General features: G+C 42.0%; 4 protein-coding genes across 6 annotated transcripts in view; 2 read left to right on the top strand and 2 right to left on the bottom strand.

The window, feature by feature from the left end:
• The window catches only part of LMOD2 (leiomodin 2), a 6843-nt gene extending 4769 nt beyond the window's left edge, over positions 1-2074 (bottom strand). Inside the window, exon 1 of the mRNA XM_074942350.1 lies at positions 1797-2074. Coding sequence (XP_074798451.1) covers positions 1797-2069 — 273 coding nt within the window. The 5' untranslated portion in view covers positions 2070-2074. The remainder of the gene's footprint in view (positions 1-1796) is intronic.
• A 26612-nt stretch (positions 2075-28686) lies between these two features.
• ASB15 (ankyrin repeat and SOCS box containing 15) lies at positions 28687-66874 on the bottom strand. The gene is made up of 14 exons (XM_074942348.1): positions 65588-66874; positions 64784-64889; positions 63710-63804; positions 62802-62924; positions 54369-54504; positions 50008-50060; positions 49792-49923; positions 49171-49329; positions 43646-43891; positions 36165-36336; positions 35078-35648; positions 33038-33191; positions 30069-30509; positions 28687-29228 (listed from the first exon to the last, which is right to left on the bottom strand). The coding sequence occupies exons 4-13, from the start codon at positions 62809-62811 to the stop codon at positions 30337-30339; spliced, it is 1806 nt and encodes a 601-aa protein (XP_074798449.1). The 5' UTR covers positions 62812-62924; positions 63710-63804; positions 64784-64889; positions 65588-66874; the 3' UTR covers positions 28687-29228; positions 30069-30336.
• A 591-nt stretch (positions 66875-67465) lies between these two features.
• NDUFA5 (NADH:ubiquinone oxidoreductase subunit A5) lies at positions 67466-78350 on the top strand. The gene is made up of 5 exons (XM_074942349.1): positions 67466-67718; positions 68631-68675; positions 70644-70760; positions 71558-71623; positions 76453-78350. The coding sequence occupies exons 1-5, from the start codon at positions 67491-67493 to the stop codon at positions 76552-76554; spliced, it is 558 nt and encodes a 185-aa protein (XP_074798450.1). The 5' UTR covers positions 67466-67490; the 3' UTR covers positions 76555-78350.
• A 7709-nt stretch (positions 78351-86059) lies between these two features.
• On the top strand, positions 86060-140524 carry IQUB (IQ motif and ubiquitin domain containing). 3 transcript variants are annotated; one of them, XM_074942344.1, is made up of 13 exons: positions 86060-86177; positions 89264-89928; positions 90614-90748; positions 93909-94076; positions 94188-94363; positions 94637-94792; positions 95709-95919; positions 103409-103584; positions 118714-118884; positions 119970-120146; positions 131102-131350; positions 137864-138049; positions 140074-140523. In XM_074942344.1, exons 2-13 carry the CDS (start codon positions 89268-89270, stop codon positions 140239-140241), a joined length of 2634 nt encoding a protein of 877 aa, XP_074798445.1. In that variant the 5' UTR covers positions 86060-86177; positions 89264-89267; the 3' UTR covers positions 140242-140523. The 3 variants fall into 3 exon arrangements, with proteins under 3 accessions (XP_074798445.1, XP_074798447.1, XP_074798446.1); XM_074942345.1 differs by having other exon boundaries at positions 86066-86275; positions 140074-140524; XM_074942346.1 differs by lacking the exon at positions 137864-138049 and having other exon boundaries at positions 140074-140520.
• Positions 140525-144179: the final 3655 nt, after the last annotated feature.

Below are 144179 nucleotides of genomic sequence, written 5' to 3'. Positions count from 1 at the left end.
TGGACAGGACACCAAAACTAGGACTTCTCTGGCCATTTCTTATTCCTGCCTGGATGTAAGTTAAAGATGCAGCAGAAACAAGTAAGTGGCTAATTCTGCTGTCCTGTCCAGATGTCCATATCTCATCAAAATAGGTTCTTATTTCTAAGGCTGTGTGAGCTAGTGCTTAGTGTATAATGGTGGTTGTATTTGCCTACACAGACATTACAACCAGTATAACAGACACTATATGCAATCAAATCCTGTGTCCGGTGATTCTTCCCTGATTGTAAGATAACAGTATATTCATTATGCAAAGATGGTCCAACTCATTCCTGATGTAAACCCTTTGTAGTCTTCAGATCCAGAGTGTTAGCATTTTTAACAGTAACTGACCTATGTGTCCAATTCTGCAACCCATAGGGCATGTCTCCTTGCAAAAATAGGTCCTTAACTCTGGTCAGCTAACTCTCACAAGCTAATTAAGGTTAAAATAGCAGTGAAGACACACAGTGACTTGGCTTTTAACTCAGGTTAGCAGCTTGAGTTCAAATCCATGCTGCCCTATAGGCTTTAACTTGAGCTGCTGACCCAAATTAAAACCCAAGTTGCTGTGTTTTCAATGCTACTTGAACCCAAGTTAGTTAGCACAGATTAGCTAACCTGTGTTAAAAACACACCTTTTTTTTTTTTTTTTGCAGTGTAGACATACCCTTAATCCTGAAATCAATGAGACTACTTGCCGAACAGCATACTACTCCCTGTGAGCAAGGGTGGCAGAGTCAGGTCCTTAATCACCAGAACCCAGTATGGAACTTTAGCTGCAAAATCATTGGCGTTCACACAGCTAAAACTCCATGCTGTGCTTTGAAAGTTATAGTGCAGGTGTTAAAAAAAATGTCGCCTTTTATGGTGCTTAATCCTGAAAGCAGTTTCCGCAAGGTGCTGGGTGGCCTCAACTCACGCTGAAGTCAATGAGAATTGAGGGTGTTGAGTATCTCACAGAATCAAGCCCTGAATTATTATTACTGAGTTATACTGCTCTTAGCAACCAGCATCTATTGTTACTATTTATATAAAACTCCCTGGGACAGACTGCATGATGAATACTCTATTAATATGTTGATTGACTGAATACCAACTCCAGGCTTCTATGCTTATAAATTCCTCCAGCTGTGTTCTGATAAGACAGCACACAGTGTGCCATTGAAATAATCAGATATTGGGCCAGATTCTCAGCTGGTGTAAATCAGCATAATTCCATTGACTGCAATGGATCTATACTGAGTTACACCACACGAAAATCTGGCCAGTGGGTTCTGCTGCACTTTTTTGCCCAACCTCTCCTCTGCTAAAAATTCAGAATTCTCTTCCTGTTGATCATTCTTTCAGTCTATTGCTCCTCAAAAAGCAATAGTGATTATTTATTTATTTCACAAGAGGAAAAAGCAGTCTACTAGCTTCCCCCCACTCCCCAAAAGGTAATTTTCCTAACAACTTATGTGGTTGGCTAGAAGTACACACTAATTCGTGCCTAATTTTGTAAACTCACTTTAACCATTGTTATATTATGACTTATTTTAACCACTAATCCTTTTACAGGATTTTTTTCCCCAAAAGAGTTTCTAAGGCACTGCAAGACCAAAACCAAAAATCCCCTTTGCTAATTTACAGCACTCTAGCAAAAGACTGTCACTAGGACTTTTCTTTAAAATGTTGTAGTAGATCAGAAGAAAATAAAAATGGTAAATGATGGAAAGTCATTGAAGAGTGAGCCTGAATATTTCCAGGGCACTGTGAATGCTCTGAAATCCTACCTTTTCGCATGCCCCCAACCTTTCTTTTTCTAGGAGTTTTCTGGTCTCTTTTTCCCAATAGGCCATCAACGCTTCCCTGCTGAAAGTTCCTGTAGGAGTTTTCTCCGTTAGATTCTTTTGTCTTTGCCCCACTGGAAGGTTACGGTCGGGCTCAATATCTTCTAGCTCCCTCTCCAGCTCCTTTAGCTCCTCGTCAGTCAGAGAAGCAAGGAGTTCATCTTCATCAATGGATTCATATTTACTAAGCTCTCTTCTGTAGCCAAAGGTAGACATGGTCCCGTTTGGTCAGGCTGATAGAAAGTTGCAATAATTAGGCATTCAAGAAAGCTGAATCAAGTGGGCTGTATCTTGTTTGGTCGGCAACTGTTTCCCTGACTAGCTGAGGCACCCTTTTAAGAGTCGTCATGGAAGCTACGACAATGCATGAAGGGATGAAAGCATGCTCTGTTTTAAGCATCAGACGTCAGCTAGACATTTGGACAGAAAGAATGTCACATCGCTAGTCTTTGCAGGTCACTTAAACAGGGGGATTATTGACACACTGACCATTACCATATTTAGTGTAGCCTGAGAGCAGGAGAGTGTATTAGCCCATGTACTTAGCAGGGCAGAGGGGAATGGCAGGAAATAAAACAACAAGCATAATTACACTGACTTTGTTCTCAAGCAACAATGGAAAGGGACCAGTGAAAATGCACTTTAATTCTGAGTTGCTCGTGGGAGTGGGGAATAAAACAACTGCACAGCTGTTAAGGGAAGTTCCACTCATTTTCATGGTTATTTGGGGGACTTATAATGTTATCAGGCCAAGGCTTTGTGAAGACTTTGTAATCAGCAGTAATGTAACGTGAAGCCAAGCAGGTCAGCATTCCAGAGTTTACGGAAAGCACCACTCCAGGTGTCATACATAGCTCCTAACTGACCATACAACTGGGCTATTTATTTTCATTTCAATTTTTAAAAATGATCTGAGGGAGAATTAGAATGACAAGTTTAATTGAAGTCAATATGATTGATTTAAAATTAAGGATTACACTTAATGTTAATTGGATTTCATAGGGCCTTAGTGTGGAACTGGGCCCTAAAGTCCGCAATATAACACTGTCACAGCTTTAACTTTGGCAGAACCAAGCAGCTATAAATCTATAATGGCCATTTTGCAACTGGCTGCATCTCCTTCTCTTCCAGGGGTAAGTGCTCCTTAGCTTCTGTTGTGTGTTTCTTTTCTTAATCCTAAGGAGATGGGACAATATCATAGCCATAAATTAATGCAAAAAACTATGTCAATGTGATATTACTTTTGCACACTTTGGCACCCAACATAAGAAAATACAGAGTGAAAGCTGAACATACAACCTTCCCTCTGCCCTTTCATATGTAGGCACTGCAACATGGGCTTTAAATACACAATCATATGGTATTGTTCAAATAATACATGATATATCACTTTTTTTCTATTAAAAGTGAAAGATACTGAATGCTTAAACCAGAGCCACTGTTCTCAGACATCTAGCCCAGCACTGTGTGGTCTTCTTCACAGCCTATGCCCTTGTCCGTAACCAGGAGAAAGGTTGTTTTAGCAGAATAAGTCAGGAACAAGTCTATAAAAATACATGGTGTCTCTATGTACACACTCATACCAAGTCCTTTTTATCTCATAGAGTTTTAAGGTATATTCAGTGCAAGTGGAAGAGGAGGAGGTTTGGGACCACTGGTTTTGTTCAGTACCATCACTGTTTGTTTGGTTCTTTTTAGAATGGTGTCTAGGGCTAAATCTATGATGTTCTACATCTATGTGCAGATTGATTCTTCAGTGGCACTGGGCAGAGGAGATGTAGCCGCATGCCGTTCATATACAGATTTGATTAACAAAACATATACAGAGTTGGTTAACAAAATCCTCTTATGATTTTAATTTTTTTAGTTATTTCACTTTTTTTCATCTGAATTTTCATACAGGTTAGTATCCTACAGAAGTGGGATCAAAGCTGGGGAATACAAAATGAATCAATGCATGAAGTATTAATGTAAAAGTTTGAAGTAGTTAGCAAAGCCAGGAGACTAAAGTAACGCATTTGGATTGTCGTGTAATCAAATGACATATGTGTAGGGTCCTACCAAATTCATGTGCTGTTTTGGTCAATTTCATGGTCATAGGATTTTAATAATTGTAAATGTCATGATTTCAGCTATTTAAATCTGAAATTTCATGGTGTTGTAGCTGTAGGGGTCCTGACCCAAAAAGGAGTTGTGGGAGGGTCGCAAGGTTATTGTAGGGGGAATTTGTGGTGTTGCCCCCTTACTTCTGTGCTGCTGCTGGCAGCGCTGCTGCCTTCAGAGCTGGGCAGCTGGAGAATGGCAGCTGCTGGCTGGAGCCCAGCTCTGAAGGCAGAGCCACTGCCAGCAGCAGCACAGAAGTAAGGATGGCCTGGCCACCCTTATTTCTGCGCTGTTGCTGGCAGAGCTGGGCCCGCAGTCAGCAGCCACCACTCTCTGGCCGCCCAGCTCTGAAGGCAGCAGCGCAGAAGCAAGAGTGGAATGGGACGGTATTGCCACGCTTACTTCTGTGCTGCTGCTGGCAGGGCGCTGCCTTCAGATCCGGGTGCCCGGCCAACAGCCACCACTCTCTGGCCCCCCAGCTCTGAAGGCAGTGCAGAAGTTAGTGTGGCTATACCATGACACCCACCCTAAAATAACCTTGCGAACCCCTCGCAACTCCCTTTTGGGTCAGTACCCCCAATTTGAGAAACACTGCTCTCCCCCATGAAATCTGTATATTATAGAGTAAAAGCACACAAAAGTCCAGATTTCATGGTCCATGACATGTTTTTCATGGCCGTGAATTTGGTAAGGCCCTGCATATGTGTGTTCAGATTGCCTGTGCTGGCTAAATCTTATCATAACCTGAAAACAATGTGCCTCTCATGTTTGTTATTTGTTATAGAGATAGGTGCCATCATTGCAGCTTGAGCTACTGTGACGAAAACAAAACTTGTATCAAATGTGTCCAGACGATACTTCGGAACAATGGTAGTTGTGCACATTTTTCTTTTGTTAAGATGACAAACTGCAATTAGCGTATATTACACCTAGCCCAAACCTTTGAAATATATGAAAAAAAATGAAAGAAATAATATGCATTGTTTATTCTTTTAACTTTTGTGTTCAGGAGTTATGGCTTTGATGGTAGAATGGATGAAATGCAACCTCTGCTCAATATCTCTGTCAGAATTCTCAGTTTATTCCTTCAGTATATTAAGATGTTAACTTACGTGCTACCATTTGAGTTTGTGAAATAGCAGCACAATGTAATCTACATATAATGCACAGAATTTTTACAACAAATATTTTGGGTACAGCTGGGCAAAAAATTTCGGAAGCACAAATTTTCTGACAGAAAATACCGATCTGACTAAATTGAAACACTCCATGGGAATGTATTGATTTTGTCAAAAATGTTCAACAGGAACTTATAAACGTTTTACATTATCGTTTCAATTATAATAATATTTATTATATTATTGAAATGATAAAGTCAAAACAAAACATTTTGATAAGGTTCAAACAAAATATTTTTGGAGCATTTTATTTCACAGAAAATTTCAAAATCTTGGAATATCCTGTGGGATGGAAATTCCAGTTTTAGACCAGGTCTTATTTGGGGCTAGATTCTGTGTTAGGTCTCCTGAAAGGTGCAGCACAGAAGGCACAGGCCAAAAGGAGCAGACCCCCTATGTGTCTGTAAGCACCTTCTTTCACTTATGGCAGCCTCCCCATAGTTGTTTATGGGTTTAAGTGCTACAGCTATTCCCCCTCATACCTGTTACACACTGTCATGCCCCCTATACTGGGGGCTGTGAGGATGATCACCAAGCATACATTGGTCTTATGGAGCTACTGTAGTGGAGGAATTCTCCTCTGGTCTGTTATAGACCCCATATACCAGTGGTGGGCAACCTATGGCCCATCAGGGTAATCTGCTGGCGGGCCACCAGACAGTTTGTTTACATTTCCACAGCCACCCGCAGCTCCCAGTGGCCGCGGTTTGTCATTCCTGGCCAATGGGAGCTACAGGAAGCAGCAGCCAGCATGTCCCTGCGGCCCGCACTGCTTCCTGCAGCTCCCATTGGCCGGGAACAGCAAACTGCACCAACTGGGAGCTGCGGGTGACCGTGCAAATGTAAACAAACTGTCTGGCGGCCCACCAGCAGATTACCCTGATGGGCCGCAGGTTGCCCACCACTGCCATATTATGTGGGAGTGGCATAATGGGGCCACAGTGGTGACCAGAGTCTGGCTAACTATATAGTTTATTATTTTGTATTATGATAGCTCCTAAAGAGCCTAATAATCAGCATTGGGGCCCCACTGTTCTAGGCAGTGCACAGATACATAGTAAGAGACAGTCCCTTCCCTGAAGAGTTTACAATCTAATTGACAAGACAGAAAGACACACCAAGATGCAAATAAAACAGTACAACAGTACAAAACCTGAATGGAAATATTTCTCAAGACACACTCCTCTCCTCCCCCACCCACAATCTATGTAATGGACACACACACACACACACACACACACACACATTTACATATATATATATAAACTGGCTGGTAAGGATATAAAAATGAGTTTATCATGCACCTTTGACCACCTCAACTGCCCACTTATCTATCTCCCTGAGACTAATTCGACCATTTCACACCGTGAGCAGATTCAAACAGCAGCCAATTTTTAAAAACAACTTGCCAGAAAACCTCCTTTTCCTCAAACTGTGGATTTCCATCCTCCACCCCTCAATATTACTCCTGGCTGAGGCCCAGGGTAGGCAAGATAAAGCCCTGGACCAGTGACAGCTTTTTCTACACACATTATAGCTTTAATGTTGAATACCTTGTAGCGATCTAGTGCTAGGAACAGAAGTTTACAAAACTGGAAAAGGGCAATTCCCAGCTTCCCATTAGGAACTAGGAACTTCTAACACTGGAAGGGCCTAAACTAATGGATTTTAAAGTCATGAGATTAGTAAATGTGGAAGAACTATTTTATGTTGTTAGGGATGGGGTTACGGCTGCCTCTGAGTCCTGTACAATTGGACTAGTGACAACAAAGGCCTCTGACTTTACAAGTTGAGGGATAAGGGAAAAGCCCCAATAAACTTTTTAAGACTCACTAGAACATTTGTGAAAGAGATTTTCTGTTAAATACATGGTATATTACACACCAAAAACAACCTTATACAGGTTTCAGAGTAACAGCCGTGTTAGTCTGTATTCGCAAAAAGAAAAGGAGTACTTGTGGCACCTTAGAGACTAACCAATTTATTTGAGCATGAGCTTTCATGAGCTATGGCACCTTAGAGACTAACCAATTTATTTGAGCATAAGCTTTCGTGAGCTACAGCTCACTTCGAAGTGAGCTGTAGCTCACGAAAGCTTATGCTCAAATAAATTGGTTAGTCTCTAAGGTGCCACAAGTACTCCTTTTCTTTTTACCTTATACAGAACATTATTAAGGTTGCAAAGTCAAGCACTCAGACGCCTATGCAACCTTGATTTGCCACTTTGTGTGTATACATTATGATACTGGCTGTAATTACACAATCACATGCTATATTTTCCACAGGACCCCTGCCTTGTTCATTGCACTGGATGAACAGTGCTCTACACTGCAGCTAGGAGGGAGCCTCCCCGATGGGTAGACAGACGCATACAGGCAAAGCACAGCTCCCATTGATTTCAATTGCAGCTGTGAGTGCTCAGCACTTTTGCAAATCAGCCACCTGGGTCTGAAGTCAGGCACCAGAAAATGAGGAACACACAATTAGTGTGAAAAGTTTGGCTAAAGTGACTCAACTAGCACCCCATAGGAACTCTGTAGAAGAGGCAGGGATGGACTCCAGTTCTCCAGGGCAGCATTCAACTGACTGAACTTTGAGAACATCATCTCTCTTCTTATAACCCCCTGCCTCATTCACATAAAAACATAAGAATGGCCATACTGGGTCAGACCAATGGTCCACCTAGCTCAGTATCCTGTCTCCGATGGTGGCTAGTGCTAGATGCTTCTTGCAGTGAGAGGCTTAAGGACAGTAAGAACATGGGGTTGCGTCCCTGACCATCTTGGCTAATAGCCATTGATGGACCTATCCTCTGTGAACTTATGTAATTCTCTTTTGAACCTATTTTTGGCTTTCATAGCATCCCTTGGCAATGAGTTCCACAGGTTGACTATGTATTGAGTGAAGAAGTACTTCCTTTCATTTGTTTTAAACGTGCTGCCTATTAATGTCATCAGGCGACCCCTGGTTAGTGTCTTATGTGAAGGTGGTAAATAACACTGCGGGGAGGGATAGCTCAGTGGTTTGAGCATTGGCCTGCTAAACCCAGGGTTGCGAGCTCAATCCTTGAGGGGGCCATTTAGGGATCTGGGCCAAAAATTGGGGATTGGTCCTGCTTTGAGCAGGGGGGTGGACTAGATGACCTTCTGCGGTCCCTTCCAACCCTATGATTCTATGAACACTTCCTTATTCACTTTCTCCACACCATTCATGATTTTATAGACCTCTATCAGATCCCCACTTAGTCATCTCTTTTCTAAGTTGATCAGTCCCAGTTTTTAATCTCTCCTCATATAGAAGCTGTGCCATACCCCTAATCATTTTCTTTGCCCTTCTCTGCACCTTTTCCAATTCTAATATACCTTTTTCTGAGCTGGAGTGACTAGAACTACACTCAGTATTCAAGGCGTGGGCATGCCATGGATTATATCATGTCATTATATTTTCTGTTTTATTTTATATCCCTTTCCTAATAGTGCCTAGCATTCTGTTAGCCTTTTGTCTGCTGCTGCACATTGAGCAGATGTTTTCAGAGAACTATCCATGATGACTCTCTTTCTTGGGCGGTAACAGCTCATTTAGAATCCATTAGTTTATATGTGTAGTTGTGATTACTTTTTCCAATATGCGTGACTTTGTACTTATCAACATTGAATTTCATCTGCCATTTTGTCACCCAGTTTAGTGAGATTCCTTTGTAACTCTTTGCACTTTTACACCCTCATTAATAATCCTGCTACATCCCCAAAACAAGTCTATCCTGTACACTGAATGAGACTGGGGTGTTGGGTAAAAAGAAGTATCTGATCTTGTCATGATAGACTTTATTACAATGCATACACACAAGGGAACTAAATTAAGGTTGCACGGGCTTTTGAGTGTTTGACGCAACTTTAATAATGTACTTTTAACACAGTTGTGTGTTTGTGTGTAATTTCATAGTTTTTTAAACAAACAAATTGAAATTGCATCATATTGACATGCACATGGGTCATCAGCAGGGTTGGGACCTTTAACACGACCACACAGACTTCTGTCGCTTGAGATTATGGAGTAACTGACAGCAATAGTAGGTTGCCATCCTCTATGAGGACCAGCACTAGAGGGGGATGAGGAAGACACTTTGTCAGTGGGTTTCACAGATATTTGCTGACAGCAGAGGAATGGTGAGACTCAGGAATCTTGGGGTCCATTACATACTCTAGAAGGAAGTTTGCTTTAGTGGGCATAGACTCTTCTACCCGTTCTCCCCAAGCACAACCCCTTCTGCCCCTACACTCCAACCTGTCCCAGTAGTGTGTCTTCCTCAGCCCTGGCTCCTCATTCCAGTATCAGTCTCCTCACCTACCCAGTCCCAGTCTCCAGTCCTCAGCTTCTCATCCTAGTTCCAGTCTTCTTGTCCATCAAGTTCTAGACTCAGCCCTCCCAAATCCCAGTCCCATTCTACTTCCCCAACCATTCCTAGTTCACTCCAAGCTCCTTGTCCCCTCGTCCTCTCCTCTTAGCTCCTCCTCTAACCTGCTTCTTTCCTCCACCCTGGCCTCCAGTGACCACCCATGTGCCCCATCCCCACTGGTTCCCAGTGTCAATCTCCCTCCCCCAGACTTACTGAATCTCAGAGAACCCTTCTGCCAGCTCCTTGTCCCAATCTTTTTGATGAGACAGTCCCAGTTCTCTTCTTTCCCCACCCCAGACTGGTTCTAAGTCTCAGTCTCCTTGCCCAGACAGTCCCACTCACCCCCAACTCGCAGTTTCCCTCTCCCCACCCCCATCAACTTCAAGTCTCAGGTTCTCCTCCCTCCCCCAAGCTCCTTGTCGCAATCTACAGCCCTCCATACCTCCCCCTGGCCTTGCTCTTGTGTCCTCTGAATTTGGATCAGAAAGCTTCTTGCTCCTCCATGCTGCTAGGCCCAGAAGGGGAAGAAGTATTGAGAGTACAGGAGAGACAGGAGTCCTGATCTCATTTAAGGTACCCAAATACAGTCTCAACACCGTCTACAGCAGCCCAGAGCTGCAGGGAAAGTCCTGCTCAGCCTCAGACTGAAGCATGCTTGGTGTAGATACAATCTTCAGGGAATTTAGCTTCTAAAATTGGAGAAGTCTCCACTAAGCATACGCAAACTGCAATTTTTCAAAGGCTTGTAACTTGGCAAGGTTTGGGCATAGTTCTATGGGGATGGCAAAAGTCACATTCCTGACTCAAAGCCCTCTGCCAGGATTATGTTTAGGACATAGGTGGTGGGGCCTAATGGTCAGAGCCACGGAGGTGGCTGGGCCTGGAGGTTAGCACCAAGCCAAGCTGGAGAATTAGGGCCAGGGGGCACAGCTGAGAGCAGAGCTGGGCAGGGTCAGGCAGCAGGATCAAGCACAATTGTAGCATGGACCACGTTGAGCAGCCAGCAAGTTCTGGCTGCTGCTGGGTCAAGCAGTAGCTTAGCGCTGCACCCCCACCGATCAGACCGTGCAGTCAATCAGGCAGCCCCTGCCAGAGTCAGCTATGAGTATTGTGTTGCTAGGAGACTGACCCTGCTGCAACTGGCTCCCTGATACTGCTCCCCCTCCTGCCAAATTTCAAGTCCTTGCTCTGAATCATGAGAAGCGGCAGGGTCAAAGAAAAAAAATGGCTGACTTTTTTAATTACAGGTAAAATAATGTATTTGTCCCTCGCCTCATTCTTGGAAATGTCTGTTTTGGCAGAAATTTCCCCCTGAACAAGTCAGCCTGAGGCAGACACCCAGCATGGCAAATTTTAGCCCAGTGGGGAAAATTGCTGTTAACCTTGCCGTTGAACTTGACCCCATTTCACTTTGTGACAAGATCTATGCACTATATGCAGCATAGGCAAAAGCGGTAACGCAAAAGGCCTACAGGCCTGCATCCTGTAAGACTTAGCTTAAGCAAGAGCATTTGCGTATGCTGGGCCGTGGTATTTTGACCCAGATAACAAACTAGGCCAACCTCTAGCCTAGCTCAAGTCCCTAGCTGTCCATTATATGCAACCCCCCCGCCCACCAACCTGCAAAAGCCCTTGACAAAACACTGCCACAAGCAAACCGCAGATTTTAATAATAACGCAGTGCATCAGCACAGTGCTAATTATAAAACTGTTTACTTTGGCTCCTTATAAGGCTTTATTAACAATGCTTAAGTAATAAATTTTTTTAAAAAATGTATCATTTAACTTAAATGTAAAAAAATATATAAAACTGGTATTATAGGGGCAGGACAAAGAGAGACCAGGGTGGCACCTGTGCGTGGCCATCTCTGTCTCCTTCTCCCTGCATGCTTGTATTCAAATAAAAGGACCTCAGACTGTTTAAATCAAACAAATGGTGTGACTCGTTTTCCACAACAATTTGGGGGCTCATCCAGGATTCACCGTATACCATCCATAACTAAAGAACCGCAGGCCGTTTCCCTCCGAACCCATGGCGCCATGTAAAAGGTAAAAAACCTTTTAAATCTCTATATTGGGTTTTCGGTAAAAAAACTAACTGTAGGCTCTAAAACTGGGTAAGTTGCGTGCTAAATCTAAACTTTATGTTCAAACAGTTCTAACGCCTTCGGGTAGGCCAAAAAAGTCACAAAGGTGGCTGTCTGGAACTTAGTCTGTGTGTGTGTGTGTGCCAATGTAAAAGTAAGGGTCACAGAAAGACACCCAGAGCCCTCTGCAAAGCATTGCTCATAACCAAAGGTGTCTCTAAAGCAAGCTCTGTGGCCCCAACAAAAAAGGGCGGTAAAAGCCCTGGCCAAAATGGGCCGTTTCTACATGGCTTAACCGGTAAAACGGACCCCATCTAAGGCAAAAAAAAGCGTGCTTGTCCCTATTCCGTCTTTAAATGACCCTAATTCTTTGGCCATTAACTAATCCTACACCTCACCTAAAGCAACAAAGTACCCGGCTCTAGCCAACGCTCTTCGTGAAAGGGGGCTGTGAAAAAGGGCACAGGCTAAAACCACTGACTGGTCTTACACCTCGCCAGATGCGATAGAGCATGTGGCACTAGCCGACGCTCTTTGCTAAAAGGGAGCTGTAAAAGGGTCGTAAACATCTTCTGTAAATTTTCCTCGTACAAGTGTGTTTCCTTCAACTTCTTTCCTCTGGTTTCCCCTTTATCGCCTAAAAAGGGGTCTAATAAGCCACTGACAGAGCCGATCACCTCGCCTAAAGCAACAAAGTATGTGGCGCTGTTCTCTCTAAAACTAGCCGACGCTCTTTGCTAAAAGGGGGCTGTAAAAAGGTCGTAAACACCCTAAAAAAGTCCACCCTCTGAATAGGACCCAAAAGGAAAAAAAATGTGGGCCGGTGGGTCCAGAGGGATAATCGTCTCGCCAAAAGGCCTAGTCCTTTCACTTGCAAGTTTCTAAAAAAAATAAAATTGGTATACCAAAAATAATTCAAAATTACGGTCTCCCCTAAAAAAAAGTTTTGCCCTTAACAAGATTGTGCACCTCAAAGGCGCACTTCTGGCAAATGTTTAGTGCATATTTCAATTGGTATAAAAAAAACAAAAAAAAACGGTGCTGTAAATCTCAAAAAAGAAGTCTCAAAAACTCCCCCCCAAAAACTTAAAACACAATTAAAAAAAACAAAAAAAAAATTGGGTTCTCCAAGCCCCTGCTGGCCAACAAATATCTCTCTACCCTTTAAGGCCTCTTCGGGGTACCCCTCAGCTCCATCTAAAAATCCTATAAACTTATATTTAAACTGCAGTAGGGGTGGGCAGTATTCCTAATCCCCACCCCATCTCTTTACCTCTAACCGTTTCTATCGGTCCTCTGTCTAATCATCATGCCTTCCTCCTCAGCCCTTGCTCACAGGTTAGCCTTTTAAATACAGGCTTACTATGTAAATTAAAATGTACATGAACGCTCCAAGAGGGAGACCGACCCCAGCCCTTCCTCGTTGCAACAGAAACTGCTGGTTAAGGTTCCCCCCGCCCTTGTGGGCTAATCATGCTAACCAGGTTGGGTACATTGGGTCTGCCCAACAGGTTAAAATTCCACCTGAACCCAGCAAAACCTCTTCCTAAAATTCGCCTAAATCCTCTCTCAAAATAGGCCAAAAAAAATTTAACCAGTGATCACCTCCTTAATTCAGCAAAAAGTCATTATTCCTATGGTCAGTAAGCGTTACTCCCCATTTCACCGTGCTGTTAATGCTACTGTTCTCCCTACCTTTCACGTTGTCCCTAGCCCCCTGCTACTATCCTTTCCGGCAAAGCACCGGTGCTAAGGGGTTGTTACCACCTCAAATAGAAAAAAGGTTGTATTAAGTCCAAACATACAAAATTAAGGTTATTGTTAAATAAAATGCATCTAAATATAAAAAATAAATGTGTGTGTGTATGTAAATAGGTGTGTATAACTAAATAAAAGGGGGGTTAGTCAAAAAGCCCACCCTCCTTGCTAAATTGGTAGTAAAACCATACCCGTGCCCATAAAAAAAAAAAAGAATGTAACAAAAACCAAACCAAAACAAAAGGATCGGGCCCAGACAAGCAGGCAACCACAGTAAAGGAAGTTAAAAGAAAAAAAGTGAAAGGTTAACTATGTAGTTACTGGAGGAAATTAAGCAGTAAAACTAAATAGTTCACCAAAACGTTTAAAAACTTAAACTACCTGGTGTGCCCCACCGATTTGTAGTCAGTGCTCCTAAAATAACGCCCACCCCTCCAATAATAAAGAACCACAAATGGGGATGTCTGATTTTAAAGGTTTTATTGGTAGTTATTTAGGATGAGGCATATCATTCAATCTGGCTTCAGTAATATACCCATCTAAAACTCATACGGATAAAACCTTGCAAAGTTGCAAAAGCCATGCACAGAGGGAATGCACATCTTTCTTTGGCTTACAAGCAGTAGCATAGAGGCTTAACTGAGTTTGCCCACTTCTCTCTGGCAAATACAAGCATTTAGTTTAGATTAATTTACCCACTTCTATTTTTAACCACTGCTTACAAGCTGCTAGAATCCCCTGTACAACCACTGACTAACTTGCATGTTTGTTTCATGCAGGACGAAGGATGCAGAGTAAAGTTAGGAATTACAACCATTTTTACAAGTGCAGGATTCGTTCCCACATTTGAAGATACTTTGCATACAAGTTTCTTTTCATGTGTGTGTTTCTCCATAGTGTCTTTCCACACCTTCTTTAGCCAATGATAGTAGTAGATATATGGGGCCTAAGCCCCTCATTGGCAGCTAATATTTAGGGCAGACTTTAAACTTTTTTCTCTCTTATGAACTGTTTTCCAAGTTTTTGGAAGAGGGGGTCTTTCCAGACACTCTCCCTCTCCATTTCATCTCCACCAATTAACTGTTTCAAGTAACAGTTTGAAATTTTGTCAGGTTTCTAACATGTTGCCAATGTTTGGTCATTTTGGCCCAGTAGTTTGAAAGCCCATGTGCAATGCCCGAAGGGTGAAATTCATGCCTGTGCAGGGGGGTATACACCACAAAGTCCAACTTTCACTTTGGTCAGTGGAAAAATAGTGCACAAATTAGCAAACTATTGATCAACGTGTTCTCAAAGTATGTGCAATGGCCTGTTGTCGAGATGCCATTTAGTTCCGTCACAGAGCATGAGGGAAGCCTACCAGACATAGAATCATAGAATATCAGGGTTGGAAGGGACCTCAGGAGGTCATCTAGTCCAACCCCCTGCTCAAAGCAGGACTAATCCCCAATTAAATCATCCCAGCCAGGGCTTTGTCAAGCCTGGCCTTAAAAACTTCTAAGGAAGGAGATTCTACCACCTCCCTAGGTAACGCATTCCAGTGTTTCACCACCCTCCTAATGAAAAAGTTTTTCCTAATATCCAACCTAAATCTCCCCCACTGCAACTTGAGACCATTATTCCTTGTCCTGTCATCTTCGACCACTGAGAATAGTCTAGAACCATCCTCTTTGGAACCACCTCTCAAGTAGCTGAAAGCAGCTATCAAATCCCCCCTCATTCTTCTCTTCTGCAGACTAAACAATCCCAGTTCCCCCCTAATCCTTTTTGCTGCCCTCTGCTGGACGTTTTCCAATTTTTCCACATCCTTCTTGTAGTGTGGGGCCCAAAACTGGACACAGTACTCCAGGTGAGGCCTCACCAATGTCGAACAGAGGGGAACGATCACGTCCCTCAATCTGCTGGCTATGCCCCTACTTATATATCCCAAAATGCCATTGGCCTTCTTGGCAACAAGGGCACACTGTTGACTCATATCCAGCTTCTTGTCCACTGTCACCCCTAGGTCCTCGTCCACTTCCAGCTTCTCGTCCACATATTTTAGGTTGTAAAGGAAACAGCTGAATTGGAATCCCACGCTTCAGAAGCACTGTTCAATTACAGTGCATGTTTAAAACAAAATACATTTATGCAAATAAAAAGGACATCTGGCTGTCCCCTTTATCTCTCTCCTTCTGGGTTGTTTTTGCTCTTTCTCTACCCTTTGTTTCTCTTCTTTCCCTCTGTTTCTTCATCGAGGCCCTTATTCTCTCCTCCACTTGCCATCCTCCATTCTCTGTCCTCCCCCTATAATTTCCTTTCTCTCGCCTCCCCTCTCCCTAGTACATGCCCCATGTGCATTCCTCCTCCCCCACTGGATATCCCCTGCACTCTCCCCCCTTCCCCATTGCATGTCCTCTGCACTCTTTTCTCCATCTTTACAAAGAGTCTCCTAGGAGCTACTCCTACAGTTCCAGTGTGAATGCATAGTCCAATCTGACTGATCCACTGATGGTAAGCACTGTTGGTGTGTGTAGGTAGCAGTATATTTGCTTTTGCTATGAGTAGTCACGTATCTTTGCATTCAGAAGTGCTTAGGCCTTCCCAAAGTAGTTCAGCCTAAATCTGCACTTCAGAGGCCTTTCTTTAAAGAGAAAAGGTCAAAAAGAAGAGAGAAAAAGTCAATCCTGCATGACATCTAAACATGGCTGTAAGACAGACTAATAGGACAAGCTGTCTCTGCTTTACCCTAGAGACAAACACAACTGTTGAAAACTGTGCACACTGTACTGTCCTTGGAAGCTATGTGTCATCACCTACATTTAACAGTGGTATCAGCAAAGCAAGCTCGATAAAGCATGTGTTGAAGGCATGTGAAGGAATAACTTTTCAGCTGCTTTTCTCTATGCCAGATGATTCCATTGTTCAGCTCATCTATCCTGGTGATTTTGTAAACAAGGAGTCACATGGGAGAGAAGTCTCCTTCCCTTCCATCTATGCTGAGGAAAGACAAAGAGATGAGAGTCTAGAGATGGGCCTGAGCCAAAATCTTCCTTCCCTTGAAAACTAGAATTAGAATCTGGATTTCACAACTGATCTCCATCTCTATGATAGTCTGAACCAAAACCTCTGACTTGAATACCCCAGACTTGAAAGGGCATGTTCCCCGTCTAGAACCATTAGTGAACTTTAGTACTGATAAATATGAAATGCAGAATACCCACAAACTCTAACCCTAGCCATCACCCTAATCTTAACCATTAACTCTAACCACCTCCATTACTCTAACACTAAGCTTAATAGTAAATGCTAGCTTAGCCCTAAACCCTGCTTTTGCCTTAACTCTAGAGATGACCATATGACCTAAAGGTTACCTATAACTGAAAATCTAATTGTAGCCAAAACTCTAAACAAAGCTCAAGCCTAGCCCAAATGTAAGCCCTAAGACCAGTCAAATTATCGTGCTTATTCCTTAAATGAAATAGGATGTGATGGAGTGTCTACCCTCCACTTACATGAAAAGGGTTAACTGGAACTGGAGAGCTCTATTAAAGTACCTGGCTGCACCTGGAGCATGGGCCAGCCCCAACTACTGATAAATCCCAGCCTGGGGAGGAGCTGGGAGGTAGAATAAAGAGGAAGTATGTAGTTGTACCAGAGGTGGTCACAGGGAGAGAGAAAAGGAGCTCTGCAGTCTCTCCCTGGGCATGGGAAGAGCCCTGCAAGGTGTTCAGTTGAGGATCAAGAGGGGGATAAAAGGTCAAGCCTGAAGAGGGCAAAGCGGGGTTTATGTTTCTACTTTTATGCTGGGATTTACTGGGGACTTCTACAGGAAGTAGAAGAGCGAATCCGAGCCCCTGCAAGAAAGGCAAGCTTGGAGAGACTGTGGAGGGACCTGCTAATGGGCTCACATCAGAAGAAGCACAGAGGAGAGTGAGGGCTGAGGTTCCCCTACCAGCCAAGGATGTCATTTTTTATGGGGCAGGGAGGCAGTTGTGCCCCCCTGCCCCAATTTCTCATAGGTCTATATGCTCTATTTTTTTTGCCACCCTCTCCCCCCCTCCAACTTTGAAGGATATAATAGAATTACATGTTCTATATGTTGACACAACTTTGTTGTCCCCTGCCCCCAATTTTTCTGAAATGATGCCCCTGTTGCCAGCCACTGGGGAAGATAGTGGGAAACTGCCCCTGAGAGAAGGAGATAAGAGATGACCAAACCCTGAGAGAAAAAGGTGAAGATCACAGGGCTCAGGGTCAGGGCCAACAATCCTGATGTAAAGACATTGGACTTTTTGTTGTATTGGATTTTCTCTTACCCCAGAAGGAGTGGACTTAAACGAGACCTGGCCAGAGGGCTGAGTCACGGGAAGAGACTGACCAATGTGGAACAGGAGGAGCTGTCCGCAGGGGGCATTACACAGGACAGAACTGTTAGGCCATGCTCAGCCATGAGGAGGTGCTCCAGGGGTGAGTCCATTCTTCTACAGCATAGTATTACCATTAAACTTGCTTTCTCACTGAAATTTAACATTGTGTGTCATACTGAAAGATACTTGTCTCCAAACCTGACAGTTTTAAATGGATGTGGACATTGGTGGTGTCCTAGAGCAAGGAACATTCATTGGTTATTTTCCAAAAGAGAGATAATGGGGACCAGGCTGCTTTGACCCAAATGAGAGGGTCTCCTCATGAAGAATTCTAGGTGAGCTTTCCCATTACAGAAGGATGCTATGTGGCATAGATAGGCTTCTGGAGATCTGGGTCCTGCAGTAAGAAGGGAAATGGTGCAGCATTGACTCCCACAGAGCAGCAGGTAACAGTGCATGAGGCCAGCCAGCTGGATGGCTGAGATTGATTGGGCTGCCTCTCTTGGCAAGAAGATGGAGAACTCATGAGTAGTAGAAACATGAATCAGTTCTTTGGGGGAGCTGGCAAGAAGAGAGTGAGAATCTGTCTTGTCTGGGAGGGCTGCTCAGGGATGGGCACTGGGAGGAAAAGTTTTTTTGGAGAAGGCAGAGGGGATCATGGAAAGTTTGGAGTGATCCAAGAACCAGTCCACCTTGATTCAGAGAAGGAAAGCTCATTGCTTGGTGCCCCCTTGCCTCAACTTCCAGTGACCCAGATACTGATGGTCTGTTTAATTATACAGCAAAGCCAGAGTCACAGAGTACAGCAGACTTTCAGTACTGTCTGTTCATGAAACAGGCACTGTACTAATAAAGTAAACCACCCCTTGTACTTCTACTTCGCCTTGCTGAATAAAAATAAAATGGAGAATCCAATATAAGCAAACAAAAGTTAAGTGTACAAAGGTTTCTTCTCTACTCTCCTTTTCTCCCCATACAGTTAACACCTCCTTATCGCTCTGTGCTAGTAAAATAAGAATCATGTCCTGTAATGGGAGATGAGCCTGTTACGTTCGATAGCACAAACGATTTCCATCTGGCTTCTGCTCAAAGCAAGTACTTCTCCACATCTTTGCTGACCATACGCTTCCTCAATATCAGTTACTACCGTGCAAAAGAAAGATAAAATAGCGTACATGATGATGATGATCTTATTTTCATATAGCTCCTTTTATCCCTCAGGAGGGTTCTCAACATGCCTTACAGGCGTTACCAGCAGATTTATAAACTATATATAGAAACCACTTCACTCACTGCTGAAGTACAGCTACCCTTAGGGTGAAACACAGCAGCTGTTTTGAAACTGCACAGCTATACTGCACAACATTTTAGGATAGGAAGAGGAGAATACAGTCTGTGTCCCACTGAAAATGCAAGAGGCAATATTTTAGGTAAATGGAACATAATTATTAAAAGCGCAACGCAAAGAGAACACTATAATTAGCTCCTTCTTTCCTAATAAGTGCCACGGGATATCTAATACCAGTGACTACGGCAAGCAAAACATACTCCTCTGGACGTCTGGAAAAATCTGATCATTTGAATGTTCAATTGAGAACTGGTATTTATTAAATTATTATGTAATTACCAAAAAAAAAAAAAGAAAAAAAAAGAGGATTGGCTCAATCCTGTACTGAATTCTTCAGAGGTGGGAAAGCTACAAAAAAGTCAGCTACTATTCCCTGACCCTGGGGACAGCTATTGGCCTAACAGGCCATAGTTTACATTTCAGACCACAAGGGTGCTCTATTTTCTATAGCAATAGCAGCACTACATCTGTATTATTGATTTGATACACCTATCATTTCCTTTGCTCACCTAGCTCCTAAGCGATTAAAAAACGGTGCGGTTTTGCTTTTAAGAATGACTAGAAAACAAATCTAAAAACACTTGTAAATGAAGATTGTAATACATGGGGACCTAACTAACTTCGGAGGGAGGGATAGCTCAGTGGTTTGAGCATTGGCCTGCTGAACCCAAGGTTGTGAGCTCAATCCTTGAGGGGCCCATTTAGGCACCTGGGGCAAAAATTGGGGATTGGTCCTACCCCCCCAGGGGGTTGGACTAGATGACCTCCTGAGGTCCCTTCCAACCCTGATATTCTATGAATAAATGTACAATGTAAGGGCAAAATTCTCCTCTCTGTTGCATTGTCCTTGTCCTGTAAGTAGCGCTCATATTCATATTAATGGGAGTTCTGTCCACCATAGAATATGCTATGACATTCTCAGTGCAGACAAGACAGAATAATTTTGCCCTTCGGCTGTATCATATTCAGGGGTTTTAGGTGAAAATATCGAAAAATTATGTATCAACTATGAAAGCAAAATGAATGCTTTGTACATGTCACTAAAGCTCCACTTTATACAACCGGCCTTAGGAGTAGTAACAGTTTGTGTATGTTTTATTATAACATATTACAATAACCATGACAAAGATGCCTGCAGCACTATTCTTTCCCTGATTTATGTGCACAGCTTCCATTAATGCTAGTGAGATTTCTGTGGCTATTTCGAAGGGAGAATGCCCCCAAACCCCAGACAAACACTTTAAAATATTTATTCAACAATTTTGGTTGACTTACTCAATGTACTTCTGTGACAAATGCAGGAATTTTGGCAACATTTTTATGAAGTTAATACATGCCTCGGTTTCCCTCTGCTTTTGGTATTGCTGTGCATGCAGTGTACAAAGCAGGAAACATGAGGTCTTTTGTCATGTAATTGTCCAGAAAAGGTTGTTAAGGACTGGCTGGGAACTAGCACATATCAGTGGAAGACACTAAAGACACAGTGGAAACCCTAAGGACTGAACACTTGACACCTGTCAGTGGGAGGCTCCCAGCCTGGCTGGGTGGAGCACACATGAACTCAAGAAGAAGGCAATGGGGGGAGGTGACAGGAGGTAATAAGAACTGGGTTCAGAGAAAGAGAGAGAGACCCAGGGTACAGATCTGTCTCTTGGAACTAAGGTTTAAAGCCTTCGTCTACACTGCCAATTGAATGACAAAACTTTTGTCATTCACAGGTGCTTAAAAAAGCTCCCCCCTCAAGACAAAAGTTTTGTAAAGGCAAGTGGCAGTGTAAATGGCTCGTTGTTGGCAGGAGCGCTCTCCTGTTGACAATGCAAACCCCGCTCGTAGGGGGTGGAAGTATTTTGTCTGCAAAAGTGCTGACAAACAGCGTTTACACTGCCCGACTTTGCTGTGTGTAGTGTAGACAAAGCCTAAGATAAAGGGAAAGAGAGAGAGTAAGGAAACTCCCAAGATGGTTCCTACAGCAGCATTGTTCAAGGGTGCTCTGGCGTTGGCCAATATAGACTGTGTCTTAAGCTTTGCTTCTCTATGCTAAGCTAAGGACTCCCTGATGTTGCACACCAGTTGATTAATAAACCCGACTGTGTTTTGAAAATCTGCCTGGTGTCATTGCAAAATACTTACTGAGGTGCATTGATCCCTGAAGCAGGAATAGTCTCTGAACGGGCACCTCATGGGATGAAACAGGAGTGCTGGAGCTGGAGGCTCAGTCTCAGAGGCAGTGGAAGAGAAGGACCCTGTGGAGGTCTGATACATTCAAAGCGTACCTCCCAACGACTGTTCGTATGTCAGGGCATAGCACAGGTCATGTGGATCTGTGGCAACTTCTATTTGCTTTATCTACTATTTGTCCTGGTAAAGTAGTCTGGATTCTTTAAAAGAGCTTTCCGTGCAAGAGGAAAGAGAGAAATCATTTTTGATTTTTATTATTTTTAGAATTATAGTGCAGAAAGTATGCTAGGTGCTTTCAAATATGTAAAATGACATGGTTCCTGACTCAATTAGTGCAGCCTAAAAAACTGCAGATGAGGAAAGGAAACAGGGAAGCAAGTGACTGAATCACTATGATTGGAACGTGTCTTGGTCAGGTCCACTTTTTCGGATACAATTTTCTTGAAAGGAAGTATTTTTAGGGTTCATGGAAGAAGTGTATGCGAAAGCGTGGCTTGGAAGAGATGGTGGAAGCATAGCAGGCAAGATCGGAGAGTTCCAGCTATAGGGGGCTGCATGAAAGAAGGAGCAGAAATGAGAGAAGGAAACCAAAGGAGATGTGATAAAATGTACCGCATGGATGGAGTGATGGGGGAGTGAAAAGAGATGAGAGATCTCTGTAATCAGTTGTAACATTGTCTTTACATCATCACATAGCAAACAAAAGACACCTGTAAAATCTATATTCCAGAAGATTTTTATTTGATTCCATATTATTGGACAACTAAAGGCCAAAATAATTCCCCCAAATCGGCACACCCCAGCAATAGTTTGTGACCACATTCTGCTTTCCCACTCTTGTTGCCCAAGTAGATTGCGGCTGCTGCAATTGCTGGAATAATCTGAGCAAGGAAGGACAAATCTGAATGATGTGAACTAGAACATATGAATCATGTCCCCTAATTGTAAGCTCCCACCCAGAGACCCCTTCACAGCTCAGCACAAGGGCCTGCAGTGTCAGGCCTCTAGGTTTCGGGGTAGCCAGTATCAGAGTGCAAGAGTTGCTCCCCCCTCACAAATATAACTATTCTGATCCACAACTCAGAGGTAGAATTTGGTCCTTTGAACCAAGCTGTGAATGAGACAATAACCAGGATCTCACCAATAACTAAAGGTGACATCGAAAAGCAGAAGCTAAATGTATGGCTTCTTCTGGAGCTCATGTGCCTGATGCAGCTGTTTGTCTCACCTGGATAATGGGTCAGATTCTATGAGAAACGGAGACCTAATTATACAGAAATACTTCCTCATGTCGCCTTCCAAACCCCCCCCCCCCATATCACTGATAAAAATGCCAGGCCTGGAGCATGCCTCAGTCAATATCAGTGCCGCTCTATGGGTGGGACACATGACATGGCACTGGGTTGTGATAAGTCACACCCCATGGGATCCAGTGGAAGCTCAGAGAGGGGATAAAGGAGCAGACTATTTGCTCCTTGCTCTTGCTACTGTGGTTGCTGCCTCCACCCAGTCCGAGATCAGCTGCTCCCCTTCTCTCCACCAACACAGTATTCAGGTCCTCTGGCATGTGGTCTAGTGGAGAAGGCAGTGGAGAAGGCAGTCAGAAGACCTGGCTTCTATTTCTGGCTGTACCACTGGTCTGTTGTACGACCTCGGGCAAGTCACTTACTTCCTGTATTTCTCCCCCACTTTGGTTGTCTTGTCTATTTAGATTGTAAGGTCTTTGGACCAGGAACTCTGTCACTATGTGTTTGTACAGCGGCTAGCACAATGGGGTCACAATATAAGTTGAGGCCTGGGGTGGCTGAACTACAAAGAACAAATAATCACAAGGCAGGGGAATTGGTGTTTTAAAGGCCTAGCAGTATAACTACCCCAGAACTGTCAACTCTCATAATTTATCAGGAATTTCTTATATGGTGTCTTAAATCATAGAATCATAGAATATCAGGGTTGGAAGGGACCCCAGAAGGTCATCTAGTCCAACCCCCTGCTCAAAGCAGGACCAATTCCCAGTTAAATCATCCCAGCCAGGGCTTTGTCAAGCCTGACCTTAAAAACCTCTAAGGAAGGAGATTCTACCACCTCCCTAGGTAACGCATTCCAGTGTTTCACCACCCTCTTAGTGAAAAAGTTTTTCCTAATATCCAATCTAAACCTCCCTCATTGCAACTTGAGACCATTACTCCTCGTTCTGTCATCTGCTACCATTGAGAACAGTCTAGAGCCATCCTCTTTGGAACCCCCTTTCAGGTAGTTGAAAGCAGCTATCAAATCCCCCCTCATTCTTCTCTTCTGCAGACTAAACAATCCCAGCTCCCTCAGCCTCTCTTCATAAGTCATGTGCTCTAGACCCCTAATCATTTTTGTTGCCCTTCGCTGGACTCTCTCCAATTTATCCACATCCTTCTTGTAGTGGGGGGCCCAAAACTGGACACAGTACTCCAGATGAGGCCTCACCAGTGTCGAATAGAGGGGAACGATCACATCCCTCGATCTGCTCGCTATGCCCCTACTTATACATCCCAAAATGCCATTGGCCTTCTTGGCAACAAGGGCACACTGTTGACTCATATCCAGCTTCTCGTCCACTGTCACCCCTAGGTCCTTTTCCGCAGAACTGCTGCCTAGCCATTCGGTCCCTAGTCTGTAGCGGTGCATTGGATTCTTCCATCCTAAGTGCAGGACCCTGCACTTATCCTTATTGAACCTCATCAGATTTCTTTTGGCCCAATCCTCCAATTTGTCTAGGTCCTTCTGTATCCTATCCCTCCCCTCCAGCGTATCTACCACTCCTCCCAGCTCCTGGAGAAAAGGTGATGACACAGACTCAGGTTTCTTTTCTACTAGGGCTGTCAAGCAATTAAAAAAATTAATCGTGCAATTAATCGAGATATTAAACAACAATAGAATGCCATTTTAAATATTTTTGGATGTTTACTACATTTTCAAATATATTAATTTCAATTGCAACACAGACTACAAAGTGTACAGTGTTCACTTTATATTTATTTTTATTGCAAATATTTGTACTGTAAAAAGTTGTATTTTTCAATTCACCTCATATAAGTACTGTAGTGCACTCTCCTTATCATGAAAGTTGATCTTACAAATGTAGAATTATGTACAAAAACAACTGCATTCAAAAATAAAACAAGTCCATTCAGTTCTACTTCTTGTTCAGCCAATCGCTCAGACAAACAAGGTTGGTTACAATTTGCAGGAGATAATGCTGCCTGCTTCTTGTTTACAATGTCACCTGAAAATCAGAACAGGCATTTGCATGGCACTGTTGTAGCTGGTGTTGCAAGATATTTACGTGCCAGATATGCTAAAGATTCATATGTCCCTTCATGCTTCAACCACCGTTCCAGAGGACATGCTTCCATGCTGATGAGGAGTTCTGCTTGATAATGATGCAAAGCAGTGCGGACTGACACATGTTCATTTTCATCATCTGAGTCAGATGTCACCAGCAGAAGGTTGATTTTCTTTTTTGGTGGTTTGGGTTCTGTAGTTTCCGCATCAGAATGTTGGTCTTTTAAGACTTCTAAGAGCATGCTCCACACCTCGTCCCTCTCAGATTTTGGTCGGCACTTCAGATTCTTAAACCTTGGGTTGAGTGGTGTAGCTATTTTTAGAAATCTCACATTGGTACCCTCTTTGTGTTTTGTCAAATCTGCTGTGAAAGCGTTCTTAAAACGAACAACATTGCTGGGTGGGGGAGAGCAAGTGACAGAGGAAGGGGGGATAGAGTGAGTGGGGCACGGCCTTGTAGAAGGGGCAGGGCAGGGCAAGGGCATTTGGGTTTGTGTGATTAGACAGCTGGCAACTCTACCCCAAGCCCCTACCCCATCCCGCCACTTCCCGCTCCAGCTCCTCCCCAGGCCCCGACTCCACCCCTTCTCCCAAGCCCCCACTCCTGCCCCACCGCTTCCCACCCAGTTCTGCCCCATCCCCGCTCCTCCCCCTCTCCCTCACCGCTCCTGCATGCCACGGAACAGCTGATCATAGTGAGCAGGAGGTGCTGGGAGGTAGGGTGAGGAGGCATTGAGAGAGAGGGAGGAATCTGGCTGTCAGTGGGTGCTAAAAACCCACTCATTTTTTTTCATGGGTGCTCCAGGGCTGTGCCTATGTCTCATGATTTTAAATTTTATTTCAAGTTGTTCTGAGCTCTAACCCATGATTTTTGTGCATTTGGGGCAATACTACTGCTCCGGAGCAGAATGCCTTGCAAGCGGGGAAGAAGTGCTCCTGTTCCTTCCCTGCAGCACGAGACTCTTCCACAAAATGGCTGAAAAATTATCCCATGCCCCAGATTGCATAACTCTTTGTGGCTCAAAGGACAGTAAGACATTGTGGAACACTGGATGATTTTTCAACTGTTTTGTGGGGTCACGGGCCAAAATAGGTTGAGAACATCTGATTTAAACACTGTTAATGGAAGGCACAGGTTTTGCACAGGTTAAAAAATGACAAACAAGGAAAAGCCAAGGGTAAGTTTTTTTTATAGTGGCAGTATCTTGTCTACATAGCACATGTATTCTCTTTCTGTTTTCCTGTGAAATAATATGGCATGCTAGATGTCTGCTTTTGTAGTGAAACGTACACCAGAACATATTAACTATTTACACTACAGTCATGCCAGCAACGTGCCCTGGGGAATATATTCAAAACACTAAAATCAGTGCTTTGTGTTAGGCAAAATAAATCTATAGCTCAAGACTATAAATCAGACGGCCCACAGGCGTGAGTCATTCTACTTGATGTGTTTTTGACCACATGACATTCAGATTGTGCAGGATCTAAGTTTTATTTACAAGTTTCCCTCATGGTTGCAAAGAGAACTTTCCAAAGGTGAAGAACGTAATGTAAACGGATGCAATCATATCTTATTGAGTCTGCAGACAGCCTGAAACAATGAAACTGAGAGATGTGAATTCTCCTATCTTCCTTTAATCGCCTTGCATTGTTCTACTGCATAATACAATGAAAACACTTTAACACAAGTATATAAGTGATCATTTTAGCAGTTGGAATGGGATAGGAGAGAAGCCCATGGTTGCTGGGGATTGGGAGTGCAAGGCAGGAAACACAAAGGGTGGAAATGAGAAGACACACACAGCAGGGCAAAAAGAAAATGAGTACTTGTGGCACCTTAGAGACTAACCAATTTATTTGAGCGTAAGCTTTCGTGAGCTACAGCTCACTTCATCGGATGCATACTGTGGAAAGCAGGGCAGGGGAAGAACAGAAAAAGGAGGATGGGAAAGGAAGAGAAACAAAGGGCAGGAACTGTGGTGGTTCTAAAAGTGAGTCTGTTGCCTCGCTGATGCTGAGTGCCACAATATGGTACTGAGTAAATCATCAATGCTGATTATGAAGTAATGGCTATAGTCTACCCTTCATCTTCATGCAAACCTCTCATTGCCAACAGTGAGAGTTTCACTATGTACTGAGGAGAGCATGAATTCCTAAATGTAAACCCTGGTCCATGGACCATAATTACAAGTGAATTTGGCTCTATGCCCAGAATGAATTTGAAACCTTTGATCTAAAGACTTGATTGTTTCCTTTGTTGGTTGAGGTATACTGAGATAAATATGTGGCTATGTGCATTCTTGTATCATGAGCTCCAGTTAAGTTATATTTGCAGTAGAGCTGTGCAGAGAAAGGTAATTCCACTTTGTGGAAGATTTGGTATTTTGAAATTTAGTTTTGTTCTGATATGGAACAAAACCCAAAAGTTTCAAAATTCTTGGCAAAAGGAAAAGCACCAGGGTCCCCAACACAGGAGCAGGCCACCTGCCTGTCTGCCCCATAGCTATGGACCTGGAAACACTAGGGTTCTTTATCTGAGATAGTCCACCAGCTGGCTGTCCTGAAGCTGCGGTCCCTGGAAGCCCTAGGAATCCAGGGTGCTAAGGCACCACGAGCCTGGGAACTTGGGAGTTGGTGCTCCCCGTGTTTCCACTTTCTCGGCTCCCTGTCAGCCAGGAGAGTCGGGATGTGTGACATTCCCCAGGGTACAAGACGGACTTTAGAATAGAGGTGTCCCCTTAACTCTATAGCCTGGGGTGCTGCTTTGCTGCCAGAACAGCCGCACCGGGCCTGCTCACATACAGCCACTAGCATGTAAAATCACTCCCAGCCACATTACCATGCATGCTCTCTCAACCATTCAAGAATTACACACAGGGAAACATCTGCTTCTTCTTCAGTCCCAGCCTTGTTCCCTAGAGAAGAAGGAGGAGAGGTGATGTGGAAGTCACTGTCTCTTATTTTTATACCCTCCTCCTTTTTTTCAGAACAGAAATGAGGTCCATTATTACTATGCATCCGATGAAGTGAGCTGTAGCTCACGAAAGCTCATGCTCAAATAAACTGGTTAGTCTCTAAGGTGCCACAAGTACTCCTTTTCTTTTTTCTTTTTACTCACCAACTGTAATAGTAAACCAAATTAGCTAAACAAGGTACGAATATGTCTAATGGTCTTGGTAATGGTAGCAGAAGATATTCTGAAAATTTCTGGCCATTTCAAATAGGTGTTGACTACAACCAAAACCATATAACCTTCCAAAGGTCTGGCAAAGTCCACGTGAATACATATGTCCAAGGAGTCTGAGGCCACGACCAAGAGTGTAGATAAGCTGGGCCAGGATCATGTTGAATTTGTTGACACATAGTACAGAACTTTGTCTTTCTCTCAATATCTTTGTCAATCCCCGGCCACAGACATGACTCCGGGCTATGGCCTTCATCCACAAAATGCCAAAATGTTCTTTGTGAAGAGCTTCCAAAACCTGAGATTGGAGTGATCTTGGAATGATCACTTGCATTCTTGATTATATGCAACCATGATTCACAGACAATTCACACTGATGTAACATGAATTGTGTACACTGGGAATTTTTCTGATCCAACACTACCTTGTAGTACCACTTCCTTCATAAGAGAAGGCACATCATCCTTAGTGGTTTCTTTGTTGATGTCTGTGCTAATGATGGGTAACCTATCCATCAAATTGAGATAAAACACTTTGGCTGAAGTTTCTTTGGGTTGATGGCAGTGCAGGCATGGCATGGCAGTCATCACAGCCCATCAGCATTGCCATGCTGAGTTCCTTTACTGAATTGACAAGTATAAGAATGAGCTGAAAGTAGCAATGCCCATTGTTGCATATGAGCAGCAGCTAATGACAGAATTCCATGTTTCCATCCAAAAATGGAAAGTAACAGCCATTGATCCATCAGCAAGGTAAAAGGTCTATCATACAGATAGGTATGGAACTTCTGAATTCTGAAGATAATACTGAGAAATTCTCACTCTATTTACACATATTTCTTCTCAGATGTAATGAGTTGTTTGTGAAGTGAAGGCAAGTGGTGTCTCCATGCCATCAGGAAGAAAGTGGGAAAGAATTGCACCCACTTCATACTGTGAAGCATCACAAGCCAGTAGCAATGGCAACAAAACTTCAAAGTCCGTAAGAACTTTTGCTGATATCAACAATTTCTTTGCTTACTTAAATGCATGCTCACACTCTTCAGTCCATTTCCATTTTTTCTTTGCTTGTAACAGGTCATGTAAGGCCAATATTGTTGCCAGATTAGTCAGGAATTTACCATAAGAGTTAAGGAGTCCTAAGAATGAATGTAACTGTGACACATTCTCTGGCAGGGGCGCTTGAAGAACTGTCTTCTCTTTCTCTGGCAATTTCCTTAAGCCTTTGACATCAATTACATGTCCAGGGTATCCAACTGAAGGTGTGAAAAACTCACAGTTGTCTCCATGTATTCTCAGTCCATGGTCTTCCAAACCTTAAAAGAGCATCCAAATTCTGATGATGATCCTCTTGATCCTTTCCTGTAACAAGGATGTCATCCAAATAGCACTTTGAACTCCATTCAGTCCCTTCACAATCTCATCCATGGCTTTCTGGAACAGGGCAGGTGCCGATGTGATTCCAAAAGGCAACCTGTTGTAACAAAATAAGCCTTTTTGCATGTTGATCGTGAGACAGTTATGAGATATCAGATCAATCTCCTTTTGTATGTATGCGTTGAGCAAATCCAATTGATTGAAACACTATCCACCACTAAGTTTAGCAAACAAATCTTCAATACAAGGTAGTGGTCAAACTGATCTGCACATAAAACTGAATTCAATGTCACTTTGAAATCGCCACAAATTCAGACTGAGCCATCCTTCTTGATCATTGGCACAATGGGTGTAGCCCACTCACTGTGTGAAACTGGTGACAAGACTCCAGTGTTCACTAAACAGTCCAAATAAGTTTCTACCAGAGGCTTTTAAGCAAAAGGCACAACTCTGGGCTTGCAATATTTTGGGTGGCTGTCCGACTTAACAGTGAACTTCACTGACATGCACAATTGTTGCCAAAGAATACCAAAGCCATAGAAGGCTAAGCCATAATATCTTTCCCCTAAAGCTTTACAGTATGAATAAAAAGGATGATTGCTGTGTTTGACTTCTTTAGATCTAAATAAAAAAGAGAACTGTTTTATTATTTTTGGAGCACTTAACAGTAGGACCACGATTTAAAATGTACAATATTATATTTTCAAGCCAAATACATGAAAGGTGGCTTGAGTCAAGAGTTATCATACAAATGAAACAGGGAACATTTTTGTTTTCATCATACATCTAATTTCCATATATACGCTTTTTAAAATAAATCAGCATTTTAAACATGATCTCTTTTATCATCTTCAAGAGAGAACCCACTAAGAAAACTCTGCTCGTAGTAGACATTAAAAACACTTTTTTACCAGGTTGAACTGTACATATTACTCACCTAAAATCCAATCCAGGAGGTTCTGGTTTGCCCAATGACTATCATCTCCTTCTCCATGCTCTTAGAATATCAAGACACAATGTTAAGTAAAAACAGAAAAAAAAAATTGAGTTTTACAGACCACATTTTTTAAAAAAGGGTTCCCATAAAAGGCCTATTTACAGCAAATATCAAATGTTTTGAGTACATATAACAATACTACATAATTCTCAATCTAGCCAAAAAGTCTAGAGAATTAATGTACAAGTTTTAAATGACTGTTTTATATTTAGGCTAAATTTAGCCCCTTTCCATAAAGATCATATTCTTTATATAGGATATAGTCCTTTAGAACTGGTGGAAGAGGAAGCTTCGCCATTGATGCTTGTCTCCATAGTCTCCTTAGTCCCATCAGTTTACGTATTTTGAGGCGGCACAGATGTTTTAATGGACGAGGATTCTCTGAAAAATAGTGAGGGAAACACATCAGGGGAAAAAACCAGGCGATTAATTTGGCAGTTGTGTCTCAGACTTAGAATCTCAAAACATGTGCTCTAATGAAACTCACTTCAGAAATCTACCAGCTGAGGACTCTCCTGTTCCTGTTACTTTTAATAAAATACAGTTTTAATTTACTCCCAAATAAATGCACCACTAATAAAATTTAACTGGAGCAATAGTGACATCCAGTGGCCAGTTTTATTGTACTTCTATGTTATTTTCATATTGGATGCTCATTAAGTGTTTTTTCCCCCTGTTTTTAATTGACAAGCCTGTTTAATTTAGCTAAATTCTAAATGGTGATTTTATGTGCTACTAGCATCTTATAATCGGCACTTTTCCTTTAAAATGATGGTAACACCATGGTCTCAATTTCTCAAATGTGGGCATCTGAATAGCATATCCAAACCCTTCATTTGGATGCTTAGCTCAACACACCAATTAGCACAATAAATGGTGACTAATTACATGATCTGTGTACTCAATCCTGAAAGGTACTAAGCACCTTCAATTCCCACCGACTCAGGGTATGTCTACACTGGAAACTTCAAAGCGCTGCCACGGGAACGCTCCCGCAGCAGCGCTTTGAAGTGCATGTGTGGTTGCGCGCGGGCGCTGGGAGAGAAGTCTCCCAGCGCGCCTGGTAATCCACCTCCACGAGGGGATTAGCTCCGAGTGCTGGGAGTGCGGCTTCCAGCACTTTGAGCCTGTCTACATAGCGCTTTAAAGCGCTCAGACTTGCTGTGCTCAGGGGGGTGATTTTTCAAAAATCCAAGAAAGTAATTATTTTGCTCACCAGTGTGAAATACAAAAGCAAAAATAAAGACAGCATCAGCTTTAATTTTGAAAAATTTGCCCTTTATCAGTTGATATTACAATCTCCATATTATTCAGACAGAATTTTGTATTTATTACCCTAATAGAAAGAGAACTGCTTTGGTGAAGGTTTATAAAAGCATAAAGATAGACAAACATATTTTCCATAGTTCAATAAATTAAAATGTATTAAATAGATCTTCATTTCAAACAATTCCAGTTTGTGTGGACATACATATAGATATATTTTTAAAATAAATGTAGATGTGCAATAGATTAAGAGCTCTACTGCAATATAGCATATAAATATATATTTAGGCATGGTACACATACCCTTAGGAAATTGTTATAAGACATCTTCCTATACATATCTAATGGAAACTTTTCAGAATTTAATTGCAGCTGCTTTAAAGTGGCACTGAGATAAATATAATAAATTAATTCCTTGCCTGTGTTACTAATAAACTAATGAAACTGGGCAATTTTTTAAAATGTAGGACTAAAATGTCCCTTACACATAAGCATATACCCTACATAGCCTATGTAAGGGACAGGAAACGTTGTGAATTCATAGTGATGAGGTGAAATCCTGCGTATGTTTATGCTTCAGCTGGGAAGCGTGATTCCCAGCTCAGGCAGACAGACTTATGCTGGCTAGAGCACAGCTAGCACAAGTCTATCCCTGCTACCAGCTGCAATATAGACATACCCACTGAAGTCAATGACAAAACTCCCATTGACTTCAATAGGGCCAGGATGTCACGCATGGTGTTTCTGCTGGATCGATCTATCAGGAGGGTAGGATTTCCAAAGGGTCGGGGTTCCTTCCACCCAGAACTAGAAAGGGCTTCTGCATCCCAAAACCTGAGGATTCTTTCCTAAGATCTTGGCAGATCTTGAATGATGGACCCAGAGCAATCTGCATGAAGTTCCAGTGCCCCCTCACTGCCTTTAGGCCCCTCCCAGTCTCCATGATTCCCAAATTGCTGCTGCTCCTGAACCCTCTCGGTCCTGGGGTTAATATTGTGGTGGAATGTCCCATCTAGTTTGTAAGCCTTTTAAAACACAGGTATACACAGGAACCTGTGAGAGGCTCAACTAAAATGCTAAAAATGATGCCCCGATAATGCACATCGTGTAAATCAGATTTAGGACATTATGGCATACTAAAGGCCAACATTTTACAGTGGAAGTGCTCCACACTCTTTCTCATGTTGCTCTCTGAAGAGCTATTAGGTGAGGGAGGGAGTAGAACAATGAAAGCGTGGGCAAATGCCCCTCAGTAAAGGGTCAGCATCTCAGAGGATTACACAGTGATGGGTGCGTTAGAAATACATATGTCAGTGTAGGGTGAGATTCTGCCACCACTACTTGCCTGGGGTACCCTACTCTCCAATTGAAATAAATGGGGCTTCCCACAGAATAAGTTACTACTCAGTGGAGCAGATCCTTAGCTAGTACAAATTATCTTAGTGCAATTATGTCAATGGAACTCTGATGACTGATTCTACCTGAGGATCTGCCCCAATCTGAGACAGGGTGTCAGGAACTGGCCCTTATACCAGGTGATTCAAACAGAACATATCAGAATTAAATATAGTCTGGTAATTATAGTAATTTTTTACAAAACGTTAGTACCAGATCAAATAATTAAACAAATGTTAGACATTTACCTAATATCTGACGTACCTCTGGCCATTCTTCCTGTGTTTCTAGGACACACTTTAGTTTTGAGCACAAAGGCACATAATCCATATAGTCTATCAAAATGAGAATCACATGTCCAACTAAATGTTTCAACCAAGGAACTGTAAGAAAGGCACAGAACTGAAAGGAAAAACACAGATTACTTTTAAAATTCACCCAGGGAAATACCAAAATAATGCAATTTTAAAGAATTTATTTACAGAAATATGCTGTAAGAAACAGTCTTGTACTTAAACCCCATGGGGATATAATGGATCACCAAAAAGTTATCTCCAGCCATCGCTAACGTCTGATTCTTTGGTTGGTTGGTCTGATTCTTTGGTTGATTGGTCTGATGGTTTGAACAGAAACCTGAAGGCCACTTTTCATTATGTCAAAGATGACAATATCTTGATAACTTCCTCTATTGTTTTATTCCACTTTGGTTTTAGGAATAGGGTTAAACAGCTTTCTCTAAAAAGTAGAGTTTCATTACATGTATGCTGAGCATTATTGCTCAAACACTAATCTCAAACTCAGGGGAAAACCTGGAGGACATTAACTCTTAGGCCTTTATCATTTTTATCTACTACTATCATAACTACATTTTTTCATCTATACTTTGAACTAAAATTTGCTTGAATATATCCCTGAAAAATGGGTTTGGGGTGAGTCTCAAAACAGCCTATGAAATAATCTGGCACCCTTGGAAATCTTTGATCGTAAAGCATCCGAAGTATAAAATCCTCAAACCGTATCTTGTGTTACCTGTGTTACTAATAACAACTTGTCAGTATCTTGTGCCGGCTAATTGTGTGGGAATGCCTGCTGCTAACAGAATGCTAAAAGGCATCCTGCTCCCATTGAAGAAAATGGGAGTTTCATCATTGACTTCAGTAGAAGAGTGATTGGAACCAAATACAATTATATTTTTTCTTTTAAACCCACCATTTTATACAAAAGATATACATTTTCCAAGAATTGTATCTCATAAGTACTGTGTTTAATTGTACAGACGCTCCCCAACGTACGCAATCGTTCCATTCCGGAATGCCTTGCGTAACTCGAATTTTGCGTAAATCAGAAACGTATACCCGACCATTACACAACCCTCCCACCCCAAAAAACCCCTCCTATTTCTAGCTTACAGAACTTTTTCCGTAAGTGCAGATTTCTGTAAGTTGGGTCTTGTGTAACCCGGGGAGCGTCTGTACTGACACTGCTTTATAGTAATGCTTTGCTCTTACATAACTACAGGAACTTTAATCTGAGGATTAAAAAGCACTATCCAAGCATTAATAAAGCCTCACAGCCCCCTTGTGACAGGCAGATATTATTATTCCCTCTATCTATAGGGGGAAACTGAAGTACAGACAGGTTAATTCCTAAATTTTGATTTTCCCCCCTAACTTTGTGTTCCTTAGTTATTGGGATACCCGGGTCCTGATTTTTAGAAGTGCTGAGCATCCACAGCTCTCATTTGATTTCAATCAAAGTTTGGGATTCTCACTGGCTCTGAACATCTGGACATCTCAAGCTGGGCACCAAAAATATGGACATTTCATAAATTTGGTCCAACATCTCAATCCTGCAAACACTTACACATACGTATAACTTTATTTGCCTGAGTAAATTCATTGATTTAGATAGGTTTACTATACAAGTAGATATCACGTGCTTAAGAGTTTGCAGGATCATGTCCTAAGTGATTTAACCCAAAACGTACGGGCAAATAATTGGCTGAGTTGGGAATAGAACGCACTTTCCTGCCTTCCATCTCCCTCCTTTAATTGCTAGTCAATATTTCCTTCCTACAACCTCTAACTCAGTTTCAGAATTAAAAGTATTCTATATGTATCATTTTCTCTATCCCAGAATAAAACTGAACAAAGATTATTTGGTGAGGGGGTGTAAATAAGTATGTTGAGATCGAGAAATCTAAATTCTGCATTAAAATATGAAATAAATTTAAAGCAAGGTTACACTGAAGAGAAAAATGAAGAGACGAAAATGAGGAATGTGCTTACTGGAGTATCTTTTACTACACAAGATGTCCATCCTGGTAACACCTCCTCTTCTGGAAGTGACCACACAAAAGAACTTCCAAAGATGTCGCCATGCATACAATCAAAACACCTCTCTGCATTATATCCATGATTCAGCAACAGCCTTAGCATTACCTCATCATTCAAAGCATACTGAATGGCACTGGGGAAATGGGTGTCATTCACGAGCATGAAGTAGCAATTGACATTTGCTCCATAGGATAGAAGCAACCGTACGATTTCATGGTTACCAGCTCTCACTGCTACAAGAAGACAATTTAGAGGATCCTCGTTTGGGTCTGCACCAGCTTTGAGTAACACTTCTGTGCAGAGAATGTCATTGTTAGAAACAGCAAAATAGAGTGCCGTTTTCCTTTCATCATCGTAGTTTTCAGAAATGTGTTCAGCCAGAAGAGTATTGACATCAAAATCGTTTTCAATTAGGAGTTCTAGACACTGCACATTCTGGCCATCTGCTGCTGAGTGAATGGGGCTTAACCCACTTCTCTGGATTGCAATCTTGGATGTAACTGGAATTAGATATTTCAGTGACCTAAAAAGATAATGAAGAAAATTTTCATCTGGCTCAAATCCACCCAGGCATCAACTCCTTCCCCACCCTGCAGCTAAAATCCACCCGGGCATAAACCCCTTCCCCAACCTCATGAAAACACATCCAGTTGTGACTTTCTACTACCCAACTAAACATTTCACCTGAGAAGCCAGATTCTGCCCTCGTTTACTCCTGAACAACCCCAACAGATAAATTTCTGTCCTGACTTATACCACATGGAACCTTTTTGAATTAAATGGAGTTGTACAAAGTGTAAATTAGCACCGAATGTCCCAATTACTTTCTTTTAGTTCTGCTAAGTTTTGTTTTTTGTTTTGTATTTCCTATTGTATATGCTGAAGCCACATTTAAGATTTAATTAAAACTAATTTAATGTATGTACTTGTCAAATATGAATGATCTTTAAATTTGGATTTTTCAGTTCAATCCTTTAATGTGACATAATACTAGTTGCAGTATTATAGGGGAGAATTTGAAGCCTACAGTTATACTCACAGATAATGTCCTTCATAAGCAGCTTTGTGTATAGGGAGCTGTCCTGCCCTATTAGGCACGTTACCACTTCCTCCATATTCCAGAAGAAGAGCAATACAGTCTGGATTACCTCCTCCAGCTGCTTCAAACAGTACTGATGCACCATCGTCGGCTAAAGCATGAACATCACCACCTGGTGGAAGGATATAAAGGTAATAGTTAAGTCCAAAGGAACTTGGAAGATATATCTTGTCTTTAAAATATCCTGAATTTCTTCTCTCTTCATGTTCAGTTATTAAAATCGTACCTCTAAGAACAGAACAGAAAAGTTTATAGTAACCAGTTTAGAAATTAAATGTAAAATTCAGCCATCATAGATACAAACAGATGTATATTGGGAAAATGGAGAGAAATCACTTGAGTGACATTTGCTTTGAGTTGAGATTCTTAACTGAGGATTTGCAGTATTCTGAAATCCTTTCAAACATGCTTAATCTCAGATCTGCATGTTGCTACTTTAAAAAAAAAATTGGTGTAGGAGCAGTAGTCCAATCTTGTCACTTCTAACATATATATATTACATCATTGTAAACCTTTTGTTTTCTTCCAGTGGAACAAAAACATTCCCATGTGACATTCCCTTCCTCCACAAAAAATCCAATCTTGGGAAAAAAACATGTTCAGTTACAGTAAAACCTCAGAGTTACAAACACCTTGGGAATGGAGATTGTTTGTAACTCTGAAATGTTCGTAATGCTGAACAAAATGTTATGGTGGTTCTTTCAGAAGTTTACAGCTGAACATTGACTTAATACAGCTTTGAAACTTTACTGTGCAAAATGGTGTTTTCCCTTTATTTTTTTAGTGGTTTACATTTAACACAGTACAGTACTGTGTGTTTGTTTTGTTTTGTTTTTGTCTCTGCTGTGCCTGATTTTGTGTTTCTGGTTCTAAATGAGGTGTGTGGTTGACTGGTCAGTTTGTAACTCGTAACTCTACGGTAAATATTGTAACTCTGAGGTTCTACAGTAAATATTCCCTTCTGAGACTTGGAAGCAGGGCCCAGCAAGGTAGCTGGAGACAATTTTTTTTTCTTTTTTGCAGTTACATCTTCTGAGGTAAAGATTTCAATGTTAAGTTTAGCTTTTAAGAGTCTTATATGAATTGAGATAATCCCTAAAGTGCTTTGGTTCCATAAACCAAAGAGTGAGCGTCATGTTTTCCCATTCTCTGTTTGTTCAGTCATAAACTTTGTAATCTGAGTTAAAAGATTTGGCATAGTTATAGGCAGGCTACTTTGCAACATGGAACAATTGCGGCAGCGCATCCTAGTGGCTATGGATGGAATTAAAAATATAAGTATATACTACACAGTTTTCTCTTATTTGCTTATCCAGTATTAATCTACCTATTGAGTCACTAGTGCAGCTCACATATTGGGTATTTGTGCTGGACCAAATAAACTAACTCTGATGGCTCTCATTCTACACTCACTATATGTGTTCCTTACACACAGAATCCCCCCAGTGATGTATCAACTATTCTGCTTTGGAGTTTGTTGGACATTAGACAAAGCACACCAGCAGGTTAATGCTTTGATTAACGCAAACCAAGGTGCTGTGGGATTCACTGAGAATCCTGGTGGTATTTAGGTGCTGGATATTTACAAGGCCTGAAATATGTCAAAAAAGACTCATTCAATAGTTTGAAAAGACAACCTTCTGCACTAAGGGAAAAAGCACATTAATGTGAATAAGCAAAAAGTATGCAATTAATTTTCTTTTACAAAAGAAGGTCAGGCACTGGTATTTGCTTGAATATGTGGAAAAACATTTAAACAGGACAGTGATCGGCAACGGTAGTGTAGAAGGACTGAAGCACAGGGTCAGCAGTAAAGGAGGAAGGTTGTGGGGAAATATATTGATAGAACGCAACTTAAGACATATACATCTGACATTTTCCTTACTTTCTGTTTGCCTAGTTTATTTAGTTTGTGAGGGACCATGTCTATATATGTGTTTGTATAGCATTTCCCTCAATGGTGCTGTACAAACATGTAGCAAAGATTATTTCAAAGCACACCTTACAGTACTAAAAAATGACTACATTATTCTCATACTTGTCCACAACATACAACTTTTAGCTTAAAAAAATGAGAGCCTGCCATGGCTTTAACTGTCAGTTTGCTGAAATAAGAGAGCACAAAATCAGACCACCGTTAGTACTAAGAGTTCCAAAAGACACCTCACAGAAGGATGCAAAAGAACTGTATGATGCTGCCATAGTTTAAATTCTGTTGCCAGGATCAGCAAAGGCATTTCAAGATTTTAACATAATCTCAGGGCAGCTGGAGACAATGGAAAGGCTGTATGTTGTCTGAGATGTCTGCTGATCAAGTCTGCTGAAAAAAATTGCATGGGAGAAGAGATGCGAGCCTGTAATTGGCAATCTTCCTGGGAACAGGAAAGTCTACCAGGATGTAGATCAGAATAAAACAACTGTTTCTTCTAATAGAGCAGAGGAGCCAAGTGAAGAGTTGTGCTGTATATTTGGGGAACAGGTGCTTGGCTCACCAGGGGGAAGGGCACAAGCCACACATAGCAGTGCAGCCAGAGAACACTGATATGTAAATTGCTGCACACGATAAGCATGAAGATACCACTCAGCATGGCTTTCATGGAATCAAGGGGAGCACAACAGGCATGGATGATATGGGTCTAACAACTAGAAAATATTGAAACAATGGAAATATGGTTGAATATTGGGAAATACTTTGGGTGGTCTGCAGTACATGAAATTGCAAATAATAATAATAATAATTAATAGTTAATAACAAGGTGCACTGACTACAAAGGCCTTACCCATTTTCTGTGCCTTTCCCATCTCGTTTTGGCTACAAGATGTAAGCAAATGGCATAGAAACATACATTCCCAATGGTAAGAGATGTATCTGCAGTGTTGGCCTCAACATCAGACTATATTCCTGATTGTCCGTGTCATGGGTCCTGGTAAACTGCCTTGCTAAGACCCTCTACCAGTCCCCTGAGTACACTCTTCTCAAGTGACAGGCCTGTGCCTCCACATCTCTTTTGGAAAAGTGCCTGTGGACCAACCATTCCCTGACTGGGTCTCTGAGTTACATGTCGGGGGCGCAGCTGGCTCCCACCTGGTCACTAGGCAACCCAGCAAGCTCAGCTAGGCCCAATGAGCCCCCTCCTAATGATTGTGCTTCCTGATTGGGTAGGGGAGCCAGCAGCTTGCTACTTGAGCCTTGCAGCAGCACCAGTACAGCAGCTGCTCAATGTGAACCATGCCTGTAGCAGTGCTTACACTGTGCTCACTTTGGCTTCTTGCCCCAGCCCCAGCTTCCCTTCTCCATTCTGGTTTCTGACTCCTAGCTCCAACTCCTGGTGAAGTCCCTGCCTATGACTCTGGCTTATCCTTTTGCTTAGACTTTGACTTCTGACTTCAGTTCTGACCTTCAGCTTGGCCCCTGATTCCTGCTTCACCCTGGATTCGGTGCCTGATCCCTGGATGCTTATCATTACTTGAACTGCCACCACAGCCACCAGGCCAGGTCCTGATCCACCCACGAGGTAGGCCTCCCAGACCCTAGGAGCTTATGTTACACCCGTCTGGTTACCAACCATATAACTTAGGAGGCCAAGTTGGCTTGGCACCTGCACAAGTTTCCCTCAGGGAGACTTCAGTCAGTGGCAGTGTGCAGTGACACATCAGGAGCTTCTCCAGAACAAATTTATTATTTATTTTATCCCTCTTCATAGCTATAAACCTGGCTATTGTGTTTGAGAGGAAGCTCCTTATCCTTATCCATTGTTTTATCCTTCCTGCCTAGTTTTGTAACCAATCCTTTTTCATCTAACTCTGTGTATTCAGGGAGGGTAATATCACCCAGGTACACTGAAGGGCATATGATATTTATAGAAAATACAAATATTTCCTAGTTCTCCACAGTTTGTATGGCTCAATCCTTTAAAGACAAACAAAGTTTAATTCCTTCTGACCAAAACAGCTGAAGTCTGTGAATGAAGCCAAGCAACAGCCAATTTTGTAGAGCAATGTGATTTAGTGGACTGATTTTAGGGATGGAAGTAAGCAGCTCCTGAGTTCTAATCTATATTCTGCTATTGTCTCACCCTTGTGTCTATTACCCCACCTATAAAATGGGGTCATATTTACCTACTTACCTCACAGGCATGTAATAAGGATGTCTGTGCAGTGCTTCGATTCTATAAAGCAGTGTTTCCCAACCTTGGGACGCCGATTGTTCAGGGAAAGTCCCTGGCAGGCCAGGCCGGTTTGTTTACCTGCCACGTCTGCAGGTTCGGCCGATCGCGGCTCCCACTGACTGCGGTTCGCTGTGCCTGGCCAATGGGGGCTGCGGGAAACGGCGGCCAGTATGTCCCTCGGCCTGCTCCACTTCCTGCAGCCCCCCATTGGCCGGGCACAGCAAACCACGGCCAGTGGGAGCCACGATCGGCTGAACCTGCGGACACGGCAGGTAAACAAAGCGGTCCGGCCTGCCAGGGGCTTTTCCTGAACAAGCGGCATCCCAAGTTTGGGAAACACTGCTATAAAGCACTATATAAGTGTAAAATAAATAGTCAAGCACTTTGGAGAATAATTCCAATACTGCACTAATACACTACATTATGCATGCTGCCTGCCAAAGTGGACATATTTCAGGACCATATGGAAGGGTTGACACTACCCATTCAGATGATAGGGACTCTGAAAAGAGAGAGAAGTCAGGATGGAAGGCACTGTGGATTGCCAAGTCTGGGATACATTTGTACAGTGCTTTGAAAATATAAAGTGCTATATAATTTCTAAGTACAGCTAGGAATTAATGTGTGCTACAAATTGATACACTCTACCCATGAAACAGCTTGCAGAGGGCAGTGTAAATAACATAAAGCCAATGCTAAATGTACTGAACTGTAACTGAACTGTAAAGCCCTGATGGAAGCTGCTATGTAGATTAGTAATTTAATTGCATGCCAGAGCAATAACTGTAAAAGACTGTTCTTTAAGTCTGCAACTAACAAACTTCAATCATTGCTATAAACATGGAATTCTGACAATGATATGAACTCTAACAGAAACCTTAAACACATTACAACAGCACTCTGTTACGTTGGTATTGGGAAACTAGATAGTATGAAGCTTAAAATATTAAATATAGCTTAATATAAGTAATAAATGAACACCTGAGTATGCAAGTATATTGCTGCTGTGCACAGGTGAAAATTGCTCGGTGCTGGTAGAAAAGTATCTCTATAAAACACTCATGGGTGTCATGTAATTCTTTTTTGTTTCTGGGATACACTTTCAACTGTTGTCTCTCCTAGCATTTACAACATATTTAACTGTGATCGAACTATGCCTATGTGTAAAGGAGGATATATGTAGATACGTCTGAATACTATATTCTAGACACTCCTAATATGCTGGGTTTTTTAAAAGAAAATAAGTGACATTAGAAATATACAAGTATAAAAAAGATGGATTTTAGACTGACATTACGGACAGTGAAGATTAGTTCCTTTTGTTGCCAGCAGGAACGTTCTATTAGGGATTTCCTATTGGAAAAGAGATCAGCATGTACCATTGTATTACCACATTACGTTTCATGCTTTTAACCCAAAGTCCAAGGGTTTCACTGATTTACAGCTCAATATAAAGGGATAGCGGAGATGGAAATTGGGAAAAATTAGGTTATGTCTACACTTAAACCACTACAGTAGTGCAGCTACAGCATTATAGCGCTTCAGTGTAGAGTAGACACTCGCTACAGTGACGGGAGTGGTTCTCCCTTTCCGGTAGTTAATTCACCTCCCCGAGAGGCAGAGGTGAAAGAATTCTTCCACTGACCTAATATCATTTACACCGGCTTAGGTCAGTTTAATTACCTCACTCAGGATTTTTCATACCCCTGAGTAACGTCGCTGAATTGACCTAGCTCAGTGGTGCTCAACCTTATTACACAGGAGGGCCACTATAAACCTAAGCACAACCTCGTGTGGGCCAAGCAGATTCTAATAAGATTTAATGTTTTAATAAGATTTAATGTCACCTGTATTGATTTATATTTTAAGTTCAGCTTGTTCCACAGGTATTTAGATAGGTTGTTTCTATGTTCAGTATTGTCTATTTACACATGTGTAAACTAAAATGATGTCAACATGATGACAAAACGCTAATGAATTGGCCATTAGTATATTGTGTTGAAGCAGGCATCGGGCCTTATTAAATACTCTCGTAAGCCATGTACGGCCTGGGGGCCGTAGGTTCGGCACCCCTGACATAACATTTTAGTGTAGACCTGTCCTTTAGTCTTTCTTGTGTGTTAACTGGCCAGGTGACTGAACAGAAAACGTGACACATTTTCAAACTATTCAAACAAAAATTGTGGAACTAACGACGTGCCTGTTCAATTTCATTGTACAAGCACACCTCTTTTAGTCACATCCCTGATCTTTCACTGGAAAGCTATCCATTTAGATTGTGAGTGCTTCAGGGTAAGTATGTTGTCTTCACACCTGTCTGTAAAACATTTCGCATACTATGGCACTAGAATACAAATTAACAATAGTGTTTAGCACTTTTATAGCACTTTCACCCATAGATCTTAAAGGAACATTGTCCCTGTTTAACAGATAGGGAAACAAATACAGAGATCTTAAATGATGTGACAGAAAGGAGAGGGAGACATTGCGGTTTCAGAAAGAGGGGGGAAGCAACACACTTGAAAGACTCACAGTTCACTGAGGCTAGAAATTAATGCTATCTACCCATTGAAATCCAGCATTCCTGACTTTCTATGGTGTCAAGCATTGGTTTCCACTCATGGAAAGTCATGGAATAGCTTTAAAATCATTTTCTGGTTATCAGCTGCCTCTTGGGGTATGTCTACACTGCAATAAGAAATCTGCACCAGTGAGCCTCAGAGCCTGGGTCAACTGTCTTGGGCTTGCGCTCCAGGGCTAAAAATAGCAGTGTAGACATTTGGGCTCTGAGACCCTCCCCTTTTGCTGGGTTTCAGAGCTGGGCTCCAGCCCAAGCCCGAACATTTACAGTGCTATTTTTAGCCCTGTAGTGTAAGCCCGAGTAAGATGACCCAGGCTCTGAGACTCACTGCCGTGAGATTTTTATTGAAGTGTGGACATGCCCTTCCTGTCTCCCCCGTGATCACACAATAAATAACCCCAGCAATGAGGTTATGCTTGGAACCAAGACGAAAAAAGAGAAAATCAAATGGAGCACCCCAAACAAGTTAAAATTAAAATAGATTTTTTTAGACCAAAGTTGCTCTCTAGCTCACTGTGAACTTCAATATTTATTTATTTAAATACAGTGTAAGATCAGTGACACTTACCTTCCTTTTAATGTGATCAAATATATGTGACCTCATATATGCCCTGGTAACCAGACAATATGTATGCAGTTGCTGAAGCACAAATCTTTACCTGCCTACATACCTTTATGAATAAGATGCTCCAGCACATCACAGTGTCCATATTCAGCAGCAACTCCTAATGGTGTTACCCCATAACCATCTTTCAGGTGCACATTTCCTCCATTCTTCAGAAGCAGAGAAACAATCTCCTTGCAGCCTTGTTTTGCAGCTTCATGCATTGCTGACCAACGTTTTACACATGGCTGGTGGATACGACAGTTGTATTTAATCAGAGTCAATACCATTTCATAAGAGCCCTGTCTCACAGCTTGAAAATATGGAAACAGAAGAAAAAAAGACACCAAAAGGGATCTCGTTACACATGCTGAAAGATGAATTGTGAGGCTTACATTTTTTTCAGTGTTTGGAGAAAATAAAACAGGTCATCCATGTGGGCCAAATTCAGATCTCTGTCCTGGGAGTCTGTGGACCAAATACACTGGCAAGTAAAGGGTAGTATAAGTTACATGCTGGGTGTAAGCTGGTCAGGCAATCATTGTACTTGGATGCAAATGGTAAAATAGCGTAACCAGCACAGATTGACATTCAGCGTGTATGCAAAATTTATGTTCTGAGGCTACAGAAGCAGGAGTATTGCAAGAAAAGCAACAAACAAAAGGGTAAAAGCAAAAACAGAAGGGTACTGCTTTATCTTGCTCCATCCAGTTAGTTGCTGTTGCAGCCATACCACTTTTCCTTCCCTCTTGGCAAGTAAGGTACATTCTCAGGGCTTAGTTCTTCATGTGTGGCTCTCCCAAAGATTTCTATCAGTGTTCCACATATGCCAGGCTTGTAAGATTGGCCTTCCACTGAACACTATGTTGATATAAATTTGCTACTTAACATGAACACCCATTCCTCTTTCCAACTTAGATCCAGTGTATAACCTGCACCACCATTTGTCATGAATATAGCCGTTTACTTTTCATGCTACAGCAAACTCTTCAGTGTTCTCCCCGTGTTCCAGCTGTATCGCACTTATGAAGTCAGCTTCTAATTCTAATGCCTAAACTGATGTTCACTGGTTGTTGCTAGCCAAGATATCACTGACATATGTTACACTTAAAGGCCAAATTCTGCCCTTTTGAGGATCCAACTGTGAAATTTTCATGGATAACTATGCAGCTCAAGACTACAACAAGTTACCTGTCTAGGGGATAGTTTTCTGTTCATGAACATTTTTCTACCCAGATCAACCCAGATCAGATTTTAACATTCAACAGTAATATTTCTACCTTTATTTTCATCTGGTTCTATAATCTTTTGTGCCTTGTTTTGACTTGCACATTCTGTATGAGTTTGGTAGTATATCTTTAACCTATAATGGCACTTCCATTGATTTCAATGAGATTTTTTCTTTCAATGGATAGCATGATCTGACCCAGAATTTTTGGATAAATATTCAATATTCTGTGAAACTTCAGGGCTTCAGCAGTAATAACCAATCATAAATGTTTGAATAAATACACAAGCTTCCCCCTCAAAAAACATTCTTTTTGATTACTTAGTTTCAGCTGATCTCTGTTGTGTGATAATGCTATTCATAGTTACTTTGACTTCAATGGAGTTTTATGTACCCAACTAAAGAGTCCTCTAATCTACAGCTCGCCTGTAGAGTTAATGCAGGAGTAATTAAGTTAAATTAAAAGCATTTGTCACTTGCAATTTATATTGAGTGGTATGTGCTTGATGATGCTCTCACTGATTTCATTGTGACTAGGATTGAACTGTAAGGTGCAGAGCACCCTCCACTCCCACGGACTCAATTCCGAATGATAACAGCCTCTTAGTAAGAAAACTACATGGGCAAAAAACTCGACCTATCAGGAAATCATAAACAGAAATATCCAGGAGAGTAAATTTAGTGGGGAAGAAAAAAAAAATCCTTTTCCTTCAGTTCTAGTAGGAGTTTACTCTTCCTGGTATTCATCAGACAGCAATGGCTAATAATCTTATCTTAAAAGTTCTATGGATTTGCAATTACTGGAAAGAACTGGAGAAATATAAAGCAATAAATCTAAAAAAACTTTTACAGATCCTTTGTGGCTCAGGCCTTAAAATTTTAATACATTAATTGCTTCATTGGGTATTCTTTGTGATTAAAATTGACAAAAGTTAGTACCCATCAAAGGTAATGTTTTAATAAGTCTGATCATTGTATTTTGGTATGTATGATGTGGGAATTGTATTAATTTTACAGATTGATTTTCTTCATAAGACCTTGAGTTCTTTCATTTTCAACAAGAGCTGGAAGCTAGTGCACTTAAATTACTAATATAGGGTAAAGCTCATTTAAATATATCAGCAGAAAACTTTCCAAAAGAATAATCCTGCTTTGAACTGAGTTATTACTTAGTAATTTAGTTGCATGCCATTTTCCACAAATTCTTTCTGAAAGTGAAAATACCCAATTACTCCTGACAAAGTCAGCCGGTAAAAATAATAAAATTCCATTATATATATATATTCTCCAGTAGGCCACACACAGTCATAAACAACTATTTGTAAAACATCCAAGATTTCATTAAAAGTTGTGTAGCCTCTAATTAAACCTTCACTTGGACTACTGACCATTACTTGTGCCTTGAGTGGTCACATGAGGCCAGATTTTTAAAGGTAATTAGGCACCTCTGATGGGGTATACTCCCCCATATTAGTTCTGAAGGGGTCAATTTAGGCCACATGGGCCAATTAACTTATAAGGCTGCAAACTGGGGAATATTTAGGCTGAGAGGCAAGCCCTAATTAAGGGAAGTTCACCTGTGCAGGAACAGGTGGGGTTTCTATAAAACCAGGGAACTGGTAGCAGAAAGAGGGCTGTGGGGAAGAGGGCTGCAGGCTCTCTCCTTGGGATAAGGGAGAGACACTGATTTAGACCCCCAGAGGAAAGATTTGTCTAGTAGTCCCGGTGGAGAAGATGAGGTAGGAAGCCTTCCAAGTGACAGGACAATGTGGTTGTCTGGATCTTTCCCCCTGGAGATAGGGCCCTGGACTGGAATCCAGAGTAGAGGGTGGACCTAGGTTCCCCTCCCAGCTACTGAGTGAGTGGCACAATTTGGGCAGTGAACTTGGAGGCTTTCTGAGGCCACGTGTTTGATTCACTGAGTGAGTGGCCCATCCAGGGCAGTGGATTTAAGGATTGCCTGGGATGGCGAGCAAGGTGTTGATATTCCTGGAAGGGGAAACACTATAGTGACCTGGCTGGAGGGCAGAGTCACAAAGAGGAAGCTGCTACTCCTGGAGCAAGAGAGGGTTTGCAGACCGAGAGAGACAAGGAGCTGAGGAACCGCAAGGACATTGGGCTGGAAGAGCTAATCCCCCAGAGTGGCCACCAGGAGGCCTCACATGTGGTGAGTGGAGATCCCCATAATAGCATTTTAACATGTAGATTGTCACACAGAATGACATCAGGTGCTTTTGAAAATCCCATTAGGTGCCTATCTGCATCTCTAGGCACCTAAATACCTTTAAAAATCTTGCTCCTGAGGCCTGATCTAAAGCCCAGTGAAGTCAATGGGAGTCTTTCCGTTGACTTCAAAGGACTTTAGGTAACTAAACACATACAGAAAATGAACTCTCTGCTTCCACCTACAGATGTTTGTCCCTCTGCTTCAGGGATAAGGCACATTGGCAAAGCAGTGTAGGAAAAAACTTCAGCTGCTACTGCCTGTGCTGTGTCTAGTCTGTACATAAGGAAAGGAACTTAGTTTCCAGGAACATCAACCCTGCATCTTTCATATGCACTAAATTCCTATAAAAAAAATTTAAAAAGAAAAGTTCTATGTAATCAAATGGAACAACAAAAATAAAATGTGGTTTAAAATATTTCTCCAGAAAAACAAAGCAGTAGAACTTCCAGGTGTAACTCTTCTTTTTTTTTTTTTTTTTTTTTTTAAATGTGGGACAACCTCTGTGTTCTGTTAAACAACATACTAGTTGCAGAAAGCAAATCTATCTTTTGGTCAAATCCTTGCAATCAGTATAAGAATGTTCTCCTAGGTGCATTAGAATTTGTGATGTCTGCCCCAAATCTTCAAGGCAACTCGGGATGCACATTACAGAAATCATTTGATCAGAGTCTGATTGCATCTCAGATTCACTCTGGAGCTGTAAGCCAGCGAGCCCACCCAACTGTGTGTGTGTTTGGTGCTAGAATCAGGCTGACAAAAAGCTCTGATTTGCTGAAGCAGTAGCAGGAGAGAAAAGATGGAATATTTGAATACCATCTATTCAAAGTTTGGGGTCCATACCTAGTTTTCTCTAAGGAAAATAGATGAAAAACTATAAAGGTTACTTTTGTAATTCTTGTGAAACAAAGAATAGAAAATACTTTATGCAGGGAGGCAAATGTTGCCTCTCTGAGATATAAATCTCTCATCTCTATTATAGAAAGGTGCTTTTAAAATGTTCGGCACAAACTCAGTGTTGTTAAATTTAACCCCTCAGTTGCTCATACAGCATGAGTAGAAATTCCCCAAGATGCCTTGGCAGTCTCTTGGTGAAAGGTAAGATTATATTTCTTTTATTTTCACCTACCTTTTGTCTGATTAACTCTAAGGACATAAATTAATTACTGTGGGAAGAAACTTAACATGACCACTTCTGAAACATGCCCCTATAACATCATGCAGGGTCTCCTCCTGCACCCACTTCAGCCAACAGCAAAGCTCTCACAGATTTCAAGAGTGAGGGATCAGACTCCTATGTCTACACTGCAGGATTAGTAGAATTTGAGTTAGCAGACTCTGGATTTGTTAACCTAAGGCTTGAGTGCCTGGAGTCATTTGTAATCCCAGGTTAGGAATTGAACCCTGGATCCCAATCTGGGGCTTCAGTTTCTACACTACATTATGTAGGGCTAAATCCTACCATCCATATCCCAGACTTCCAAGCACCCTCTCAAAATGTGGCGCCTGTAGCCCTTTGTTCGTGGTCCAAGCATGGGAAAACTTGACTGTTCATCAAACTTGTCTGTTTAGCGGACAAAGAAAGTTGGCTCGTGGGATTGTGAAATACTTTTTGCAGACTCCCAGAGCATGAATCCAGTGGGGCAACATCTACATTGCAAAGCAACAGGGCCTGAACCTGAATCCCAGCTTGACTCAGGCTCAGACCCTCCACCCCTGTGGGGTCCTGGGACCCTGAGTCTGAGCCCTGCATTAGCACAATTTGTGTGTAGATGGAAGGGACATTAGACTTGAACTTGAGTTCAAATGCTGGGCTTACACTGCAGTGTAGACATACCCATAGGGACCAGAAAGTCAACAATTAACCTGAAAACTTACTCAAGAAAAATTAACATTATTTGGTGGCAGTATAATCCACTTTTATTTTCCTTCTAAAAACTGAACAGCAACTAAGCATTTTAGCCAATTGGGATAGTCAAGTGAGTAAGGACTAGTCACATGAACAAGGGTTTGCAGGAGCAGGCCCCAGATCCCCTTGTTATGGTTGGCTTTGGGGAATGCAGGAACTGGATAGAATAGTTTAGAACACTAAAAACTCTGCTATTCACGTTGGCTTAATTCATAGAAAGGAAGCAATTACCAATGAGAAGAGGAGTTTCTCCTTTATTGTTTGTGGTATTAGGCCAAACGCCCTTTTCCAATAACGTTCTTACATTTTCCACAAAACCAGCTTTTGCTGCCAAAGTTAACGGTGTTTCTCCATCACATGTTTTGTATTCCCACATTGATTTATAAGATGCTAGAGTTCAGAAAGTAGAAAACAAAACACAAAATTAAAATGACAGGCATCTAGGACAACATAAATGCCATGTTGATAAATATCTGCATGAAAATGAATTTACAACTATTTTCAACTTTGACTTACTAGTTAGTCCTGCCACAATGGTTGACTATTGTAGCCAGTGATTAGATCATGCAGCTCTTCTCTGAATAATTGTAGTTTTCTGAACAAAGTCATTCAAAACAGACCAACCTCTCTGCTGGTGTACATAGGTGGAGCTTCACTGAAGACAACAGAGCTGTGCCAATTTACACCAGCAGAGAATTTGGCCCATGTGACTGACCAAGCCATGCAACAATGGAGGGTTTTCTCATACATTTTTGCAGTTATTGATTCTATTCTTGTGTTTGTCTGTTTATTGCTCCTTGTCTTGTAACTTTCCAATCTCATAGCCCTGTGGGGTGTCTTGAGCTCACTCACCATCCAGAATGATTTCAAGTATTTGCTGAATTGGCTGAGCTGCAGCCTCATGAAGTGGGAACCAACCTCTTTCATCAGCTTCATCCAAAGCATATTTATGTTTCACATAGTTCTGAAGATCAAATACTTGGCCTGAAACAAAAAATAGTGCATATCTGAAAAAATAGGACAAGCTCAATGCTTTGCACAGTGAATATTTTATTTCAATATTTGTACCTTCTCTTATCGCTGCTATAAGTTTCCTATTTTGATCACTGGGTGGTACAAATCTGTTGAAGGGATGACAAAAGATATCAAGTATACACAATATAGATACATTACATTAAAGCACAATTTTAAGTGGTTTTAATCACCTGTTTCCACTGGCTTTCAACTTTACGTTTATATCACCTCAGTTACAAATCCTGATTCACTGTGACCTGACAGAGTACTCAGGAATGTTAGATACAGGATAAGAATTTGAACAGATTCTGGACCCCAGGCTTCAGGCCAAAGATGACCTGGACCTGCCAATTGTAGAAGTGGGGGCAGCTGGCTTCAGCAGTGTTACTGAGCCTGCTTAGTCCATGTGAGCATGCTCAGTACAAGCCAAGCAGCAAATCTGGGGGTGGCACATGACCTCTACATGCCCCGCAACTCATTGAGGCAGAGCCTAGGCAGGCCAGTAATAGGTCTGTTTGGTTGTGTCTAGCTAGCCTTTTTTCTGAAGTTTCCCTCTGCAGCTAACATAATACAGTTCCAATGTATAAAGACAGTTGCCAACATTTTTAACAATGTCATTTAAACCTATTCAGAGCAGATCTGTGTGACAGTGGTAAAAATGCCAGTGGCTGCCAGGACCCTGAGATAATATGACAACAGTATAATAGTAGGAATCAGCCAAATCATAGATGGAAATGGACAGTGGCACTGTTTGACAGGCTTCAGTGAAGAAATAGGCTCTGATCTTGCAATAGGAACCACATGTGGCCCCTTACTTTCTCAGGGTTCCATTGATCCCATTATAGGATCAAAGTCATAAATTGAATTGGGCGATTAACACTTATCTGCCTTTGCCTTTATTTTCAAATACTGTACAGCATTTTACGAAAAGTCCTTCAATTTATAGTGATCAGAAACGTATGTTGCGGTTTTTGCCATACAACTCCCATTAAAGCCAAGTTTTGTTTCATCAATAGAGGTAGCTAACAGGTAACATTTTCAAAAGCATCTTAGTGACTCAGAAAATGAAGACCAATTTTCAAAAGTGATGTACGTACTTAGAAACCAAAGTCTCATTGAAAGCCTATGGGACCTGTAGGCTCCTAAATCATTTAAGCGCTTTTGAAAATTTTATTCAACCTCTACAACAGAAATGCTATCTACATGTCATATCTGAGGGCAGTTGGCTCAAACAAAAAACAATCTATGCTAATATATATATTAATGATTTTAAAAATACTAACCATATCTTTAATGCAAAACTCAATTTTGTTTTTCACAATTTAAAAACAAATAAAACTGTACTGCTAAAACTAAATATATATACTATATTCTAGACACTCCTAATATGCTGGGGGAGGGGAGTTGAAAAGAAAATAAGTGATATTGGAAATGTACAAGTATAAAAAAGATGGATTTTAGATTGACATTACGGACAGTGAAGATTAGTTCCTTTTATTGCCAGCAGGAATGTTCTATTAGGGATTTCCTATTGGAAGAGAGATCAGCAGGTACCATTGTATTACCACATTACATTTCATGCTTTTTACCCAAAGTCCAAGGGTTTCACTGATTTACAGCTCAATATAAAGGGATGGCTGAGATGGAAATTGGGAAAAATTAGGTTATGTCTACACTTAAACCACTACAGTGGTGCAGCTACAGCATTATAGCGCTTCAGTGTAGAGTAGACACTCACTACAGTGACGGGAGGTTTTCTCCCTTTGCAGCCAATAGTCCTTGCACAGAGCTCTTCCTTTTCTTCCTGCCAACACAGACAGTATTTTGTATTGAGCTTCTTAGCTCTAGATTCCAAATGCACATTAAGGAGACAACCCTGAAATCAATGGGACTACTCACATCTATAAAGTTAATCATATGCATAAATCTGTGCTCCATCAAGACCTAAAGTTTCTTTTACAGAATATATATGTCAGTGTGGCTGCTACACCATTTTCTGCACGCTGGCCAGAATTCTCCCCGAAAGCCTTTTAAATGTGGTTATAACTACAGAATACTTAGGGTATGTCTACATTGTAATGTAATCCCAGGGTCTGAACTCAGGCTCAAGCCTAAACCCCCTTCCATCTACACACACACTGCATTAATCCGGGCCCAGACCCACGACCCCAGCGGGGTGGAAGGTCTGAGCCTCAGGCCTTGTCTACCGACTTACCCCGGTAGACAAGTTATACTACTCCAAGTGACGTGAATAATATAGCTGGAGTCAACATAGTTTAGGTCGACTTACTGCAGTGTCTACACCGTGCTGCGTCAACGGGAGATGCTCTCCCGTCAATTTACCTTACTCCTCTCGGTCCAGTGGAGTAGTGGAGTCAACTGGAGAGCGCTCTGTGGTTGATTTAGCAGGTCTTCACTAGACCCACTAAATTGAACCCTGCTGCATCGATCACAGAAGCCTCAATCCCCGGTAAGTGTAGATATGGCCTGAGTCACCCAGGGTTCAAGACCTATTGTTTTGCAGTGTAGACTCAACACTACAGGACTTGTGCTCTGGGAATCCGCCACAAGTATTCCACAATTCCACGGCTGACTGACTTTGTCCTCTGGACAGACAAGTTTGGTGGACAGTACAGTTTTCCCATGCTTGCACCACAAACAAAGGGCTAGAGCAGTCACATTTTGAGAGGGCATTAGGAAGTCTGGGATATGGGTGGTCGGACTTGGACCTGCATAATGCAATGTAGATACTGGAGCCCCAGGTTGGGACCCACGGTTCAACAATTCCTAACCTGGTGCTACAAATGAGCGTAGATGCTCAAGCACTAGGTTAACAAACTCAGGGTCTGCTAACTCAAGTTCTACTAACCCTGGGCTTACATTGCAGTGTAGACATACTGTGACCCTACACCACATATTCTTCATAGAAATATTGTTATAATATGATTATAGCATAACTATATGTTTTGTGCAAGATAAGGAATGAGATCATTGGAAAGGTTATGATTTGCTGAATATGATTATCCTATTTGTATGCATGTATCATTTTTGTATCTAAAGTTAGGAATATTGACTATACATCTGTACTACAAAAGTATTTGCAACCGGGGAATGCTCACCAGACAGAATGCAATCAGTCTGGCTGGCTAGCTGGGGACAAGTCAATGGACCATTAGGAAGAAATATAGGTCTTTGAAGATGCTAATCTCCCACCTTCCTGAGATGCTACAAACGGCCTTTGAATCACGGCTGCTTCAACACTGCAGGGTCATGTGATCCAGTTACCATCGTACTGGACTCCATGATAGAATACCAGTATTTTTCCACTGCAGGGTGGGATGGGGGGAACCACACTGGAAAACAAAGGATTCCCGCCATATGTAAAACCTATTTAAGCCAAGGGACGGACATAATCAGAGTTTGTTCTTCACTGAATCCCTGCTCAGGATGACTGCTGTGAACATCTAAGAAACAGAGACAAAGGGAGGGGCAGGGAGAAAGACTGAGCCCAGGCTGGGAAGGTGTCTGGCCTGTGAAAGAAATACCTGGAGTTGTAAGCTGCAAGCAAGAGCAGCTTGCCCGCAAGAACTTCTGCAATCTATCTAAAACAACATTTAGGGTGAGAAACTACTACTTGTAACCAGTTTTTTTTAGTATCTTAAGCTTATATTGCATTTTTGTTTTATTTGCTGGGTAATCTGCTTGATCTGTTTGCTATCCCCTATAATCACTTAAAATCTATCCTTTGTAGTCAACAAACTCGTTTTTGTTGTCTCTAAAACCAGTTCGTGGAATTCATAACTGGGGGGGGGGGGGCGGGGAAGCTGTGCATATCTTCCTCCACATTGAGGGAGGGGGCGGATTTCATGAGCTTACACTGTATTATCCTCTATGCAGCATAAGACAATACAATTTTGGAATTACACTTCAGTGGGGGTGTGCACTTGAGTACTGGACAATTCCCTAGCTGACGCCTACCCATGCAGTGCTTATTTCAGTGTCTGCGTCTTTCTGCAGCTGGGTGTGTCCCTACCTCTGCGTGTGCTGCTTGAGGGCCTGACTCAGCAGCACAGTGTAAGGGAGCCCAGGATGGAACAGGAGGGCTTAGTGGTACCCCAGTACATCAGGTGGCATCCCGGAGGGTGGGGGCAACCCGTCACACATACCCAGAGAGTACATCATCCATTTTCTTCAAAGAGGATTATTTACTAGCATGTAACTAATGAAGACAGTTATATTTTGGTTTGCTGTATTCAGTCATGTCTTCATAGAGTGCCTGGCTGTAAACACAAATAGCTAAACTAAAATTAAAATGCTAGGATAACATAAAAAAAATTTTAACTTCAACTGTCCAGAACACTGAAAGAATGTTATATTCTCATCACATGTATGTGCTTTCTGACTTACTAAAGTACCTTTCATGGTAATGGGAAGATGCTGGTTGACTGGCTTCAATTGATTCTTGAATACTAAGCTGAATTGCATAAGCAGTGAGATGGTCTTCGACAGAGTCCTCATTTCCATCCATCATCTTATATGAAAGTTGAGCTGCTGTCAAGAAAAAAAAAATCTACTCTTATTCATGGTGAATGATCCTTCACTCTGAGGGCTTTTATTCATGGCAAGTCACTATGTAGCAGTCCAGAATTTGAGTGCATCAGCTTGCAGCACAGTAACATCCTATGTAGACACTGCTACATCATAGTTAAGCCCCTTTGTTTTCAGTTTAAATTAGGGCTGTCAATTAATTGCAGTTAACTCAAGCGATTAACTCAAAAAATTAATTGCAATTAATCAGTGTTAATGGCATTCTTAAACAACAGAATATGAATTCAAATGTATTAAATATTTGGATGTTTTTCTACATTTTCAAATATTGATTTCAATTACAACACAGAATACAAAGTGTACGCTGCTCACTTTATATTATTACAAATATTTGCACTGTAAAAATGATAAACAAAAGAAACAGTATTTTTCAATTCACCTCATACAAGTACTGTAGTGTAATCTCTCTATTGTGAAAGTGCAACTTACCAAAGGAAAAAAATCTACATTTGTAACTGCACTCAAACACAAAACAATACAGAACTTCAGAGCCTACAAGACCACTCAGTACTACTTCTTGTTCAGCCAATCACTAAGACAAACAAGTTTGTTTACATTTGCAGGAGATAATGCTGCCCACTTCTTATTTACAATGTCACCAGAAAGTGAGAATAGGCATTTGCATGGGACTTTTGTAGCCGGCATCGCAAGGTATTTACATACCAGATATGCTAAACATTCATATGCCCCTTCATGCTTTGGCTACCATTCCAGAGGACATGCTTCCATGCTGATGACACTCGTTTAAAAAAAATGTGTTAATTAAATTTGTGACTGAATTGCTTGGGGGAAAATTGTATGTCTCCGGCTCTATTTCATTCACATTCTCCCATATATTTCATGTTACAGTAGTCTCAGATGATGACTCAGCACATGTTGTTCATTTTAAGAACACTTTTGCTGCAGATCTGACAAAACTCAAAGAAGGTACCAATGTGACATTTCTAAAGATAGCTACAACACTCAACCCAAGGTTTAAGAATCGGAAGTGCCTTCTCAAATCTGAGAAGGATGAGGTGCAGAGCATGCTTTCAGAAGTCTTGAAAGAGCAACATTCTGATGCAGAAACTACAGAACCCAAACTACCAAAAAAGAAAATCAACCTTCTGCTGGTGGCATATGACTCAGATAATGAAAATGAACATGCATCGGTCCGCACTGCTTTGAATTGTTATCGAGCAGAACCCATAATCAGCATGGATGCATGTCCTCTGGAATAGTAGTTGAAGCATGAAGGGACGTAGGAATCTTTAGCCCATCTGGCATGTAAATATCTTGCGATGCTGGCTACAACAGTGCAATGAGAGTGCCTTTTCTCACTTTCAGGTGACATTGTGAACAAGCAGGCAGCATTATCTCCTGCAAATGTAAACAAACTTCTGAGCGATTGGCTGAACAAGAAATAGGACTGAGTGGAGTTATAGGCTCTAAAGTTGTACATTGTTTTGTGTTTAGTTACAAATGTAGATTTTTAGGCTCTAAAGTTGTACATTGTTTTATTTTTGAATTCAGTTATTTTTTGTACATAATTCTACATTTGTAAATTCTGTGCACATTTTCAAATTCTGCATATTTTGTCAAAATAACACAATATAATCACACAAGTTTCAATTATTTTTGGTCATTTATTTCAAAATACCTGTCAGCAAATATGTCTGTTACAATACAGACAACAAAAAAGATTTAGGAATTTTTTTTGACAAATAGATTCCTTACTAGGCATATTTATACAGAACTCTGAGTAATAATTCATTTAAACTACAATATAGAACCATATTTCCCGCACCCCTCAGAAGAAGTGCGAAGGCTTGGGGGAGTCAGGGGTAATGGAGGACTGAGGGAGAGGGAAATTATAGCTGGGAAGGAGCCTAAGTGTGAACTTGGAGTGTTGTTGGGTATGGGTGGGAAAAGTATGGAACAGGTTTTGGGGTGGGGCTAGGAGAGATTGCTTGGAAGTTTCCCCCATGCAGACCCTGGCTGACCCCTAGCCTCTCCCATTCAGTCAGGCACATCTGCCCCATACCCACGTGTCCCTGCACTCCCATGTGTTCTTGCATCCATGTCCACATGTGTTATTCCACTCCCACTCAGACACCCACTCCTCCCTCCCCATGTGGCCTACACCCCCCTCCCCATGTGTCTCTGTTCCCCACTCAGCCACCCTTCTGTCCCTATGTGGCCCTGCACCCTCTTCCCCCATGTATCTCTGTGCCCCCACTCAGCTATCTCCCTGTCCCTATGTGGCCCTGCACCCCTTCCCCTGTCCCCATGTGGCCCTGCACCTCGCTCCCCCCTGTGGCCCTGTGCCTCCACTCTCATTCATCCCCTGCCCCAGTCTGTCCTCCCACACTAGCCCTTATGAGCCACTGTCTGATCCCCCAGCAGCCCCACACTGTCTGTCTCCCCATATTCCCTGTTTCCTGACCTGGCCTGACAGGCGCTGTGAAGTAGGCAGGCTCTTTCTCTTCCCTAGCTGGCTGGGAGCTGCTGCTCTGTTCTAATGCCACAGTGCCCTCTGGAAGGCAAAAGGCAGAACTGCAGCAACTTACCAGCAGAAGGTTTTTTCTGTGCAAAAAATTAAAAATATGTGCAGCTCATTAATTATGCATGTACGCAGTGGTGCAGAATTCCCCCAGCAGTAACATGGGATTTTATTGTGCAGCAAGCTGGTGAGCTGTAGATTCGCACCTTGGCTAGCCATGTTGACAACCCCTAAGAGTACTGCATTTAAATAAATGGGACTGCTTGTGGAGTAAAGTACTATTCTGTGTGAGCAAAAGTATCAGAATTTGGCCCTATGATTAGAGATGGGCAAATAAATCATATAAATATTTTGCGACTATTCTTGAGAATAAAAACTAGTGATCACAAGCACTTTTTTCTGCTAATTCATGAAAATTTGGGTAAGTAATTTTTTATTTGCAAAAATGACGGAAAGAAAACCCTGCCAGCACTATCTGAAATGGGATGTCATTTGGAAAAGCTCTTTTTATTACTCATTCAATAGATTTGTCAGTTACAAATAAATATTCATGAAAATTTGTGAACAATAAAAAGAGACTCCTGTTTATAAAGTTTAGGTCATCCAATCAGGGAATGTGTGACTTATATGGCCAGTCCTACTGCATGAATAGTGAATAGCAAACACTCAGTGTGGCCAAATCAGGAATATCTATAACCCAAAATTTGTTTTAATTAGCTATTCATGAACAATTGCCAAAAACAAATAAAAATTGTAAAAGTAATGACCAATTTGTGAATAATTCACAAACACAAAAGGGGCTAAATTCATTCCAATAAATTATTCATAGTGAATAATTTGACATAATGATTCATGTAACAGTATTTGACTAAATTTAAGCACCAGTTTGTTTAGTTCTTGTGCATAATATATAATATTTATGAACTATACAAGACCCTATTGTGCAGAAGAACATCAGAATGATCTTGTATCATTAATAGACACAAGATGCACTGGTCCCAATTCAGATTATCTTGGGGGAAAAGAGGGGATGCTCCTTTCGGTCTCCACCACTCACAGTAGCGACTCCACTCCAGTCCCCACTCGTTCATTGCCCTTCCTCTTACAAGGTACATCTCCCTCAGCTGGGGAGCCTTCCCTCTCTTTTACCCACATAGTGCACGAGCTGGTGCTGCAAGAGGTTAGCTCTTGGCGGACTCAGCTGCAATCTGCCGTACAGGAAAAGACTCCCTGTGTGCCAGGTGATGGCACCATTTGACTGGCCGACCTTCCATCTGGATAGAGGGTTGGCCAGGCCACATTTCAGCGATGTTGTGACCCTGTGTGCCAGGCCACTATCCCACTCACTGAAATTTGGTGCAGCTGCCCCGTAAGGAGGGGAGCTGGGGCAAATTTCAGTGAGTGGCATTGTAACCATGTGGCAGGAGTGACACTGTGGCAGCCACCAAACTGATTTAATATGGGACCACTGCTTAAAAGTGGTTGGGTCACACCTCCATTGCATGCTATGGAACTGTGAGCAAAACCATTGTGGGGGAGGGGAGGGTGACCACTTGTCTCAAATTGGGCAGGACAGTCCCAAAATGCAGAGTACAAGTCCCAGTACCGGGCTGAATGACTCCAGGACAGCATTTGTTCCAGGTTCCTTGTGGCGCTGCTCTGCACCTGCCTCAGGCTCAGGGCCGGTGCCAGCCTCTTCCCAGTGGGAGGGGTGGGGAGTGGAGAGGTGGACCTTACCTGCCCCTTGCCATAAGGCCCCCACTCCCTGCTCCTCCTCTTCCTCCTGATTCCCCCTCACCAGGCCAGAAGCAGGAGCCGGGCAGTAATAAGAGCTGCCCAGGGAGCCCAGAGGGCAGGAACATGGGTCAGGGGCTGCTCTTGGGCACCCCAGCCCCCTGCCCAGGGCAGGTGGAAGATCTGGGGCTCCCCTTACTTTTCCAGTCCTGAGAGGGCCTAGACATTCACAATGCCTTTACACAAGTCAGTGCAGTGTTCAACACCGCTCAGGGTTAGGCTCTTAGAGACTGTTACCAAAGTGTGTGTGTTGGGGGGGGGAGGGGGCAGTCGGCTGTCTCAGTGGATTAATAATGGGATATACCGCACCTTTTAACTATAGTCACAAGTTTGAATTCACCCTACCTGGCTTTCCAGCTTAGTGCTGGTGCTAGCCCATTAGGGGCCCTCAGCAGGAATATTTTGGACCCTCCCCTCCCCCACAACACATACTAATTATTAATAGGGGGTCCCCTTGAGATGCTTGGGCTTTTACGCATTTGCTTAGTCTGCTTATGTCTAGTGCTGGCACTGCTCCAGCTCTCACTCTGATCCTTTAGCATGCATTTTGCTAGTGATAGCAAATCAAATAATAAATCTTGTCAGTAAATAACAATTGCAAAATTGTCCTTCTGCAGGGAGTCAGGTAAATTCACTTTTTACTATATTCTGCAATTTTGCAAAGTTTAAAATGTGGTATTTTTATGTTAAAAGGAACAAAATGTAAATATTAAATACTTTTGCAAAATAAAACTGTACCAAATAAATGTACCTACCTAACTCTCTAAAGGCTAGCTCTGTGTTCCATCAAGGTCTCTCTGACTGATGTGACATCAACAGCTTAGGGCACGTTTGGGCTTTATATTAGTGGGACCTAGCTGAGAGGGAGTAGAGGTTGTGGAACTTAAACTAGCACTCTTACCAATTAGCACTCTCACAGTGCCTTACTTTTGTCAGTGCTGCACAAATATTAATCAATCGAATTAAATGAGCATTATGTTGACTACCTCTCCTAGAATGGCCATGGGGGACATCCAGCATATTGCTAATGCTGCTGGAATTTTGTCAGAATGATTTGTCGGTCACTTTTTAAAGCAGTTCTTCACACATGAAGTGCTAACCTGACTTCTGTGAACCGGATGTTTTGCATTGTAACACTTAGCTAAAAATTGATTTTAAAACATCATACACAAGTGGTACAATCCTATACCTAAATGCTTTACTATTTATCATATTGTGATAGACTCGAGAAAACAAAAACTGATCAATAATGGCACAGAGTCAAGATAACTAAGAAGCTAAAAGTATCATTGCAGGACTCCAATTTCAGGCTTTTGCAATACTATCACGCTAGCACAGAGCATGAATTCACACCTCTCCCAATGCTCAGACATAAGGCTCTTGGCCAGCACTGTCACCCATGAGGGTGGGCTCTCTGAAGGCAAGTGAAAACACCACCACAGCCCCATTGCCTTTAAAGGTAAACATACACATCTTTTGCTTTGACTGCCAGCTCTGACAGCAATAACTTCCAAAAATAAAAAATAGCTTTTGCGGACACATAAATCTTTTTTTTTCTGCTCAGCAGACTTTATGTAGCTCATAATAGACAGGAATATTCTAATGGAGTCTCCTCCCCCTGCTTTTGTGTCTCAGAGCCAGGCTTCAACATAGTTATTCAAAAAAAGATTTCACACACCAGCTGAATATCTGATGAACTGGTCATCAGGGTACAGAATCATGTTCCAAGACCCTTCACACCATTGCACAGGCTTAACCAGGAGCAAAAGGTACTGTTTGTAACATTTCTGTTCAAGCAGTCAAATCCTGAAGTCCTAGGCTCACTCCCTGTGCAAACAAGGATGACTGTAAAGATCGAAGATTTTGACCAAGATTCTTGGAAGGATCTAATGCAATATAAACACTTCCATACTGTAATAACAGAAGAATTCCAGAGAAGTTGTGAAACTCCTCATAATGCAAAAAGGTTTATCAAAGCCTTTGGCGTTTGATCCCGCACAAAAGAAAAAGGTAGACAAATATTTTTTCTGACATTGTCCAGGCTTTGTTAGGCAAAAGAGGAAGAAATTCAATGTTGAACTTCAAAAGAGGATACTACAAAGGATTTTTCAATCCTACAAAGTAAAGTGACTGACAGTTTATTTTCCAAATCTCTTCCCCAGGCTCTTATTAAGGAATCCATAAATATGTCAATATGTGGATGAGCACCTCAAGGTAAATGCATTATAGATTAAATCACATAAAAATTTTCAAATAGCATTAAAAGTTGGCAGCCTGACTTAAATCCACAAAAGCAAGAACATTCAAAGTTAAGACTGAACTTCTGCCTTTCATCCCATCCTGTTGGAAGTACACTTGGCTGGCATATAAGAGAATCCTTGATTTGAAGTTCTCTCCTGGGTTTATTTTTCTCCTCATCTTTACATTTACTTCTATACTTTCAATGGCATCTACAAAAATCCCTTTTGCCTCATTGAAATGTGTTAACTAGATACAAAGAAACCAATAAATGTACACTGTTATGTAAAGAACAGCTATACCTTGCAAGCATGGGGGTAGGGAGTCTTTAAAAGTATTGAACCAGTAATTTATAGAGTATATCCCAAAACACACAACTCTAACTTATCCCCACTACACACACAGCTAAAAAGTGAGAAGTTTTTAGAGCAAGTTCACTTGGAATTTTCACAATGAAGCCATGTAGTTATTTAGCACTGGTGTTTCTATAGCTTTAATATGAGAAAATGAATGGTATTCATCAGTTCTGGCTTCCAGTGAGAACAGTTCAGTGGTGCTATACGTACACTAGGCTGTAATATAAAACGTTGTGCCTTCCTTCACACTTTTCCCTACACTTTGACTAGACTCCACCATGGATGGATAGGCTTAATGTATGTCAAGTGCCCTCCCTTCTCCTTCAGGAAACTTCTGAATATCCACCTGCCTATGGAGCAATCTAGCTATATCAAATCTGTATGAACAGGCTCTTATACCCACTACTCTGCCTAATTTGGAACAAGGACTTGAACCTGGGTTTCCTACGCCCCAGGTGAGTGACCTTGGCTATTGGCTGTTCTTGTGGTGGTGATGCTGGTGGAGGGGGTCTCTCGGTCTCTCTTCCTTCCCCCCTTACACATACAGAAATTCCATCCTGGACCACCCAGTTTTGTCAAAACTGAAACATTACCTTGAAAAGTTTGTTTTGATTAATTGCCATTTTCTCACAAAAAACATTTGGTCAAAAAATTCCTGACCATTTCTACTCCCTTACACCTTTAGAGCCTGAATCAAAGCCCACTGAAGTTAATGGAAAAACTCCCATTGACGTCAGTGGGCTTTGGATCAGGCCCATAGATAGCAAGTGCCTTGAACAGGGCCCCTATCAGTGGTTTAGTACAATTTACGTAGGGTAGATGTTCATGTAGGGCTCAATCCCGCAAGGTACTGAGTACTCTCAAGTCCCATTAACTCCAAAGGGAACTGAGACCATTCACTACCTGGCAGGATCAGGATCTTCACACATTGTAGAAATACAAATAATTTAATAAAACATACCATAAATTCCATTCACTTCAGGAAAATATGATGCATGCCCAACCCCACCTCAGCACTAAAAGAAAAGCTAAGCGGGCACTTAAAATTATTATAAAATTATAATTTTTTTCTTTCTAGACCCACAAGGTCAATACCTGCTTGGACAATAGACTCCTCTTCTGCTGTGATTTCTCAGAATTCACTAGGTCACAGTCACCACAGAACTCTGCTGGAGCACAGACTCAGCCAATGTGGGGTCAGGTAAATGGTGGTTTTGGTATATATTTTCTCCAGAGTGTCTTTCTAAACATTACCACTTATCCTGTATGAGATTACGATGATGATAATTAATAATAAAAGGGAAAAAGCTAATACAGTGGCTAAGAGGCTGTGACATGGTAGAACAAGTACGATAAAGTAAATAACTCACCAAAGTGCATGTGGTGGACATTGATGGAGGTTTATAAACGCTTTGGGTGCTTGACTTGCTATATCACTGCTGGTCCGATGCTGTGTTGAGGTGATGACAATCTGATGAAATGTGAACGTTGCACTAGGATCACAATGGAATATGGCAGAACACTGGTACATTAGGCCACACGAAAAGCATATTTTGTCTGATACACTTGTACATAAAGTAGCAAAGAGGCCGTTAAAAGATGCAGTGGCAAATTCCCTTTCCTTCACCCATGGACAATTTGTTCTCCATTTTTCAGACCAAGCTCATTGCTAGATGAGACAGTTGTTGCTTTTTCTAGAAAATTCTACTGTTCAGGCACGGACACAGTGGTCTCATAAGATCAAGAATATTTTCCAGATTTTTTTTAATAGACCAAATTGTTTTGTTTTTATTTTATTCTGAAAAAACAAGTTCCCAAGAAACTACTGATTACTGCAGATTTTTAAATTTTTGAGCTTTTATGCATTCTAAACCGGAAGGATCATTTTTCATAGAAAAGAATTTGTTCCACTTCAAGCCACTCTCTTTCAGACCAAAAGATTTGAAATACTCACAAATCATGGAAATTGAGTCTTTGCTTAGAAACAGATGTGTCAAGGATTTATTACTATTAAGCATATCAGGCAGATGTTTAGTGCATGCGAACGAGACGTACTAATCTGATTTCACATTTTTGAAATAAACTAAGCAGTCCTAACTTTGTTTTCTATAACTGGAAGGCCTTTAGGTATCCCAGCCTGAAGAGGTTATTCACAGCAATACAGGAATTAATAGCAGTTTAAAACTGGATTCACTCTGTTACACATTATTCACAGTTTTAATCTACTTCACCATTAGGCTAATTGGCAAGATACAGATAAAACATATCATATTCTCACCTTTTCAATCCATCATCTTGTCATTGTTACTCTGGGGCCTGTATTTTGAACAGACAGGAATAGTACCCTGCACGGTGGTGTGTCTTGTGCTTTTTCTAAAATTAAATACGCAGTTGGGAGTTAAATTAAGGTCTGACCTCGTACAACTGTAACATAAGCAGACTCCACCCCACAGGAAAGTATTATGCACGACTTCTCTAGAATCTCATCAAAAGTAACATGAGGTCTGACTGGTATAATAAGATTATCTGTGCCTTGATTGGTTCAAACAGCTCTTGTTAAGAAAATAAATGATCTGCCAACTTAGACTCACTAACTGTATTAACAAAATTTACTAACATATATACATATAGTTAAAAAGAAATAAAACCAAGAAAGGTTTAGCTGTTGTACAAATATTTAGTCTTCTACAGTGACAGATCTTGTCACATCGCTATGTGTCACAAAATAGCTCCCAATCTCTCACTTATTCAAACTTTTGTAGACATGGTGAGCCTGATGTGACACCAAGATTTACAGATTCCATGATGGCCAATCCTAGTCTTTTAATAATTTCCATTTTAAAACAGAAGCTGGAGACACAGCATCATAGCCAATGCTGACAAGTCTGACCAAGAAGCTCTGAGTAATGCCATCAAGGATATTCGTATCTAGCAAGTTAAACCACAGCCACAGGGTGAGTGGCAAACTGGATTTTTTCTCCACTTAATTTATTTACCTACAAAAACACAGCTCAGATGCAGATTGAGTTAAATCCTGGTCATTTTATTATCCATGTATCCAGCTATAGTTATTGAGGCACAAGTGACTAAACTAAACTCATTCCAGATTAGACCACAGGCTAAGGACCATAAGCTTCCCATATCTCTGCCTTTCCTTTAACCACTCTGATTAAATTAATTTTATTAGATTGTAAAATGAGGGTGAGACAAATTGTCATAGCTCCATTGCCCCATCTTCATATGTGTTTGTACGGTATAAAGAACAATGGGGTCCCCATTCTAAACAGGGACTCCGAGCACTACTGCAATATACATAAATTAATAATAATAAATTTTGTTCACAGTGACATACCTTGCCCATGTTACTTGACCAAGTGTGGTGAGGTTCCAGAGACACCATTCAGTATGATGGACAGGACTAGTGCAGAGAACCTTCCCTACAGTGGGCTTAGAACAAGCTGATAGTAAGGGAAAAAAATTTCTCATTTGAGAACACAGAAATGTTCTTATTGTTGCTGACCCCTGAATCCACTAATTCCCTTCTTGTCACATAACCATAACCCCATGACCAGCACTAGTCCATATGCATAATACAAGGATAATGCAGACTTTTTTCTCTTTTAAATTGAAAAACTACACCCGGTTTTGCAGTTTATGTACACACCTGGGGTCTGAGTCTGATTTCACAATGGTTTAAATCAGCAGTAATTTCATTAAAGTTAATTTAATTACGTTGGATGTAATACCAGTATAAGTGAGATCAGAATCTCAGCCAGAGTCCTGCATTGGCAAATATGGATAAATTGAGGTAGTTTGTTAGAATTTACATCTTGGGGTCAATTCACAACAGAAAGGGCTATGCTCAGGCCGCCTTATGATGCTGTTAATTTATTGTGCATTGAGAATGTATAAGATAGTCAAGATAGTCAACACAGATAACTCATTATTGAGACAACAGATAAATTATAGAGTAATCTAGAGGCTTTTTAAAGTACTGGTAGATGATTATTGCAGGTACTTTACTCACTTGCTCGACTTTATGTATTTACAGTCCTGTAATGTAAAAATCAATTTGTTCCGTTAATGCTGGATGACTATTGCGCAAAATGAGTCAGAAAGTCAGGAATGTGGCCGAACATATGAATTTCCACCTTACCTACAGTAGCATTATAGAGACGTTCATAGAAGCAGCTAAAACATGAGACATTCCCAGTGTTTCCATGTTGAAGTTTTTTAAACGAAACAGCTCCCATGTAGAAACTAGGCCAGCTTTCATGTAGTTGGGCAGCACTGCAAAATTATATTCAGATATACTATGAAAAATAGAGTGACGCATAATGAATGGATGAAGTGAGTAGTGGGTTAGTTAAGTGAGGAAGCAAAGTTAGCTGTTTGTCTTTGTCTGTCCTTAGTAAACAAATTTATAGTGGCATAGCTCAGTCCTGCACAAAAATACCCATATAGGATCGTTTTCAGATCGATGGAGGCTGTTTTGGGCCCAGTATTAAGATATCTAATCCAGAAATAACTGATTTGAACTTGTTACCAACACTATTTACATCAAAATAATTGAAGCAGGGATCCCTGCAGTGTCATTCTGGACCCCAAATCTTAAACAATTCTTTTCCATGTTCTCAGCAGTGCATTTTGATGTATTCCAAATGTATGTAAATAATGCTTTGATTCATTAGCTAATATGATAACTATCAAACTGTAGGTATCACTAAGTGCTTCCAAAAAACATATAAAACACTTTTCAGAGACATAAAATGTTATTAATGTCCCATCCTGCACAGAGAATGCACCTGCCATAAATACACAACCCTACCACCCTCAATGCCTTACCCAAGTAAAAGAAAACCACCCATTGGTTGCAAAGGCTTTTGGATCAGGTCCTAAGAGCTTGGCTCGGATCTCACTGAAGTCAGTGGAAAAACTCTCTTTGACTTCATTGGGCCCAAGAATTGGCCCAACATATTCAGTCATCACAACAGAGAGAGCTTGGAATAGGGTGATCAGACAGCAAATGTGAAAAATTGGGATGGGGGTGGGGGGTAATAGGAGCCTACATAAGAAAAAGACCCCAAAATCAGGACTGTCCCTATAAAATTGGGACATATGGTTACCCTAGCTTGGAAGGCAGTTCTGGTGTTCACCAAAAATTACGTATTGCATTCCAGGGGGTTCCATAATTTTCCATGTTTGTTTCAGTGTTACAAAGGGTGAGTCTTGAAAATCACCAAAAGTGTGTTATATAAATTATGGACAGCCCCAGACTCCAGTGTCACACGTCAAGGAGCATCCCAAGGGAAGAGCCCTCCATTGAGCGTCCGCCGCTGACAGCCCTGGAAACACAGTATTAATGCACTTCCGTAGGGCCCCAGCGACTGGTGGCAGGGACACAGCGCACCAGCCGCTTACAGAACCACATCATCGCTTGTCTCTCGCTGGCACGGGGATTGTCAGTGTCACTGGCACGCCGCTGGCGATGGGGCAAGTGGAGACCCCCTGCCCTGCAGGTTTCAGAATAGCAGCCGTGTTAGTCCGTATTCGCAAAAAGAAAAGGAGTACTTGTGGCACCTTAGAGACTAACCAATTTATTGGAGCATAAGCTTTCGGGAGCTACAGCTCACTTCATCGGATGCATTCAGTGTGTTCACGGGCCTGTGGGCGTGTCCGTGGTGCTGGGGGCTGAGATCCCCATCACGCAGCATGTCCAGGGGGCAGGGGGCCGCGATTCCCCCGTCACACGGCCCGTCCGGGGCTGGCACAAGCTGGCACGCTCCAGAGCCCCCAGCAGGCCCCATTCTCGCTTCCTGACACCTAGATAGCGTCATTCCGCCTGCAGCCAGTCAGCCCTCCTGCGGCTGTGACTCCCCCTCCATCCGCCAGAGGGCGCCAGACACAGACGCAGCGCTGTACAGGCCACTCATGGCCCCGGCCGCTGAGCGCAGGTCGCGCAAGTTCATTTTGTTACTGACTCTTTGCGCCGAGAGCATGCGCATTCCCCATGCTCTCCAATCCTCCATTCGCAGGCCCGCCTCACTCAGAAACGGCGCATGCGATTACCGTGCCGCATATGCATGCGCACTCAGACACAGAACTCCCACAGCCTCGCTCTCAGGCCCGGCCTTCTAGGCGCAAGCGGCCTTCAGCTTCCACCGGCTTGTCCTCTAACCAACAGCCCAAAGATATCACGAGGCGCATGCGCGTTTTTGGGCCGTCCCCGGCGGTTGGTGTCAGTGCTGTATTGCTTGGCCGCAGCCATGGCCGGGGCGCTGAAGAAGGTGAGGGCCGGGGTCGTGGGCTTCTCCTTCACCGCCACGCCCGTAGGGATTCCCCTCCCGTAGGGCTGGGCGCGTGGCTGGTCCTGCGGGGCGGCTTCTCCCCGCCGCCGCCTAGGGGCTGCTCGCCTCGGGTCGCCCACGGGCTGCGCCCATTTCCCGCGCGGCGGTGCCTGCCTGGGCAAGGGCAGGCCTGGCGGCCGGCGGGGGCTGATGGTGGTGGGCCTGGTGAAACTCCCCCCCCCCCCTCCGCTTCCGATGGGAGCCAAGGATCCTCGGGACGCGCCGGGCAGCCAGCGCTGGCAAGGGCCCTTCGCAGGGACAGTCCCCGACGCTGACAGCTCCGCGGGTGCTGGCTGCTCGTTTTGCTTTGGGAGCAAAACAGAGAAATAGCCAGTCTGACAGCCGGGAAAGAAAGCGTTAATTCTACACACTGCTTAACGTGAGCTTCCCCCCCCTCCTTCTCTGCGTGTTTGTAGTGCACCCGTCGCGGTGCTGGCCAGGTCTGCGCTACAGACCTGGCCTAGCCCGGGATCGTTATGTTGCTCAGGGACGTGGATTTTGAGTGACATAGTTATACTGAACTAATCCCTAATGTAGACAGCGCTATGTTGGCAGGAGAGCGTCTCCCATCGACATCGCTACCACCTCTTGGGGTGGTGGATTATGTATGCGGATGGGAGAAGTGCAGCTGCCGTGTTGTAAGTGAAGACAAGCCCTCAGCAAAGGGAGATGGAGCATCTTGGCCCGCAGCTCCCAGGATATGCGTGGGTTTGTTTTTTTTAATCCTTAACTCCACATTTTGTAATTCCCACGATGTGCTTCCGTTCAGCTGAAGTTATGAGTCAATAGTGTGTATTACAAAAAGACTTGAAATAAATGCTTTCACTTACTAAATGTGTTCTGTTTGTGCAGACCACTGGGCTCGTGGGACTAGCTGTAGCTGAGACGCCTCACGAGGTATGTTTCAAGTATATTTTTAATATCTAGTTGAAATGGACTGAAAATCAGAGTATTCACTTGTTTTGCTTGACTTATGTGTATATTTTAAGTATCTTATGATCCTACAGCGAGAACAGTTATTTGAAATCCAGAATTTGACCAGCTCCAAAACTTTGTTTGATGGAGAATATTGGCTATGGTCTGGAAAGGTTTTCTTTTAAAAATAAAAAAGGCAGATCTTTTGCAGATGTTTTTTGTTCTATAAATATAAAAATTTAACTTGGTAGTTGCTTCTGAGAAACAATTAATTTCCAAAATCACTTACAGTAAGGCCTTTCAAACATGAAGTAGTAATATTTTTCTTTGTAGAGCCCTAAAGTGGTGAAAAGAACTGTGTAACTTACCAGATGGAGTGCAACTATTTAGGTTTGGGGGCTTGTAAATGTAATTATTATTCCACATACATAGATTTTCCCAGATCAAATAATAGATTCTGCAGCTCGATACTAATCTTGCTGTAATATTTAATACCTGATCTACGGGGCAGGAGCGGTGTCTAGATTGTAAACTCTTTGGAGCAGGGACCCACATTTTGTTAGGTTTGTATAGTGTCCAGTGCAGTGGGGCCTTGGCTCAAGACTGTAGCTTGTAGGCATTACTGTAATACAAAGAATACATCTCTTGATAATTCTCACTGGCACTCCTAAGGAAGTAGCTTGCTAGTTCATCTAGGATAGAGGCCCCCACTGTGAGGGATGTGCCCCCCTGGGGGGGTGCTGAGGCCCAGGCCATCTCCCATGAGGGGGGTGGGGAGAGAGCAACACTCAACTCCGCTTCTGGCCCCCAGCTGCCAGCTCTGCTCCTGGCCCTGCCCGGGACCCCCAGCCTGCCCCGTGCTCTCGACCTCCCCCAGCTGTGGCCTCAGCCTTGGCCCCCTTACCCGTCTGCGTTCCCCCCCCCCCCCCCCCGAAGCAGCAGCTCAGCTCCTGGCTGCGAGCGGGGGGCAGGCAGGAATAAGAGGGGGCACAAGGTAAAAGTTTGGGGGCCACTGATCTATGACATAAGATTTTTCCACTACCGAATTTGAAAGAACTCTTTGATTGTTTAATATCACAGCAATCCCATATCTTTCTCTGAAACATTGAAATTTTCAGACTACACAATAATCCCACTAGGGAGAGATCATGCCAGTGCCACTGCTAGTGTTGTTTGGAGTATAAAACTAACAGGAGTATAAAACTAACTGTTACAGATAAAGAGCCATATCTACAGGGCTGTCTTACAACTTGTATGAGAGTAAATTTATTTCAGATTTTAATTTATAACAATTTGAGTCATAAACTCATCAGGGCTGCAATTAACCCCTTGGTCTTAACACACTATTTTCCTTCTCTTTTCCTGCTGTTGTCTGTATAATCCTGCTTCTGCTCCTTGTCCTTACCTCCAGTTTCCCACTCCTATTCCTTCCACTCAGAAATTACCCTGTTGGTTCCGCTATCCACCTTCTACTAAAGCCCAATCTCATCTGTTTCCCAACTGCTGCGAATTTTTTCCTAACCCGTGAAGTTTCTTAAAAACATGCTGAGGGTGTTTATCCAAATCCACAGACTTTTCTACTGATGAATGTAAATGAAATCATTCTACTGTCGGCACGGGTAACAGGTGCCCTTTTTAGTGGACTCTGGGGGGAGGGAGGAAGTGGCTATATGTTTTGGCTTTGATGAAGAAAATAGTCAAGAAGATTAGCAAGGTAGTTTTATACTCTACAGTTGAGTCCAAACTGGAACCCCGAATTGAAATGCATCCTGGCCCAAACCCAGGTCAGAATCCTGCACTCAGACCCAGCTACTTTATTGGTATAGCCAGTGTGAATTTGAATGCTGCAGTTCTCTATATTTTACTTTGTGGGCTCGTAAATTATTTAAATATTTCTGTTAACGGTCATTTACTATTTACACACTTGCACCTTTCTTCCAATCATTTCAGCACCTGAGGATACTGTATACAAAAATTCTCGCTGCTCTGCAGGACATCCCCAAAGATGCAGCATATAGGAAATACACTGAACAGATTGTAAATGAGCGGTTTAACATGGTAAAAACAGTAAGTATAGCACTACTTGTAAATATTTTATATGCAAAGTTTGTACAGCAAAGACTATAGTATTCTCAAAATCTCAGTTTATCTTCAAAGAACATATAGAAGTTATCTTTTCAGGGAGATGATCACGGTCACATACTGTTTCTGATTACATAAACTACTACTCTTTTGTGTATTTAACTAGAAAATAGCAATGGTGTCTTATCACTGATTTCTGCTAAAAATAGAAATAGAAAGTAGTTATCTGAAGATTTGCAGAATAGCAGACTTCCAGGTATTTTATTTTATTTACACTCACTCACTCTTTTACCAAATGAACTATTTTAGCTCTTTCTTGCTGTTCAACATTTTTGGAACAACCACTTTTCCATTGGCCAGGGTCAAATAGCTCGTTCTAGTGTTGCATTCTTGCTTTTGTTTGACTACAGTGACTTGTTGAAAGGATGAGTATCTTATTTCTCCAGAAAGCTATGATCCCACTTTCCGTCGACAATCTGTAGTACAACAGAATGCTATTTTTGCTATCTTTGCTAAATCTGAATTGCAGTAAAATAACTTTTGGGGGGTATTTGACTGTCTTTATATTGTCAGTGAGACATTGCTTATAGCAGGAAAGAACAGTACAGGAATCATGTATTCCTGTAGTGTAAAATAGGTCACCTTGAAGCTAACTCATTTGAGTGGTTACATTTAGGAAGAATTGGACACTGTATGATCTATTTTAAGTTATGTCTTTAAGTTCTGCACTTGATATTTTAAAATAAAACTAAACATTTATTTTATTTTACCTGAATTCACAGGAACCTAATGTGGAAAAACTAGAAGACAAAATGAAAAGTGGTCAGATAGAAGAAGTGATAATACAGGTAAAGTTGAATATTGTTTAAAAATGCCTTTGCTGAAAGGCGACAACTAGATATGAGTGCTTTCTTTGCTCTTCTGTGAAAAGAGAAATGACTAGCATTAACAGTATATTAAATATATAATAGCAGCATGCCTTTTCTAAACAGACATTATTTTCATCACAGAAGGAAGTGAATGTGCTCTGCCTGATCCATATGTGCATGGAAGTAAAAAGTGCTTTTAGCTATTTAAGATTCAGTCCATGTACTGTATTAGCCCTTGTAACCGTGAGGATGGTCTCTACAAGGAGACTACATATGACTAATCACTGAAGGAAGCCACCAAAGGAAGTAATAGATTCTCCATCTTTTGATGTTTTCAAATCAAGGCTGGATGCCTTTCTGGGAAATAGTCTTTAGCCAAACACAAACTATTGAGCACAGTTTGGGGATAACTGGGTGAATTAATGGGCTGTGTTATGCAGGAGGTCAGACTAGATCAGGGATCGGCAGCCTTTGTCACGCGGCCCGTCAAGGATAGCCGCTGGCAGGCTGGGGCGGTTTGTTTACCTGCAGTATCTGCAGGTTCCGCCTATCGCAGGTCCCACTGGCTGCGGCTCGCTGCTCCAGGCCAATGGGGGCTACGGGAAGCGGCATGGGCCGAGGTATGTGCTGGCCACCACTTTCCGCGGCCACCACTTTCCGCAGCCCCCATTGGCCTGGAGCAATGAACCACGGCCAGTGGGAGCTGCGATCGGCCGAACCTGCAGACGCTGCAGGTAAACAAACCATCCTGGTCCGCCAGCGGCTTTCCCTGATGGGCTGCATGCCAAAGGTTGCCAATCCCTGCACTAGATGATTTAGTGGTCCTTCTAGCCTTAAACTCTCTGAATAAAAATGACACTTTCTACCAGTCTTTGGTTCAAGCAAGGTCAAGAAAACTAAAAGAAGGAACTTTTTTTTTTCTTCAAGATATGGCAAAATCAGATCCTAATATTTAACATCAGATATTAAGTACTGAGTAGTAAAGATGACTGATTTTTACCCTACGGCAGAAATGATGCAACTAAAAGGAAAAACTAGTAAACTTCCCTGATCCCACATTAACATACTATTCCCCCATGAACTCTGTTACTTTCTCTAATAATGATCCTTTGCATGGCAACTTATTTGACAAACCTTACATTAGTGAAGGTCGGAGTCCTTTATCTTATGGGAAGTATGCGCTAATGGTTGAATTTTGCTCTCAGATTTGCAGACGGAACTCCTAATGATTGGAGTTGTGTACTTAGGACTAAATATTGCTTTCAAGTGTGGGAAATCCTACTATAGAATAGCAGTTTCTGAGATCAAAATTGCTGACAGCTTCTGTTATATGGGAACTGAAAAGTACATTGATTTCAATCATAAATGTGACTAGAAAGTATATATTTTTAAAAAATTAACTAGTTGCGGGGTTGTGCTGAATGTCTAAACAGCGAATGAGAAGACTGTTTAGCAACAGTGTACTGTAAAACTGTCCTCACCTTCTGGTCCTCTGAAGCTGCAGATAACAGTTCTTGCTTAATGACATTATGGTATATGTTGTTCAGGAGCTTTTGAGTCAAGAAAGTTGTGAGGTTTTTGAACTGTGGAACACAGTTATACAATTACTTTTTGTCCCAAAGTGTTATCCTCTTGATGGCATATATTTTTTAATAAGTGGGCAATACAGTAATAAAAGATAAGTGCTTAATTAACCACCCTCAACCCCAATTATGCAGTTAGGTTGGCTCTGTTCTCCAGCAGGATTCTATGGTGGTTGTGACTTTATCAGCATAATATATGCCAGGAGTAGTTTCCAACCTTAGCGAGTTGAAGTTGCTCAACTGTGGAGGGCCTACCTACTTTTTCTATTCTCACATGTCTTTTTGTCTAGTCTAACTTCAGTGCTCTTTATATTTTTGAGGATTTCCATCCCCCTGCACTAACTTTCTCTGCCACTTCCCTTCAGTCTGTTTCCTACTTTCTTTCTTTCTTTCTTTCTTTCTTTCTTTCTTTCTTTCTTTCTTTCTTTCTTTCTTTCTTTCTTTCTTTTATTCTTGTGGATTTTTTTTTCTCCTCCCCTCTTCATATTTCTTCTGTCTACTCCTGGGGAAATTCTGCACTGGGAAATTCTGCACACAAATTCTACATATTTTGTCAAAAATAACACTATATAATCAGGACAGTTTCAAGTATTTTGGTAATTTATTTCAAAATACCTGTCAGCAACTGTTTGTAAGAATACAGACACACAAAAAATTCCCCCAGGAGTACAGAGTTAAAGAAGATCCTGTTTCTCTGCCGCCCCCCCGCCCCCCCCCCCCACAACCCTTAGAGCCCAGCAGGGGGCCAGAGACCCGCCCCCCCAGAGCCCAGCCATGGTTCTCCCCCCCAGCCCAGACACTCGTGTCCCCTCCTTCCCCAGAGCCCTTCTGTGGGGTGCCCCCCCAGCCCAGAAACCCCCAACCCGCAGAGCCCAGCTGCAGAGCACCTCCCACCCAGACACTCGTACACATCCCCCAGAGCCCCGCTGTGGGCCCCCCTAGCCCAGACACCCGCATCCCTTCCCCTCCAGAGCCCAGCTGTGGGGGCATCCAAGCCTAGACACCTGCCCTCCCCCACAGAGGCTAGCTGCAGCCCCCACCAGCCCAGACCCCCGCACACCCTAATCCCCAGAGCCCGGGAAGCCAGAGGGAGAAACAGCCTGATGCTGGGTCCTGGGCTAGTGTGCCACCCCCTTCTTTCAGGGCATGCTGGGAATTGCAGCTGCCAGGAACCGTCCAACTCCTCCTTCCTTCCTCCCCACCCCGGCAGTATCTTCTACTTGCAACAGTTCTGCAGCCCATTTCTGTGGCGGAGAAAAAGGAAATTCAACACTCTCGGTGTACAAATTCTGCATGCACAGTGGCACAGAATTCCCCCAGGAGTATCTATCCTACCCACATACGACCCTAAGAGGGATCCATGCTTGGCTTAGAGGAACAATGTTAGTGCTCAAGTACTCCTGTGGGCCAAAGAGGAGAAGTGTAGTGCTTGAGCAACTTTTCCTGCTTGTTATGTTCTCTGACTGCATGATCATGATGGAGGAGGGAGGGAAGACAGGAAGGTGGGTGGTTTAAAAAGAGGTGTTGGTCATTCTTTGCTCTTCAGTTAGGAAGCACTTTTGCAGTGGGGTTGGGAGTATGGAATCTTTGCTGACTCCTTCTCTTTTGGGTGCCAGTCAGACAGGAAAGGTGACGGAGCAGCCCTTGGAGCCTGGAGTTTCTCTGTGAATTGTTTCCCCCCACAGATGTGGGTTGAGTTGCTCTGGTGATTACATGGAGCTAAGACCATTTCTGCCCTTGGAATGGTCTTGAACTGCTTTTAGGCGACCTGACCCACAGTTTGGGAAACAGTTTGCTGCAGTGTCACTTGGAGTGGGTGTTGAGTAGTCTGATCTTGGGTTGCCAGGGTAAAGGTATGTTTGTAATAAATGATCTTATTCATGCTATTTGGGGTTATATAATATAATTCTATAATTTGTTTTAATTTAGTTGTAAATCGGCCTTAATTCAACATCTGATTAATCTCCTTTTACAAATGGATTGTAAATTCTTCAAGACAGAGGAATCTTTTTGTTATGTTTGTATAGCACCTACCTTGGAGCCCCTTAGGAATTACTGCAATACAAATAAGCATTTATGTTTTCTGCTTGCCTTTAAGAGCAGTTGGGTTGCTGCTATTCTGTTTTTATTCAGTTTTTTCTCACTCGTGTTCAACTAATCAAATTATTAATCTGCAAACTTCTAGCTATTTAAAATAGAGGTTCTGTCCCAAATAGAGAACTCTTGTTATGTCATGAGCAGTATGTTCGTACAATAGCTATAGTTAGGGCCCTACAAAATTCACCATGAAAAACGCATCACAAACCGTGAAATCTGGTCTTTCCCCGTGAAATCTGGTCTTTGTGTGCTTTTTCCTTCTACTATACAGATTTGACGGGGAGACCAGCATTTCTCAAATTGGGGTCCTGACCCAAAAAGGGGTTGTGGGGGGGGAGGGAGGGTCGCAAGATTATTTTGGGGGAGGTGCGGTATTGCCACCCTTACTTCTATCCTGCCTTCTGAGCTGGGCAGCCAGAGAGCAGCGCCTGTTGGCCGGGCACCCAGCTCTGGAGACGGTGCCCCGCCAGTAGCAGTGCAATAGTAAGGGTGGCAATACTATCCTTACTTCTGCACTGCTAGTGGCAGCAGCTCTGCCTTCAGAGCTGGGCGCCCAGCCAGCAGGCGCTGCTCTCTGGCCACCCAGCCCTGAAGGCAGCGCCGCCACCAGCAGCAGTGCAGTAGTAAGGGTGGCAGTACTGCAACCCCTCTACAATAACCTTGAGACTCCCCCCACAATTCCTTTTTTTGGTCAGGACCCCTAGAATTGCAACACGGTGAAATCTGAGATTTAAATATTTAAAATTTACAATTTTTAAAATCCTATGACTCTGAAATTGACCATGAATTTGGTATGGCCTTAGGTATAGGGTAGGTAGAAATGCAAATTTCTGCATTTTCGTAATATACCTGCAGTGCCATTCTACTTACTCCTGTAAATTTGAACTCTATCATAATTACAGTGAGCTTCATTGACTGTTCAGATATGAGAATAGAATTTATGGCTTTGCTTTGTGATCCATTGGCCCAATGGCTGAATTGCTTGCAAAGCATTCTAGATGGAACTTTGTTATTCGAACAGCTTGTAAATTCATAAAATATGTTCTCCAATTATAGATTAGTCAGACTTAGATCAATATCTCAGAATATAATTAAAATTAAGAATCTCTTGTATATTTTTATCGACAGGCTGAAAGTGAGCTCTCTCTGGCAAGAAAAATGGTACAGTGGAAACCATGGGAGCCTTTAGTTGAAGAACCTCCTACTGACCAATGGCGATGGCCAATATAATAGTCAGCGTTATGTCTGTAACTATTTGAGAATCGAAAAAAACACTTAATTAAATATTAGTATCATGTTACTGAAAATTGTTTGTTTGTCTTTAAGTTAAAGAAAATAGCTTTTGTATATGATTTGTTTTGCCTCAATATCTATTTACATTTAGCAGGATGTAAAGGTCCAGTCTGACTTTCTTGCAAAAATGCTTTACTAAAACTTTGTTAAGCTATTGGGCAATATGATTATTTTCTTTCCTAGTTTGCTGATTAAAAATATATTTAAATAGAAACAGAAACTTTCTTCTGTGTAATTACCCTTCTTTTTTTGTCTGATCCACTTCTTGACATTTTATCACCATGGAAGCCAATTTTCATGTCTCAGACTCTGGATTGTGGCTACACTGAACTGGCTAAGACAAGAAGAGGAAGGGGTGAACTGGATTTTACATAAATGCTTAATGATCAGCCGTGGTGAGATAAATATAGATAAAACTCTGTGTCCGTTTGATACTTTTGATTAAATTGGAAATTTGTAAAGTTTTGGAAGTCACTCTGGGGAAAAGGCAAATAATAAAAAACAAGTCTGCAACCAAAGTTATATAACTAATGGAGGCAAAAAGTACTAAACTTAAAGTTCCACTACCCTTCCACACACGTGAATTTTGTTTGATAGTGTGCTGGTAATTTTTAAGGATTTAGAGACTTGGAGAATCACTGGGGATAATCCTAGAGTATACAAATGCATCTATAACTCAGCTAATGCTGTGTTGATTGTAAACTGGCATATAGCCTTCAGATACAAGACCTTGACATTCATAATTGAGAGTTTGGGCCGGATTGTTTTTCCTGTTGACTTAAATGGGAATAGAGTAAGGTCATTTGTGAAGAAAAGATTTCAATGTGCATAATAAACCTGTAGAGTTCAACATTGAAAATGCCCTGTATAACAGTTAGAAATCACAGGGATCAAAGCTGAGGCTATTTTTATTCATTCTATTTTATTCAGTACCATGATCCAAGTAATGCTTTCAAGTTTGCACATGACCTATAGCCTCTGAGGAACAGTATGTGAGCTAACAATGCAGTTTTATACAGACGAAGTCACAGTGAGCATCAGAGATTTAGATTAATAGACTGCCAGTACAGTCATATGTAAAACAGCTAGTTTCGGAGAGGCTATTTCCTTAACTAAATACTGTTGTATTTAGGGACTTGGATAATGTTGCAGGAGAACTCTAATCTGCAGTTCATTGTGCAGATACCATGAAGTTAGCAAGCAGGATGCACTGTGCAATTAAGTACATAAAAAATTGTTCTTACTGCTACGTGAACATTGGTGAATACTTACTTGAAATCTGTGCCCAGTTCTGATCCACAGGCTTTCTAAAATGTGAATGTTGAAGGGATAGGAGTGGCATACAGGAAAACCAGGGGACCAATTGAAACTTTTCAAATTTTGGATAACAGTTCTTCACATAAGCAAAGACTACAACTAAGATCCCAAAATATTGGGTAGTTATGTGGAAATTATTTCACCTTAATGGTATATACTAAGGCAGTTGACCTCTTGCGGGGGATAATTAACAAGCCCAAAGAAAAAGTCAGTGATAGAGGCATTTTCAGCGTGGCTCAGGATATGGTGAAGCTAGAACTCTGTACACAGTATGCATGTTTCACTTGCTAAGCCACTTGATTAAACTGTTCTTCCCAAATGCACCCCCACCCTTGTTTTGCAAAGGCTATTTGTTTTATTCCCATTTTAAAAAAATACATAAACTGAGAAGTTTTAGCACTGCTGTTTAGAAGAGTATTATTACAAAGGGTTGGAATCCCTGCTATGAAAATTGATTACGAATAAATGCAATTAGACTTGAAAGCTAAAGTAATGGATTGTCTACATGGCTAGCTTGTGCACTGTATTATTTTCAATATAAGTATTTTCAGGTAAGGAGTAGCCAACTGCATATGTGAAATATTTCATGTACTATTTTAAGCAAATTATCAGACTACACCAGTAAACTGACATTGACTGGGACCCTGCTTTGAGTTGATACTCCTACAAAAATAAGAGCTCCAGAATGTTGAGGATTCCAGGAGGCTGTGGTTTATGAAGTAACAGTTCATTTGGTGTTGCCCAATACTTTTTACATGCATTTTCAATGTGAGATGTAAAACATCTTTTCCATACAAAATTTCAACAACTTTTAAATGAAAATCATACAATATAAGAGTCTAAGTCTGATTATCTTTTTGTGACTAAAGAATAGCTATTCACCCTTTAGGCAGGATTTGATTTGAATCAAACCTGTGTAAATATACCATAAGCGTTTTGACTTATAAACCTGTGGGGAAACAAAGAAAGGAAAATGGAGCTTCAGCTACTGAGTGGTATTTTCAGTGACAAAATTCTACAACTGTTCCATACTATAATTGGATTTGATATTCAAGAGGTAAATGTAAATATATATTTTGGATATTCAGAATGTATTAATGGTTGGATATGGACGCGACTTTTAGGAGTTTAATGTCATGCATCATTCATAGTGGTGGACTTTTCCTTATGAATTTTCACGTTATAAGTACTTGGATTTAACCTATGCTTTTTTTTTTGTTATGAGGAACTAATGATATCCAAATACCTAATATACAGGCAAGAGCAAGCTTAAAGTTGTATATGTTTAGGATACTGGAGAAATGGTAAGGAGAAGATGGTTGGGGAGAGTATACTGGCAAAGATACTACTACAAGTCTAGTTAGTTTCATCCCACTATGTTTTGCTTGTATATTTTTAAATGTTTGACATATCTGTTTAGAGTGCATATTCCTGGGGGTGGGGAAAGTATTCCTACTTTCCCAGCACCAAGTATGTGTTTGGGAAACTACTGTAATACACAACAAAATATATATTTTATTAATTTACTAAATTTGTAGAATTTCTAAATATTTCTAAAATTATATTTATACTGAATTGAATGGAAAGAGAGCTGTTACAGTAGTTGACCAATTGATGTTTTCAGGACAAAATTGCTAGTTTATATTTTGTAAATATCTGAATGTTTACATTTTGAGTAATGAAGTTCTAAAATTTTCATTTTAAAAGATTATCGCCAAGTTAAAGTATCTTTTGGTTATGTGAATGAGAGGTTTTTAATAGACCCCCTCAAATTTTTAATGGGTTCCAGAGCTTCGCTGGATTTGTTTTTGCAGTATTGCTACTGATCCACGATAAGGTTTTGGTTTTGTTTTTTTTAAATGGTAAGGGCTGGTATCTTCCAAGATAAAGCCACTAGATGGCATTCCACATGAGGACTGCAGTTAGGTAAACAAATGCTATTTTATCAGATGCCAAATGATTATATGCTGAATGAGGGTGAGCAATGTCAGATGATGAAAGAGGAATTAAAATAAATGGTTTTAGATAATGGGTACTGAGCTGATGTGAGATGAAGCAAGATGAAAATATGCACATAGGTATGAATTTTCATATTGCATTGAGTAGTTTTCCCATACACATAAGAAAAAACCACTTTGCTCTTATCACGTCTCCAAAGTGCAGTAGCAACTGAAACACGAAGAAAAAAACCTTGCGCCAACTCTGCTGAAAATAAAAAAGGGATGTCGTAGTTAAGTAGAAGTATACGTTGTAGCCTTCAGAACCATCTTCCAATCCTTTCTCCAATCTTCACTCATGCAAGGTATGTCTGCAGTAGGGTTTTTGACTTGAGTGAATTGGCAAATTACCTCCAGGTGGCTAACACATTTTGTAAAGTTAGCTGTGTTAGTCCTAGGACATGACACAAGGCAGGTGAGGTAATATCAGTTATTGGACAAATTTCTGTTGGTGGAAGAGACAAGCTTTTGAAGTTCATAGAGCTTCTGAAGAAGCTTGAAAGCTTGTCTCTTCCACGTACAGAAGTTGGTCCAATAAAAGATTACCTCACCCACATTTGTAAAGGTTAATCTGTACACTCCCTAATTGTTCCAGGTTGCAATAATTTCTAGTTTTTGATTAAAATGGTATACTTTTAAAGTTTTTGAAGTCACTCTGGAACAAACAATTGGGGAGTGTCTAGACTAGCCTGTACAAATGTGTTAACTACCTGGAGATAGCTAGTGGTTTTTGTTTTTTGTTTTGTTTTTTAAAAACACTTTAGTGAAGACAAACCCTACAATTTGCTAATACAGGTTTTCCTGCTTTCTAAGTTGAGAAACAGTTATGGCTTACTCCTATATTAAACCCTGATAATTAAACCCACTTGCAACGATTTTCATTATCTCAGGCTCTATCTATGCTATGGCGATTGTGCTAGCTGTAGTGTAGACATTAACTCCTTCCATCAGTGCACGTTTTCCATTGGTGTAGGAATGCCACCTCCCTGAATGAAGTTAGGTATGTCGACGGAAGCTTTTTTCCATTGAGAACGCTCACTGCAGATGCAGCTAGGTTGGCATAGTTATGTCGGTTGGGTGTGGATTCCCCCATCCCACACCCTGACTGATGTGGTTATGTTGGTAGACCAAGCCTCAGAAAACAGTAAGTAAATCATATGTGCTCTGGATGATAAGATTGCAGATTTAACTGATTTTATGTTGTGGAATCAACATTAAATACCAATTGCTGGTAAAAAAAAAAAAAAAATGGGAACAAGTAATGAATTAGAGCTCTATGATGCATTAGTGTGTGCTATTTTTTAAAATAGTGCCCATTTTCATTTCACTCTTTATCCTAGCCAGCAAAAAACGCATCCTTGCAGAAGAGGGAAGTGTAGCAATTTTTTACTTTACACACAAACTCACTAAAATAAATGTATATATTTGGAATTTAAATCCAAATCACTGCAGCAATCAGCAAAGTACACATACATTTTACAGAGAAGGGTTAATTTGTCAGATTTAATTTTATATAAGATGTACAATATTACAAGTAATTCATTCTAAGACAAATGTGCTAGCAGAGCATATTTTAAAGAGACTAATTATTTTGGCAATCTGTTACCACTTGATTGTCCTCTATTAATCATTCTGGAAATATGTGATAAAAGAAAACATGTTACAATTATCTGATGTAGTACAACAAGGCAACTCAGAGCAAATTTTAAAGTTAAGAAACCTCACCTCTTTAAAACACTGAGACTTTTCTGATGAAAGTCAATATGTAAATACAAAGTATTGTGTAGGATGGGGCTGAATGCAAGAGTTCAGAGCTTATTAGACCACACAATGTACATATTGCCATGTAACGGCAACTGAGAGTTATGTAATGGCAACTGTGAGTGAGGTCTCCATTGCTATCACCTGATCTGTTCAGAGTAGTTATACTCTGAATGGGACCTAGGTTTTTTTTGTTGTTGGCTGCAGGAGCTCTCCAGGGTTTGCCCATTTAAAAAAAGGGGGGGGGGCATAATTGAGTGCTAATGTATACAAAACATACTGCTTGTTTATTTATATACAAGTGAAAGACTGTTTCCCTGTCCCAAAGCGCTTGCAGCCAAAGCTAAAACATATAAAACACTCTGGGGGAGGTGGAGGAGGAGAAACAGTGGACAAGAGTGGGAGAAGGAAATAAAAGGTTTGTTAAGACAGTCATGTAGACAGTAGAGAGCCAAACAAGATGAGACCGATGGGAACTAAGTTTTTGTAGGGTTTTGAAGGTGAGAACTATGGGACTGAATTTGATGCTGAAGGTGAGAAGAAGCCTATAAGGGAATTCAGAGGCACTAGCTATGGTCCTTGTGGTAGGAAAGTGGATGATTTTTCATAGCTGTGTTTAAGGTTGAGAGGTCAAGGAGAGAGTCACTAGACTAGAGAGAATGAGTTTGCACCCATCCACTGTCAATATCCTGATCTTCTCCAGTCAGGTTTCAGGCCAGGTCTTGGAATGGAGACAGCATGGCAATGCTGTCAGGATATTTCCACTGATGAGAAGGCCCATATTCATACCTGTAAATCTGTCTATGGTATGGCATACTATCTGCCTCAGCAATGTTATCAGGATTAACAGGAAAGCATCAAAATGGCTCGCTCCATGTTTCTTTCAGAATCCTCCCAGAGTGGTGATAGTTAGCTGTTCCTCCACCTCCATATGCTCAGCTGTGAATTTTCTCCTCAGTGCATTTTAATACCTAGATGAGTTATTGTGGAAATTGAGTTAATCTGTCATAACAGGAATACCCAGCTTCATCTCATCTTAATTCTAGTACAAATATCACCATTTCAGCACTTGGATGAATGACAGGTGTTTAAAGTTGGGTAAAGGTAAAAAGAAGGAAACATTTCAAAGGGCTAACTATCTCCTTTCATCATATTGTATCGAAAGTTAGCCCCAGATTGTGAAAACATTGCATGACCGTGAGGCCTTTTGGGATTTCTGAATGCAGTTGGATGCTTAAATAGCTATAGCTGCAAAAACACACCCTCCTATTGTTTTACATTTCAAAACAACATCTGCATGAAATTAGCAAAAAAGCTATACCCTCTCCCGTTGGATTATTTCATGAGCCATGTCCTCTTGAATTGCACTAATCCAACCTGAAGATCATTTTTCCTTATTATGAATATGCAGAATTTGAAAACAAACCCTTTATACCAGAATGCAGCAGCGTGCCTGCTCACCAACACCAGCCACTGATAGCACATCACCTCAGTGCTCAAATCACTGTTCCTTTCAGAATAAACAATCAGTTTCAGTCTGTCCCATTTTGCAAGGCCCTCCATAAAAAAGTGGCCCTGAGTGTCTCAGAGACTTTCTGTGACTGACCTCTCAGCTTCATTACTCCAGACCTATGAAATGTCATCCTCAAGGGTAAAATTCAGGATGTTCTCGGAAAGGGCCAAGGCTTTGGAACACATGGCTGGAGGAAATTAGAATGACCTTTGGAAGGAAGTGTGAAATTCATACCTCAGGTTAGTGTTGCGCAACTAATAGTAGCAAGAAAGAATGAATAAATAGAGGCGAAGGCAAGGAGGACAGTGTGAGAGAGGGTAGGAGAGAAAACTAATGTATGAGGATGATGGGGGAAAAATGGCCCAGGCTGGTGTGGGGGAAATGGAGAGAAAATTAGAGCTGAACTATTTTGAAAATGGTTATTCACTCTTTGGGAAGCACTGAGATACTGTTTTCATAACCTAGATAGATAAATGAGGTGTGAAATGATAAAAGGGTTTAGTGATGGAATGGAGAGGAGAAAAATATGATTTGGTGACTCAGTTTGAGAAAAAAAGAGAAGACAAAAGTGATAGTACTTGATCTTGTAGGTCAGGAACAATAAGATTGCTGAAAATAACAAACAGGAAAGGAATGATGGAAATAGATTTGGAAGAAAAATGACTTCATTTTTCCACTATTGCCTTCAACTTTCTGACATCCAGGAGAGGACAGAGCTATGAACAGGCAGGCATGACTGCTCCACCAGAAGCTCAGTGGGAAAACCTGATCTGTCATGAAACCACAAGGCTCTAAATTCTTGCACTAGACCTCAATGACTACTCTTTAGAGTAGTGGTTCTCAACCTATTTACTATTGTGGGCTGCATCCAGTACTACCCGTATGGCCCTGAAGACGTCTCATGGGCCGTAGCTGTGTGCTGACTGGACCACAAGTTGAGAACCAGTGCTTCAGAGGCAAGTGAATGTTTGCATAGCACTGTGAACATGTAGAGTGCTATGGGTGGTAGTAGTAGTAGTAAGACACAGCAGAAAGTCAAATGGTGGTTGTGTTGGTGGTGAAGGTTTGTGATGAATGAGGGGTATCTCCATTCCTTTAAAAAGTGTTAATTTAAAAGGCTTCATATTAATAGATTAAAATAGTCACATTATAATGTCAACAAGTCTGTCTTTGCAGTGTAATTTGCATACTGTAGTCAAAATAACCAGAATACTTACTCAGGATATTGTTAGTGACAAGTGGAAGTTCATTAAGGGTCAGTTCTGTATGAGCTGTAAAATGTTTAAACTGCAACACTGCCAACAGGTCAACTGCCACTACCTTGTGGTATCTGAATACTGTGTGTGACTGTGTGCACATATATATTAATCTCTTTAATATAATATATAGGTGTCCTTTAGGGTATGCACACTATTTGTGAGATCATTCCGATAATGCATTTACTTGTTAAGTGTCTGAGCAGGTTCATAGAATATCAGGGTTGGAAGGGACCTCAGGAGGTCATCTAGTCCAACCCCCTGCTCAAAGCAAGACCAATCCCCAATCAAATCATCCCAGCCAGGGCTTTGTCAAGCCTGACCTTAAAAACTTCCAAGGAAGGAGATTCTACCACCTCCCTAGGTAACGCATTCCAGTGTTTCACCCCCGTCCTAGTGAAAAAGTTTTTCCTAATATCCGACCTAAACCTCCCCCACTGCAACTTGAGACCATTACTCCTTGTCCTGTCCTCTTCTACCACTGAGAATAGTCTAGAACCATCCTCTCTGGAACCACCTCTCAGGTAGTTGAAAGCAGCTATCAAATCCCCCCTCATTCTTCTCTTCTGCAGACTAAACAATCCCAGTTCCCTCAGCCTCTCCTCATAAGTCATGTGTTCCAGACCCCTAATCATTTTTGTTGCCCTTCGCTGGACTCTCTCCAATTTTTCCACATCCTTCTTGTAGCGTGCGGCCCAAAACTGGACACAGTACTCCAGGTGAGGCCTCACCAATGTCGAATAGAGGGGAATGATCACGTCCCTCGATCTGCTTGCTATGCCCCTACTTATACATCCCAAAATGCCATTGGCCTTCTTGGCAACAAGGGCACACTGCTGACTCATGTCTAGCTTCTCGTCCACTGTAACCCCTAGGTCCTTTTCCGCAGAACTGCTGCTGAGCTATTGGGTCCCTAGTCTGTAGCTGTGCATTGGGTTCTTCCATCCTAAGTGTAGGACCCTGCACTTATCCTTATTGAACCTCATCAGGTTTCTTTTGGCCCAATCCTCCAATTTGTCTAGGTCCCTCTGTATCCTATCCCTGCCCTCCAGCGTATCTACCACTCCTCCCAGTTTAGGTTCTGTGTATAACTGATGAACGGTTGCATTTTCTAAAATGTGCACAGAGTATTATGGATTTTGCACGCAGGGATGATTACGTCTCACACAGATGAGGTGCGCACTTGCATCTGTAAGTGTTCTTCAAAGGCAGGCCCGCCACTCGAATCTAAACTGCGTAACTAATCATGAATGCTCACACAGCACCCCCCGGCTTACGGTTCAGTGCAGGTGACCAGCCCTGTATTTAGCGAGAGGCTCGCTGGGCTCCAAGAGCGAGCCCCACGGTTTTGGAGGCCTCTGTTCTCTCCTTTGTGCCAGTGACGCGGTGCTTAAGCAACGGCGGTGCTGGCGCAGAGCCTGGACGGGAGCGACCACACCAGCTAGAGGCCTTTGTCTCCGACGCAGCAGCCCCCTGAGCAGCGCGAGCTGGCGTCAAACCACATCCAGCCCGCGGAGCCGGCTCCGCTCCGCAGTGCCCGTTCTCGCCTGCGCACCGCCCCCCCCCCCCTCATTTCCTTCCCCTCCGCCCTAGATCTCGCGAGAACGAGTGAAATTCGAGGTTGTCATGGCTACAATGACAACCGACCGGCGCTCAAGACTGCTCGGGGCGAGAGGCGGTTTGTCCGGGAAGCGGCCCTGAAGCTTTGGGGCTGAGGTAAAGGGGCCTCGACCCGGGGTATAAACCAGACCCGGGTGAGGGAATCACGCGGCGCAGGTAGCCGGCATAGAGGCGTGGAGCCGCCGCGGCAAGCGGTACGAGTACAAAAGCGGGAGGCCGGCGCCTACGGCTCCCAGCATGCCGTGCGGCGTTCCCGCGGCGGGGGCTAAGGTGGCGGAGCGGCGCAGTGCATGCAGGGAGCTAGAGTCTAACGGCTGTACCTGTATTTGTAGAGTGGGCTTCGGGGCCTGCGGTGCATTCTGGGAGCTGGAGGCCCTTTGGTGCATTTTGGGGGTGCTGTACTTCATCAGCTACTGACCTAGGACAGTGTAGTGGGGTCACGACCCACAGTCCCAATGCCCAAATAAAACCATGTGAGGGGCTTGGTGAGGCAATCTCAGCTGCATGATGGCAAGGGAGAGGGGGCAGAGGCAACAGGATGGTGCATTGGCATCCTGTTTCATGACAGTACAGTGACTGCCCATCCAGCCTCAAGGTACCATGACACTGTATCAAAATGTCATCAGGTTCCACAGTAGGAGCCCAGCACACCGCTACAGATCCACTGAGGCTGATAGTAAGGCTAGAGCAGTGCCGGTGGGAAAGCACTTTGAGCACCTTCCTGTGCTGTGCTTGTAACAGACACAGAAGAGATGTTCCTTTGCCTTCGGCCCACTAGCAAGGTCTCACTGACTGAACACTCTTCAAAAGGGTGATTCCAACTTGCATTAGTTCCATTGTCTCTCTTACCATAGCATGTTTTCTACCTATTTTGCTATGAAAATGGATTGGATTCAGGTTCACTTGGCCCACATCGTGGGTTGAGTAGCAGAGAAGGAAATTATAAGTGGCTACCATTTCTAATGAAATTTGCTCAGTGAGGTCTTAATTGCATGAGGGGAAGATTTTTACCAACTAATGGCTAGGCTACGCTCTATCCCACACTAATTAGGCCTCAGTTGGAGCATTGTGTCCAGTTCTGGGTGCCACGTTTCAGGAAGAATGTGGACAAATTGGAGAAAGTCCTGAGAAGATGATTAAAGGTCTAGAAAACATGGCCTATGAGGGAAGATTTCAAAAATTGGGGTTGTTTAGTCTGGAAAAGAGAAGACTGAGAGGGGACATTATAACAGTTTTCAAGTACATTAAAGGTTGTTACAGGGAGGAAGGAGAAGAATTGTTCTTAATCTCTGAGGATAGGACAAGAAGCAATGGGCTTAAATTGCAGCAAGGGAGGTTTAGGTTGGACATTAGGAAAAACTTTCTAACTGTCAGGGTGGTTAAGCACTAGAATAAATTGCCTAGGAAGGTTGTGGAATCTCCATCTTTGGAGATATTTAATAGCAGGTTAGACAAACACCTGTCAAGAATGGTCTAGATCGGGGTGGACAAACTACGGCCTGCCAGCCGTCTTAAGGCAGCCCTCGAGCTCCTGCTGGGGAGTGGGGTCTGAGGCTTGCATTGCTCTGGCACTCCAGCTGGGGAGCAGGATCGGGGGCCGCTCCATACGGCTCCCGGAAGCAGCATCATGGCCCCGCTCTGGCTCCTACGTGTAGGGACAGCCAGGGAGCTCCGCTCTGCACACTGCCCCGCCCCATTGGCTGTAGTACGGTTCCTGGCCAATGAGAGCTGCAGGGGTGGCACCTGCAGACGGAGCAACGTGCAGAGCCGCCTGGCCATGCCTTGGAGCCAGAGGGGGGACATGCTTCTGGGAGCTGCTTGCGGAAAGCTGTGCCCAGAGCCTGCATCGCTGAGTCCGCCCCCCCCCTCCATCCCAATCTCATGCCACAGCCCTGATCCCCCTCCCGCCCTCCGAACCCCTCGATCCCAGCCCAGAGCACCGTCTTGCACCCCAAACCCCTCTTCCCCAGCCCCACCCCAGAGCCCTAACCCTCCCTGCATCCCAACACAGAGCCCCCTTCCGCACCCTGAACTCCTCATTTCTGGCCTCACCCAGAGCCCACACCCCCAGCCAGAACCCTCACCCCTGCCGCATCCCTACCCCCAATTTCATGAGCATTCATGGCCCGTCATACAATTTCCATACCCCGATGTGGCCCTCAGACCAAAAAGTTTGCCCACCGTTTGTCTAGATAATACTTAGTCCTACCATGAGGACTGGAATAGATGACCTTTCGAGGCCCCTTCCAGTCCTATGATTCTATTGTGCCCTATGGTTAAGGCTACATTTTAGTCACGGGTGTTTTTAGTAAAAGTAATGGACAGGTCATGGGCAATAAACAAAAATTTTTACTAAAAATTCCTGTGACTAAAACTTGGACAGGTGGACATGGGTGCTCGGTGGGGGGTGGTGTTGGGGGAGGTGGGCCGGGACCCTGCTGAGGAGGGAGAGCCAGGCTGTGGCATGCTGGTGCTGGGGAGAGGGGAGCTGGGCCGTGGCGCATGGCCCGGGACCCCAGCTGGTGTTGGGAGGGGAGGGCTGGTAGCGGCTCCCTACTGGGCTCTGCGTCCCTGAAGCTCCTAGGTGGCGGAGGGGCACAAGTGCAACTCCCATTGGCTGGGAACCGCAGCCAATGGGAGCTGTGGGGATGGGGCCTGCAGGCAGCAAGCAGTGTGGAGCCTCCCCACTCTAGCCCCTCCACCACCTAGGAACTGCAGGGCCATCCCAGTGGGAGCCCCCCACCCTGAGGTAAGCACACACCCCTGCCCCAGCCCCCTCCCACACATCCACACTGCTGCTGCTGGCCCAGGGGCTGCCTAGCTCGGGCAGCTCCTGAGCCAGTACTAGCCACGGCAGAAGTCACGGAGGTCACAGAAAGTCATGGAATCCGTGACCTCTGTGACAGACTCGCAGCCCTACCTACAGTTAGTGAAAATAATTGGGAAGGTCTTGAGCCCACTGTTGCAAGGATTGGTAATGCTTTTCTTTATGAATCAAAGATCCAAGCCACTATTAAATAGGCAGTATAGTGATAGATATGGTTAAGTGTGTTTGGTAATTTAAAGTACCCATATGCTTGGGGATAGGCACCACTATGCAATTCTAAAATAAACAAAAAAGTTTGTGAATTATTATGCTTATTCATGCAGCAATCTTAAAAATAGGTAATCTTAAATTTCAGGAAAATGGCTGATCCAAAGGAGGTGGTGGATAGCTACAGTGAAGTAGATAAAACTGAAGCATCAGACACTGAAAAGCAAATGATAGAGCACACACAAATAAAGCCACAAGCAGAAGACGATACAGAGACTGATCACATTAGCACTGCAGAGACATCGGTTCTTCTGAAAGCAAGGACAGATGCATCACAATCAAATGAGGATGGACTACAAAAGGAGCAGGAACCTGCTCCAGAGGCTCGCGGGCAGGAACCGGAGCTGGAACCCGCCCCAGAGGCTCGCGGACAGGAACCGGAGCAGGAACCCGCTCCAGAGGTTCGCGGGCAGGAACCAGCTCTTGAAGAACAAGAGCAGACAAGTGTAGAAGGGCAGGAACTGGCTCTTCAAGAACAAGAGCAGACAAGTATAGAAGGGCAGGAACTGGCTCTTGAACAGGAAAATGATCTTGCTCTGGGTAATCAAGAAGAATTGCTTGGAAAAGGTGAACAGGGTGTATCTGAGCCAACTGCTCCATTAACTGAAATAACTGAAGAAATTTCTCAAATTACTACAGAAACATTTGCTAAGTTGTTAGCAGCTGAAATATACAACTTAGGTAGGAAGCAACGGGAGGCTTTGGAATCTGAGAGATCATTGGCAGAAGTGATGACAAATGCAACAGCAACAGGTATAAAATTTGCCGCACGTAAAAATTGGTTGTTATTGACATCTTTTTACAAAAGCTGTGTTACCATATTTATTCACAACTTGCCAATGGATTGATTCTTGGCTTTTTCTCATCACCTTATTGAGGCAACATGGACTCCAGCCAATATTTGGTATTTTGGATGTAAAAATCAACTTTAAACCATATTATATTAATAAAAATTGTGTTCCACCGTATCCACCTGCTGGAACACCAAACAAACAGATTAAAATAATATTTTACTACTAACCTGGGAGCGAAAAAGTGTAGAATAAACTAAAAGTGTTTTATATATTGATCCCTATTTCTCTGTTTAGAATGTTCTCTTCATTGAGAACCACAAATAAGCTGAGCAGTTCTGTCATATTGGCATGCAAAGTCACACAGTAGTGCTGCCATTGGTATGTTTTACATTCTGATTTGTTTACATTTCATAATTTTGGTGTAAATAATTTTAAATATAATATTTATAATATAAATGTATTTCTTATATATAGATATAAAATGTACACTATTATGCACAGGAAGCATATTTGGATGGAGGAAAGAAAAGTGCCTTATGCATATTGCAAGAGCTGAGATTCAGTTTTTCAATCTAAATAAAAGGATATTTATAATCCTTTCAATTAATGTAAGAGGAATTGGCATCTCTGTTTATTTTCCTCAGTTAAAATCATGTTGGTTCCTGAGATCCAGATGATCACAATGGCTTTTAACATTGGTCAAACTGTAAGGAAGCTCAAGCAATGCTTTGCATCACAGCTAAAAGTACCACCAGATGTCTTACAGGTCGTATTTCAAGGTATGTATCAAGGATATATTAAAAACTTCCTTTGTTCTTCAGCCCTATTAAAAATAATAAATGGTTAGGCTCCAATCCTGCAATTGGATCATCAAAGGCAGACTTCTGTGGGGCTCCACATGCTGGATCATATTAAAGAAGTTCTGTATTAAAATCACAAATGAGTTTGATTCTTCATAGTTTAAATTCCAGGGTAGTACTAATTAAGAGGTCTCTTGGTTTTTGGTACTGTTTCTCTCCCTCTATGTGTGAAACTTGCAAGCTGCTAATTGCGTTAGTACATTCTAAGACAGAGTCTGTTCTCAAAGCAATTCACACAGAGAGAGACTCAAAGCAATACTCTGTAACAACAGAAACAGCACCCAGAGACTCCCTGCCCTTTTGTTGTATTAACAATTGTGATTAAAATAGAGATAGAGGATGTATGTGGATGGATGCTTGATGTGGATAATAACTGAATGATCAGGGAGGTGCCAGCCTAAGAATCCAGTGTCCATCGGCTGAAGAAGGCGTCAAGTGGACATAACCAGAGGACCCCCGGAGGGCAGACTGGAATTCACCCAACAGCCTCAAGAATGGGAGAACCAAAGAACAAGATAACATCTAGCAGCACGGAGCCATCAGGAATGTGCTATCTGCTGATTGATTCAGCAACAGCATGATGAAGCAATTCCCATAGACTGGCATAGGAAGAAATTCCTATAAAAATGGACTCTAGAAAGTGAGAACTTTGGGGTCTGATTCTGCAAACCAACTTCCAGGAGCATCAGATGTGCATCTGACAAGGCCCTGCTCCCTCCTCATGTCCAGGCCACCTGGCCAGTGGCTTGGCATGAGCAACTCTAAGGCTGGTAACTATGATAACAACCTTGCATAACCTGTGTGTGTGTGTGTGTGTGTTTGTATGAATGAATGTGTGAATAAATATGAAATTGAATGGAATGTTATAGCTATAACTAACTGCTTACTATGATTCTTTCTGTATTCACAATAAATGTGGTATTTTGCCTTTTCCCCTTTAATAAGATCCTGCTGGTTTTTATTTTATTGGTATAACATACCTAAGTAAAGTAGTCTGATCATGCGGCTCCAATTGCAGGATCAGGACCTTATTTAGTATTCTTAGTAGAAATATATTTCTGGCATATACCATATAGTAAATTTAAGAGGCCTGGTGTCAGATCATTGACATCAGTGGAATTACCCCAAGAATGATTTTACCCCTGAAGGAATAGGATCCAGCTCACACTCACTTAGGTGTTTTGTCTCTGCATGACAAAAAGCTGTAAACGTGTATTTCAGTCAGTAGATATATCTCCTAATACACACAGGGAGCAGGTCCATTGAATAAGAAGTTGTATTTTTACATCAACTCCTCACAGGAGAACCACACTTCAAACATTTTTTGTTGGTGAACCAAACAAAACCTTAATATTTTTCTAATGATGAAAACATGTTTTTTATTATTATACTCCAGTTATTTTCCTTAAACATTTTACAAAAATATTATCTCCGGGCGGACACCAAACTTGAAAAGTTCCATACCCTTTTTTTTTCTACTTCAGAAAACTTAGAGTAAGTGAAATCTTAGAGCATATCTGATTTAGTAGCAGAGTGCTAGGTAGGACTGGAAAGGAAACAGTTGGTGTTTTGTGGTTATGGGAACTAGAAAATGAGTAAGATCCAAGTGGTAGAGGCTGCTCTGGAAAATTACTATCCTTAATTTTTTCCTTTGGGGAAATGACACAGAGTAGGTGGTTTTCCTGGCATCTGTTTCTCAAAACTTTCTGCTTGAGTCAGTTTTCTTTCTTCCTTTTTTTTTTTCCTTTTCTTTTTTCTTGGAAGATCTGCAGGAGCAGAGATGACCAAAAAGTGGCACAGAGTTGCTCCATGCTGGGCGACAATGGAATTGGCAGGCTAGGCTTTTCAAACCTGTTACAGTGGCATTAAAACACCTTGTAAAACCAATGGAAATCCTCTAACAGACCCAGCGCTCAACTTCATGTATTTTAGTAACATCTTTCCATTAAAGAAATATGTATTTGAAATGTTTCATTAAAATTAATGGCAGATTGTATCAATCTGAGTTGGTGTTTAAACCAGAGGTCTGCAGCAGAATATCCAGTGTATTTCAGCTTTCTGGCCAGTTTGTTTATTGTGCACACAGCAGTTCTGCACACACATTAGCAAGTTTGTAAATAGAACTATTAAATAAAAAATACTATGTCAAAGATTTTCAAAAGCGACTAGTTAGTTTGCGTGTCCCAGTTGTTGGCTTCCCAACTGGGGACACCTTTCAGAAAGTGCTGAGCACATACCCTGTAAAGTGTCTTAAATTGAGTGGCCAAAGTCACAAGAAACGTGAAAATTTATTGCTTATGGGTAAAATATCCAAAAGTGCTTAAGTCTCAAAAGTGCTTAAGTCCATCTGCTTTTGGAGTGGTAGCCGTGTTAGTCTGTGTCAGCAAAAGGAACAAGGAACACTTGTGGCACCTTAGAGACTAACAAATTTATTTGAGCATAAGCTTTCGTGGACTAAAACCCACTTCATCAGATGCATGCAGTGGAAAATACAGTAGGAAGATACATCTGCTTTTACCTTTCCAACTGGTGAATCTAGCCACCAAATTTTAATTATCAGGGGACTGGAGCTGAGGGCATTCTCGGTATGTTTTAGAATAGAGGTGCTGTCATGTTTGGCAATCTGTGTAACCCAAACATTTTATTTTTAGTTTTCATATTAAAACTAAAATGTATTAATAACCATTCAGCAGAGTTTTTACTAATACATTAAATCCTCAAGGAGGGCAAAGAGTAACTAAATGTAAAAGCTAGAATTTTATATGTATTTAATCTTAACAAATAAGATAAGTAAATACTTTAATTGCTGTGTCTTTTTTTCTAGAAAGTGAATATGAATGATTTTTTTCTCTTTGCGTGATGGTGACAATCTACATGGGACATATTTTGGGGCAGAAGTACCACAGTCTTTCCCTAAATTCAGCGGCAAACTGTCTCAAAACACCATGATTATTCTTTTATATGTTTCACTAACATCATCTGTAGTTTTTATTTCTTCCTGAGGAAAATTCTTAACTGTATCCTCATTTATTACAGAAGAACACCTTACATGGTTAATTTTTTTTTTTTTTTTTTTAAGGGAGGCTAATTGAGGATAGTGAAACTCTAATGGATATTGGAGTTAGGCCTCATGGAACTATCCAAATTGAGATGTTCTCTCTTGATCCAGAACAGTACCCAATCAAAGCAATTAAATTGCAGCAGGACTACAACATGCCTGATGTCATAACTGTGAGAGTGCAAACAGGTCAATAATGTTTTTCAGATATGCATTAATATTAATATTTGTGTCAAATAGTAATCAGATTACTTACAGTATAGTATACAATTGTATCTAATGATTGTAATATCTGAACAGATTCTGACACATTCCAAGATGTAGCAGTAGAGATTGAAAGGCCTACCTATCGTAAACCATTTCTGGGTGGATTTAAGCATAGTGTAACAGGTGTGGAATTTCATAATGCAGGATCACAAACAGTACCCAAAAAACGACGTGACAAAAGAATTAAACTATTTTGCAGGGAGACACAGGTAATCTTTTAACAGTCTTTCATTTAGAACATTTTCTGCTAAGCAGAATAGAATATTGACATTGTTGCCAGAAATTAAGCTGATTGGAGAAATAATTGAGCATAAATTGGAAATAAATATCAAAATAAGCAGTTTAACTTAAACAACTAGTTAATAAGATTAACTTGCATGATTTTAAGTAGCTGACTTTTATTTTAATTGGAAAAATACAAAAATCCTCAGTATAGGTTTTTATAATGTCATATTTTAATATAAATTATATTTTTGTTCCAGACCGTTGTGGAGAAAAATAAGCGCCAACAGACTAGAAATACAACCTCCACACAGATGACTAAAATTGGCCTCTATGTGTCAAACATGACTGACAAGCTAATAGAACCAAGAACATATTTTACAGCAGAAGAATATCATAAACATAGACTTGATGCAGTAAGTTCTTATCCATTTATGTGTAAAGCAACACATTATAGATATGATGGGATAAGTGTTCAAAGAATATGTTTAAAGATGAATGGCAAAAATGCCTTTTAATCTTTAAATTTTGTTTTTATGATTGTCCGTGGGGTAGGGAAAAAGCATGTATCCGCTAATTTAGAGTGTTATCAGCATTGTATTTTAACAAAAGTGAGATCATCATTAGTTACTGCACATCTTAAGAAATTTGATTTGAAGACTTGGTGGTTTCTCTCAGAATGAGTGACATCCCAACTGGTATGTATATAAGTTTGTCTAAAAATGTTTTAATTTCCTCATAGGTTTCTCATAAAATTTCTTTAGTTAGGCAAATTGTAGGCATAAGTATACATGACTCCACAAGTTGATCCATGGAGGCACCATGGTCTAATAAGAAGGAGCACTGGACAAACACAGAACAAAAAGTCCCTGCCTTACAATCTATGTATAAGACAACAGAGTGATACAGACGCAGGGGGGAGTACAAGGAACAATGAGACAGTATTGATCAGTATAATAGGCAGTTGTTTCAGCATACCAGCGGCCTAATCCTTAGCAAGTTTTGTGTAGGCATCATGGCAAAGGAGAGTTTTGAGGAGGAATTTGAGATAAGATCATGAGGTAGCCATATTTTATAATCACAGGTCAGGCATACATTTGATAACTTGAAGCTAGATAGTCAGTGGTACACTTAGGCCCAATTGTGCTCTCACTGAAGTCAATAACAGAACTATCATCTACCTTGGTAGGAGTACAGTGAAGGTCATGATTTAGTTTTTGTACATTTTAAACAAAATTGTAATTTCTAACAAATTTCTCTTCTACTTAAAACAAAATTTCTGGCATTGTACTTTAAATGGATAATTATTCATCTGTTTTATACTCTATTTAGGTAATAGTAATACAGACATATTTCCGACGATGGCATGCCATAAATGTTGTACAGAAATTAAGAGAAGAAAAAAGGTTGCGGTTAGAATGGGAGGCACAAGAAGAGTTAAGGAAAAAAAGAGAGAAGGAAGAAAGATTGAGAAGGGAGCATGAGCGAAGATTGAATCCTAAAACAAAGGAAGACTTTGAACTACTTTACCATGCTTTAGAATGTAAGTTTTTCTTAGAGGCATTTTCAAATTGTCTCAGGCCTCAAATGTAGGTTTTGTTAAAAACAAACTTTTACAGAGTAATGTTTCCATTACTTTTTTTCAGTTTGCAATGGAAGTACTTTAAAAATGAAGTACTTTTAAAAGTAAATTACTATCTAGCAGTCAAATATTTTCTGTTTCATATTAGGAAATAATCAGGTTACCAAATACAGCTGATAATTGTTCTGTCTGATAGATTTACTGTTGTCTTCATCCATTTCTATTGCTGACTTCAGTTGGAGGAACTGGAATTTTTTTTGTTTGTTTGTTTGCTTGAAATGTAATAAGATTAACATAACTGTGATGCACTTAAATAGCTGAAAATAAATCCATACGAAATACAGATTTAATGTCCATAGTTCAGAATTTTAACCATCTAAACTGCCACAGAGGTTTGTAATATTTTAGCCAAAACTCAAAAGACAACATACACATGTCCTTAATCCCCTCTCATCCTCTGATGTCCTTTTAATCTTAATTTTCTTCTTCTCTCCTCTTTTATTTCCCTCTGACCATTTACTGAACTTGTTAGTGTCCTGCATGTGAGTCTTCTGAGTCTTATTGTGACGGGTTGGATCACAGAAACCCCTGTGGGACTGCCACCTAATGTGCCTAGATTACCTCTGAGCTTGTTTTCCCTGCCAGCTTGGGACTTCAGTGCCTTGCCTTGTTTGAGCCAGACATGCTTGCCTGCTGCAAACACAGATCCAAGTCTGAACCACGTCCCTCACAAGCTGCAGGCTTAACTGAAAACAGCTTAAGAAGTGCTCCTGTCTCCAGCACTCAGATACTCAACTCCCCGTGGGGTCCAAACCCTAAATAAATTATGCATTTACCCTGTATAAACTTTATACAGGCTAAACTCATAAATTGTTCACCCTCTATAACACTGATAGAGAGATATGCACAGCTGTTTCCCCCCTTCTCCCTCCCCTCCCCCCGCAGGTATTAATACATACTCTGGGTTAATTAATAAATAAAAAGTGATTTTATTAAATACAAAAAGTAGGATTTAAGTAATAACAGACAGAACAAAGTGAATTACCACGCAAAATAAAATAAAACACGCAAATCTGTGCCTAATACAGTAGGAAACTAAATGCAGGTAAATCTCACCCTCAGAGATGTTCCAATAAGCTTCTTTGACAGACTAGCCTTCTTCTAGTCTGGGTCCAGCAATCACTCACACCCCTGTAGTTAATGTCTTTTGTTTCAGTTTCTTTCAGGCATCTCCTTGGGGTGGAGAGGCTATCTCTTGAGCCAGCTGAAGACCAAATGAAGGGGTTTTCCCAGGAGCATATATAGTCTCTCTCGTGGGTGGAAACCCCTGTCTCCCCCTGTGTAGAATCCAGCTACAGAATGGAGTTTTGGAGTCACATGGGCAAGTCACATGTTCATGCATGACTCAGTTTTCTACAGGATGTTCCCAGGAAAGCTCAGATGTGGATTGGCATATATCAAGGTCCATTGTTAACCAAGTACTCCCAATTACTTGAATAACCCCTTCCCACTATGTTGACCAAATCTGCCCTAGGTGGTTTCTACAGCAAACACTTTAAATACAACAGATAGCCAACGCTCATAAATTCAGATATAAAAATGATACATGCATATGAATAGGATGAATACATGCAGAAGAACATAACCTTTGCAAAGATATGTTACATGGCATATCTAGCATAAAACATATTCCAGTTATGTCATATTTACACTCATAAGCATATTTCTATAAAGCATTATGGGGTGCAAGTCACACTTATCCCTCACTGAAATGAATCATGTCTTCTAGTATAGCAAGACCTTTATAACTTTCCCTTGCAATAACACGAAGGAGGTGCTGCAGAGGGATACCTGCTATAACAGCAACAGGAGAATGATCTGAACATACAAATATTACACAGAGAATATCAGAGCATACCTTTCTGAAGAAAAACAATATCTAAAAACTGGCCTTGTGCAAATGTTGTCATATAATCAAACTACAGGAATTCCTCTAAAATTTCTCATATTGAATAAGACTGTTGTGGTCTGTTGGTAGCCTCTGATAACATTACTTCTGTGGCTCAAGTGGTGATGGGGACAGCATTGTCTAGTGAACTGAATTCAAGATAGTGAGCTAAAAACTCCTGAGTTCTACTTGCATCTGTTCTGATTCTGCCAAACTTCAAGCATCTGAAAGGCTAAACTGCTGTTCAAGTGCTAAGTAGTATTGATGTTATTGGCCACAATTTTCAAAAGTGACTAGTGATTGTAGGTGTTTTTGGGCACCCAATATGAGACACCTTCAAGTGGCCTGATTTTCAGAGTGTGAGTGTGCAGCACTTTCTTAAATCAGGCTCCTGAAAGATGTGTGACAGGTTGGGTACCCAAAAATTGAGGACTCCAAAATAGCAAGTCATTTTGAAAAGCTTGGCCATTTACTGTTAGTGCTTATGTTTGGAATCTGGAGCCCCATAGCATTTATTTTAAAACCTGTTTCATAATTAACAATGTGACCCGGGCCACTTGGTTGTCTTTGAAGAGGCTTATTTGAGATAGAACCAGCAAAGATGGACTTGAAATCCTGAATTAGTCTTTCTATTTTTTTATTTGAAACTTGTGGTTATATAAGTGTTTCTTTTGTTTAGTTAAAATACCATCTGGTTCATAAATAAAATCCTGAGCTGTGCAAGTTGAGGAATGTAGTATCTAGGAAACACAAGAAGTTTGTGCCAGTACAAACAATGTAAAAGAAAATTTCATTACAGATGTTGGAAAAAAATCAGTCATTATATAAATTATTGACTGTTTGCTTTTGTTGTTTGTTTGTTTAACTAGGTGCTTCTCTGTACAGTGACCTGCAGTCACCTCATTATAACAGAGCTTAGTGATTCTAGGAACCACTTTTTTTTCCACCTGCAGCTAGAAGTACTTTCACATTCTTACAGTGTCAACAGACTATACAAACTAAATCACTGTGACAGTAATAGAAGGAGATTACTGGCCTCTAAAGATCTGTGAAGGGCATTGCCAGTGATCACAACAGGGGTGGTTTGTGACAGGGTCAGCCAGAACTGGCTAGAATTGTTGTCAGTCTCTTTTTTCTTTTTCTTTTTTTTTTAGCATGAATAGTAAACAAGCTCTAGTTTATATAATATATATAATATTTTAGTAAGGCAATTTTATTATTAAAATGTAAAATGGGTACATGGGAATAGTTAAAGACTGGAGATTTCTCAATACCTGTAAAGCAGTTACACTATAAGGTGCATTTTTAAACTGGTTGCCTGAATTCAATAAGTGAATCTAGACAATTCCAATAGCTGTATCTAAACACCTTTTAGTCTCTTAAACACAACCTTGCTTACTATATTTATTAGTTTTGTCTTTTAAATTCCTGCCTCCTTGTGTTATATGAAGCTTTGGGCTATGCAATGCTATTGTTGACTAAAATGATTGCTCTTAGAAGTACCTTGGGATACTGTGAATTTGTCAGGCAGCCTAGCATTAAAACTATAGCAAAAGGAGCCTTAAGGAAATGAGTTAAAATCTTCTAAAATGAAAAAGCATAAGGTGCTGGAGATAAGAAGTGAATAAACCTTTTCTTTGTGCAGCTTTTTCCTGGGATAGGGTATTATGTTAGATTTCCTGCCCTCCCCCCATTAAGTATACATTATATACTGTTTTCTTGACATGTATGCTTTGCTGTGTGACTGTTTTGGAATAATATTTTAAGAAAGGTTTTATGTATGCAGATAATTCTTTACTTTCCAAAAAAATAAAAAATCTCACAAAGAAAATTCCAGGTTGATTATATAATACATAAAGAAAAGTCACTATCTCATTTTAAAACATTTTGATATTGTTAGGAACAGAAATAAGTTCATAAGTGTATGTGCATGTATCTATCTATCTATCTATCAGCATTTATACACTGTGGTAATGGGCAGTACGAAACAAGCCAAGATAGATGTGTGTGTGCATATACACCTAGCATGGGACATACAAGACAATAAGAAGAGGTTCTATAAATATATTAGGAGCAACAAAAAGGCAAAGGAAAGTGTAGGCCCACTACTTAGCAGGAAAGGAGAGCTAATAATGGATAACATCAAGAAGTTTGAGGTTATTAATGCCTATTTTGCTTCAGCCTTCACTAAAAAGTTTAACTATGACCACATATTTAACACAATATTAACAACAAGGGGTAAGGAACACAAGCCAGAATAGGGAAAGAACAGGTTAAAGAATATTTAGGGCCTGATGAAATTAATCCTAAACTACTTTAAGGAACTATCTGAAGCAGTCTTGGAACCATTAGCAATTATCTTTGAGAACTCATGGAGAACAGTTGAGGTCCCAGAGAAGAGGAGAAGGGCAAACTTAGTATCTGTGTTTAAAAAGAGGAACAAAAAGGACCCAGGGAATATACACCAGCCTGCCTAACTTCAATATTGGGAAAGATACTGGAACAAATTATTAAACAATCAATTGGTAAGGACCTAGAGGATAATAGGGTTATAAGCAATAGCCATCCTGCATTTATCAAGAACAAATCATGCCAAAGCAACCTAATTTCCTTCTTTGACAGGGTTACTGGCTTAGTGGATGCAGGGAAACTGTAAACTTGATATATCTTAATTTTAGTAAGGCTTTTGGCACAGACACACATGACAGTATAAGGTTTAAACAAACAATTTAATACTGTACACAGCAATGATGACTGTGAAGCTTGGTTGAGGTGGTGAAGGCAGAGGGTGGGATATTTCTCAGGGAATGCCTTATTGCTAAATGATGAACTAGCACTCGGCTGAGCCCACAAGGGTTAACACATTGTTGTTAATGTAGCCTCACACTCTACAAGGCAGCACAAATGGAGGGAGGGGAGACAGCATGGCAGACAGAGACACACACCCTATGTGTGTGTGTGAGAGAGAGAGAGAGATGTGCATTGCCCCTTTAAGTACACTGACCCCACTCTAAGTACACTGCCTTTTTAAGTAAATCAGCAAGTTAAGACAGCAGCTGCTGCTAGTTGTGTTCCCCCCCGCCCCCGCCCCACTCTATGAAGATGGGGATAAGCGGGGGGCAGGAGCAGAGGGGAGGGGGACACCCTGACATTATCACCCCTCTCTTCCATCACCATCCCTGCACAGCAAGCAGGAGGCTCCCGGGAGCAGCTCCAAGGCAGAGGGCAGGAGCAGCACATGGCAGTGGGGGGGATGGACAGCTGAACTGCCGGCAATTGATAGCCTGCTGGGCGGCTGCCGCACAGGGAACTTAGGGGAGCGGGGAGCTGATAGGGGGGCTGCCAGTCCACCCTGGTTCCAAGCCCCCACCAGCTAGCTCCAACGGGCTGCTCTTTCTGCAAGCAGTGGACAAAGCAGGCGGCTGCCAAACAGTGTTAAAAGGGAGCATTGTGCAACTTTAAACAAGCATGTTCTCTAATTGATCAGCAATGTAACAAGGAAACAACGTTAACCGGGACGACTTTAAATGAGGAGTTACTTTACTTCGGAGGTCAGGGTTAGAATTCAACTCAACCTTGAAAAATTAGAGAAGTGGTCTGAAATCAACAAGATGGAATTCAGTAAATACAGGTGCAAAGTACTTCACTTAGGAAAGAAAACTCAAATGCGCAAATGCAAAATTGGGAATAATTGGATAGGTGGTAGTACTGCTGAAAAGGATCTGGGAGTTACAGTGGATCACAAATGGAATGTGAGTCAACAATGTGATGTAGTTGCAAAAAAGGCTAATATCATTCTGGGGTATATTAACAGCTGTGTTGTGTGAAAGACAGAAGAGGTAATTGTCCCACTTTACTTGGCACTGGTGAGGCTGGAGCAGGAGTGTTGTGTCCAGTTCTGGGTGCCACACTAGGAATAATGTGGACAAATTGGAGAGAGTTCATAGAAAACCAACAAAAATGATAAAACCTTTAGAAAACCTGACCTATGAGAAAAGGTTAAAAAAACCCAACAACCCTGAGCATCTTTAATCTTGAGAGAAGACGACTTGAGGGGGAATCTGATAACAATCTTCGTATATGTTAAAGGCTGTTATAAAGAGATTAAGGATTGATTGTTTTCCATGTCCACTGGGTTTAGGATACTTAATCTGCATCAAGGAAGATTTAGGTTAGATATTAGGAAAAACCTTATAATTATAAGGATAATTAAGCACTGGAATTAATTAAGGCTTTCAAGGGAGATTGAGGAATCCCCATCATTAGAGGTTTTTAAGAACAGGTTTGGCTGTCAGGGTTGATCTAACCTTACTTGGTCCTGCCTCAATGCCAAGCGCTGGACTAGATGCCCTCTCGAGGTCACATCCAGCCCAATATGTCTATGATTCTATGATCTATATATGTATGTAATAGTTATTTAAACAAGTTAGTACAGTTGCCTGGCTTGTATATTCAAGTGCTGCAGTTGCTCTAACGATTTTCTCCCTGGCTTTCCACTGTTAGTTTTTTTTTTTTTGATAATGTGGTTCTAGGAGTCAGAAGGCCAGATTCTCAGCTGTGTGATATGATTTACATACTGTAATTGCTTTTATCTCATGATTTTGGTGCACAATATCTATGTTCAGGGATCAAACTATTGGGGGGAGGGGAGAAGGAGGAAGTACTGGTATTTTACCTAGGTTTGCCCACAAATGGAACTCTGCTCACTATACAGTATATTCTGTAAATGTTCAAAACAGGATCATGAGTCCTCAGCTGAGCTCCATTGGTGGACTTCTTGGGCTTGGCTTCCTCTCAAAAGGATTCCAATAAATGCATGGACTCTGCTGGACTGTTTGGGCTTGATTCCACCTCACTGCGGATTTGATGTCCCTAGGTTCCTTGGGCTTGACTTTTTGATTGGACAGAAATGGTAGGACTCTAAGCATCAACCACTAAAGGTGCCAAAATGAGATATCACTTCTAGTAACTTGGGCAGATGTTCATAATATAAATTTTTTGATTTCTTACATGCTTTGATCAGCAATGAAAGAGTTAATATAGGTTTTTAAACTGTCATTGGATGTCTGAGTTAATACCTCATTGAAATGAACTGGAACTGTTCACACTTTTTAGAACTATTGTTTCAGGCTCTCTGCAAACTCAGGAGAATTCATTTTTTCAGTTACACTTGATTCATGTTTTGAAGATTTTCTTTACAACTGTAAGGCCTAGGGATCTTTTCTCAATAACATTTTAGATTGTCGAGCACAAGATGGCAGCTCTGGGGAGATGAATGTACATAGCATATCTATATCATAATTTGATCCATCTCTGTGCTGTCTAATTTGTATGAAAAATATGCATAACAAACTTAAAAATGTACAAGTCATTTGTTAGGAAACTGAAAGTTTGGCATTAAACATTGAAAAATAAATACATATTGACAGAATGTGAAAGCAAAAATGTCCAGCTGGTAAACTTTTAGAAGTTTTAAAATCCATTTTTTTTTAATGAATATAGCATGGAGGCAGGAGGAGATTGAGCGCATTAACAGCACTCTCGCTGGAGCAGAAAGAAAGGCAGCCCTCTGTGCACTTCTAGAACAAGAGACACAGCTGATTGCTTCCATTGGGAGACACAAACTAAATGCAGATGAAGAGAACCAGCAAAAAGCAGTACTGTTCTTTTTGGATAAGGTTGGTGACATAATTCAGTCTGAACATGAATGTACCCAAAGTTCAAAAACCTAATATCATTTACAAACCAGCAGACAAAAGTAAACCACTGTAATTAGCTTGACCAGTTATGCATAGTGCAGACGTTCACATGTTTGTCAGAGAATAGAATTGCCTCATTAGTTATAGTTTTTAGGTCTTTATTCATGTTGGTACAATTTAATGGACACTTCATTTTTCCCAAGCACAGAGTTCAAGCTGCCACTTACTTCATAACTTATCTAGTTATTTGAAAAGATATGAGAACAATGCATCATGTAACCTACCATCTGTGTTTCACTCTGGGCACAGCACAGCAAGGCACAGCAAGATATAAGTACATTATAATAATGACATTAACACTGAGTTGATTAATTTTGCCTTATAAGAATATTCTGCATGAAGGACCTAATTGTGCTCTCAGACTTTAGTGATACAAGGTCAGGCCCTAACAGAATGCATATCATTCTAGAGCTGTGTGACACAGTGTGTCAGGACAATGTGTGCTATTTTAGTTTTTGCACAGTACAGTATACGTTATTATCATGTAGGAACCCATACATGAAAAGTAGTTACTTTAAATGCATGATCTTTTTTTGAAACTTTTAAATAATTCTGCCAATTAATTTCTCTCTCCAAAATACCCAGTGTCACTAATCAAAACTAATGAATAAACACCTGATCCTGCCCTCTGATATGCTGTATGTGTATCTTGAAAAATCAGTTACTGCATTTTGTCAAAACATGCCTTAGGTACCTGTAAAATTTCATTTTGTTTGTTGGGTAGGGGTGTGGGGGTGTGTGTGTGCGTAAGCATAAGACAAAGAACAAAGGTTGCCAGGTGTCTGGTTTTCGGCCGGAAAGTCCAGTCAAAAAGGGACGTGCTGTAGTGCCCTGTTTTCAGAAAATAGAAAGTTGACAACCCTACAAAGAACTGGCCAAACCAATTTAAATGAAATGTTGGGTGGGGAGGGGAGCAAATAACAAAAATATATTTGGAGTGGGGCCCTGAATGGCAAATTTCAGCATCAAGCAAATTAAAATGACAAAGTTATAAATGCCTCAAAAACAAAGTTGATAGTGGAATTCAAAACTCCAAAGTAAACTATACACTTTTTTTCAAAAATGGCTATTGGATGCATTTATATTATACTGTATTATATAGAGATGTCTCCTTTTTCTCTTCACTTAAGTTCCCATCATGTTGGTTAACTAAATAAAAAACAAATTTCCTTCATATAAGATACTTGGTTCTGAGCTGTTCACAGCATCTGTAAGATTTCTTATAGTAACTAATAACTCTTTAAAAAGAAAAGGAGGACTTGTGGCACCTTAGAGACTAACAAATTTATTTGAGCATAAGCTTCCGTGAGCTACAGCTCACTTCATCGGATGCATTCAGTGGAAAATACAGTGGGGAGATTTATATACACAGAGAACATGAAACAATGGGTGTTACCACACACACTGTAAGGAGAGTGATCAGGTAAGGTGAGCTATTACCAGCAGGAGAGTGTGTGAGGGGGGACCTTTTGTAGTGATAATCAAGGTGGGCCATTTCCAGCAGTTGACAAGAATGTCTGAGGAACGGTGGTGGTGGGGGGGGGGAAATAAACATGGGGAAATAGTTTTAGTTTGTGTAATGATCCATCCACTCCCAGTCTTTATTCAAGCCTAAGTTAATTGTATCCAGTTTGCAAATTAATTCCAATTCAGCAGTCTCTTGTTGGGAGTCTGTTTTTGAAGGTTTTTTTTGAAGAATTGCCACTTTTAGGTCTGTAATCAAGTGACCAAAGAGATTGAAGTGTTCTCCGACTGGTTTTTGAATGTTATAATTCTTGATGTCTGATTTGTGTCCATTAACTCTTTTACGTAGAGACTGTCCAGTTTGACCAATGTACATGGCAGAGGGGCATTGCTGGCACATGATGGCATATATCACATTGGTAGATGTGCAGGTGAATGAGCCTCTGATATTGTGGCTGATGTGATTAGGCCCTATGATGGTGTCCCCTGAATAGATATGTGGACACAGTTGGCAACAGGCTTTGCTGCAAGGAGAGGTTCCTGGGTTAGTGGTTCTGTGTGTGGTGTGTGGTTGCTGGTGAATATTTACTTCAGGTTGTGGGGGCTGTCTGTAAGCAAGGACTGGCCTGTCTCCTAAGGTCTGTGAGAGTGATGGGTCGTCCTTCAGGATAGGTTGTAGATCCTTGATGATGCGTTGGAGAGGTTTTAGTTGGAGGCTGAAGGTGATGGCTAGTGGCGTTCTGTTATTTTCTTTGATGGGCCTGTGCTGTAGTAGGTAACTTCTGGGTACTCTTCTGGCTCTGTCAATCTATTTCTTCACTTCAGCAGGTGGGTATTGTAGTTGTAAGAACGCTTGATAGAGATCTTGTAGGTGTTTGTCTCTGTCTGAGGGGTTGGAGCAAATGCGGTTGTATCGTAGAGCTTGGCTGTAGACAATGGATCGTGTGGTGTGGTCTGGATGAAAGCTGGAGGCATGCAGGTAGGCATAGCGGTCAGTAGGTTTCCGGTATAGGGTGGTGTTTATGTGACCATCGCTTATTAGCACCATAGTGTCCAGGAAGTGGATCTCTTGTGTGGACTGGTCCAGGCTGAGGTTGATGGTGGGATGGAAATTGTTGAAATCATGGTGGAATTCCTCAAGGGCTTCTTTTCCATGGGTCCAGATGATGAAGATGTCATCAATGTAGCGCAAGTAGAGTAGGGGCATTAGGGGACAAGAGCTGAGGAAGTGTTGTTCCAAGTCAGCCATAAAAATGTTGGCTACTATGGGGCCATGCGGGTACCCATAGCACTGCCACTGATTTGAAGGTATAAATTGTCCCCAAATGTGAAGTAGTTACTCTTTGTACCCACAGATTACCTAGGAGTTTTGGCTCAGGAGAAGAATGACTTGTTAGCTGCTCTTCGCTCTAAACATTTTATTCAGCAGGATCCAGACATAGCAGTGATTCCCAATGCAGCACAGGCTGCAGCTGCCAGACATTCCTGCCTCTTAGTTGGAAGAAAGGATTTACTTATGGTTCAATACACAGGACAGAAAGTAAGGAGACCTTGGGTGACATCTTGGCCTCATTGAACTCGGTGTCAAAACTCTCACTGACTTTAGTGGGGGCAGGATTTCATCCCTGGATTTTATTCCTGTCTGACTTTAGGAAGGTAACTTAACCATTCTGTGCCTCAGTTTTCTCATTTATAAAATGGGGATACTTACCTAACAGAGACGACATAAAGGTACGTTAATGTTAAAGCTCAGCATGAAGCTCTTAGAAATCTTCATTACTCTTAGCTAGGAGATGTAGTAATATTCTGTTCCTTTCTACAAATGGATCAGAAAAGCTTAAACAGCTGTGAAGGATTGAGAAGTACTAAGGTAGTAGTGTGACAACCATAATACTGCATGAAGTTGGCAGACACTCTTCATGTTTTTCTGACCCTGTCAATTTGGGATGAGTGGAGAAGAGATTCTTTGGGATGACCTCAACCATGTTATGGGAACAGGAGAGAATGTTTGAGCCAAGTGAAGACCTTTTGAAACTTAGCAGAGGTTACCTAATGAGTGGATGTGGTAAGGAGAGAAAATGTGAAAAGGGAGAGAAGGATGTTTAGTAGAATTTCAACAAATGAAGAGATGAGAGGAAGGAACAAAAAGATATCTAAAATGTATAATAAACCATACTGATAGAAGATATAGACAGGAAAGAGAAAAATAATATGAAAAGTGACACAGAATCAGAGAATAAGTGAAAGAAAATAAATGGAAAACCTAAAAAATTATTAAACATGACAAAAAAATTAGTTTGTTGGAAACCTACTTACGGGGAACACTGATACAAGGATATAAAAGCGGGGAAAGTACAACAAAGAAATCAAGGAGAGAGAGAAATATCATTAATCTTAATTTTTTTAATACAACATTTGCTGCTAAAGTTTTGGGGTAAATTTTATCTTACAATTGTTTTTTGTGGCTTCTAGATACTTTATGTAAATTTACATAATATGGTGTTTGTGGTATCTAACACTATCAGAGAGATTCATTTGGCATTTTGTTATATGTAAAGCTTATTGAAAAGATAAAAATAAAGAATTTGTTGGGAGACATACAGATTTTTGATCAGCTAGCCATGGTCTGCAAATGTAACATCATAAAATTCTCCTTGGTTTTGTTGCTTGCATTATCAGAAACAATGTACTTGTACTTTTACTTAACTAGAGGAATTCTTACATTATTTTTAAGACCAAGCTGAAAGTGAGTCCAAGTGCAATAAATCTAAAGATTTCATTAAATGGTAGATGGGACATTAGATAGGGAAGGCTCTTAGTTACTACAGAGAATTCTTTCCCAGGCATCTGGCTGGTGGGTCTCACCCATGTGTTCAGGGGCTAACTGATCTCCATATTTGGGGTCAGGAAGGAATTTCCCCCCGTAGGTAAGACTGGGAGAGACCCTGGTTGTTCTTTGTTTTCCTTTGCAGCCTGGGGCATAGATCACTTGCTGGTTTGAACTAAAGTAGATGGTGGATTCTCTGTAACTTGATTTAAATCAAGATTTGAAGAGTTCAGTAAAAGACAGGGCCTTAGTGCCATTTTCCATCACCAACTCTAGATTTTGAGAACTCCATTTTCCTGGGTAGAAGCCTTCTTACATATGAAGAAATGCATGTATAATTGCATGGCTGCTTTTACACACTTATGTACTTTGGTTGCACACACAGCTGTGTGGGGAAAAAGGGAAGTCAGGCTCTTAATTATCTGGATGTGAGACCAGTTGCTGGTTTACTTATGTAAGTGCTTGCATTTTTGTGCCTGTGCTTCCATGATCCATGTGTTGATAATGAGGGCCTTTGAATCAGAAAGCCAGATTCTCAGAGTAACTCTGCATACTTTGTCTTCAGCAGACATATGCTGGTTTACATTAGCTGAAAATCTGGCCCAGAGTTTGTCGTCATAGTTTTTATCGACTGTAAGACTTTAAAGATGGTGAAGACCTAATCTTCTCCTTAAGTAGAAATAGGGTTGCCAACTTTCTAATTGAACAAAACCGAACACCCTTGCCACACCCCCTGCCCTGCCCATTCCCTGAGGCCTTGCCCCGTCCTGCCCCTTCTTCGAGGCCCTGCCCCCACTCATTCCATCACCCCTCCCTCCATCACTCGCTCTCCCCCACCCTCACTCACTTTCACCAGGCTGTTGCAGGAGGTTGGGGTGCAGGAGGGGGTGAGGACTCCACCTGGGGGTGCAGACTCTGAGCTGGGGCCAAGGGATTCGGAGTGCAGGGGTGCAGGAGGGGGACTCCGGGCTGGGGCCAATGGGTTCAGAGTATGGGGGGGGCTTAGAGCTGGGGCAAGGGGATGGGGTGCAGGCTCTGGGAGGGAGTTTGGTTGCAGGAGGGCACTCAGGCCTGGAGCCAAGTGGTTCGGACTGCGGAGGTGTAGGAGGGGACTCCAGGCTGGGGCCAATGGGTTCAGAGTGCAGCGGAGGCTCAGAGCTGGGGCAAGGGGTGATGGGGTGCTGGAGGGGGTGCGGGCTCTAGGAGGGAGTTTGTGTGCGGGATGGGGCTCAGGGCTGGGCCGGGGGTTGGGGTGCGGGAGAGGGTTCAGGATACAGACTCTAGCTGGGCAGCACTAACCTCAGGTGGCCCCCAGAAGTGGCCAGCAAGGGACCGTACTCAAAAGAAATAGTAATATGCTGAGTTAATTTACCCACTTGCAGATGTTACTAGCCTCCTACAAAACAGAAGTATTTCAATATAACTTTCAAATGTTTGAATTTTAGTTGCAGTTTATCATCTTTGATTGAAAACAAAGCATAGCAATATTGTATGAAGCAAATACTTCATGCTATTTAATGTCTTTTTTTTTTTGCTGAACATAGAATTCTGTTGAGTACTCAAGTTAACATTTATGAGCTAAAGCAAGAGAACTGCTCAGCTGATACTGATTAGATAATATATTTAACCTTCCTCATTATGAACATCCATTCTGAAATGTTGATGGGAATTAGTAGGTGGGTCTATAACTCTGCTACATTGATGTATGCTATAGGCTCAACCAATATTGCTCTTTTTCAAGAGTACAAAAATCAGGATACTTGCTAAGTAAAATCATGGAATTGGTATCAAAAGCATGAGTTTTTACCCTTTCAGTCTCCTCTCTGAGCATTAATACTGCTAAAAAATGAGTGATCTATATTACTTCTGCTTTTTAATGTTAGGTCTATTTAGTGCTCAGACAGTGGCTCTCTAATGAAATATTACACTGCTTCTTCCCCAGCAGAGTTTACAGCCAACTTGGAACATAGGCTTTCAATCTAAACCCATTATATTCTCCCCCTTGTAGACCCCTCTTTTTTTAAGTGTAAGAAGATTGTTCCCAAATATCATCTTCTGTATTTTAATTTCAACCTGTACACTCAGGAGCTCCATAGTTAACTCAGGAGAGCAAAGAAAAAAGCTGTTCCTTCAGAGTACCCTGATTTGTGGCGAGGAGTGGGGTGCTGAGGTCAGCAAATGCATTTTATTACCCATTACCTGTTTGTTCCTTTCTTCCTCTTCCCCCCAGATGGTTATGTTTCTGGAGCATCTTTATGTGTGATTGAGTTTATGAATAATTTTTTGTTTTAATTTCTATATTGAGAGTCTGTGGCAAAGTCTTCTTTGGCTTTTGATGTTTTAAGTGAAGAATTAGTGAGTTTTCCCCCACTTTTGTTTTATTTTTTGTGGTTTTTCTTTTGTTTGGAATGTTTGGGGGTATGAGTTTTCTTCATCGTTATTTCCCTTGTGATGTATATACATCTATCAGGCACTGAGGTAATGAGAGTGAGAATTCCTGCCTTTTGTGTTTTTAGTGTTGGGGTAGATGAAAGGTGGTTCCTTGTGGGGAAAATGACATTGGTGAGGGAGTTAGCAGGTGATTCTCAAGGATGGCAAAAGTTTCCTGGTTTTAGGTTTCTTTAGCAAATAACTTTGACTCACATTGTGAAGAATTCATGTGGCCAGAGTGAAACAGGTAGCATAGGCTCTTCCTGCATGAGTTTTTGAATGGATAATGTTAGATCTGTTTTGAATAACTTCACTTTACTTCTTGATCGTTGTGTGGAGAGTTATCTAGACATTGGTGTGGATCACTAAAATCTGGTTGGATGATGATGATGCAGAGATCCAGTTTGGCATGGCTGGTTCCAGGTGGATATTGAATGCTTCACCTACCTCATGGTGAGTGAAAGGGAGGTGCAGTATAACTGTAGAAATACATGAGATAAACCGGTATCTGCAGTAGGTTATTTGAACATCTGGCCATCTCTTATCTTCTCCTATGGCCATGATGCAAGACAAAAGTTGATGGTTTTGCTGGTGTGTGGGCCACATCATATTTAATAGGGAATTTCATGACCGAGTTATCTGATCTTGTGTCAACACTGATATTGGTGTCCTCACAGATATTGTTCAGATCAGCCAAAGCACAGGATTTCCTGGAAGAATAATTCCTTGAGTTTATTTAAGGTGTGTCTATGCTGTACACTAAGCTTGGGCTTTGATTCAGGTTTGAGCCCCAACCCCTCTTCCATCCACATACAAATCGGTCTGACTCGTGCCAGCAAGCATTCAAGTCCTAGGACCCTGGTAGGGGGGTGGGTCAGACCCCCACTTCTGCTATGACTTGCATCTAAGCCCTGTCATTTTGCAGTGTGGACACAGGTCAAGCTACAGACTCAAAGGTCTTTGTAGCGCAATATGGATGCGCTAGCACAACTGTGAGACCCCCGGGTCCAGCAATTGTAAACCTAGGTTTGCAATGCAGTGTGGACACTCAAACATGGGCTTGGAAACACTGAGTTCCCAAGCCCAGGTACCACAGACCTGGGCTGAGTGTGTGGTGTAGATGTTTCTTTAGGGGGATGAAGAGAGTGCCCACAGAATGGCTACACCGAAAAATGGTTTTACTCCAGGTACTCATGTTGTTGATAAGATGATCCCCGGACAAGGGGTTAGAATATCCTTGTTTTGCTAATCATACAAAACTGGATATCTCTTGACCCAGGGACCCTGCAGCTTTAGTTTCTGCTCTGGGAGAATGCTTGATATTACCAGCTGGATGCTTCTCCTCCTTAGACTGGGAATACCAGTCTGCTGTTTTGTAGAAACGCTTGCTCTTTTGTGTCCTCACTTGTTGAGGGAATTCCTTGAGAGGAAGTGACTGAGGTTTAGAATGTTGGCATCCCTGTTGATTGTGCTCTTTTTGTGGAAAGCCATGTGTTTGATATGATACAGAAATGCTGCTTTCTTTAATTTCAGAATTTGTGCAGGTTACATACAGTATTTATGTCACGATAACCAAAGTGTCCTGGTGAAGAGCTCTGTGTAAGCACAAAAACTTGTCCCTCTCGCCAACAGAAGTTGGTCCAGTAAAAGTTATTACTTCACCCACATTGTCTCAGTGATAACCTAACAACAGTAATAATTGCCCTTGCGAACACTGGGCTTGATTATTTTAATTCCTTCTTTGTTGGGCTGTCACTTGGGCTTCTCCATCATTTTTGCTTATTCCCAATTCAGTAGCACCATTAACTACAGTGTTTATATGATACTGCTATGTGGGGTTTTTTTACATTTGTCTGCCTCTCACGGACTAGGCCTGACTGCATTATAGGCCTGGTACTTGAACCTTGTACGGACATGTAACTGCAGTCGCATCCCACTTGCCATTTAAAGATCACGCCATCATATTTGAAGTCTACAGGCAATTGCACTTTCGCTGCAATAGTCTTGTGGTGTGAAACTTGCTCCCCTGCAAAATATTTCTCATTTCATCCCTTCCTGCTTCTAAATTTTAATTGTTTTGGTGCTTTTAATGTATTTTTAGAATGACTTCTCTTGGCCCTCTATTACCTTCCCTTCCAAATCCTTTCTTTCTCTTTTTAAATTGGACTTCCTCATTTGTTGTATGTGTATGTGTTTTAAAAGGGTAATATCTTACAGCAATAGAAATCATAATATAGCTATGAGAGTGCTTCAGGGAGGAGCTATATGACTATTGTTATTTACTGCTGCCAGGGCCGGCTCTAGGCACCAGCAAAACAAGCAGGTGCTTGAGGCGGCACATTTCTAGGGGTGGCATTCCGGTGCCAGCCATGCCGCCCCTAGAAATGTGCCCCCGCCGCCCCAGCTCGCCTCCGCTCCGCCTCCGCCTGCTCCCCTGAGTGCGCTGCCGCCGCTCCGTTTCTTCCCCCATCCCTCCCAGATTTGCAGCGTGCGAAACAGCTGTTTCACGCGGCAAGCCTGGGAGGGAGGGAGGAGAAGCCGAGTGGCAGCGCACTGGGGGAGGCGGCGGTGGTGGAGCGGAGGTGAGCTGGAGCGGGGAGCGGTTCCACTCCCCCCCCCGTTACTTCCTACGCTCCCCCCACCCTCGCTCACCTCCACTCCACCTGCTCCCCTGAATGCGCTGCCTCTCCCTCGCCTGAGAGGGAGGGGGAGAAGCGGAGCGGCAGTGTGTTCAGGGGAGCAGGCAGAGCGGAGGTGAGATAGGGCGAGGGGTTGCGGGGGGGGAGCTTCAGGAAGCAATGGGGGGGAAATGCAGCACGCCTGGGGGAGGAGGCGGGGCCGGGGTTTTGGGGAAGGGGTTGGGAAGGGGCGGAGTTGGGGGGCCGGGGTGGGGAGACAAAAAAACAGGGGTGGCCAAAAATTTTTTTGCTTGGGGCGGCAAAAATCCTAGAACTGGCCCTGACTCTTGCTCATGGTGTTCATAGTTTTCATGCTTTGTACTGTTTCTCAACTGCCTTTTCTGTGCCCATTCTATGTTGTCTCCCTTTTCTTTTCTTCTGTTCTCTCTCTTCATGCTTGTGTTCTTGTATTGCTCTCCTCTGATGCTCTGCTTTGCTTTTATGTGCTGGCAGCAGAGTGCAATTACAGTAGTCCTGTTCCCTGAAGCAATTCAGATAACAGGATTATTGCAAATTCCACATTGCTGCCAGCAAACTAAAAGGCAGGAGAGAGCTGTAAAAAAATGCGGAAGTTTTAAATTTCTTGCATCAATTGTGAGTACATGAAAATAAGCCTGAAATCAGAGAGCTTGAGATTCTTTCTCAAGCATTGACAATCTTGCTTTTCATACTGATGACATTACTATTTCTTCAAAGAGGAGCTGCATGTTACATTTAGGTGCATCATTTCATTTTTATAGTACCACTTTACAATATCATCAGAAATTCCAAAATGACAGATTATACCAAGATTTTCATACTTTCTAACCCTGCTGTTGTAGATTTGGTGACCCAATTTTAGAGACCTTCTGCACTGTATAAAACTGCTAGATCACTTAAGTGTTTTGCAAAAAGAAAAGGAGTACTTGTGGCACCTTAGAGACTAACAAATTTATTTGAGCATAAGCTTTCGTGAGCTACAGCTCACTTCATCGGATGCATTTTGTAAATTTGTCTCAACTAGCTGTAATCAGCATGTCCTAAAGAGAACCTTGCACTTTAATTCTTCCTGACACAACAAGTCTCAAACTAGGATAGCCAAAGGTCAAGTTTTTAATTGGCGGGGGAGGCCAAAAATTGAATTCATATACCCACTGGAAAATCATATCAGAAGAATTTAACTGTCTTAGTGTAAAGTTAGAGAACTGACTACTTTGTTGGCATTGGACTCTAATGATGCAGGCTAATGTAACCCTTACAACATTTTTAAAGGATTTGTCTTACTATGCATGCATGCATGACAAAACAAAAGTAATAAACTTCTGTCTTGGTAGAGTAAAAATTGCTTGTTTCCAGTTTTGCAAGAGTTTACCAGCTCTAATTCAGAGATTTAGGATTTCATTATAGGGTCTGTCCTGTTTCCTTTCAGATTTCTTAATCCATTTTGGCTCCAGACCATCAGTTCCAGTTAGCAGTACTTCATTTAATTATAGCCCTACACAGTACCTCATTTAATTATAGTTCCATACCTAGTGATGATATAGTTAAGAATTGGTCAAATTTGCAATTGTAAAGTCCTATTTTCAATTTTTTCTGCTTTTTTGTGCCTACATAACTTGAAAATTAAACTGTTTCTTAAAATAAAGCTTTGCAGGCTCTTAGTTCCTAATATGCACTATTCACATTTGTTATATGGCCCCTATTGCCATAATATCAGAGCACCTTACAAATGTCATGAATTTATCCTCCTAGCACCCCTGTGCAGTAGGCAGTAAGAAGTGTTTACTGGTTTACCCATTTAAAATGCTGTCTAAACACTAATTAAATCATAGAACCCTGTTCTACAGATAGGAAAGTATTAATATCCTTATTTAACAGAGAGAGAAACTGAGTCACAGAGAGGCTAAGTGATTTGCTCAACACTTCACAGCAGTTAGTGGTAGAGCTGGGATTAAAGCTCACAGGTTCGTAACTTTCACTGTGATGATGAACCCCCAAACCACATACAAATTCATTTTTCCTCATGTTCCTCATGTCATTGTGACTTGTATTGCATGGCATCAGGACTACCCCTCTCCCAAACACTGCCCCTCCAATGAGCCAATTGTTTCCCCCCAAAAAACACATTCATACAAGTACTGTTCCCCTTCTTCCACTGGGCCATGCAAGTCCATAATGTGAGCACACAACACATCCCTTAGTTCTGCTGCCCAGGTACAACCAGCTCCCACAGTGGTAGCTGCATTTTCTGGCTGAGGGTACCAGTTCAGCATCCCCTTGCTGTCATAGGTCCATTCAGGGGGAAATGGCAAACCTCTGGCTTCACAAAGGCTGTGAAGAGCACTGCAAGCCAGAGTAATTTGGACAGCATTGTGGCATTCCCCAGGGTACAATCTGTACTGTTGAACAACTGTGTGCCCTTAATTATCTAGCCTAGGGTGCCTTTTACACTGCTTTGCTGTCAGAACATCCACTACTGGCCTGCTTACAGCCTTTAGCATGTAAAACACAGTTAAATACAAACACTCTGACCAGTCACTCATGAATTACATACAGGGTGACACCCACATGTTCTTAGCCCCAGTCTTGACACCAGAAATGTGAATCTTGTACTGCACAGTACCCTCCTGGACAATACAAACTCATGGTAAATCTGTCATTTCAGCAAAGGAAAATGATATATGCACCAGCCTTGTTATCACAGATGGAGTTTCCCACACACTCTAATCCAAACTCAGTGGTTAAGATAAAGCAATAAGATAAGTATACCTACAGAAAGATAGATTTTAAGTGATTACAAGTGATAATGCTTAAAAATCAGGGTTGGTTACTAAAGAAAATAAAAGAGTAATACAGAAACTAATATCTAACTTAACAAGCTAAGTGAATTTAGAAGCAAAGGTTTTGTCTCATCATACACTGTTATAAATTTCACAGCCTGCATCTCCTTTCAGCCTGGGACCACTTCCTCCTTATTTCAGTTGTTTGAGAATCATTGATGTCATGAGCAGAGATATGGGAGGAGGAGAGGTGAGGTGGAGGCCATTGTCTCTCATTCTTATACCCTCTCTCCTCTTTGAGGATTACCCCCCACTGAGGTGCAGACAAACAGTGTCTTGTTATCTGAGGTTTGAACGGTCTCTGAGATTAAATGTAAATTTCTTGTTTACACCTTTCCAGTGCTGAAGAATGGCTGCTTAAGCCGATGATTGCTCTTTAACACCTGGCTGTGGTGCCAGTTAGTCTTTGTCTCTGAAAAACTGGTTTGGACCTGCTTGTCTGGCCCTTGGAGCATGTTAACAATGATATACGTAGAATATTATAACTTCCTATACAATGTTGATATGCACATTTTACAAGGACAATAAAACTCAGCAGATTATGACTTTTCAAATGATACTTCACAAGACATACTTTGTACAAAATTTATCATAGTCTTGTAAAAGTGGTGACCATAATAGTATAGACTGTCACAAGCATTAATTGCACTGGCATCCAAAATGGGTTTTGGTAAACACCTCCAATGGTAAACACCTCCAATGTGATATTAATGTGCCAAAAGCACATACAACAACCATTCTGCACTTGCAGAGAGTGTAATTAAGCCTTTTTTTCACCAGGGCCTCTGAAATCAGGGTACAGTTTCGGAAGCTAAGGCAAAAGAGGGTACACGGGGTCCCCCAAAATAACAGTGGTAACAGTAACATTGTTTATGTCAATGTCATTTGGTGGCACTGGTATCCCAGTCTGTCCATGAATGTAGATTCCTGAGTGATGAAAATGTCTAGCATTGTGAAATTTTCCTGTACAGCCCACACTGACACTCATAAATCTGCCTCTGTGGTCCATTAGTGCTTGCATAACAATGGAGTAGTACCCTTTGTGGTTTATGTACTTATGTGCTCCTTGAGAAGGGCAAACTATGGGCACATGAATCCCATCAATACCACTACCAAAGTTAGCAAACCCCATTCTTTCAAAGCCAGCAATTACCTCTGGAATATCTTTAATGCCCACCACCTTGGGGTAAACCACACACCTGATTGCTTCAGTTATCTCTGCCACCACTTTATCGATAATCGACTTTCCAACCCCAAACTGGTTAGCAATGGACCTGTAGCAGGCTAGCCAGATTCCAGACAGTTATAGAAACCTACTTCTGTACTGGCCAGGCTGACCTCATGTGAGTCTCTTTTGGAGGGTGGAGGCAAGCTGTTCGCAAAGCTACAGAAATGTAGCTTTCTTCATGCGAAAGTTCTGGTCCCACTGCTGGTCATCCCAGGTCTGCATGACAATGTGGTCTCACCTGTCTGTGCTTGTGGCCCTGCATCAGAAGCAGCAATCTACATAGGGGGTATCAGCAGCTTTGCCAATTATACTGAGCAGCATCTGCCAGTGAGTCTACAATACCAGGATTCTCCTCTGCCACCGCCTCCTCCTACAGATCCATCAGGTACCTTTGGTGAGACAGAAAATGCCACTGAAATGTCCACCAGCACCTTGCAGGTGCTTTGCCAGTTTCCTGACACAGAAGGAAAAGCACAAGCAAGAGCAGTTCATCAAAAGGCACCTCCTGCACATTGCTGGCTCTGGTAGCTGGCAGAGCACAGAACACAAGGATTGCTTGGCAGGTTGTGTTGGCAGGCAGTTCAAATTTCCTGTAACATGCAGAGGGGGCAGTGGAGTTTTTCCCTAGTGCACCACCTTCCTAGAGCTAGAGCAGTGACATTGGTAGGGGCAAGGGTGCTAGGCAGTGTGGGATATAGTTATTTTGACTCAGGTCTGTGCACTGCAGCGTGGATACCAGAGCCTTAGGTTTCAGCATGGGTCAGAAAATTCTTAACCTACTGTTAAAATGCAATGTAGATGCTCAAGCCCAGGGTTCCTTGACACAGATCAGCTGACTCAAGTCCCACTATCCCTAGGCTTACGTTGCTGTGTAGACATACCCATACTCTTATTCTCTTGAAATGTGAAAGTGGCACTAACACACTTGGTTCTGGGAGACAGAGAACTTTAGGTCCAGCAATAGCAACCCCTATTATAGGGCTTGATCTTCCCCAAATTTATGAATGGAAAGAAAAATGCCAAGAACTACCATTATCAGAATTATAAATACTTGACTGATTGACTGAGGGAAGATAGCTTGGACCCAATATATATGTAAACTGGCCATTTCTACAACCCAGTCATAACAATATTTCATCTTAAATAACGTCTCCCAGAAAATATTCCACAGCACAATAGGCTTTAAGGGCTTAAGCCTGCAGTCCTTACAGGCAATTCTCCCGTTAACTCTAGTGGCAGTTTTGCCTGATTAATGACTGCAGGATCAGATCTTGAGCATGTATTCCAGTACCACTTTCAGTAAGTTCATTTTAAACTAACAGAGCATTTCTCTGTGGGAGAATGTCCTTTATTTTTAGTATGTTGTAAGTCTGAATTATTATGGCCTGTTTTTTTTTTTTTACAAGTCATATAATATTGAAACTTTACTCTAGGGTACAATATATATTGTGGAAATATTGGTGGTAGAAAGAGCCTTCTGTATTAGATAAGTGTTAAAGCTGACTCCTTGTTTATTATGGTAAGACTTTTTGTAACACAATGTACTTTTTTGGCTGTTGATCAAATTAAAATATCTCTGATTGATACAAATTGTTTCTCAAGTGTGCAGAGCCAAAGAGATGGAAAGCATATGATGGAAAAATGACTGAAATGGATACACGGTTTACACTACGTGCTAGAGAACTGCTTGAGATCTACCGCAGCATTAGTATGAAAGACCTCCCAAAAGATGAGAGGCTGGATGTGCTGTTAACACTCAAACATACAGTGAAGGTACATTTTGGTCTTCCCCTTAAGTTTAACTTTTGGTTATACGTTCCATACCTAGAGCCATAGTCATTTAATTGGTGCGGACACATCAGCAAGGTTTCTCTTGGCAAACAGTTGTGAGGATGTGGTGGCATGAATGTGGTGTGCTAACCAGTGCTATTTGTTAAATTAGGAAAGATCAATTTAATATACATTCAAGTTTCACTATCACTTTGTATGATAAGTATTCATTTCTTAAGGTAATTTTAAAGTTATAACCCTCCACTGTGATGTTAAATTTGTGTTAAATTTTAATACAGTTTTAGTATGAAGTTTAATAATTACAGTAATTGGATAAAACTGGGAGAGATACTTTTAATGTCATTTATTTTCATTCATTTTTTATGCTGCAGTATTCGAAATACCTTTTCAGAAACTTGGTTATGAAATGTCTCTTAGTTTGGATTGTAATTTTTCTGTCTCACAAACTTTGATTTCCTCTCCCTTTTTAGTGGAGAAAAAATTAACAGGATTTTTTTTTAAATTTCCTTGTTTGAACATCATGAAGGCACTCTGGTACCTTGGTGATGGTACTTGCACCTAAATAGAATAGAAGAGCCTGATCCTGATCTTATCGAAGCCAAAGTGAGGATTTTGCCTTGGCTTTGATGAAATCAGAATTGGGTCCAAAGTCAGAACAGCTCTAGAAATAGTGCTCGTTAATCAACTGCAGGAGCTTATAGTTTTTGGTTTTTGTTGTTTTCACAATAATAATGATCCAGATCAAATCCTGCATTCTGGGAAAACTGGAATTGCTGTAGAATCAGGATTTTTATTGGAGGAAAGAAGGCTGAATTTAAGCGGCATCATTCACCTGTTACCATCCATCTCCCTTTCTGTGTTTTTGAGATAGTGGTAGAGGAAGGTCGGTAGCATCAGAATGGAACATTTTTCTACTGTATAATTCTCTGTCAAACCTGCAGGGATTTCACCACAGAATATTATGCTGATTTTGTTGGTGTTATATATAACACACACACAGAGAGCTATATATGTATATATATATTTATCAGCAACGTCCGTGTTGTAACTTTATTTTGTTTGTGTAGGAACACGAGTGTAAACTCACCCATGAAATAGTGGAATTAATTGACAGAGAGGCTGATCTTATGATGCGAGGTGTGAAAGAATGCAATCTAGAAGGACTCAGAAAAAGAATATGCACATTATTTCTTCAGTATATTAAAACTCCAATCTTTAACCCTGAGGTTACTAGAGTACTTAAGGTATTTCTCCTTTCTATTATGATTCTGATATTTGTCTATGGTAGAGCTCACTATATGCTCAGTGTTTACAGGCAGAGAAGCAAAAATAGTCTTTCTACCAAGGAACTCGCAGTTTTAAGGATGGGCCGTCAGGCACAAGGTAACGGGAGAGAGGAAATGGGAAACATCATATGCTTTTTTCTTTTTATTAATATAAGATTGGCCATAGGTAGAACTGCAGGAGTGGGTTTTCAAGAGGAACTAAAATGTGGAAATGGTAGAAGCCGCACAGATGAGCTCAGGAAGGTATACTGCATGTATGGAAGATGACATGGAGGTGGGGTTTTTTTGAGATTCTAACCAATGGGTGCTCCGTGTGGGAGCATTGGCAGAGCACAAGAGCTGTAGGGAGTGAAGTAAGGTAAGCTTAGGTAAGTAGGAAGCAGCAGAATTATGTAGAATTTTGAAGGTGGTGACAAGACACTTACAATTGATGCAATATCAAATGGGGAACTAGTAGAGAGATTCAGAGAGAGAGACTTGATCAAAATGTTTAGCAGGAAGATGACTTTCACTGCAGCATTTTGTTTGGACTGGAGGGGGAAAATGAGAGTTTTAGGGAGGCCAAAGAAGGAAAAGACTGCAGTAGTCAACGTGGGATATAATGAAAGCCTGACCAAGAGACTTAGTTGCTGTATGCTTCTATAATAGTATTCTCAAAAACTGTATATTGTACAAAATTAAAGATGTTTGATAAGGCTTATGACCGCATAAATATATGTACAAATTACTATACTTACCATGCCATTAGAGACTATACTGATTCAGTGAAACAACTGATTCATTAAACAACAAGATGTAGTCTAAGATCCTTATCTTCCGGGCTCCTTGGTAAATAGGATGTAGTGGAGCAAAGTTGCAGAAATACCATAGTTGGATGCACAAATGGGGAAAGTGCCTATACTGGATAGTTTCAACACAACAAAGCCACATCCACCCCCTCTTAAAACTGTATGACCCATGATTCTCTCATGAAAAGGGGCCACAACTATGGAGTGGTGAAGAAGCTAGTGAACAATCAATCTAAGCAACCTGCTCCACTTCCCACTTAGACTAAAGTCTGGATAAAAAGCTTCAACCGTTTGACACAGATGCTTTGCTGAGCTTGGCTTCTCCTAGGTGGGTCCTGGATGGCCCCAGGATTCATTACGCTCAGTTTGCCTTGAGGGGGGTATGATGCTTCACTGGGCCTGGCGTGCTCACCTTCCCCTGAGTGGGCATCAGGTTGCTGCCTATACAGTTGCTCCTCCTGTGCTTGTAGGGTGGTATTGCTGCTGCTTCTGCTCTTTACATCTACTTTCTGCCTTCTTGCAGGCATATCGGCAGACTTCTTTTATTTAGAAACCAACAGGAGCTAGTTGAGTCCCCCATCCCTTGGGGATTTGTTGGCATCCAGGGTAGGGGGACCCAGTAAGCTGTGACTGGGTATCAGTAACCAGCATGTAGAGGCTATGCAGCAGCAGGTAGTAGGGACAGGGGACCTGGAGGCAGTAACTTTGTGGTAGTCAGGGCAGATGGCAGCTCAGTCATAGCCAAGATTTGTGGGGGTGAGATCTGTCTCTTCTGAGGAATCAGGTTATCTGCAGGTGGGTTAAACATTACAGATGTAGTTATGTTTGTATTTGGTGCCACAAGCCTTCTAACTGGCCTGTGCTACAGACAACATCACAAACAAGATGGCTGCTAAATGGCATCCAGGCGGAGGAGACAAGCAGAGGAGCACATTCAAAATGACAACTGGCCAAACATGGGGACTGACTTGCCAAGCTGATGAAAGTAGCTCAGTTAGAGATCTGGGCCTGGCCCCTGTCCACACCATTTCCCCACTGGTCCTGCAGAGCATGGTGACAGTGAAGAAGCACATATGACATCTTTATTTTCTTCTTTGAGTGCTTGCTCATGTCGATTCCATTTTAGGTGCGTGCGTGTCCACGTGCACAGTCTTCTGAGATTTTTGCCATAGCGGTATCTGTAGGGTTGGCAGTGGTGCCCTCTGGAGTGCTGTGCTCATGCGTCAGTATATTAGGCGCCGCCGGCCCTACACCCTCTCAGTTCCTTCTTACCATCCGTGACGGTTGGTTGGAGTGCCTTATCTTATATAGAACATTATCAGTTCTTAACAGCCCATTGTCTATCTTCTTTGTATATAGTGCTTAGGTACGTAGTTAGTCATTTAGTTAAGTGTTGGTTGTTAGTTTAGAATCCCAGCATGCCCTGTTCCCCAGGCTTCAAAGCATGTTCATCATGCAACAGGCCAATGCCTGTTAGTGATCCCCACAGCAGCTGTTTGACGTGCTTGGGGGAATCCCATATAAAGAACAAGTGCAGAATTTGCAAGAACTTTTGTCCCTGAACCCAAAAGGAGTGGGATATCCGCTTGAAGGCCCTCCTTTTGGAGGCTGCACTTCATCCGGCATCGAAGCTCCTGATCAGACTCCGCTCCTCGCACCTCATATCAGTGCAGAGCCCCCCACCAGCAACGGGCTCTGCCTGGCACTGTTCTTCCTTGCCAGTGCCCAGAAAGGGGCAAAAGAAAAGAAGCTCCCCAGCGCCATCAAAGGAGGGCACAGGGGCTCTTGGCAAAGGACCTAGTTCACGCCGCGCGCTCACCCCGGAGCTATAGGGGTACCACTACAGTCAGACACCCTAGCCCAACCAGGGATCTGCCTGTGACTCCTGGGAGCGAGAGGGGACCCCAGCTGCCACTGGCACCTTCAATGCCCGAAGCTGCCCAGGTGGCCAAAGACCTCATGGGCCTGCCGGTACCGCAGACTCCGCTCCAAGAGCTAAGGCCCTGCAATGTAATCCAAGGGCAAGCCAGCCATGGGACCTCCCCCAAGAGAGTGGTGGATCGCCATCGATCCCTGGATCGTAGGCCTACATCCCTGTCCCCGCAACCTAGGACTCTGGTCCTGCAACCTCTGTCTCTGGCCAGAAGACCCAGGTCTCCAGCACCACGCTCTCCTTCCACGAGGCATGGAACACAAGAATCGAGGCACTGATCGCTGTACTCTTAGTACTGGCTAACCTCTTGCCAGAGATTTCCCAGGAGCAGGTCTCTATCGCCTAGACGATCTCCCAGGCATCGGTCCCCACCGGCGCGGGACCACTCGCTGTCGCAGCACTGGTCTCCGCTGCCCCAGTACCGCTCGACAGACAGATGCTGATCTCCACCTTCTAGGCATCGGTCTCTGCCAAGAGTCAGATGGCAGACACAAGCTTCCACAGACCCATCTTGGTCACCGGAAGGGGAATGGTCCAAGTTGGAACTGGAGTTCAGCCCCTGGCCAAGAAGGCATGGATCCCCATCAACCCTGGAAACTGGAACAACATCAGTGGCAGCAGCATGGCAGCAGGGCCAATGGTCTGCTTAATGGCCTTGTTGGAACCCTTGGGGCATGCCGATGATGCCAGTTCCATATTCCCACCACTCCTTCCTGGCATCCTCGGACAAACCATCCCTGGCACCACTGACACCAGGTTCGAAGCACAGTGCGGAGCCTGAAACGAGGGCAACACAGCAGGATGCCTAGACAGCCCTCCCCAGAAGGGGAAGGGGGATCCACCCGTCCCTCTGCGATGCCCTCGTTGTCTTCCTCACCGGACAAAGCGGTGGCAGCCTTTCCCAGACTGATAATCTGACTGACTATTTTAAAGAGCACCTGGCTCTCCTTAAAAGGGTGGCTGCCAACCTAAACCTGGAAATTGAGGAGTTGGAGGAGCCTCTTCCACTACCCTGGCCCGCATCACGCTACCAGTCCACCCAGGGGTCCTCAAGATTGCTAAGGTGTTATGTCAGACCCCCTCTTCCACTCCGCCCACTTCCAAAGAGGTGAAAAAGATGTATTATGTCCCCACAAAGGGGTTTGAATACCTCTATACGCACCCACCAGCTGGGTCACTGGTTGTGTCCGCAGTTAATGAGAGGGACAGGCAGGGTCAGACGAGCGGCACGCCAAAGAAAAAAGACGCCAAGAGACTGGATCTTTTTGACAGAAAGATTTATTCGACGGCCAGCCTGCAATTTTGTGTATCTAATCATCAGGCCCTGTTGGGCAGGTACAATTTTAAGACTATGAGGCTCCCTTGGCAAGTTCAAGGAGGCCCTGCAATAGGACCACGCACAGGAATTTGTCACGATAGTGGAGGAGGATAAAGCAGTTGCAAGAGGCCTCCAGGATGGTCTGGGATGCTACAGACTCGGTGGCCAGGGTTGTGGCCCCTACAGTGGTGATGAGGTGCAACTCTTGGCTGCACTCCTCAGGTTTATCCCAGAAGATGCAGTCTACTATTCAGGACCTCCCATTTGAGGGAGCAGGGCTCTTCTTTGAGCTCACAGATGCAAGGCTGCACAGCCTTAAAGAGTCCTGTCCCACCCTACGCTTTCTGGGCCTCCACACTCCACAGCGGGCTAGAAAGCAGTTCGAGCCTCCTCCATCTCCACCTTCTCTTTCTCTTCCTCCTCCTCCTCCTACGTCCTGGTGGCCTTCATGACATGGCACCTATAGGAAAAAGGACAGAGACAAGGGGTTTAAGTGACGCTGCCCCTCGTCCTCCCATTTGCCTCTCAACTGGGCCCTTTGAGACACCAGAGAGGCCAGACACAGTCATTCTGAGGGTGCGCTTAAGAACAGCACCCCAGTCAGATTCCAGGATCCACCCTCCTATTTTTTCCTTAATCACCTGCACCCCTTCTGGTGATCTTGTTCACAAGTAACCTTGGACCGTTAGGTGCTCGACATAATATCTTGGGGCTACACCCTACAGTTCCTGGCCGCCCCTCCCTCCGACCCTCTTCAGGGACCCTTCTCATGAGCAACTCCTATGTCTGGGGGCAGTAGAAGAGGTCCCTCGGGAAATGAGGGGGAAGGGGTTCTACTCCCAGTATTTCCTAGTCCTGAAAGCGAAAGGGGGCCTGCAACCTATCCTAGATCAGCGACGCCTCAATAAGCATCTCAGAAAGTTGAAGTTCCGCATGGTCTCCAATTACACAGGCTGTTCTTCCTTTTTTCACTTGGCCAGTGCCATTTCCAATTCACGGCACTGCCCTTTGGTCTCTCATCAGCCCCGAGACTGTTTACAAAGTGCATGGCACCAGTGGCCGCTTACTTGAGGCGTTGGGATGTCCAGTTTTATCTGTACCTTGACAAATGGCTCATCAAGGGCTGTTCCCGGGATGAGGTGCGATGTCATCTCAGTGTAGTTCACTCCACCTGTCATAATCTAGGTCTGTTAATAAACGAGGAAAAATCAACTTTAATTCCGGTGCAGCGCAATAGAGTTCATTGGGGCAGTCCTCGACTTCACTCAGGCTAGAGCTTTCCTCCCCAAGGCCTGATTCTGAGCCATGACAGACTTAATCTCTTACATGTGAGCCCACCCTCTCACCACCAGGTTGTTGGGCTACATGGCAGCCGGCATGCTTGGCTTCATCTTAGACCTCTACAGGCCTGGCTGGCATCGATCTACATCCCCAACAGACACAACATAGACTGCGTACTCAGGGAACTGGACCTGCATCCTGTTGTCCCTCACATGGTGGCTGCATCCTGTGTCGGTGTTGGAGGGAGTCCCCTTTGCGGCCCCATCTCCGTCGGTGACCTTGGTCTCTGATGCCTCGGACCTGGGGTGAGGGGCCCATCTGGGTGATCTCAGTACGCAAGGACGTTGGTCGAGTCATGATCGCCTCCTCCACATACACATCAGAGAGCTCAGAACAGTTCTCTTGGCCTGCCAGGCTTTCCTGCCTCATCTGAGCAGCAGGGTGGTTCAGATCCTGACAGACATCACCGCCTCAATGTTCTATATCAACAAACAAGGCAGAGCCCGCTCATCAGCCCTTTGCCAAGAAGCTCTCTAGCTATTGGACTTCTGTGTTCACATGTCATTCATCTCATAGCTGCACATCTCCCTGGGGCCAGGAACATGCTAGCAGATCACCTCAGCAGGACCTTCTCGTCTCCCCACAAATGGTCTCTATGAGAAGTTCCCCCCAGGGTGCGACTTGGAACTGGAGTACCACTGAACCCACCGACCACTAGCCTGGGCTCCCACTTACCCTGTAATGCTGTGACAAGCTACAGACACACTCCCGGTCTCACACTTTCACCAGCTAGCCACAAGTTATGATTTCCACACACTGGTTTTAGACAAAACAAAAACAAGTTTATTAACTGCAAAAGATAGATTTTAAGTGATTATAAGGTATAGCAAATAGACCAAAGCAGATTACCTAGCAAGTAAACAAAAATGCAATCTAAGCTTAATCTACTAAAGAGACTGGATATGAGTAGCAAACGCTCACCCTAATTGTTGTTTTAGGCAGTTTGCAAAGATTCTTGAGGAGCCAGCTGCACTTGCTTGTAGCTTAAAAACCCCAGGCATTCCTTTCACAGGCTAGAAATTCCTCTAGCCTGGGTCCAACCCTTCTTCCCTAGTCCAGTCCTTGTACCCCAGGTGTTTCCAAGAATCGATTTGGGTGGGGAGTCAGTGAAGAACCATAATGATGTCACTCCCCTGGCTTAAATAGCTTTTGCATATGGTGGGAATCCTTTGTCTCCAAGCTTGGTTCTCATGTCTGGTCAGTGGAAAAACAATTGTATTTCAAGATGGAGTCCAGTACCAGGTGACTTGGTCACATGTCCCCGTAGGGTTACAGCAGCCATGACTCGCAGGCTATTTGCAGCAGCCTCAGGAAGGCTCCCCAGGAAGGCTTCCTGGTGGGAGATTAGCTTCTTCTTCTAAGACCTATTGTTCTTCCTAGTGGCCCTTCCCAGCCAGCCATTTAGACTGATTGCATTCTGCCCAGTGGACGTTCCCCAGGTGTAAACACGTTTGTAATAGATGCATAGACAGTATTCCTAACTTCAGAAACCAAAAATGATACATGCATACAAATAGGATAATCATATTCAGTAAATTATAACCTTTTCAATGATATCTCACATGACCTATGTTGCATAAAGTACATCATAGTTATTCCATAACCGTATCACAATAATATCTCTGTGAAGAATATGGGGCGTAGTGTCACAATCTCTTTTTCCGGAGATGGTCAGCATCATCTTCCAGAGGTGGGGGACTCCTCATGTGGACTTGCTTATGTCCAGGCAGAACAGAAAGTGCCATGTTGATTTGGGGGATCAACAGAGGTTCCGTGTCAGATGCCTTTCTGCTCCTGTGGTCGAGGGCCCTTATGTATGCCTTCCCTCCAGTATCATTAATCCACTGAGTCCTCATGAAAATCAAGAGGACAGGACAAAGGTTATCCTCATAGTGCCAGCATAGCCATGCCAGCACTGGTTCTGCACGCTGCTGGACATCTTGGTGGCCGCCCTGTTACAGCTGCCACTCTGGCAGGACCTGCTGTCCCAAAACCATGGCAGTCTTCTGCACCCAAACATGGCAGTGTTACATCTGATGGCTTGGCTGATGCATGGTTGAATGTGGAGGAACATGAATGTTTGGCCCATGTGCAAGAAGTCCCGTTGGGCAGCAGAAAGCTCTCTACCGGGGTGACCCACATGGCCAAATGGAAGCGGTTTACATGATGGACCTCAGACCAAGGTGTTCAGCACAAGCAGGCCTTGCTGCAGTTGATCCTGGATTACCTTCTGCATCTCAAGCTCCGGGGTCTGTCTCTTTCATCTATTAAGGTCCACTTGGCTGCCATTTCAGCCTTCCATCCTCCACTCCAGGGCAGGTCAGTTTTCACTCAGGACATAACAGTCAGGTTTCTAAAGGGCCTGGAGTGACTTTACTCCCAGGTCCAGGACCCTGTTACTCCTTGGGACCTGTATCTTGTGGGGTCGCAGCTCATGGGTCCCCCTTTCGAGCCTCTAGCTTCCTGCTCCCTTCTCCCCCGCTCCTGGAAGGTTTTGTTCCTGGTCGCAATAACATCTGCCCGCAGGGTTTCTGAGATTACTCTTACCTCTGAGCGGTCCTATACGGCATTCTACAAGGACAAAATTCAGTTGTGTCTGCACCCGGCTTTCCTGCCCAAGGTGGTTTCACCGTTTCATATGGGCCAGGACATATATTTACCTTTCTTCTTTCCAAAACCTCATAAGTCGGAGGAGGAGCACAGATTGCAATCTGTGGACGTCAGGAGGGTGCTAGCCTTCTACATCGAAAGGACCAAGCCGTTTCGTAAATCAAGGTAGGTGCCAATCCAGGATATCTGCAGGGCCGCTTCCTGGTCTTCCGTCCACACGTGTACGTCTCATTGCACATTTACCCAGCAGGCCTGAGATGATGCTGGCTTCAGTATAACAATATTGCAAGCCGAATGATCATGAACTCCAAGCCCACCTCCGGGGATACTGCTTGTGAGTCATCTAGAATAGAATCGACATGAGCAAGCACTTGAAGAAAACAAAACGGTTACCTACCTTTCGTAATTGTTGTTCTTCGAGATGTGTTGCTTATGTCCATTCCATTATCCGCCCTCCTACCCCTCTGTCGGAGTTGCCTGCAAGAAGGAACTGAGAGGGTGTAGGGCTAGCAGTGCCTAATATACCAACGCATGAGCACAGCACTCCAGAGGGTGCCACTGCTGACCCCATAGATACTGCCAAGGCAAAAATCTCCAACGATTGTGCACGTGGACTTGCACACATCTAGAATGGAATGGACATGAGCAATACATCTCAAAGAACAACAGTTATGAGACGTAGGTAACTGTTTTTTCTTCCCCTCTGCATGCTTTTATAAAAAGGGGAATATTTAGCCCTTGTGATTTAATCTTCACATGCCAAAATACTAAGGGGCCCATAATCTTAGCTTTTATCTTTTGATTCATGTGACACATTGCATTTGATAGGTTACATGGTGATTTACAGCCGTCCTGTTTTGCTGTTTTTCCCCATTTAGTTGTATTTCTACAGTTGCTTAGTATCTGTTTGCATACAATTAATAGTAATTGCTTTGGACCAAGGAGGGCAAACTACAGCCCACAGGCCAGATCCGGCCCGTCAGGGCTTTCAATCCAGCTCACAGGATTGCCAGCCCCATGGCGCAGCGGGGCCAAGGCAGGCTCCCTGCCTGCCCTGGCCCTGCTCCACTCCCAGAAGTGGCCAGCACCACATCCCTGCAGCCCCTGGGAGCCGGGGGGGGGGGCAGAGAGCTCCATGCACTGCCTTCGGCTGCAGGCACCACCCCCCACAGCTCCCATTGGCGGGAACGGGAAACCGGGCCAATGGGAGCTTCGGGGGTGGTACCCGCCTGCCCCATCCCACCCCCAGGAGCCACTGCTGGACATGCTGGACACTTCTGGGAGCAGCACAGGGCCAGGGGAGGCAGGGAGCCTGCCTTAGCCCCGCTGTGTGCCGCTGCCATCCAGGAGCCACTTGAGGTAAGCAGCGTCAGCTCGGCGCCCGCACCCTGAACCCCTCATGCACCCTGCACCTCAACCCCCTGACCTGAGCCCCCTAAACCTCTGCCTTGAACCCCCTGACGCACCTATTCTTCACCCCAGCTGCCTGCCCTGAGCCCCCTCCTGCTCTCCGCACCCCCTCTTGCACCCCAACCCCTTGCCCCTAGCCCCTTCCTGCACACCACACCCCAAACCCCTGCCCTGAGCCCCCAATCCCCTGCCTTGAGCCCCCTGCCACACCCCTTCCACACCCCAACCCCCTGTCCTGAGCCCCCTCCTGCACTCCACACCCCCTCCTGCAGCCCAACCGCCAGCTCTGAGCCCCCTGCTGCACACCTGCACCCCCTCCTACACCCCAACCCCCTCTTCTGAGCTCCCTGCTGCACCCTGCACTTCCTCTCACACCCCAACCCCCTGCCCCAGCCCTATATTCATGGCCCTGCATACAATTTCCCCACCCAGATGTGGCCCTCAGGCCAAAAAGTTTGCCCACCCCTGCTTTGGACCATAATAGCTGAGGTCTTAATCTATTCCTACAAAATCAGTTGTTTTATTCTTTAAATATTTTTAATAAATACAATAAGAGCAAAAGATGTTCAAAAATAGCTAAACTGATTTTTTAAAATTTCAGATAAGTATTGCTGACTCTTAAACTTAAAGGCATGTTTAATATTAATGTTGCACACTTAGTCGCTTATGTGGGCCGAGCTTATTGCAAACTCCAAAGGCTCCTTGCATTCCTCCATTCCACCCAACAAGCTCCCTTGTGCCACTCTCCCATCTCCATCTATTTTGGGGACTCCCTGCAACATCACCTTTTCATGCCTGGAGCTCTATGTGCTCTTCATTCTGTCCTCTGCCACATGCCAGGATTCCCCAGTCTGTCCCCCATCAAGGGTTCTGTGTCTTCCCTTTCCCTCCACTCTTCTATACCAGAGTTCCCCTTTCTCTCCACCCCCCACTCCCCATGCCATGTGTACACATGCATTCTCCAGTGCCCCCTATTGTTCTCTTCCTCTTATTAATCTTTTTGTCTATGAGATAAGTCATTCAAGGTGTCAATACTTTAAACCATTGGGAGGACAGGCAGAAATGAGATAGAGATGTTGTTGGAAGGTGTTAATGGGTGGCATCAATCAGTTTTTTTTATCTATAGACAATTAAGCTATGACTGGGCTAATCAGGTGGCAGGTCTCCATGTGTCCCCCGTTTTTCTCATTTAGATTTTCTGATTCTCCCCCGTATCAATAGGATATTGGCCAGTGATGTCTAGAACATTCCCTGAGAGTTGGGAATTGATCAGATGCGGCATTCAAAAGTTATTGCACTATGTACAGACAGAGGAATGCCATCAAGTTCCGTGTAAACCCTTAGCAAAAATTAGCCAATAGGTGTATTGTGTACTGTAAGGCATTATATGTTCTTGGTAATGTTAAAACCTCACTCATTTAATAGGAAGACATTCAGTCCTATATATATATATATATATATATATATATATATATATATATAAAAGAGCATCTTTCTTGTCATCCTTCTGCAGGTTCCACCAGATCCATTAAAGCTCTATAAAAACATTTACTTCTGTCATGGTTGCAAGTGCTACTTGCCCTCTACTGAATTCTCTGTGCCTGCTAATTCACGCACTGTTGGCAGGTGTCACCGTTGTTGCAAGCTCGATAATGAGGCCCGGCGTCGAGAAGCCTTTTTGAAATACAAGCTTATGCTAAAAAATCTCAGAAAATCTGAAGCTGATTACCAGGATGATGCTAAAATCGCTTATATAGTTCAGGTACTGTGTGAAAGGATAGTGCTGATAGTGAATATTAATGTGTTTGTATTGAACAACATTTTTTCCTGTTTTTGTGTATATATTACTGATGCTAATGGCAACTGGTCTAAGTTGTCACATAGGGTGGTAGTTCTAATTTTAGACAGTGATAACCAAAAACTACATACATTTCTTCCTATGATATGGAACAAATGGTTCTCTCTCGAATAGATGAACACGAAGAAACAGAGTTGCTCTTAGTATCTTAAAGTATGGTTAGACTTTCAAAAGTGAATGTAAAATAATAAAAACAGGAAAGAGGAAGGAGGGTCTAAGAACAGGACCAGGAGTCAGGAGATCTGAATTTATTCTTAGTTCTGCTACAGACTGCCTCTGTGATGCCAAGAAAGTCACTTAACCTTACTGTGCCACTGTATCGTTTATAAAATAAGGATAATTTGTAATGGTGTCCTGAGAATTAATATTTGTTAAGCACTTTGAGATCCTTGGATGGAAGATGTTATAGAAATACAAAGTATTATTTATTTTATTAAAATTACTAAAGTCTTGCATTGAGTTTTTGAGGAAAGAAAAAGCAGAGAAGTCCAGTTTTGAGCCTTCAATCTTACAATTAGTAGATTTGTATCTAGAGGTTTCTGGATTTATTTTTTATTTTGCAAATATTTGTTAGAATTAAGATTTACTAAAGTTAGTTTAACTTTTCTAAACTGTTTAGTATCTTCTATAATTCTTGGCAATTATGTGATTTATCAATGAACATGTTAACATTTGGAACAACCTCCTCATTCACACACACTTAACCTTTTTTTTAAAAAAAAATCTTAGTTTTTAGTTAAATTATTATTATTTCAGTTCAGTTAAATTATTAGGTACTCTCAAAGCACAGTTTATCTAAAGTAATCCAAAAGCCCAAGATTAGCAGAACTTTCTCATGGGATTAGCACTAAGAAACTACAGTATCAACAATAGAAGCACACTTTTTGACTATTTTCAGTGTGTAAAACATATTTCATATATTGTTGTAGTGCTTTACCAAAAAAACTATAATAGAAGAGGATTAGGCTTCTACTATTATCCATGCCTATGTTAAGAAATACTATATAAGTAAATAGATTATACAGATTCTGTTTGTTCTTATTAAGTACTTTTCCTGTTTAAGAATACTAAAAAGAGATTGTTTTTATTCTTTGTATTGGCACTAAATTACTGCTCGCCTTAAAATTTGGCTGTTCTCCAAAGCTCTATGACAAATTCTCACTCTTGGATCTCTGCTTCATGCATGTGACTAGTGGAATTTGCCCAGCTAAAGTCTTAGGCTGACAAGCAATAACAGGCAGGTCCATGCCTACCTCTGCCTGGAACACTGGTGGCCACTAAATGCCCCCACTCATTACTTCCTTTTTAATGACTGACAGCAAGGAGCTCACCTCAGCTGGTGATGGCAGCCCAGCCTTGGGAACTTCACAGTGGCATCTGTGTATAGGGAGTCCGTGCTTCCTCTAGTACTACCTATGCAGCTGCCACCCAGGTTCGTTTAGTATTCTGAACATGCATCAAGGAGATGGTGAGGATAACAATGAGTCTACTAGAGGAAGCACAGACTCCCTATACACAAATGCCACTGTGAAGTTCCCAAGGCTGGGCTGCCATCACCAGCTGAGGTGAGCTCCTTGCTGTCAGTCATTAAAAAGGAAGTAATGAGTGGGGGCATTTAGTGGCCACCAGTGTTCCAGGCAGAGGTAGGCATGGACCTGCCTGTTATTGCTTGTCAGCCTAAGACTTTAGCTGAGGAAATTCCACTAGTCACATGCATGAAGCAGAGCTCCAAGAGTGATCAGATTTCTTTTGAGACTGGATTTCTGTACATTGTTGGTTCTGAAGCTTAATGCTAAACCAGTGGAAAGAATTCTAGCTGATACAAAATGTGGCTGTCCACTTCCCTTGGTTTCGGCCACCATGAACACATCAAAATTCTTCCAATGTGAACAATAATTCTGGTTATGATTCAGTCAGCTTCCACTGCCAGTTTAAGGTCTTGATCTTAATCTTCAAAGCAATTAATGGGTTAGGTCCTAGCTACATTCAAGATTGAATTTCCATCTGTGAGCCACCAAGGCAGTTGCACTTCTTTGGGACAATGAAAATCACAAAGCATTTCAGAGTAGAGGTCAAAGCAATCTTTTGAGAGGATACAGCTGTGGAATGGACTTCTAGAGAAGATATAGATTAATCTTTTGAGGGAATACAGCTGTGGAATGGACTTCTAGAGAAGATATAGATTAATCCATAGTCTGACCACCTTTAGGAAATACAGCAAAACCATCCTGTCAGATCAAACTTTTCCACCATAACCAGAATGATTTTTCTTCAACATCAAATACCCCTCTTTTGAAGGGAAGAACTTATTTGTAGCAAAATTTCTTTAATCCGATAAGATAGAAGAGCTAGGCACTATTGCCAATCTAAATTACTTGCAAGGATCTCATATAAATATGGTGAAAGGTGGCACTAAGATGACAACAAGTTCAGGAAGCTTTTGTGGTGTGCAATGTGGCATCAAAAGAAGCTACTGTTTGGAATGGATGCTTGCTGATATGTCTTGTTGCAAGTGTCTGAATTTCAACAGAAAGTACAACAATAACTCAAGGACTTGCTATGAAATGGAGGGAACATATTTTGAAAGTGAAGGTGGAGACAAGACCAACCTTAGGAAGGCTAAAGAAAGTGAGGCTTGTGGGACCAACTTTAACGAGGTTCAGTAGTGTGGGAACTCTAGGGTACACAGCCTTAGCACAACAGAGGCAAAAAGCCTTCTAAGCCCAACACGTTCCAAGAATCCTTTTGTTTTTCCCCAAGTCAAAGGTCTCAGTGGGAGCAGGACCAGGTTTTGGATTTAAAAGCAAGATGCATGAGAGTATAGGATATGACATTTTGCAAGAGTATTGGCTTGGAATGATTCCAATCATCCACTGTGAGGAATCTGATTTGTTAACATGTAAATGCCATTATTTAATTAAAGTCAAGTGATTTCTTTTTGGGAGAAGGGGAAAAGGACCTACTTCAAGTGCTTGGTATGGAAGAAACCTTATCTCAAAGTCTGTTGATCTAGTAAAGATCAACTTTTGACTAAATCCTTCCTTCATTTTTCCATTACTCCAATGCAGAGAAAACTTGGTGATGGATTTGTGACACTCTGTACCTCGGGGGAACACCCAGTGCCCCCATGTTAGGATAATAGAATATTAGGGTTGGAGGAGACCTCAGGAGGTCATCTAGTCCCATCCCCTGCTCAAAGTAGGACCAACACCAACTAAATCACCCCAGCCAGGGTTTTGTGAAGCCGGGCCTTAAAAGCCTCTAAGGATGAAGATTCTACCACCTCACCTGGTAACCCATTCCAGTGCTTCACCACCCTCCTGGAGAAATAGTGTTTCCTAATATCCAACCTAGACCTCCCCCACTGCAACTTGAGACCATTGCTTCTTGTTCTGTCATCTGCCACCACTGAGAATAACCTAGCTCCATCCTCTTTGGAAGCCCCTTTCAGGTAGTTGAAGGCTGCTATCAAATCTACCCTCACTCTTCTCTTCTGCAGACTAAATAAGCCTAGTTCCCTCAGCCTCTCCTCGTAAGTCATGTGCCCCAGCCCCCTAATCATTTTCGTTGCCCTCAGCTGGACTCTCCAATTTGTCCACATCCCTTCTATAGTGGGGGGACCTAAACTGGACACAATACTCCAGATGTGGCCTCACCAGTGCCAAATAGAAGGGAATAATCACTTCCCTTGATCTGCTGGCAGTGCTCCTATTCATACAGCCCAATGTGCCGTTGGCCTACTTGGCAACAAAGGCACACTGCTGACTCATATCCACCTTCTCATCCACTGTAATCCCCAGTCCTTTTCTGCAGAACTGCTGCTTAGCCAGTCGCTCCCCAGCCTGTAGCGGTGCATGTGATTCTTCCTTCCTAAGTGCAGGACTCTGCACTTGTCCTTGTTGAACCTCATCAGATTTCTTTTGGCCCAATCATTCAATTTGTCTAGGGCACTCTGGACCCTATCCCTACCCTTCAGCATATCCCTCTCCCCTCAGCTTAGTGTCATCTGCGAACTTGCTGAGGGTGCAATTCATCCCATCTTCCAGATCATTAATAAAGATGTTGAACAAAACCGGCCCCAGGACTGACCCCTGGGGCACTCCGCTTGATACTGGCTGCCAACTAGACATTGAGCCATTGATCACTACCTGTTGAGCCCGACAATCTAGCCAGCTTTCTATCAACCTTATAGTCTATTCATCCAATCCCTACTTTTTTAACTTGCTGGCAAGAATACTGTGAGAGACCGTATCAAAAGCTTTGCTAAAGTCAAGATATATCACATCCACCGCTTTCTCCATATCCACAGAGCCAATTGTAAAATGATTGTGTGGTATCCAATGCAATGGATGTCATGTTGGGTGTCTTCAGAAGGCTCATGATGCACTAAGCATTGTTGTTACAGTAATGTATAGTAATGTTATAGGTTATAATTTCATGTATGTAGTTCTGAGCCTGAAAATGTATCCTCATAGCTTAAAATAAGCCCAGGCAAAAACTCTGCAAGAGCAGAAAGGCAGTTCACACCTCATCAGTACAGGTATGGGACAAACCCAGCCCAGACTCTCAGGAACAAAGGATGCTGGTGTAGGTAGCAATAAAAGGATCTGTTGGACTCTCGAGTGAGTCATCCCCCTCCTTTGGCCTGTTTGGGACTTCGATGAGGTAATGTTCACCTGACTGTGAAGGAGGGGCAGGAAGGGAGCAAAGCCAAGAGGGAAGAAAGGACATGATAAAAAGGAGAGAGTGCCATGCTCTTCCTCTCTCTTCCACCTACATTCGTGTGGTTTGGGAAGGTTTGGAAAGTGTTTTGACTGTGGGGGTAATGGAACACCTCCTAGTCGACCTGCTCCTTAGTAATGATTTTTTCCGTGTAGCTCAGGTTAAAGTATTTGCCTGCAGCAGGAGGGAGTGTTATGCTGGGACCCGCGAGGGAAAGGGTAAGGTCTCAGGAACTGCTGAGAGAATGGGAGAGAGTCTCCTTGATTCTTCTGCAGCTGGGAGAAGCCACATGCTTCCAGGTGGGAGGGTGGTAGAGACCAACTCCTGCACTGCAGCTGGAGGCAACACCACATCAGGAAGGGATGGGGATGTTATGCCTGCCAGGGAGAGAACTGCCCAGGTTGTTAGCTGCCAGCAGGTCACAGCTGAACCAGAGGGATAACAAGCCTGGTACATATCAATTTCTTTGTTAAATTGACGAACTCATATAAGCTTGCAGTGTCCAGCCGGCATAACTGGTTGCAAGACAGAGGTTCCTAGGGTTGCATCTGGGACCGGAGATATTGGCTAGTGTCATTCGGTTGCACAATCCAAGGAGCATCTTACATCCTAGAGGCTATGCGTGAACAGCTCAGGATTGGGGGTTCTCACAGCAGAGCAGGGTAACACTGGCTCCCAGAGTCAAGGATTGGAGTGACCTAGCAGATCACCTGTCCAGATAACACCAGAGGGGAACGTCACAGGAGCATTATAGAAAAGCTTGCCAAAGTTCAACTTTAACTATGGCCCCAAACCATTTTTTGCTTCACAGACTATTTTTAAAAACTTAGTGATTTCAGATGACTAGTAATAAATGAAACAAAGTGAGATCAGTATGGGTGAATCATAACTTTAGAGGGGGAAAATATCAGATTTAAGGCCTGTATATACAGAACTTACAGTACAAACTGGCCAACCACTAGCTATTTTTAAATCCTGCAGCACCACCACAGGATGTCACAATCCCATGGGGGAGAATGAGTAACTATATCACTACACAATAATTAACTCTTTGTAGGATAGAAGAAGAAGTGCAAAAAGCCTGTCATGCTTATCCTGGGGATAAGCCTCTTGATATTGTGCATTCTGGGTTACTTGTGTTTTGCCCCCTCCCAATCCTTCAACCCAAGTTATTCTGACTGCATGCTGAATTTGACTTCAGTAACATAGCACGGTACCATAACTTACTTATTAAATTTTAAACTAATTGTGAACTCAAAAATACAAAATATAAAGGACAAGCATCAGTTATATTTATTAATGAGCAGGGACCAAACAAGTAGGGATGAGCATACAAAGGAGCAGAGAAAATGTAGATTAAATATAAGCAAATTAATTAAATTAATAATTTAAAATAAGAAATTAAGCAACCTGTCAACACAAAGTATAGAATTGCCATCAGCAGAAATAATCCAGAGTAAATTAGAATCTCATTTTTAGGGATGATCTAAGAAGAATTAAATCAACCCTGCCACATGACACTGTAGTAGGGTAGGCTAGATGACTCAAATTCACCATTCTCTACCTAAAATTATTCTGTGGCACGTACACAAAATAATTCTAATTCAAAGCATTTCCTAAGTGGTGGATAGGTTAGGTGACTTTGCTGGTAGAATTAAGCATGCTTTATTTTTCTCAACCTGCTTTCAATTACAGCAAAAAGATCTACAGTACATGGTGGAGAACATTTGGGGTTGTCAGTCAGCTCTTAGTGCCTGGGATGATCTCTATGATTTGGTTATGGTCAGATGGGATAAGCACTGTGAATGGTCTCCATGGAACACGGTCCTCCTCACTAAAGATGAGGCAAAAGCACATCTTAAGCTGCATAACCTTCAAGAGGTAAAATGGAACTAAAGCAATTTTTCTTCTTATATATTATATTTTTCATTTTATTGGAATCTTGTGACTAAAATTTTGCACTTAGACCCTCTGCATCTTAATTGGCCCATTATAACTGCTTCATAAAAATAGTCCTGTAAATAATGACTACCCTTTTGTTGAGATCTTAGTAAGCTTGTCCACATCTGCTTTTTCAGAAGGATGACATTTAAGTGTCACTGGCACTTATTTGATTGATGATCACCTGCAATTAGACTATAAAGCTTATGTGCTGCTCTGAGTTGATGATGTCACAAAATCTGCTATTCTCTGTGGTTAAAGATAAATTAAATTAAAAGAATTTAAGGAAATCCTTGAAACTACTGCCTTGAAACGGTTACATATTTTGTCAAAAGAAAAGTCCTCTATCTAAAGATGCAGTAGCCTGGCAGAGGTCCCACTCTGAGGAACCTGGACTTAATACAGTGGAATATTTAGTATTCCAAAACTCAAGAGATTACTTAAGAACTAGATGTATCAGGTAAAATGGGCTACAGTATTTCTTCTCTAGGCTACTGGTTTATGTTGGTAGTGACCTAAGGTCATTGCCATGTAGTGGCTGTTTGGTGGCCAGTTCAGTTCTCAGTGGCACATGACCATATCATGAAGCACCATCTCAACACCAGTTGGCATCCTTCTTGGAAGTCACACCAGAGAACAGGAGGATTAAATGGGCATAGAAAATGAACTATCCTCTCATCCATAGAAATTAGCCTTTCAGAGAAGCAAATCGGTGGAAAGTGTTGTGGAAACTTGTGCTGCCAGCGCCCATGATATACTTTTTTCTGTGCACACCCAGCTTGGGTTTCACTCTGACACCTTTTTGTGAGCATTACTTTTTAAAAGATAAAATACATTTCAAACGGGAATCTATGAGTTCCTTCCTTGAGTCCTCAGGCAATTGGGATCTCAATTACTCCTTTGTGCATATTGGTGTTTATATAATTGACATTATCCCTCTTGCCCTCTGTTTGGCAGGCAAAGGTTTTGATTGTGTGGATATCTGGCCTGACTGTACCAATCTTGACATCATTAGACAAGGGAACATTCTCCACCAGCTGAGGCCCTAAATTTGTTTGTGTTTAAAATGAAAATTAACCTCACCCAAAATATTTTCATGATCTTTTACTTAATTTCAATTTTAAAAATTTAAACATTTCCCTTCTAATAGCTATCCATGCTACTAGTGATGAAAATAGGGAGACCAAGAGACTAACATTGCATTTAATATCATAGTTAATTTGTTTATGATTGTGTGGATTGCTAATCACTAGAAATTTAGTAAGGTCTGTGAAAGTGATTTCATTAACAACACTCCTGGATTGAACTGCAATCTGAAATTCCAGTCCTGCTTCAATTAACCCACAACACCCTTGGTGTATTTAACCTAATTATTCTAGTATCAAATTAAATATAATACTGTATTTTGCAGACATTTCTATCTTGCAGAATGTTGGGTAGTTGATTGAACTTCTAGAAATAGAACACTGGATCAAAACCAAGGCTGCATAAAATGCTACAAAATGGTTTTAAATGGTATGCCTGATGAGCATTTATAAAAGCTTCAGTCTGTACCAATTAAGGTACAGTTCCCTTACATATTAGCTTAGAAACACACAAGTTTAAGCATTGCCAGTCTCCTCTTGATTTTCAAAATTTTAAAATAATAAAAAAATAAATTCACATTACGCAAAAGATAATAAGGAAATGGAGAGAGACCTAGTCTGGGGAGATGCTGAATGATTTAAAAGGAGTTTAAGGCAGTCATCACTTCACAGGAGGCCTTAAAAGACTGCTATACAGGACTACGTTCTGCTGTATCTTACTACATTAAGTAACATGTCTGGATTTGAATGTTACGATTTGGTTTGTTAAACAGTTTGTAGTTCACTAGTGCAGTGTTTATACTGTACTGGATATACAGCAACATATAGATAAGAAATTTTGATTGCATTTAATAAAATTTGGATTTTCTTACCTTTCAGGCATATGAAATGGTATTTATTCACAGGATAAAGCACAAACATATCCTGTCAAAGAACTATTTTTCTCAGATTCCAGAGATGGCATCATTTTTGCATAAAGGTGATGATTTGGCTCACACAAATGAACTGTTAATAACTAAGCCTATCCCCACTGGTTCAAAAGCATAACTCTTCAGACATAAAGCTGTAATCTGAATTATTGTTTAACATGACTAATTTAATTGGAGTAAAGAATTGTCCCGTTTCATCTATAGATTAATTGTACTCGGGGGACATGTATCAAGATAAACTTCCAAAGATCCAATACTCTGATCCTGACCACTTATTGTAATAATTGCATTTATTGTTCTGTGACTGCAAGTGTGTTAAGTTTCTAAACACAGAAAAAAACATTTTTAGAATACAGTTTGTAAAATTTATCATAATCATTCCATGAGCTCTTCAAACCTGAGGTTGTCTTCTTGTATCCTTAAGTGCCTACTGCTACTGCAATATAAATATTGAGGAGATTTAGAGAATTTCCTTTATACACAATTTCTATTTTAAACATTATTTAAACATTTAAACATTATTTAAACATTAAACATTACTAATAAACCTTTTTATAATATTTTAATTCATTTCTTCTGTATTTTAAACAAGTGAGGCCTTTTGGTAAAAAAAAATACATAATCCACATTCATCTACAGATTTCATTACCTGTCCAAATATAGGCCCTTTATCTTGCAAACATTTGTGCATAGGAATAACTTAACACATGTGGGAGTAGTCCCAGTAAGCTTAATGGAACTACTCATATGTCAGTGTTTGTAAAATTGTGGCTGTATTTTGTAATACCAAAAATAGATTGTTTGGAACATGTTAATCTCTTGGTTAACTCATCTGAAGGTACAGCAGGAGTCAATTTTCTCCCTTAAATATGTTTACTTATGTCATTTTTCCCTTTGTATTTCTATTACATATAATTCAATAAAAAGTTACATAAAATTGTTCAAAAGTTCTTTCAGTTGTTTCAAACCACTATATTAGCCATTTCTTTGGCCCCAATCCCCAAGGACTTACTGCTTTGACTAGTATAATTGCCTATGGTGAAGTGTAGAGGCACTTAAAAGTTGAAATAAGTAAATATATATTTAGCAGCAAACAATATTAAAATGCACTGTGCATTCACCAGGGACTTAAGACCAGATCTAACCATGCCTATTAAAGTCAACAAAAGTATCTCCATTTACTTTAATAGGATTTGGCCTCTAGGCTGCAATCCAGCAAAACACTTAAGCACAATTTTAAGCACATGAGTAGTCCAGTTGACTTAAGTTCTTTGCTGGATTTGGGCCTTAATACAGGACTGGATGCCAGGAACGGGCATCTAGGAGCCAGAAAACAGGCTCTTTAAAAAAAAAAAAAGTTGAGGGCTAAAAGGTCCAGTGTCCTTCAGCAGCAGCTGTGGGAAGTACAAGTTGTGGACTACAAGCTGCGACATGTTGGGAGAACTTCCTGGTTCTTGCCAAGAAGTACCATTGCTCTCGAAGCAGGAAGTTTCAGCACGGACTGAAGCTGTGAGAACAAAGCAAGCCAGCAGAGAGGACGCTGCTGGACTGTTATCCTGTTCTGCGTTTCTTTACAGGTAGGACCAAAAAGGCTTAAAAAGAGTACCCTGAGAGGAGTTTAAATGACAGAAAATTAGAACATTGGCTTGTTTGTGTTGGGGTTTAGTTATTGTGGGAATTCGAACATATTTGTAAGAGGGTTGAGTTAAACAAAGTCCCCTCGGTCCTTCCAGCAGGAAGTTTCAACACTGACTGAGCACAAGGCAAGCAAGCAGAGAGGAGGATGTTGGACTGTAATCCTGTTCTCTGTTTCTTTTCAGAATAAAACTTTATTCTTGGTGGTTTGTCTAAATAGGTCTGGTCTGAGGTGATACACATGGATACATAACACAGGCCGAGTTTCCTAAAGTTGCGTAAAAGCCACAAGGCAGACTTACCCTATCTTGAACAACTTCATACTGGGTCAGCGTACAGGAGAAGCGAAAGCATGAATCCTGTAGATACGATTCCATCCTTTGATAAATGAATATATTATTTTTCTTAAAAAGTAGCCATTAAAAAAAATAACCCTCATATCTGGTCCCCAAGGAGCATGAGGGAATTAGTTCAGGCAAATCTGGACTCAGCTGCTGGTCTCATAATTTGTGTGTGTCATCTACATTTGAAGACTGTAGAATTCACAAGAAAATAAGTGTTTTGGTCCAGTGGAAGAAAGCTCATTTGTACAAATGCTTTGCCTCCTGGTCTTTTGTATACCTCTGATTCTTTAACGATGTTTTCTGTAGTATCTGTTTAGTCATGCTGTATAGGCTTCCCATGTTTGTAAATTGCTGCTAAATTCTGTTGAAACTGAACTGAATTGGATACTTCACTGTTATCTGGGACATTGGCTGGCTGATGGACTCATTGAGAATGAAATTTCTAGCCTTTCAGCTCACAAAGGCTAGGAGACTGCATTTGTACAAGGTCAAAGCTTCGGTCTTTCACTGCAGTCGTGTTAAAGAATGGCTGTTGAGAGCCACTGTGGGCTCTCGAGGGTTGAATTTTGGAGGACGAGAGACACCAATACAGAAATTAATGAAAAAAATCTGACAAATGTGCTGGTAATTTGAAATCCCAATTAAATCACATCATTAGGATGGAGCAAAATATAGCCATCATAAATCTGAAATAGAACAACATGTGCTAGTGTCATTTAAGCACTCAGGTAGGACTGCAATAAGCATAGTATACAAACCTAGTTAGATGTGGCCTGTTATTGTTCTTTTAGAGCAAATTGTTTTAGCTTTTCTTTATTGCTGCTTTCATTGTCTTCTACATTTTAAAATGTTTTCCCATACAATTACTGGAATTACCATAGTAAGAAGAATGCTTTTCACCTTTTTATGTCTTATAACATTGTTTACAATTATATGTATGTTATAAAAAAGATTTTTACTTTAGGATTTTTCTCTAATCTAGTTAGCTGTTTGTATGGTTTCTGGCTGTTAATGTAAGTTAATTCACAGATGCCATCAAAATGAGACAAACACCAACCTGTTGATCAAGTATTAAGAAAAAAGAGCTTTTGCATATCCAATAGCAGTAGGGGAAGGTAAAGCTGACTGAAAGGGGTATGAGCCAGGTTCAAGTTATTGTGCTCTCCAAGACAGAGATCAGTGCTCTTTTTATATCTTATTTGGTTCCACATAAATGCATAATCTAGATCCATTTTAACACAACATTTAGTAGTTCATTGAATGGCCTCTGCGTATTCCCACTCTTGAGTGCTCCAACAGGCATAGCTAATATAGAGCTTGTCTACATGGGGACACAGGAAAATTAATCCTAATTAACTAAAGGTGTGAATTTAAGGTGGGTTAGTTAAACTGCATTAACCCCCTGTGCAGACACAGTCATTCAGAACTGAAATGGCTTTAATTCCATTTAGTTTAATTATCTTTGGATTTGAAACTCCTATGTGTAAGTGCACCAGCAGGGTCTACATGGCCCAAGTAATGCTTACTACATTAGTATGTTTTAGAAATCACACCTGGATAGTGTACATTACCTCACCATGTAGACAAGCCCTAAATTTAATCCAAGATTATGTGATTAAGAAGGAGGTGGGGGTATAAATTGAGGATCTGTATCTGCATTTCAAACCAGGAAGTCATTTCAAGTAGGTTTTAGAAATAATGGATGTTCCTTTTATAGTTTGTCACCTTAAACTGTTTAGGTCAAAGACCTGCAGCACGGTTGTTTGAAATACAACAATATTTGTAACATTTATTTATATATTGTCTTGAATATACAAAATGTAACTTGCTAGCTAATTAATTCTCACTACACTTTACCAAAGAGGAAACTGAGGCAGAGATACAGAGACTCTCAAGGACACACAGCGAGTCAATGATCCAACTGGGATTATCGCAGGATTTCTTGCCTTTCAATCCTCCCTGAATATTAACTCCTTTTTGCCTCATTTCCTTTTACTCCCTTCTCCCCAGACCTCTCTTGCTCAATGAAGTCCCTTGTTTTGGTACCGTGTCCTTTTTTCCAAACCCGTCCCCACGT

This window comes from Natator depressus, chromosome 1, assembly GCF_965152275.1.
Source record: "Natator depressus isolate rNatDep1 chromosome 1, rNatDep2.hap1, whole genome shotgun sequence".
Classification (NCBI taxonomy): Eukaryota; Metazoa; Chordata; order Testudines; family Cheloniidae; genus Natator; species Natator depressus.
This window is presented reverse-complemented; position numbering and strand designations above follow the sequence as displayed.

Excerpts from the sequence above, each read along its gene's own strand:
- ASB15 (XM_074942348.1), bottom strand. Across the intron at positions 49,924-50,007 it reads TATAGCAGCGATAAGAGAAG|GCCAAGTATTTGATCTTCAG; the intron begins GTACAAATATTG and ends TTTTTGTTTCAG. Across the intron at positions 43,892-49,170 it reads AGAAACTCCTCTTCTCATTG|CTGTGAGACAGGGCTCTTAT; the intron begins GTAATTGCTTCC and ends CATATTTTCAAG.
- IQUB (XM_074942345.1), top strand. The coding sequence starts at position 89,268 with ATGGCTGATCCAAAGGAGGTGGTGGATAGCTACAGTGAAGTAGATAAA. Across the intron at positions 89,929-90,613 it reads GACAAATGCAACAGCAACAG|TTAAAATCATGTTGGTTCCT; the intron begins GTATAAAATTTG and ends TATTTTCCTCAG. Across the intron at positions 120,147-131,101 it reads AGGTTACTAGAGTACTTAAG|GTTCCACCAGATCCATTAAA; the intron begins GTATTTCTCCTT and ends ATCCTTCTGCAG.
- NDUFA5 (XM_074942349.1), top strand. The coding sequence starts at position 67,491 with ATGCGATTACCGTGCCGCATATGCATGCGCACTCAGACACAGAACTCC. Across the intron at positions 67,719-68,630 it reads TGGCCGGGGCGCTGAAGAAG|ACCACTGGGCTCGTGGGACT; the intron begins GTGAGGGCCGGG and ends CTGTTTGTGCAG. Across the intron at positions 71,624-76,452 it reads TAGAAGAAGTGATAATACAG|GCTGAAAGTGAGCTCTCTCT; the intron begins GTAAAGTTGAAT and ends TTTTATCGACAG.